The sequence below is a fragment of the Cynocephalus volans genome, chromosome 9 (genome assembly GCF_027409185.1).
Source record: "Cynocephalus volans isolate mCynVol1 chromosome 9, mCynVol1.pri, whole genome shotgun sequence".
NCBI classification, from domain to species: domain Eukaryota; kingdom Metazoa; phylum Chordata; class Mammalia; order Dermoptera; family Cynocephalidae; genus Cynocephalus; species Cynocephalus volans.
This window is the reverse complement of record NC_084468.1, coordinates 147,575,545-147,719,723: the sequence shown is the minus strand read 5'-3', so window position 1 is coordinate 147,719,723 and position 144,179 is coordinate 147,575,545. Positions and strand designations below refer to the sequence as shown.

Genomic DNA, 144,179 nt, shown 5'->3' with positions numbered 1-144,179 from the left:
GAGATACACCACCTTGCAAGACACAGCATGGAAAGGGCATGCAGGATGCGTAGCCCAGCACAGAAGTCAGGGTGCAAAGAGTCCATGCCAGCCGATGAGAAAGATGGACGAAGGATGCAAACAGGCAGGTCACACGAGAGAAATGTGGCAATGAGTGTACTCCACACACACCCCATAAAGAGAAAGTCAACTTCACTTGCAAACAAAGAAAAACAAAGGAAGTTTTTCCACCCACCACATTTCTAATGGTTGGGAAAGAAAGCAATATCCAGTGCTGGGAGGGGCGGGGGAGGTCCTGCCCCCGTGGCACCCACCCTTTTCTTCACGTTTTCACTTGTCTCTTTTCCTCCTCTGCAGCTGGGGGCGGCAGCCCACCGACCCCGAGTCTGTGTTGTCTTCTGGTGCGGGAAGTGCTCCACAGCCACAGGTATCCATCCATGCTTGGGGAAATGCCAACCGCACCTGAGGACGATTTGCAGAAATCTGTGGTCAGGGGTTAACTCTACAGGAATCAGCACGTGTTATTTTCCAGCAGAGACCTGTTGTAGAGAAAGTTTGACTGGAGAGGACACATTGATACAGCCTTTCCGTAGCAGTGCAGCCTTCCCACTCTGCTCCACTTTCAAAGCCAATAAAAAGAAGGAGTTGGTAAGAAAGAGGGTGTGGGCTACAGGTGCACCAGCCCACCTCCTCGCCTGCTTTCTGTCTAGGCAGCACTGTACTGCTGGAGTCGCAGGTGAGGATGTTGGGGACGTGTGGGAGGTCAGACAGCATGCAGGGTGGGACGAGAGTGGGAAAAGAAACCAGGCCACCAGGCCACTGCAGAACTGTCAGCAACTGGACCAGCACATCAGCTTTAAAAAGAATCATACACACAACTAGGGCTTTGGTAAAAGCGACTGTAAAATCACAAGAGTTTGCCAAAGCAAATGTAATTTCACCCATGAATTTCATTAATTCACTATTTATTGGGCATCTACTTTGCACTGGTGAGGATGGACACAGCCCCTTCCCCAGAGCTTGTGTCCAGTGAAGGAAACAGACAAGACTGGAGAAGAGAGAAGGAAAGATGTGTGGTGCTCTCAGGAAGGCCTCTGTATTAGCCATGTCTTTCTCACCTTCTGTATTTCTGATGCTTTCACATCTGGGGTCTTGATGACCCTGGAGGGATGGCCCCTCCAGGGCTGGCCAATTCCTAGAAATGCCCAGCGTCTTGCCTTTCACAAGCAAACCATCAGGTCAGAGCCCATCCCCACTTCCTCTACAGGCTCTCACTCTCTGGCCCACTACCCTTTGCCCTGATCACCCCAGGGCCAGGGACAGACAACCAGGGACAGCCTCCTGCACCCCTTGGGGCCACCCTGTGCTCCTCACACCATGCAAGGGGAGGGCTCTCCATGCCTCCCACCCTGGAGAGGATTCGGCACCAGCCTGTGCTACAAACATCCTGGCACAGGGGTAGATTCCTTCAAAACTTCTGTGAAAGCTCCGTAAGAGAGTGCTTTGCACTGGTTAGCTTGGTATTTAATAATCTAGGGCAGGCAGGACCTTTCAAATACCAAACCCTCAGGCCCACTCTTCCTGCTGCGGAACAGGCTGCCACAGGCGCAGAGGAGGGAGGTGCACGGCAGCCTCAGCATCTGTCACCGCAGGGTCACATGTCTGTAACTCGGACCCCAAAGGAAAACACATCCGTTTCCAGCAGGCTCTCAATTGCCTTGTACAAAGTCCAGTCCAGGCCAAGAAGAGGGAAATCAGGCCAGGACAGGGTAATTTTCCATAAGACACTTGCGCTCCTCTCCCACTGCTGCTGCAGCAGATCACCATGAACTCAAACATGCACTTGCAGCATCTAACCCTTCAGAAGGCCAGCCGTACCAAATGGGTGTCATGGGAGAATCCACGTCCTCTGAGGCTGCCACACTCCTTGGCACCGGGCCCCTCCCGCCAATGCCCCTCTGACTTCGCATGGGGCCACCTGCATGATCCAGGGCACTTCCCCATCCACAGAACTCCTCACCTTAGTCACTTTGCAAAAACCCTTTTGCCACATAAGATAACATGTCACAGATGCTGGGGATTAGGGCGTGGACTTATTTTGGGGCAGTATTTCTGTCTACCACACTGCTGTAACCTAACTCGCCTGGCCTGCTGGAATTTGGGGCCAGAGCAGAAGGGTACAGGATCGTGCTTGTGTCTGACCTGGGCAACACCACATCCCTGGGCATGCACACACCCCTCGTGGAGGAGCGTGGGGATGAGTGCCGCAGGGTGGGGGCCTGGGACATGGCTTCCTCTCAAATAACAATGGCTGCTGCCCGTCGCCAAATGGCCACCAGCATCACACACCCAGCTGAGGACGGTGAGGACATAGCCACCTTACGCCTCATGGTGTTCTTGCAAATACTTTTCTCATTTCATGGACAAGGAAGTGGAGGAGGAGAATGAACTCCCCAGGGTCACACAGACCTGGGAGTGACCACGAAGGCTCAGTAACATCAGACGCAGGGTGCTGCTGGCATGGTTTCCCGCACATCTTACCTTCCCCTAAGACCAGGAGCTCTTTGGGGCAGGAGCTGTATCTCCCCTTTCCTTACTGTCTTCCCCAGTGGCCAGCAGAGTGCCAGGTATACAGTGGGTGCACAATAAGAGCCTGTTGCCTTGACGTACCTGCCTCGGCCTCAGGTACCAGGATGAAGCCAGCCTGAAGCACCCGCTGGTGAAAGTCTGAGCAGGAGGAAGAGCCATGACCCTCTCTCCACCGCACCACCGCCTGCCCCTGAGCCCTAGTGACTCATCCTCTGGGCACCTCTCAAGCCGAGGGGCCTGTCCCTTCAGTCCAGCAGTTCCAGAATCTACGAGCCCTGTGTGTGCCTCAGATGTGTCTTCTGTGTCCTCGACTTGAACAGTGAGAGAGATCTGAAGCACAGACGGTCAGCTCCTCTGTCCCTGTGTAGAGGAGGGCAGGCTGGAGGGGAGCCACTCCCGTCCTCACCACAAAGTCCCCTAGAACAGGCCATGGTGGCTGTTGGCTGGTCACTGCCATCTGCCCCAAAGGAGAAGGCAGTCCTCAGGCTGTGACACAAAAGTCCGGGCCACCTTCAGACCAGAGACCAGGAAGACAGTATCTCCTGGGGTCTGGGCTGTGAGGGGGAGGAACAGAATGGCCTTTCCCTGCAGGAGCAAAGACCAGGCCTCTCAAGATCGTGCAGCCAAGGCAGTCTCTGTGGGCACCCCCCGCTCAGGAAAGGGGAGCTCCGTGGCTCTAATGAGTCAGCCAGGACATCCAGAGGTTTCCGAGCAAGGACACCCCTTCTGGCATAAGGTGCCAGTACTTGGAGGGTTGGGAGGGCGTGGTAAGGGGTAGAAAGTGGGCCCAGAGACCAGAGAGTGGGATGCCCCAGAAGACAAAGGTTTAATCGCCAGGGCAAAATTATCTTCCTACTCTTACAAGAACTGGCTCTGGAGCGAGGGGGCTTTTTTTCCCCTTTCTGTGGGGAAGTGTCATTTGAGTCTGTCTCCATTGGTATCATGATGGCAGAAAACTAGGTGAAAAGTGAAAATACAGGGAAATCAAATATCATCTCTGTAACCTAGACGACAGCAGGGGTCACGTGGACCCCGAAGATGGAAATAAGATAGGCTTGGACCCTCATTCCTTCCTGTGGAAAATCCTATATCCTCTCCCCATACCTCAGAAGCGGGGATTCTTGTGTTTTCATGCTCCCATTTATCACTGAGTGAGGGCTACTACCAGATTCACTTAATGATTATGGATCACTTAAAATGTGTTCAACCAAAGCCCGTGGTACTGGATTAGAGTCAGAGGCCTCAGTGTGAACTCATGTTCAACTTACTATATACACAGATGCATGGACATAATCACAAAGATGCATAAAAACAGTGTTGTAAGAATATGGAGAAATTTAAACCCTCACACACGGCTGGGGAAACTACAATGGTGCAGCCACTTTGGAAGCAGCCTGAATGTTCCTCAAATGATTCAGTACAGAGTCATCAAATGATCCAGAAATTCCACTTCTGGGTATATGCCAGGAGAAATAAAACTATGCATCCACAAAAAACCTTGAATACAAATGGTCATAGCAGCATTATTCACAATAGTCCAACGCAGCCCCCACCCAAGTGCACCCAGAGGCCCAGCCCCCACCCAAGTGCAGCCACAGGCTCAGCACCCACCTAACTGCACCCACAAGACTACGTCCACAGGGCCAGCCCCCTCCAAAGCACACCCACGTGCCCAACCCTCACCCAAGTGCATGCACAGGCCCAGCTCCCACCCAACTGTACCCACAGGGCCAGGTCCCCTGAAAGTGCATCCATGAGCCCAGGCCCCACCCAGCTACACCCACAGGCCTGTCCCCCCTACCTGTAGCACTGAGCCCAACCCCCCAGCTGCACCCATGGGCCCAGTGCCCCCAACTGTACCAATAGGCACAGCCCCCATAAAAGTGAACCCAAGGGCCCAGCCCCCACTCAACTGCACCCACCTGGCCAGCCCCCACAAAGGTGCACCCGTGGGCCCAGCCTCCCTCAAAACACACACATGGGCCCTGGCCCCCCTAAAGCACTACCACTGGCCCAGCTGCCCCCCAAGAGCACCCATGGGCCCAGCCCCCAGAAAAGTGTACCCATGGGCCCAGCCCCCACCAAGCTGCACCCATGGACCCATACCCCCCAAAGTGCACCTATGGGTCCAGGCCCCCCAAATGTGCATCTACCAACCCAGCCCCACCCTAACAGCACTCAGAAGCTCAGCCGCCACCTAACTGCACCCACGGACCCAGGGCCACCAACTGCACCAAGGGTCCAGCACCACCCAACAGCACCCATGGGCCCATCCCCCACCCAACTGCACATACCGGTCCAGCCCCCACCAACTGCACCAATAGGTCCAGTTCTCACCAAAGCACACCCATGGGCCCAGCCCGCCCCCGAGTGCACACATCAGCCCAGTCCCCACCCAACAGCCCTCCACAGGCCCACCCCCACCAAAGTGTATCCATGGGCCCATCCCACACCTAACTGCCAACACGGGCCCAGCCTCCCTCAAAGTACACCCAAGGACACAACCTCCCGGAATCAGTCCATTTTTGTTGCTTATACCAAAGTACACCGAACTGGGTGATACACAAAGAAAATGAAATTTATTGCTTAGTTTCTGAGGCTGGGAAGTACAAAGTCCATCTGGTGGTGGCAACAGTGACCCAGGGGTATCACACTGCAAGACAGTGGAAGCAGAGAGAACAGAGAGAGAAGACAGACTCTCTTCTTTTAATGTCCTCAGAACCAAGCCTCTGTCCACCATTTTTAATCCATTCACTATGGCATGGTCCTGCAATTTAATCACTTCTTTAAAGCTCCACCTTTCAATTACCATAATAGGATTTCCCACTCTTAACAGTCACAGTGGGGGATGAGTTTTTAATAGACAAAGCCTGGGGGACACAATTAAGCTTCAGTGAATCTTAGGGGGACAGAATTCAATCCACTACACCCCCCCAAAGTACACCCAAGGGCCCAGCCCCCCACCAACTGCAACCATGGGCCAGCGCCCACCCAACTGCACCCACAGGCCAAGCCCCCACAGAAGTGCAGCCACGGGCCTAGCCCCCGCCAACTGCACCCACTGGCCCAGCACCCCAAAGAGTGCCCTGCTTGCTCCTGACTGTACCCATGGGCCTAGGCCACACCTAAGATAAACCACGGGCCCAGAACCACCAAAGTGCACCCCCAGCCCAGGCCTCACCAAGTGTGTAAAGGGGCAAAATCCCCTGAACTACACCCAAGGGCCCTGGCCCCAGAAAGGTGCATCAACTGACCCAGGCCCAATACAAACGCATCCACCAGCACAGCCACCACCCAACTGCACCCACAGGCCCAGCGCCCACCAACTGTACCCACCAGCCAACCTCCACCATAGTACACCCTTAGGCCCATCCCACATCTAACTGCCCTCATGGGCCCAGGCCCCACCAATTACACCCAAGGGCCCAGCCCCCATCCAACTGCACCCATGGATCCAGCTCCCGCCTAACTGTACCACAAGTTCAGCCTCCCTCAAAGCACACACACGGGCCCCGCCCACCCAAAGCTCTACCATGGGCCCAGCCCCAATCAAAGCACTATCACCAGCCCAGCCCCCACCCAACTGCACCCACAGGCCCAGCCCCCACCTAACTGTAACCACTGGCCCACCAACTGTACCCAAGGGCTCTGCCCCCAGAAAGGTGCACCAACATGCCCAGCCCCAATACAAATGCATACAAGTGCCCAGTCCCCACCCAACTGTACCCACAGGCCCAGCCCCACCAAACTGTACCCACTGGCCCAGGGCCACCAACTGCACCGAAGTGTCTAGCACCACCCAACTGCACCCATGGGACCAGCCCCCACCCAACTTCATGCACAGATCCAGCCCCCACCAACTGTAGCCATGGGTCCAGCCCCCACCATAGTGTATGCATGGGCCCAGCCCCACCCCAACTGCACCCCCGGGCCCAGGTCCCACCAAGTGTACAAATGGGCCCCGCCCCAAGAAAAGTGCACCAATGGGCCCAGCCCTAATACAAATGCACACAAGTGCCCAGCCCCCACCCAACTGCACCCACAGGCCCAGACCCCACCTAACTGCACTCACACCTTTGTTCTTTTTTTTTTTTTTCTAACACGTCTTTCATCACTGACTGATCAAATTCTACCCAATCTTGAAGATTCAACTCAGGTGTCATCCCACTGTAGGCATCCCTACTTACCTTCTTTCACCTGGCTTCTGTCCTGGGACTTCTCTTTTACATTGACAGTCACCATTCGATGATGACACAGGAGGTGCTCCGTTTCCCTGGGTTTGGGTTTCAGGACATGCCTCTGGCTCTCCAGCCACTCCTGGAGGTCTCAGGCCCCCTCCTCTGGGTTCTTCCCTGGAAGAAAGTTACTGTTGCCAGTTAGACTTATTTTTAGCACCACCATGGGGAAAATGAGACCACAAGGTGCAGGCTTATGCAAATCCAGTGGCTGGGTATGCTCAGTAGAGAGCACAGGACATTATTGAATGTGCCTGGTGCATGCGACAGGCTCTGACCAACAAACACACTCCAGGAAGAGAAAGAGTCAGCATGTGTAAGACTAATGTTACATAACTGGGAGCCACCCCTTAACTGAATATTCATTAGGTAAACAAACTATAGAAGCCGTATCCCGGCTGATGGCAGGGTTGTTACTTACTCTCCTGGAGGCAGCCTGCACTTCCCTGGCTGAGGGGTGTCTGCTTTACTTGGTATGGAAGTTACTTTCAGCAGGTGGCTGCTCACTCTCTGGAGCCAGCCTCCGCTCTCTACTGAACTTATGGATTTCTTGCTTTTGAGTTAGACTTGATGTCTATACTGAACTTACTTTTGTGTTAGACTTTTGGTTCTGGAGCTAGGCCGCACTCTCTCTATGGAACCTGTATTTCTTCTCTGTTCTATTAAACTAGTTCTCGCTTTCTTCCGTGACTCTGTCCTTGAATTCTTTCCTGTGGTGGAGTCAAAAACCTGACAAGAGGACTGGGTGGGTTGAGGATGACTATCAGGTTCCCTGCTTGGATCCTACCTCCAACATTGGTGTCATTTAGTCTCATAGCTTTAAACACCTCCTATATGCCAATGACCCCCAAACTTATATCTCTAGTCTTAACCCAGCCCCCCACCAAAGTGCATACATGGGCCCAGACCCCACCAAACTGCACCCATGGAGCCTGTCCCCAACAAAGTACCGCCATGGGAACAGTCCCGCTCCAAAGTTCACCCATAGGACCAGCCTCTACCCAACTGCATCTTCAGGCCCAGCCTACCTCCAACTTCACCCATGGGCCCAGTCTCCACCAAGGTACTGCTGCAGGCCAAGCCTCCCTGAAAGTACTTCCAAGAACACAATCTCCCCAGAGTACACCCAAGAGCTCAGCCGCTACCCAACTGCACCCACGGGCCCCACCCCCCACCAACTGCACTCATGGGCCAATCCCCCACAGAAGTGCAGCCATGGGCCCAGCACCCCAAGAAGTGTACCCACAGGCCCAGCTTCGCTAAAAGTACACCCATGGGCTCTCTCCCCACCCAACTGCACCACTGGGCCCAGCAACCACCCAATGGCACCCACGGGGCCACATCCTCATGCTGTGCGCCCCCCCAAGTGCACACACGGGACCAGGCCCCCCACAGCTGCACTCCAGAGCCCAACCCCCCCAATTGCACCCATGGTCCCACCCCTACCAAAGTACACCCACGGGCCCATTTCCCACCCAACTGCACCAACAGGCCAGCCATTCCCAACTGCACCCACGGGCACAGAACCCTCTGGCACAGCCTTCTCCCAAAGCACCATTGTGCCTAAAACCCACCCAAGGACCCACATGGGCCGAGTCCTGCCCAAGATACCTTCACAGGCCCAGACCCCCAAAAGTACACCCAGGAGCCCAGGCCCCCAAAAGTATACCCACAGGCCCAGACTGTACCCAAATTCACCCATGGGTCCTGCCCCACCCACCAGCATCCAAGGAGGCAGTGCCTCCCAAAGCATACGCACATGCCCAACCCCCACCCAAGTGCACGCACGGTCCCTGCCCTCCACCCAGCTGCACCCACGGGCCAAGCCCCCACAGAAGTGCAGCCAGGAGCCCAGCCCACGCCAACTGTACCCACAGGCCCAGCACTCCAAAACGTGGACCCATGGGTCCAGCCCCCACCCAACCGCACCCACAGGCCCAGTGCCCAACAAACTGTACCCACGGACACATACCTCCGAAAGTGGACCCATGGGTCCAGGCCCCCCAAAGTGTACCCACGAACCCAGCCCCACCCCATCTGTACCCACAAGCTCAGCCCCCACCTAACTGCACAGACAAGCCCAGCCCCCAGCCAACTCCACCCACAGGCCCAGCTTCCACCAACCTGTACCCACTGACCCATTCCTCCGAAAGTGGACCCATGGGTCTAGGCCCCCGGAAAGTGTACCCACGAACCTAGACCCACCCCATCTGTATGCACAAGCCCAGACCCCACCTAACTGCACCCACTGGCCCAGGTATCCCAACTGCACCCACAGTGACAGTGAGGGGATGGGGAAAGTGTGCTTTCCCACACCCTGCTGGGGGAAGTGTGAATTGGGATGACCTCATGGAGGTCATTTGGTTACAACCAACCAAACCACCACTACACAGTGTCCTTTGTCCCAACAACTCCACTTCTGGAACTGAACCTACAGCATGAAGTGACATGCAGGCATGTTTTAGTTATTGCATAACCACTCTTACTAGCAAAAGTTGGAAACATCTTACATGCTCGTCAACAGGGGCTGCTCAAATAAGTTACAGCATTATGCAGTTCAAGAGACTGCAGAACCTTCAAATGGTTCAGAAAAAAAGAGAGCTGATAAAGCAAATCAGTAAAAAATGTTAACGTGGTAAATTTAGGTATGGCGGGCAGACTAATGCCCCTCCTCCAAAGATACTCACGTCCTAATCCCTGGAACCTGTGAATATGTTAAGTAATATGGCAAGGGGGAATTAAGGTGGCAGATGGAATTAAGGCTGCTAATCAGATGACCTTAAAATAGAGAGATTACTTTGGATTATCCAGGTGGGCCCACTGTGATCACAAGGGTCCTCAAAAAGGGAAGGGAGTGAACCAGAGAGACAGCAACTTGAGAAAGATTTGGCCTGGCATTGCTGACTTTGAAGTCGGAGAAAGAAGCCATGAGCTGAGGGCTGTGGGCACCTCTAGAAGCTGTGAAAGGAGGACATGGGTACTCCCCTGGAGGTTCCAGGAGGGACCAGCCCTGCCCACACTTTGACTTTAGCTCAGTGAGGCCATGTTGGACTTCTCACCTCCAGAACTGTAAGCATATAAATGTGGACTGTCTTATTCCACCAAGTTTACAATAATTTGTCATAAAAGCCATCAGAAACTCATACCCCAGGTACAGGGTATTTAGGTATTCTTCGTGTCATTCTTGCAACTTTTTTTAAGTTGGAAGTTATTTCCAAAGAGTTACAAGGAGAAAGAATGCTATAGAACTTCTTTGTGTACTGATACGTTGCCCTGAAGTTTCCATGTTCAGAGTGAGCAGCACATGAACTTTTATGTAAAACATAAACACAACAAGTGAGGCGAGACAATAACAATAGTTTGTACACAGGTGGGAGATCCCAGAAAAGGGACCTAAACTGCTTACAGTGGCCTCAGGGGAGGAGGTGTGGCCTGGAGACAGTGGGAGGCAAACCTTTCATCATCAACTCTTTTGTACCTTTTGAATTCTGTCCCCCATGTAAGTATTTACTCCTTTATAGCGAATAAAAACATACAATCAAAGCAGCTGCAAGACTTCATGAGGCATCTGTGCCACGTGGGATTCCTGGAGGTGACTCGGCACTGGAAGCTTTTGGTTGGGGGGAGGGGACACAAAGGGCCACCACTCACCAAGAGAATGGCCTCTCTGATGCAGGCATCCCGTTGGTCCTTCCTCAGAGTAGGTACAGCCAGGTGGGTTAAGCCTTCCTCTTTGGCCTCAGTTACCTGTGGGGGGAGGGGAGGGCGACAGTGTCTCAGCCTGGACTGTGGAGAGAGGCTACCTCCGAGCCACCAAGTGCCAATACTGAGAGCATGGCCCTTAGAGCCAGACAGCCCTGCTCCAATACTGTCCCCTCTGCTTGTCAGCCATGGGAGACACCCTGGTCAAGTAACTGAACCCCGCCCCAAGCCGGTTTTCTGGTCTGTAAAATGTCCCTGTGGGGCCACCTCAGAATTAAACGACAGCAGGAATGGAAAGCACATGGCAGCTTCTGATACACAGTAATGGCAGCCTGGGCTCCTACTAGATTTGTCCTCCCTACCTGGTGAGGAAGGAGCTTTCTGCTGGGGTTAGGAGGCACGGTGCCCTGGACAAGTCCCAGTATCTCTCTGGGCCTCTAGGGTCTCTTCCATGCTAACACTCAGTGAGTCCTCGTGGGTCGAGGTGCTTGGAACACCCTTCTGGCAGAGCTCTCCTTTGAGGCCTGTCTCCTACAGCAAGTCCTCCTTGACTACACCAGTCTCCATGGAGCCCTCCAACACCCGAGGCAGCCAGTAGAGGGCTTTGGTGTGGGCTTTGGAGTCACACAGGCTGTGCTTCCAGTCCTACCCTGGCTGGTTGTGAGGTGTAAGCTAGGGGACAGCTGGCTTTGCTGCTCTGAACCTGCTTTCTCTTCTGAAAGGTGGGAACCACAACAGCACCCATCCTAAGGGGTTACAGGAGGAACCAAGGAGCAAATGTGAGTCAAGTCCAACCCTCAGTGTCCGAGCTGGGCATCCTTAAGTGCTGGGTCCAGAAGGTCCCAGCACAGACACTGCCAGGCTCAACTTCAGCTGCCTCTGCCATTCAAGGCAGACTTTTTCAGGTGCCTGCAGCCCCAAGGGCAGGGTGGAAGCTGCTACCCTCCCCGCTCTCCAGTCTGACTTGCTCGACACCCACAGGGGATCCGTTCTCCATCTTCCTGTCCTCCACTTTCTCCCAGACCATCAGCCCCTCCCAGCACCCCAACTCACTGACAACGCTCCCAACAACCGCCTCAGGCTCCCTGGCCTTCCGGACTCTCCTAGTCTCTCATCCCGCCCTCCCACGTGGCTTAGAACCTCTATTCACAAGGACACGCCAGGGTCCATGTGTACTTGCTCCTCTAGGTTCAGCCCCCATCTCTGGTCACCCAGATTCTCCCAAACGCTCTCTTCGCTCCCAGGCCTCTCTTTCACCACCTCCCTCAGGACTCACCACCCCCTTATTTCCCCTAAGGTCTCCCCGCTGAACCCCACTCCCTGCAGCCCCAGCCCCCCTCGTCCCCTACCAGCTCCCTCCAACCCTCTTCCTGCCCCGCCCACCAGGCCTCCCCCTCCCCCGACTCCCACCCTCCGCCCCTTCTTGCCCCGCACCCCGAGGTCTCTCCCCTAACCCGTGAATCTCGGCCGCCCCTCCCCCCGTCCCCGCTCCCCAGGGCTTCGGGCCTCTTCGCTCGTCACGCACCCCACGGAGTCTGTGAGCTTCTGACTGGGCCCCGCTCTCTTGAACTCTATGTCAGCCTTGACGATCTGGAAGAATTTCTTCATGGTGACAGCTGGCCCGGCGGCGGGAAGCCGCGAGGAACGAACCGGAAAAAATTGCGCGCCCCTGGAAGTCCCGCCTCCGCGCTGTCGCCCACGTGACGTCCGTCCCGTGAGCCTCTGTAGCGTTGCGTGCTTCGCTGGCCCAGGGCGACCGTTCTGCACTTTGGGGTCGCGTCTCTGTGGCATTTCCGGACTCTGTTGCCAGGGCGACGAGTGAGCTTCTTCCTGGAGGCCGTGCACCTTCCACGCGGTCTCAGAGGGGTGACAGGACTGGCAGGGACAAGCCGACTGATCCTCATGGAGAAATCTCTGGCCCTGTCCTTTTCCCTGCTCAGGATATTTCCCTGGATCCCCAGCGCTTACGTGACAAAGTCCCAATTCAATGTGGGGGCATTCAAGGCCGCCACCACCCAGCCCCGTTTGGACCTCAGTAGCCCCCCACCCACGTACCCTATGTGGGAGGCATTGCAGAGGATGCACCCCATTTGGGCGGACAAGACAGAAACAAGCTAATGGTGGCATATGTGTTGGGCTGTTCAGGCGGCAAAGGAGACACCCAAAGTGACAGCTAAAATAAACCTCATGAGTTGGAATGACATGGGCAGAGACGGAGGGACGGGAGCCTTCCAGGGAGCCTTTCAGGCAAGAAACACTCTGCACCGAGACTGCAAGTGAGATATCATGGGCTTTCTCTAGGAAATGAAAGAGTCCCATGGCTGGGGGAAGGGCAGAGGAGAGGAGAAAGATGTTGATGGGAAAGAATTGTGGAGGGTTCTGACCCCCAAGGGGCTGAAATTTTGGAGATCTGAGGTTATCCTGAGGATTTTGAAGGGATTTAAGGAAGAATAGGTTACAGCCCAAACTTGAACCTTCCTGATCTTCAGTTTCCTATCTACGAAATAGGGATAAGAATAGCACCAGCCTCCTAGGAGGAGTGTAGGGATGATCTTGCAACTAGAAATCCTCACTAAATGTCAAATGGTATAATGATTTATCACTTTAGTATTTATTGAGAGTCTCTTCTGTACCAGGAGTGAAGAAAACAGACAAAATTCTCTGACCTCATGGAAGGAGCTGCCGATTTTTTGGAGAGAAGCGGGGAAGGAAGACAGACTTTACAATAAATACATAAAATCTGTGTTCTGTGTGATATGTTCACTGAAAGAAAAAAATAAAATCTGTAATAAGGAAAGTGGTGTTATAGAAGAGATCAGGCTGGGGCAGTTTGCCACATCAAATAAGGGATCAAGAATCGTAAAAAGGCATTTTTGAACCACCAGAGAAATTTGAATATTTCTGGGCATTAGATAATATAAAGGAGCTATTAATTTTGTTAGGGGCAATAAAGTCATGGTAGTTATGTTTGACAATAAGTTTTTATCAGTTATAGATGCATTCTGAAATATTTATGGGTGATGGGACATCTGAGATGTGCCTTAAAATACCCCAGAAAAGGGCCGGCCCGTGGCTCACTCAGGAGAGCGCGGTGCTCATAACACCAAGGCCTCGGGTTCGGATCCTATATAGGGATGGCCGGTTAGCTCAGTGGCTGAGCGCGGTGCTGACAACACCAAGCCAAGGGTTGAGATACTAGGTCAGGCCAGTAGAGTCATAGTGCGGAAGAAAACAGACAGGTCCTCTGCCCTCATGGGGCTCACAGGCAAGTAGGGACACAACTAGGAAATAAATATTTTGCGATAACTTCTATGAAGACAAATAAAGGGGAAGAAAGGAATAAAGAATGATAGGGCCTCTCTTTTAAACAGGTTCATCAGGTCAGACCTTCAAGTAGAGACCTCTGAAGGTGACAAGGGACCAAAACATGGGGATGTCTGGGAGAACAGCATTCCAGGCAGAGGTAACAGCAAAGCTCAAAGGCCCAGAGGTGGGAACTTATTCACAAAACATTGTGCCTGTAGCGGGGCGAGTGAAGGTGAGAGTTGATTCTCTGCCAAGAGCAAGTAATGTGTGGTCTTATCATCCCCTCAGTGGAAAATTCCACAGCTATTAGAAAGTATGGTTATAGGGGCCGGCCCATGGCTCACTCGGGAGAGTGCGGTGCTCAGAACACCAAGGCCTAGGGTTCGGATCCCATATACGGATGGCCGGTTCGCTCACTGGCTGAGCGTGGTGCTGACAACACCAAGTCAAGGGTTAAGATCCCCTTACCGGTCATCTTTTAAAAAAAAAAAAAAAAAGAAAGTATGGTTATAGGAATGAGACAGCAGGAAGGGAAATTCCTTGAGATGTATTAGTTAGCAATTGCTGCATAACAAATGATCCCCAAACTTAGCCACTCCAAATAACAAGTAGTTTCTGTGCATCAGGAATCAGGTGTGACTTAGCTAGACTGATGGTTCTGCCTCAAGATCTCTCATGATGTTGCAGTCAAACTGTTGGCTGGGGATACATTTTTGTCTGAAGGCTTGACAGAGGGAGGAGTTGCTTCCCAGCTCACTTAGATGGTTGTTGAGGTTTCTGATGCTCCAGCTCAGGTGGCCTCTCGGCTCCCTCTTAGGTACCTTAACTAGACCAATGCTATTTTCTTTTCTTTTTTTTAAAGATGACCGGTAAGGGGATCTCAACCCTTGGCTTGGTGTTGTCAACACCACGCTCAGCTAGTGAGCCAACCGGCCATCCCTATATAGGATCCGAACCCGTGGCCTTGGTGTTATCAGCACCACACTCTCCCAAGTGAGCCACGGGCCGGCCCTAGACCAATGCTATTTTCTTTCTTTTTTGGCAGTTGGTCCATAGGGAGATCTGAACCCTTGACCTTGGTGTTATAGAATGCTAATTTCTTTATCAAACCTAATATCAGAAGTGGCATACCATCACTTCTGCTATTTGCTACTGGTCACACAGCCAACCCTGGTACAATAGGAAGGGCACTACACAGTTATGTGACTACTAGGAGGCCAAGATCGTTGGGGACCATCTTAGGTGTTGCTTACCACAGTAGAGCATTAAGTAAAGCTGCAGTACATGATGCTGTCTGCCCACTAGTTTACAGTGTGTAGAAAGCATGCTAACTGCAGTGGGTTGAATTATGTCCCCCTGAAACTCACTGAAGCTTGAATTGTGTCCCCCAAGTTTTAGGTATTAGAAACTTGGCCCCCAACTGTGACTGTCAAGAGGGTGGGAAATCCTATTATGGTCATTGAAAGGGGGAGCCATGAAGAGGTGATTGGATTGTAGGAACATGCAGTGAATGGATTAAAAGTGGTGGTCAGGGGCATGGTTCTGAGGGCTTTAAAAGAAGAGGAGAGTCTGTCTCTTTCTCTCTGCTCACTCTGCTCTGCCATTTTGCAATGTGATAATCGGTCATCACTGAAGTCACCACCAAAGAAAGCCTTCACCAGATGTGTTCTTCACCTTTGGGCTTCCCAGCCTCTGAAACTGTAACCTTCGCTTTGTTTTCTATAAATCACCCAGTTTCAAGTATTCTGTTATAAGCAACACTAACCAAAAATAAGCTTGGGATAAAGAGCAAAATTCTTACAGTGGTTATTTAGGTTGGGTTGTTATGGAGCATTTCCCCCCCCTTTTTCCCTAGCTTCCAAATTTTCCCTAACGGGGCTATCTGACTTTTACAATAGAAAATAATATTTGGTGCTGGTCGGTTAGCCCAATTGGTAGAGCAAGGTATTATAGCACCATGGTCAGGGATTCGGATCCCTGTACCAACCAGCCACAAAAAAGAACATTTAAAAGTAAAATACAACTTCATTAAGCCTTTAGGCCTACTTTATAGCAAATAAAAGGGATAGAAAAAATTAAATAGCATCAGAATCAGAGAGAGACTGGAAGATGCTGCACGGCTGGCTTTGCAGACTGCATCAGTCTGTTTTTGCTGCTTATAACAGAATACCCGAAACTGGGTAATTTATAAAGAAACAAAATTTATTTTGTACAGTTCTGGAGGCTGGAAAGTCCATGGTTCAGGGGGTGTGTCTGGTGAGGACCTTGTTCTTCATGAGAACTCTCTACAGGGTTTGTCCCAAATCAACCAGGATATCACATGGTAAGAACGGGCTGAGAAAATGAAAGCTAACCTTCTCACTCACTCTCCTTATAAAGTCATCAGAACTATGTCCATTACTCCATGAATGACCAAACCATTCACGAGGGCAAAGTCCTCACAATCTAATCACCTCTTAAAGGTCCCACTTTACATATACCATAATTTGATTTCTCATCCTTTTAACACTGTTACCATGGAGGTCAAGTTTCCAATATGTGAATGTTTGGGAGACACATTTAACCCATAGCAGGTACCATTCATGGCAAAAGAGACTTTGCAGATGGGATTAAGGATCTTGAGAAGGGAGATCATCCTGGATTCCCTGGGGAGTGCAATGTCCTCACAGGGTCCTCACAAGAGGGGAGCAGGAGAAGGGTCAGAGTCAGAGAGAGACTGGAAGATGCTGCAGTGCTGGCTTTGCAGCTTTGCAGACGGAGGAAGGGGCCATACGCCGAGGGCAGTGGGTGCCTCTAGAAGCTGGGAAAGGAGGACATGGGTCCTCCCCTGGAGCCTCCAGAAGGAACCAGCCCTGCCCACACCTTGATTTTAGCCCTGTGAGACCCATTTGGGACTTCTTACCTCCGGAATGGGAAGAATAAATTTGCATTGTTTTAAGCCACCAAGTTTATGGCAATTTGTCACAGCAGCCATAGGAAATGAAAACAACCCCTAGGCCAAACAATCCTAGGAAATAAGTGCTGATGTCTCTCCCCAGTTTGCAGGCAAGGTTGCAGCATTCCGGACAGACTTGTCCAGATCCCTACACTTTGCAAAGGCAGGATTTGAACCCAGAACCTTCAGAGTCCAATCACACTTCAGAGAGGTGCTTCTGAAACTGTAATGCACACTGGAACCCTATGCAGATTCTGATGCCTCCGATCTTGAGGAGGCTGAGATTCTGCATTTCTGACTAGTCCCCTGTGAGGCTCATAAAGCTGGCTCACAGATGGATGGTGGAATCCTGCCTGGCATTTCCCCTGGTGCTGAGCAGACCCACAACAGATGAACGTGTCCCCATCATGACTTAGGTCAGGAGAAACTCTGGGGCAAATGGAGTCAGACTCTCCTTGATTCCACCCCTGCTGCTACACTTCTGCCTCAGTTTCTCCACCTGGAAAGAAGGGATGAAAAATACAAAATGACATAGAAATGAAATGAACCAAGGTCCCAGGGTACGGATCCCTTTACCTGCCAGCGCCAAAAAAGTTAATAAATAAATTTAAAATAAAAGTAAAGATTATAAAGAATAATTTAAAATGAAAATGACATCAGTCACAGTGCAGCCCTAACCCTAACTCAGTAATATTGATCCCATCTTTATTTAAAATTTTGATATTTTGTTCATTATAAATATTTTCTCATTTCTTTTGATTTTTGAAGACTTCGCACTAAATTTTTTTAAGTTCTTTTACAATTTAGTGTCTTTTAGTATACCCACAAAGTTGTCTGACTAAGCACTATCTAATTCCAGAGCATTCCCATTACCCTCCCAAAACACTCCCTGTTTCCCCTGTCTCCCCCTGCCCCTGTCAACTGTGAGTCCACTTTCTGTCCCTGTGGATTGACCTGTTCTGCATATTTCATATAAATGGAGTCACACACTATGTGGCCTTTTGTGTCTGGCGTTTGTCACTGAGTGTGATGTGTTCAAGGTTCATCCACATGGTTGAGTGTGTCAGAGCCTCGTTCCTTTTCATGGCGAAGTGATATTCCATTGCATGGATGGGCCACAAATAAACTGTTGTCTATCCATACAGTGAAATATTATTTATCCTGATGTCTAAGTTTTTCGGTCCCTCCCCCTTGAATTTTTAGTGAACACCTTCCATGCCTCACCCAAGTTCGGGTTCTGACAGTGACTTGCCAGTGAGTGCACCGGCCATGCCCATATAGGATCCGAACCCGCGGCCGGAGCGTCGCCGTGCTCCCAGCGCCGCACTCTCCCGAGTGCGCCACGGGCTCGGCCGACAGTGACTTGAATATTTCATGTAAGTTGCTCCATTCAGTGCATGGGGTAGAGCCCCTGCAGCCATCCCCTCCAGCACATCATGGATTTCTGTCCCCCAACCACACTCTGCTGTAGCCACTGGCCTCCACTCTTGTCCTCCAACTAGTCAGGCTGTGTCCTGCCCCAGGGCCTTTGCACACGCTGCTCCAGTCACATCCTAACCCAAAGGTCATTCCCTCTGAGCAGCCCTCCCTGAAGTTGCACCCTAAAGCCATTTCCCCACTGATGTAGCTCTATTTCCTTTGTCACATTTTCCATAGCCTAAAAGTCTCATTTATTTACATGTATCCACATCTGGGGTTTACTGGGTGGATTAAATGAGCTACTTAGCACAGAGCCTGGCACATAAAAAGAGTTATGTGGTTTATCAATATCAAGTAAATACATACCATTAAAATGAAATAGAATTTAAAATGGGTATACACGCTATGGAGGAAAAAGGAAGGCTGAGAAAGAAGGTAATGGTGGCTGAACAAATTTACAAAAAGTGGACAGAGAAAGTGATGGGGGATTGAAGGAAAAGGCCATGCACCATGAGGGGGAAGTGTGTTCCAGGCAGAAGGCACAGCCCGTGCAATGGCTCTGGGGCAGGACTGAGCCTGGTGTGTGGGAGGAACAGCGAAGAGGCCTGTGTGGCTGGAACAGAGTGTGGAGGGGGATAGAAGGAGGAGGGAGGGCAGGGAGAGCACAGGGCTGGTCGTGCAGGGCCCCGTGGGCCGCGGGTAGGACTCAGGCTTTAATTTTGGAACATTTTTATTGAGTTTTAAGCAGCGGAAATATGACTCCCATACAGCACTTGGCCCAAATGCATCAATATATTTTGAAATATTTTGAACAGTATGTGCACATAGCAAGTGTGATTTTTTTAAGTGTTACTTCTTTGTGGTTGGTATTAGTACAATTATTGCTATCTTTATGAAATAAGTTATAAACTTAAGAGCGCTGTGCATGGGGCCTGGCACACAGTATTATCAATCAAAGTGTTCCTGTCACTGAGGTTGCTGTGATTGCTGTGGATGAGTTACGCACTCACACGTGCCAAAGACACTTACGGAAGCACCATACACAACTGTGCACTGCTCTGGGTATTTTTCTTGTTGTTGTTATTCCTGCTACGCCCTGGGGTGTACTGAGGCTCTTTTCCTCCCATGGGTTGCTTATGTCCAGATCTTTCACTTCCTGGAGACAGTGATTCAGGGACCATGAACCATTGACAGCTGCACAACTGTCTCCTTGGCTTCTCCAGAGAGCCAGAACCAATAGGATATGTTATAAATACACAAGAGGGAATTTGTTAGGAGAATTAGCTCATGCAATTGTGAAGAGAAGTCCCACGATAGGCTCTCTATAAACTGGATGCCAGTAGTGTGGCTGAGCCCAAGTCAAAGGCCTCAGAACCAGGGAAGGCGATGGTGTCCTTGGCGTAAGACCTGGAAGCCAAAAGCTGGAGTCTCAAGCTCTGATGTCCATGGATGGGAGAGAAGAGTGTATCCCAGTTCCAGCAGATAGAAGGATTTGCCCTTTTCCCCCATCTTTTGTTCTCTCTGGGCCCCCAGCAGATTGGAGGTTTTCTGCACATTTTGAGGGTGTATCTTTCCCACCAAGTCCACTAAGGCTCTGATGATAATCTCTGCTGGAAACACCCTCATAATCCACCTAAAAAGAGAGCTTTACCACATTTCTTGGCGCTTCTTAATTTAATCAAGTTGACACCTAGAATTAACCATCACAGGACTTTTCACACATTCTCCTCCTGTGCTTTAGGCCCCACCACAGCTGGTCTCCATAAACTACCCCCTGCTGATGGGGGGTGTCTGCAGTCACTGGAATAAGTCACAGCTCGGTTAGGAGGGAGCAGAAAGCAAGTGATGGACTCAACCCAGACCTCTGCCACTGAAGGGCAAAGTCGACCCTCCTTGTTCTGCACAACAGTGCTGGAAGCCTCACACTGGAAAGAGGGTTAAACTGTGGGTTGCAGAGTCACACATTCCTGGGCCAGCATAGGAAGAGAACTACTTAACCTTTCAGATTTTCAGTTTCCTCATCAGCAAAGATGGGATAAAGTGTTTTGAGAAGATTAAGGTAGGATCACAGAGGTGTAAATTAGATCATGTATATTAACACACTGCCCGGCCCTCCCGGCCTGATGCAATCACAGGAGATTCTCTCCCCACCCACAAGACCTCCAACATTCCCACCCACTGCCCTGCCCGCCCTCCTGCAAGGAGGAGCCGCCAGTCTTTGGTAGGCGGGGACCTAACAGCTCCACCCTCCTAGAGGTACATATATACCACAGCACCGACTACAGTCTTCTGCAAGATTGGCTACGGAGACCCCTTTCACAGGCCCCTTCTAAGACCCTCGCAGAGTCTCCTGCTCCAGGTAAGCAGGGAGATGGGATGATGTGGGTTTGGGAGGCTGGAGCATAGTAAGACCCATGGCTCCCTGAGCGCCTGCTCTGTGTCAGGTGGGAGATCACATCCCGCAAGGGAATTCTAACACCAGATCCTGTTATTTAAACACACAGCTAAATGCTAGTTAAAAATACATATACCCAGGTCATAAGGTACAGTAGGTACTAAGGCTGGGATCCAACCCAGGCACAGGGGATCTAGTTCCAAAGCCTATGGGCTTTCTGAGGTCCCATGCAGTCCAGTGCTGTTGACTTGTATATAGGTAGATTCCTGGGGTGGAGAGAAGAATCGGTGGGTGCCTCAAACGTGGTAGCGAGCAGGACCAAAAGACGAATGGTGGCCTTTTTAAAATAAAGGAATTTTTTCCTCATTTCCAGGCAGTCTACAGTGGTGTCTGCTTTCTGACCAAGAGAACTGCTGAGCTTGGATTCTTGTTCTCTGCCCTTGGCAGCTACTCGTGACTATTTTGTGACCAGCTTCAGGTGGCAATAAAGCGCCTCTGGACAACTACTTCTGCAACTGAGGCCAGTAACTCAGGACATCAAGGGCTGCCCTTAAGTGACACGGGGGCATTTAGGACAGGAAGAGATCCCAGGGAGCATCTGCTTCTCATTGGAGAGTAACTGCAGAGCCAACCTCCTGAAGAAAGCCCACCTCAGTCCAGATTTTTATTCACACTTGATGGCAGTGATGGCAGCCCTGTCGACAGTGCTGTCAGGACTTGAGGCAGAGGCCAAGTGCCCCATCTGTCTGGATTACCAGAGAGATCCTGTCACCATCGAATGTGGGCACAACTTCTGTCACTCCTGCATCAAACAGTCCTGGGAGAATCTACAGGACAGTTTCCCTTGCCCTGTCTGTCGTCACCAATGCCAAGAGGGGACCTTCAGGAGCAACACCCAGCTGGGAAGGATGATTGACATTGCCAGGCTACTCCACATCACCCGGAGCAAGAGGAAGAGGAAGGAAGAGATGTCCTTGTGCGAGAAGCACAACCAGGTCCTGACCCTTTTCTGTGAGGAGGACCTAGAGGTGTTGTGTCCCCTGTGCACTCAGCCCCCTGACCACCAGGGCCACCACGTGAGACCCGTAGAGGAGGCCGCCTCTCATCACAGGAAAAGGCTCCGCAGCTACATCGAGCCCCTGAAGGAGCAAGTGGCGGACGTTCAGAAGCTACTGGCCGCCCAAGACAGAGAACTATTAGAACTGAGAGAGAAGGTGGAAAACCAGGCACAGAAATTGTCCTGTGAATTTGAGCACCTGACTCAGTTTCTAGAACATAATCAATGGGTAGTTTTCTCAAGGTTAGCTGAGGAAGAGAAGGACATTCAACAGAAACTCAGTGCAAACAGAACAGCATTTTCAGACCACATTGCCACTGTCAAAGGTCTGCTAACGGAGGTGGCCGAGAAGAGTGTGATGTCGGAAGTGGAGCTGCTGAGGGACATCAGGAGCATCCTGGGCAGGTGTGAAGGCCTGAAACCTCCCGCACTCTATTCCTTCCAGTTAAAGAGAGAAGCGTGCTGTCTGCCTCCACAGAACGTGGCTCTTCGAAAGATTATACAGAGGTTTAGAGAAGAGGTGACTCTAGATCCCGAGACAGCACACCCTAATCTGCTTGTCTCCGAGGATAAGAAATGTGTGACATTCGTGAAGAAAAAGCAAAGAGTTCATCGGAATCCGAGGAGATTTACAGTGTCTCCAGTCGTCCTGGGTTCTGAGGGATTCGATTCTGGCCGGCATTACTGGGAGGTCCAAGTGGATGACAAGCCTAAATGGACCGTGGGGGTCTGTAAAGACTCCCTTTCCAGGAAGGGAAAGCGGCCCCCATCGGGACAGAACAGACGCTGGACGGTTCAGCTGCGGAATGGTGACTATGTGGCTCAAGGTGCGGTTCCAGTCACTCTGCTGCTGATGGAAAAGCCCAGAGGGATTGGTGTTTATCTGGACTATGAGCTGGGCGAGATTTCCTTCTACAATTTGAATGACAGGTCTCACATCCATTCTTTCACCGACACATTTTCTGAAGTTCTGAAGCCTTATTTCCGTGTGGGACGTGATTCAAAACCTCTTACCATCTGTGCAGTAACAGGCTGTGAAGGATGAACTGTGACATTGCTTCATTTTCTTCCTGTAATTTATGGACAGTAGGTAGAATATTGTACAACTATACAGCTGGTCAATTCACCACCAAGAATTTTTTAAAAATTATTTTACCTATATGACTTCAACGTAGGAACTATTCCTATTTTGTTTCCTCTTCTTTTAAAAAATAATTTTGTTTCAATAGCAAGAGATTTGGTGGTAGCTGACAGAAGTGTGGAATTAACTTTAAGGTGTTCCTGGAATTGTCAAATTAGAGCGTGTGAAATTGTAATTTCACAGGTCTAATAAGTTTTGTGTACACATATGTATTTTTACACATGTACATTTACCTGTTTTATTAGTACATTACAAATTCCAGGCAGAAGAGAAGACATCACTGTAAGAGACAATTCTTTGACGGTCTCTCCCATTTTTGCATGTGTTGAGAGCAAGGCACTGGTTGCTGCAGACTATATTTTCAAGGACTTTTTTATGGGAATACGGTATGAAAAGACAACATATTGTATGTTTCCAACTATATGACATACTGTAAAAGGGAAAACTATGAAGGCATTGAAAGGATCAGTGGTTGTTAGGGGATAGAGAAGGAAGGGATGACTTGGCAGAGCATAGGGTAAATTTAGGGCAGAGAAACTATTCTGTGTGATACTATAATGGTGGATACTTATCACCTGTCTGGCTCCTACAACTGTCTGGGCATGGCCCAGGCCTAGCGTCCAGCCTTCTCAAACAACTCTAGAAAGTCCCCAGCTCCAGAATGATCAGGGAAAAAGGAGAGATGTTCTATCAGGAGCTTGTCTGCTCCTTGTGAGCCTGTGGAGGTTGAGAATTACTGGAATAAGTTTGGAAATCCAGAAACCAGAGACAAGGACTGACCCTGAAAACACTTCCTTTAAGGGGCAGAAAGGATTAAAACTGCCTGAGAAGACTAGTCAGCAAATCCTGCATCTGCCTCCCTGATAAAACAAGATGAGGACTTTTCAAATATTCCATTAACCCAGAAGCCAGATCACTGATTAAATTAAAGGAGTTTCAGTGAAGAAACAATAGAAGAAAAGAACAAAGGCCAGTAAATCTAATCTTCCACGTAGCCTCACCTCACCCTCTGCCCGCCCCACCTCCGGTGCAGAAGATGCAATCAAAGAGGAAAATGCAATCAGAGAGGAAGATGCAATCAGGGAGGAAGATGCAATCAGGGAGGAAGATGCAATCAGAGAGGAAGACAGGAAATGTCAATGGAAGCCTGTCATTTCCCTAAAGCTGATTGCATCTGGAGTCTGTCCAGTGGAACAAAGGAAAGGAAACACTGCACAGGCTTATAAGGCTTTAAGGGCCTTAAGAACCCAAGGTGAAAAGAGAGGTTGTGCTGTGTTCCCTGTTCTGATCTGGATCAAAGATGGCAGGACGGATGTGCAAGGACAGGAGGAGCTGTTAGTACGGGTGCTGAGGGTACCACCACCCAGACCATGGGTTATAAGAGCAGCTCCCCACTCCTGGCAGAGCAAGGACCCCAATACAGCATTGGCATAGGTGAGCCGACCTTGAACCACACCAGTGTGTGAGTGGGGACTTAGGGAAGGGGAGGGAATCTTGGATAGGACTGTGATCGGGGGAAGGATGGCATCACAGGTTCAGGAAGGATGTGCGGAGATCCTGTGAGGGTGCCTCACCACAGTCCATAAGGACAAGAACAGGGAAACTGCACTAACCAGGGTGGTATGGGAGGCCACTCTGAGGAAATGCTCCTTAGATTCATTTTGAAGAGACCTGGCCGTGAGTGGATATGTAGGTGCACTCGAAGGAAGATGTGCATTACCTGGTGAGAGGTGGAACACCCAGCTGTGGATATGGACAGTGACTCCAAGATCTCGGTGTGTGTCTGCTGCTCCCATGGACTAGACATGAGGGAGGTGTGGGCAGGTACAGGCTGCTCCTGAGTGAGCTCCTGCCATGTACCAGGATACTGCTTATTTCTGTACCATTTCTTTCTTAATAATAAATTCGATGGTTTAGGTTGTACATATGTGTATGTGTAATTATTTCATTATTTTATTGGAGATTAAGTATATGCTAATCTTTTCATGTGTACAAGTATGTGTAGTTCCCTTTTTAGCTTGCAATCATTTATGTGGATTTGTTTTAATGATGTATTAGTCCAGTTTTGTGTTGCTATAACAGAATAACCGAGACTGGGTAATTTATAAAGAACAGAGGTTTATTTGGCTCATAATTCTAGGACAGCTGCATCTGGTATGGACCTCAGGCTGCTTCTCATGGTGGAAGGCACCAGGCAGCCAGTGGGTGCAAGATCACATGGCAAGAGGAAGCAAGGGGGGGGGGAGGTGCCAGCGTCTTTTAAACAACCATATCTTATGGGAACTAATAGAGCGAGAACTCACTCACTATCCCCCACTTCAGAGAGATTATTAATCTGTTAATGAGAAATCCGCCCTCCATGACCCAAACTGCTCCCAATATTGCCATATTTGTGGATCAGATTTTGACATGAGCTTTGCGGGGGGGACAACATATCCAAAGTATCAGATGACAATCAATGGATTTTAAATTTTCCAGGGGTCTTTACAGTGATTTTGTCCAACTTTAACCAAATTTTATGTACCATGTTAAGAGTAATAACGATAGTCAGCAGGGCTAGCTGACTAGCTCAGTTGATTAGAGTGTAGTGCTGGTAACACTAAGGTCAAGGGTTCAAATCCCCATGCCAGCCAGCTGCCAGAAAAAACAAAGCAAAAAAGAATAACCAGCAAATTAAAAATTTAACCAAAACAAGAGAAATGCAAACATTTGAAAAAATTCTTGAAGTCTCTGCCATGCTAAACTTCTATGTTCAGAACTGACACGTTCCAGGAGGTTTATCTACATTTGTGTTTATGCTCACACCAAATTAAAAGGGAAAGTGAGGGCAGTTGTTCTTGTTCCCTGTGTCCCTGAAAGAGTGGGGAATAAGGCTAACCAGCCCCATGACACAGGGAGTCTGAGATCAGGCCAGGAGTTCTGCCATATAGCATAAGCAGATGGAACCTAATGCCCTGCCTTGCTCTTGACACAAACCTAACTTATCTCAATTTAGGAGATATTGTGGGATTAGATGAGGGGAGATAAGCAGGGACACTAGGCTGAAGTGAAAGCAGAATGTGGGCTGAGTTGGGGCAACTGTGATGAGGAAAAGAGAAGGAGACGTGAGGGATCTGGAGCTTTGCAATGGAAGGAAAACAAGATGAGGCACACAGAAGAGAGTGAGAGAGAAGCTGGCTTGGCTGGAATAAAACAGCAGCGTGCTGACAATTATGGTGAGCCTTTTAAGAAAATGGCTTTTATTAGAGAACATTTTAGGCATAGAAAATAGAGAAATTAGTACAATAAACTCCATGTCCCCATCAACAAAATGTCCCCAGTCTCTCTATATCTACATTTTTTGAAGCAAAACCTCTACCACATATAATGTTAATGTGTAAATACTGCATGATGAATGTCTAAAGTATAGAGACACTTCTAAATAACAAGATCATATCATAGCCAGACATAATAATTAATGGTCTTTTATCATGAGATTTCCACTATCCCAATTGATATACAATAATTTTTTTACAGGTGTGTGTTTAAATCAGAAAAAAAGTTAAATAAACATTCATGCATAGATGTATATGCTTTTCAATGCTTTAATATATGTTGTCAATATATATTGTAATTTTTTTCCTTGTTACTTTATGTTTAAGAAACCTGGTCAATTGGCCTATCAAGTGTCCAACAGTCTGGAATTCCCCGCTCGGCTGCTAATTTCTATTGCTTCTTGAAGTTGTGACTCTTTCCTGACAAAGAGGACAAAACACCCAAGCATGCATTTGAGTAAAGGTGGATCCAGTGCCAGGGGATCAGTAGGTGCTGTCGGACCATATATTTAGAGCTGAAGGAACGAAGCAGACACGGGCTTGGGGGGCAATAGATTCCTGGGACCTTGGGAAGGCTTCAGGCTGCCTTCAGGAGAGAGAACACTGAGGAGACACAGCTTCTCACTTTTCCTAGTTCCTGGAGAAGTAGACTCGCTGAAAGGAGTCTCTTCAGACAGAAACTTTCATGGCACAATGGCCTCTGGAGCTCCAAGCAGAGGCCAGCTGCGCCATCTGCCTGGATTACCTGAGGGACCCTGTGACCACTGACTGCGGGCACAACTTCTGTGGGTCCTGCATCCCCCAGTGCTGGGAAGACCTGCAGCACATCTTCCCCTGTCCTTTCTGCCTCCACTATTGCCCTGACAACAGCCTCAAGAGGAACCCCCAGCTGTGCCACATGACTGACATTGTTAAGCAGCTTCCCACCACGAGGAGCAAGAGGAGGCGGCAGGAAGAGAAAGCCCTGTGTGAGCAGCACAGTCAGGTGCTGGACCTGTTCTGTGAGAAGGACCTGGAGCTCTTGTGTCCTCAGTGCAGGGTCTCCTCCGACCACCGGGATCACCTCCTGATGCCCATTGAGCAAGCTGCAGCGAGTCCAAGGGAGAAGCTCAAAAGCTGCATTAACTCCCCAAGGCAGCAAGTGGAAGCTGCCAAAATGTTGTGTGAAATTAAAGATTCAAAATCTTTTAAAGTGAGGTGGAAGACAGAAAATTGGACGATGGAATTACACTCTGAATTTGAAGAACTTACATGTTTCTTACAAAAGGAGCAAATTGGAATTCGTGCCAGGCTACTTGCTGAAGAGAAGGATGTTGAAGAAAACCTAACTGAAAACAAAAGCCAAATTTCAGACTATATTTCTACACTAGAAAATCTGCTAAATGAAATTACAGAAAAGTATTCACAAGCAGACCTGGATTAACCATGAGATATTAAAAATACTAACAACAGGTATGAGCACATAAAAAAAACCCACCCATTTTTTCTTACGAATTAAAGAAAGTTGCAGTCTCCCTCCACATTATTTTGGATGCAAAAAATGCTCAACACATTGCAGGTAGATTTGACACTAGATCCTGAATCTGCCCACCCCAATCTTATTATTTCAGAAGATAGAAAAAGTGTGATATTTCGAATGATGCAACCAAACTGTCTTCATAATCCTCAGGTGTGTGTCAAGAGGTGTGTGTCAAGACATCATTTACCTAGCTGTCCAGACTTGTGAGGGATTTGATGCTGGGAGATATTTTGGCAGGTAGAACTAAAGGGCACATTTGAATGATCCTTAGGTGTGTGTCAAGAGTCTTTCCTAGAAATGTCCTTATATCACCATTGCCAATCAATGGCTGCCAGCAAATTCAGATCACAAGTACACATGCTACATGGGATACCAGACAAGTCATGCAGATTGGCATTTTTCTAAACTTTGAGTTAGAAGAAGTTTCATTTTATAATTTGAATAACAGATCACATTTGTATAATTTCACTGATGTTTATTTCTCTATTAGACCTTCAAAATCTCTTACAATGAATAAATATCAGCATAGACGAAAGATGATCTACTTGGAGAACCATTTTGTATGTGGTTATACTTCCTTCTGTGTTCTTGGGGGGTACTGGTAATAAAGAATCTGATTCTATTTTTGGTTTCTGACTGCTGAAGTTTTGGAGGACTCTCCTTTCAGTGTTCCTGTTCTGCCCCACATTAAGTGCTCCCCTCTCGGGCCGGCCTGTTGCTCACTCGGGAGAGTGCGGTGCTCAGAACACCAAGGCCTCGGGTTCGGATCCCATATATGGATGGCCGGTTCGCTCACTGGCTGAGCGTGGTGCTGACAACACCAAGTTAAGGGTTAAGATCCCCTTACCGGTCATCTTTAAAAAAAAAAAAAAGTGCTCCCCTCTTTAGCTTAGTTGCAAGCCTCTGGTAGTGACGGAACCCTCACACCTGGCCCACACCATAACCAGCATAGCAACCCCAACCTAGTCTCTTGTTTCTGCTCTAAATCAGTTTTGGACCTACTCAGTAGCCACCCTGCTTTCCCATAAACCTCACTGTGTGAATAATAAACCATTTTATCCCTGGGTGTCTGTGTGGTATCATCAGAGTCATCAACACTGAACCAAATTATGGGTGTGGGTCCACCCTGTTTCTGTACATTGACCCCAACAATGGGCATCGTGAGCATGGTTATGAGAAGTTGACAACTGCATCAGGGGTTTCTCCTCTTGCTTTGGTTTGCTGACTGGCTCTGCTGCCCCATGGCAAGCCTGCACTTTCAGCTCTGCTGCTTTGTGCTATGTTTCTGCTGTGACTCTGCTAGAGGCTTATCTGACTTATGTTAGAAGTTTGATAATTATTGGTATTTAGGGATAACAGTATAGATTCAGGTCCTTCTTAATGTGGCTCTGGATCATGTGTCTCAGTCCAGACCTATATCTATGTCTTAGAATGAATCTGTGTCTAGATTCCAGCATAAGCTGTGACTTACACACAGGTTGAAGGGGAAGACTCTAAACTGTGACTGATTGGTTGTGCGCTTCAACCAGCTATTGGCCCCTGTTCTGTAGAGCACTCAGGGGAAAGAATATACCTTGTGCCATATATGGGTCCACTGGGTTGTCACTTGTGGAGCAAGAACAGTCACTATTTGAAGAGTCATCATTATTTGAAGAATTATTGGCCATACTTCTAAACGCAGATGGCTCACTAGGAACCTATGAAATGTCTGCAGCTTCTACTGCTGCTAAGCCTGTGTCATAACAAAGATCCTGAGCCTCAGGGTTTTAGGGAAAAACACACAAGGCACTCCTTGACCCAGTGAAGGGGTTAATTTCAACCAGCTAGACTCCAGCTGGCTCCTTAAACTCTAAACAAACAGGGGCAATGGGGGAGACCCTTAACTCTGATGATACTGACATGAGATTCTCTGGACTAAGAAACTTATAAATATGAGCAGGGTAAAGAGGAACACCTTGTGATGTATGAGGATACTTCAAAATGTTCATAGAAAAGTAGAATTAAAAGATAATATGTATCTTTTAGTGAAATGTTTGAAGTACCCTTGTATGTCAAGTATCCACAAAAAAAAGAAACAAAACAAAACAATAACAACACCAAAACCCAAGGAAGGAAGGAAGGAGGAGGGGGTGGAGGGAAGAGTAAGAGAGAAAGACCTGGAAGGAAACAAAAATTGGAACAGAAGTCAATAATTTGACCCAATTGACAATGCAAAATTTACTAAAATAATGTATACAACAAAAAAGATAAAACAGCACTGAGTGGCTTTTCCACCTCTAGAACCTAGATGCTGATTTAGTGGGATCCCACTAAATTTAAACACAATAGCCTCTACAATGTTGATGATGTTACTGAACATAAAATAGAGGTCAAAGAGTTGGGCTTATCTTAACCATCAGAAGAGTTGCTTTGCCTAAATTCCCCATGCTCATAGAACACATTGCTGTGAAATACCCAAGAGAAAGCATGGATGCTCTGACTTTATAGTAATATATTAAAATTAAATGAAGTCTTTGGCACTTACAAATTGGTTTCACAAAATGGGACCCCACGGATACTCTTGTCTCCTGTTAAAATAGATAACATGACTAAATGTTAATTAAAACAGGACATTCAAGAATTGAAATCCATTATGAAACATTATTTAGAGTAGGGGTGATTATCCCAACTGCTTCTCTGTTTAACTGCAATTTGGCCTGTTCTTATGCTTGAAAATAATGAATGGTATCTCCCAGTGATTTATGACAATCCTAATGCTTCAATCCCACCCAATGATATTGACATTAACGACTCCATCCAATAAGCAACTGGTAAATTTTTGGATTTATATAGATTTGGCTAGTATGTTCTGTTGAGGATTTATTTCAGCAGTTTCCCAGCCATAACTTGCCTTTTTCTCCAAAGGGATTCCATATGCTTCTATTTGGCAATCAATAGTCTTGCATTGGCACATTCTTTGCAGACAAGATCTTAACTGCATCCAGCTTTCTTCAGGAGCACAGGTATGATTTACATGGATGACATCCTCCTCCACAGAGATTCATTTCAGACACTCATTCGAGACATAGAAATAGTAACAAAGGAGTTTTCACAATGGGAATGGGTCATTACACCACACACAGTGCAAGGCTCTTTTATTTGGTTAAATTCCTAAAAATTATTTGGTAAACCAAGGGCACCTCTATCCCTAACACTGCCGAGAAACAGTTATTGACTCTCTTAACTCCTACAAGTTAAAACAAGTGTAACCTCTTCTAGGCCTTTTTGGGACTTGAAGGCAATATATTTATAAATGTTGTTTAGGGCTATTTATGCTGTTACTTACAAATCAGCCCATCTTTAATGGGGCCCCCTCTAAAAAAACCCTCTAGAATCTGCCTAATTGCAATACATCAGGCATTCTCACAGTGCCTGTAGAGACATCTTCACTGTAGAGACTTTAGCAACTTCCTCTCATTCTTCCTGGAGACTCTGGACCATAAGTTTCCCCTGGGTTCCTAATGTAAGACACTGACCCACTTATCTCTGTGCTATATGCCATTTCTAGCCACATACTACTGTGTCCTGGAACAATAAAGGCTCTCACAGGCCCTGAGTCTGTAACCTTCCATACCCAGCTGCTCATTATGCTTTGGGTTATGGAAGCAGTGCCCTGCTAGCTCAGTACAGTTACTCTGGCCTCCTTGCTACAGAATAGAGCCAAACCTGGGCCCTCTGGTATATCCCACCTGCAGTAGGGCATGGCCTTCCTTATCCTCAGTCCTTTGCAACATACCATGGTGCAAAGGAGGCACACATAAATGCAACATAGCATGGTGTATTGTTTTTCGTTTTTCAAATACCATATGACAGTCAGCTTCTGCCCCTCGTTTTCCATAATTGCTGATGTATTAGTCAGCTTGGGCTGCTATAACAAAATATCATTAATTGGGCGGCTTAAACAATAGGACTTTATTTTCTGACAGTTTTCAAAGCTAGAAGTCTCAGATCACAGTCTGACAGTGTCAGTTTCTGGCTTTCTTCCTGGCTTGCAGATAGCCTTCCTCTCCATGTGCCCTCATACGGTACAGAGAAAGAAAGAGAGAGCTACCTAGTGTCTCTTCTTGTAACAATACTAATCCTATTGGATTCAGACCCCATCCTTATGACCTGATTTAACTTTAATTATCTTATAAAAGCCCTATCTCCAAATACAGTCACATTGGGAGTTAGGGCTTCAATGCATGAATTATGGGCGGGGTGGAGAACAATTCTGTCCATAGCAACTTATAACACTGTATTTGTCATTCCTCATTTCTCAAGGGGCAGTTATGGGTATCTATAATAAATTCAGTCCAACTGTAAAATTAAAACCTGTATAAAAAATAAGAGAATACACTGATAATTATTTTAAAACGATCTACTATAAATGTAACCTATCTCATTTGGCTTCACACTGAAAAGGCAGTGAATGCTTAAATGAATAGATGAAATAGATCTATGTAGGTGAATATAAACAAAAGAACCCTCTAAATCTGTTTAAATGTAAAAAGCAATGTGAAGAAACTGAACATAGCATGCTCATATGGTAAAAAAAAAACCAAAAAAGTTTCTACGATTGTATGTGTGAGTATATGCGTGTGTAGAGTTAGATAGATATGTTTCTAAAAGGCTCCAGAAGAAACTTAAACATCATAATGCTGGAGGAGAAAGAGGAGCCAGGACACCTGGTGAACTGAGGTGAGAGAGCAATTTTCTTTCCAGTGTATCCTACTTAACAAGTGAATTTTTACTAAATTTACCTATATTTTTCAATTTTCAAAAGCAATTTTTACAACAAATAAATCTATTTGATGCTTACTGGAAAATTGGTAGATTCCACGTTTTAGTTTTGCTGCTTAAATAAAAACCTTTATCTTATTCCTTGAGTGGACAACCATTCATGTGGAGCAAGTCCTCAAATCATATTGTTTATTTCTCTTTCTGCTCTCTGGACTGTCACTTCTCGGATGATGGGGACTGTAGATGGGATTTTGCACACCAGCCTTCTAGTTCAGTGCCTCACATCTAGTGAAAACTCAGTGAGTCTGCTGGGTAAATAGGTAAATGAGATGACTGCCTGAGATTCATGAGATCAGGAAGTAAGCCTGCATTAGAAATGCAGATGTAACTGTTTTTAGTCTCTGTGTGATGAGGGTTACCAGGAAAAATGGGTATACCATGTCAGTTCCCAGGCTGTCCCTACCCTAAGGTTTTGCTATTAAGCTCATTGGAAGCCTGGATCTATTCCCACCCCATTGGATATCAGTGAGTGTTGTGGAGAGCATAGCTGTGTGGTAGAGCCTATTTTTGCCTGGGAGCCTTGGAATAAAAATAAAGTGTTGTCAACTTACAGAAAGTCAGAGAAGAAACCTGGAAATCACCTACATTTGCGGGTACTGAGAGGGGAAAGTAATCTGTTAAACAGACTGGGAAGAAGCAGTATGAGACTGATCAGTAAGATTAAGTTTCTAAAAAATCAACAAAACTAAAATTCAGACACAATCTATTTTAATGTACTTGGACATCACTGATAAAATTTTGAGAAGTTTCAGAGCAGTGGTAGAAATGAATAACATCATCTTGTTCCTACTAAGTCGCAGACACTCTTATATGTACTCAATGTCTATTAACTCACTAATCTTCACAACATTCATATCATAGCCATCTTATAGCTAGGCCTGAGCTCAATTATCCTGTAAGCAGTTGCATTAGTCCGTTTTTGTTGCCTATAACAAAATACCTGCAACTGGGTGATTTATTATAAAGAAAACGCAATTTATTGCTTACAGTTTCTGAGGCTGGGAAGTCCAAAGTCCATCTGATTGTGGTGAAAGTGACCCAGAGGTCTTACATTGTAAGACAGTGGAAGCACAGACAGCATGCTGAACATACAAGGACGTGATGCCTGCCTTCCTGTTGGAGGATGTACAGCGATACTGAAGGGCTGTTGCATTTACAGTGTCTCCTTCCTGCATATCTTTTGTTCATGCTGTAGTGCCATCAGGCCTACCTCTCGATGTACTTCTTCGGACTTTCTCTTTTCTCTGGATCGAAGCTCATACCCTTCAGCATCCTCCTCCCACGTATCACTCTCTGTCCAATTTCCAAATGCATGTCCTTGACCACTCGACCGAGCTCCTGGAAGGGGAAAGCTACGATTCTGACGCCTCCCTGCCGTAATGTTAAAGTCCGTCCCGCTAGCAGGTGGCACGTAGCGAGGGCGCAGCTACCGAGCCCACCGCTGCCGCTGCTGTCCCGGCAAGTTCACGGCACAGCCTGCACTTGGGCTGCCCGTGCCCACCGCCGCCCCACGTCTCCGTCTTCTCCGTAAATCCCTCTTCTGTCCCTTTGAGATACATACGTTTATCCTACAGGAGTGTCTTTTTCACGAACCCGAAAGCCGTGCCCTTGACAAGTAATCATATGGAAGGACAGGGCCTGTCTCCCAGTCTTTGTGGGAGGGAACAGTCTGAACTTCCGTAATGGCCAGCTAGCAGACGTAGCCAGCCTCATTGCTTTTACACTAACAGCTCTTGGAAGTTTTCCACTTTCCCGACTAGATCTGTTTTGGGCGGCTGGCAGGTGCAGGGCTGAACCCTGGACCTTGGTGCTGCCGGCGCTGCGGTCCCACCAGCTGGGCAACTGGCAGCCCTCCCCTGACTGTGCCGGCTCCTGGCTCATTCCCGCTCCCAACTCGGTCTTTGTCCCTCTAAAACGCCCTCTGTGCAAATTGGAACGGAGCTTAGCGCTTTCTTCTTCTGCTAGTAGATTCTGAATAAAATGTTTCCGGCGCGTTCACTAACGTCTGCCCTTATCTCTGACAGTGGTAACCCCGTACTTAGAATAATTGAATATTATAATTGAACGTATTTCTCCTCTAATAATGTGCAAATAACATTCTTTTCCATCATGCAATCTTTATCTTTATGAAATGTGGTTATCTTAATGTTATAAAAACAATGTATTAGTTTAAAAACATATATGTAAAATAAGATAGATTGTGCATATAGAAATTCAAATCCTCTGACTCCTCCCACTTCAGAAATAACCAGTTAGCTAAAAAGATAGAGAAAATACATCATGCCTCTTTTTACTCGTAAAACGTTTTATTTAAAAGAAATATCACGCGAGATGATTTGGGATTTATACAAAGTTTCAAGGTAGGCTCAGGCGCGCATCCTGCTTGGACCGGCGTCACCCCAGGCCCGGGATCCCCCGCTACCCGGCGCCGCCACGTGCGCACCGCTGTCCTGGGCCCTGGTGGCCAGAGCGGCAGGACCAGCTGGGGCTGCGCGATGCGACCAAGCAGTTCGCACGATACCGCAAAAGCAGCTGCGGAAGCTGGAGGCCGAGGAGCGCGAATGGTACCCGGAGGTCACGTAGGAGTCACTGCCTGAGCTGCAGCTGGCGGAGGAAGAGAAAGAGCCATGGGCAGCTCATCGCGGACCGCAGGGCCAAGCTGCCACACGTGACCAGGCGTGGCTGAAGCAGCAGCTGGGAGTGCTGGGGCAGGCGGTCCTGGCTGAGGCTCCAGAAAATTGTAACAAACTGACAGATCGAGCCACCTGCCCCCAGACAAAAGCAAACCACTCGAAAGTCAAATGTTGGTGAAAATGGACGTCAGCTTTTTTTCAGGAATACCAGTGACCTGAGGAGGTTAGGGTAGGCCATCTCTCTAGTAAACCTGAAGGAGAATGGCCAGGCTAAACCCATGTCAAAGACTCAGGTTTACTGAGGGGATGAGGGAGTGGAATATGGGAAATTAAAAGCAAGAGGGAGAGGGACATGTAAGGGGCCAGGTGCAGTCTCACCAAGATTCTGCCTGGTTTCTGCTCCCAGCCTTGGCTTGCCTGTTATCTCGGGGTCTGGGTAGCAGGTGCAAGTCTGTAGCTTCAGGATGACTGGAAAACAACTTTACATGCATGTAAATAATGTCATCTTGCCCCATAGCAAAGGTTCAAAATATCAAATAACCATGGGAAAACAGGGAACTCAGAGAGATGCATGCTAAGAAAAAAAAAAAACCTTGTCCTTTAAAATTTCTTTCTTTCTTTTTTTTCTTAAAGATGACTGTTAAGGGGATCTTAACCCTTGACTTGGTGTTTTCAGCACCACGCTCACCCAGTGAGCTAACCGGCCATCCCTATATGGGATCCGAACCCGTGGCCTTGGTATTATCAGCACCGCACTCTCCTGAGTGAGCCACGGGCTGGCCCCTTTTAAAATCTTTTAGAGCCCATGCAGGTTTAGGTCCCAACATGGCTTCAGTCCAACACTTCCAGGAGCTGCTACAGGACCTAGAGAGGCAAGCACCTCAAGGAGGAGAACCAAAGACAAGAAGGAGGCCCCGGCTGATGCAATGGGTGCAGCTCTGGCTCAGGACCCAGCTCCTGAGCTTTGTCCTTTTCCAATATAGCCTGCTTCCTTTAAAAAACCAACAACAAAACATTGCAGAATAGTACAGAGAATTTTTTTTTTTTATAAGATGACAGGTAAGGGAATCTTAACCCTTGACGGTGTTGTCAGCACCATGCTCTCCCAAGTGAGCCAACTGGCCATCCCTATATAGGGATCCGAACCCGTGGCCTTGGTGTTATCAGTACTGCACTCTTCCAAGTGAGCCACGGGCTGGCCCTAGTACAGAGAATTCTGTGTATCCTTTAACTAGATTCCCCTCATGTTAAAATCTTACATAGTCATGATATGTTTATCAACATGAAGAAATTAACACTTGTATAAAACTATTAATTACAGGTTTTATTTGGGTTTCACAATTTTTCAGTAAGGTTGTTATGTTCCAAGATCCAATAGGATACTGTATTGTAGTTAATGGTTTTTTTTTTTTTTTTTTGGTTGGCCGGTCTAGGCATCCGAACCCTGACCTTGACATTATAAGGCTGTGCACTTTAACAAACTGAACTAAATGGCCAGCCCATAGTTAGTATGTTTTTTGAAAAAATATATTCTTAACCTTTTTCCAGGTGATACATAGCTGGATGGATTAGTCTGCTAAGGCTGCCATAACAAAATTCTACAGACTGGGTGGCTTAAACAACAGAAATTTATTTTCTCACAGCTCTGGAGATTGGAAGTTCAAGTTCAAGGTGTTGGCAGGTTTGGTTTCTCCTGAGGCCTGTCTCCTTGGCTGTAGACAGCTGCCTTCTCCCTGTGTTCTCACATGGCCTTTCCTCTGTACATGTACATTTCTGGTGCCTCTTTCTCTTCTTATGAAGACACCAGTCCTATTAGTTGAGGGCCCAATACATATGACCTCATTTAACTTTAATTACCTCCTTAAAGTCCATAACTCCAAATATAATCACACAGGGAGTTAGGGCTTCAACATATAAATTGGTGGTGGGGGGTTGGTGGGGATGCAGTTTGACTGAATTAAAACTAGAAAATAGAAAAACAAAAAAATGAAACAAACAAACAAACACAAAAAAATAGAGAAAAGAAAACAACAAAGAAGAAAAATAAAAAATATAAAAACTAGATGATAGGGCCGGCCCGTGGCTCACTCGGGAGAGTGTGGTGCTGATAACACCAAGGCCACGGGTTCAGATCCCATATAGGGATGGCCGGTTGCTCACTGAGTGACAACACCAAGTCAAAGGTTAAGATCCGTTACTGGCCTCAGGTTTTTAATAATATACAGCATGTTGTTCGTGAATATATGCATACATGGTGTATTAGTCTGTTTCTGTTGCTTATAAACACAATACCCAAAACTGGGTGATTTATTAAAAAAATGAAATTTATTGCTTACAGTTTCTGAGGCTGGCAAGTCCAAAGTCCATCTGGTCATGGCAACAATGACCCAGGAGTCTCACATTGCAAGATGGTGGAAGCAGAGAGAGAGACTGACTCTCTTCTCTCTTCTTTTACAGCACTCAGAACCATGCCCCTGACCACCATTTTTAACTTATTCACTACCGCAGGGTCCTACAATCTAATTACCTCTTCAAGGCTCCACCCTTCAATTACCATAATAGGATTTCCCACCCTCTTAACAGTCACAGTAGGAACCAAGTTTCTAATACATAAAAGTTGGGGGACACAATTCAAGCTTCAGGGAGTTTTGCGGAGACATAATTCAATCCACTACACGTGGTAAACCTATCAAGAAAATCAAAAGAACTTGTGTGTGTGTGTGTGTGTGTGTGTGTGTGTGTGTATTACATTAGAACTTTACCCTCTTTTTTTCTTTCTTTTTTTTTTTTTGAGTGTTAGCCAGTACAGGGATCTGAACCTTTGACCTTGGTTATCAGACATAGAACTTTAATAATTAAATATGTATCACTTTACTTTTTATTTATTTTATTAATTTTTAAGTGAAAATTGTATATATTTAAGGTATAGAACATGATGTTTTGATATACATGTACATAGTGAAGTGATTACTCCAGTCACACATGAGTATTCGTTGCTTCACATTAGATCTTTGATTTACGCAGCCTACTTAACTGCAATTCTGGGCTCTTTGACCAACATTTCCTCACTCCCCCACTCTACCCCTGGTGACCACCATTCTACTCTCTGCTTCTGTGTATTTGACCTTTTTACATTCCACACAAAAGGGAGATCATGCAATATTTTTTTGTCTCGCTTTTTTTTTTTTTTTGATTATACATATTTTGGGGTTTCAACATTGAGATATGTTGATCGAATCAATATTACTAGCATATATATTGTTACAAATTGTAATTATTCTTTATGCCCCTTGTCCAATCCCTCCTCATCCCCCCTTCCTCTCCCCCTCCCCCCTCAAATCACCCTAGATTTCTTCTCTCCCTCTGAAAGAATAATGGTTACTTTGTTGATTTGCTGCCCAAATGATCTGTCCAACGCTGAGAGGCGTGATCAGGTCCCCCAATACTATCACACAGCAGATGTCTCTTCCATCACTATGGAATGGGCTCTGTGGAGACAGATGTCCTCCTCCTTTTTTTTATCTCTGCTGATGTCAACTCACTCCAATAGCTGGTGTTGTCTCACTTATTTCACCTACCGTAATGTCATCCTGTTTCATCCATGTTGTTGCAAATGACAGAATCTCCTTCTTCTTCTTCTTCTTTTTTTTTTTAAAGATGATCGGTAAAGGGATCTTAACACTTGACTTGGTGTTGTCAGCACCACGCTCCCCCAAGTGAGTCATGGGCCGGCCCCAGAATCTCCTTCTTTTTCAAGGCTGAATAATATCTCAATTTACATATACATATGTACATATCACAATTTCCTTTTTCATCCGTCTGTTGACAGAAGCCTCGGTTTCTTCCAAATCCTGACTATAGTGAATAATGCTGCAAATGAACATGAGTGCAGACACTGTTTTGATTTTTTTTGGCAGCTGGCTGGTATGGGAATCCAAACCTAGATAACTCTCTGAGATACTGACTTCCTTTCCTTTGGGTGTATACTCAGAAGAGAGACTGATGGATCAGATGGTAGGTCTATTTTCAATTTTTTAAGGACCTCCCATATTCTTTTCCATAAGGGATGTACCAATTTACATTTCCACCAACAGTGTACGAGGGTTTTCTCCCCACTCTCACCAATACTTATCCCCTGTCTTTTTGATAATAACCATCTCATTGTGGTTTTGATTTGTATTTCCCTGATGACTAGTGATGCTGAGCACCTTTTCATGTACCTGTTGACCACTGTATGTCTTCTCTGGAAAAAAGTCAGTTAGGTCCTTTGCCCATTCAGACTATAAATCAGTTTATTATTATTTGCTGTTGAGTTGTATGAGTTTCTTATACATTTTAAATATCAATTTTGTTACCAGATATTTGTTTTGCAAATATTTCTCCAAATATCAGCACTGTGTTCTAACCAACTGAGCTAACTGGCCACCCCTGTAATGACTTTTTGTCTCTAGAGACATTTTTTGACTTAAAGTCTACTTTGTCTGATATCATTATATAGCCACTTATGCTTGTCTTTGGTTACCATTTGCCTGGAATATTTTTTTGCATCCCTTAATATTCAGCCTATGTGTATCCTTGAATCTAAAGTGAGTTACTTGTGGACAGCATAAAGTTGAATCTCTGTGTGTGTGTGTGTGTGTTTATTCATTTAGCCAATCTATATATTTTTATTGGGGAGTTCAGTCATTTATGCTAAACTTAATTATTTATTGGGAAAGATTTACTATTGCCATTTTGTTAACTGTTTTCTGTTTGTATTGTAGTTCTCTTGTCCTTCTTTTTCTCTGTTTATGTTGGGTTTTTTTTTTTTTTTTGGTAGTGATAGATTTTTGTTCTTCTGTCTTCTGTGTAACTTACATAGGTATTTTCTTTGTGGTTACCAAGGGCTTTAACATAAAATATCTTTTTTTTTTTTTTTTTGGTGTCAGTGGTGGAAAAAGAACATAAAATAAAAGTCTATTTTAAGCTAATAAAAACTTAGCTTCCCTTGCATACAAGAACTCTCCACTTTCTCTCTCCTATCCACACATTTTATGCCATTGATGTCAAAATTTGCATCTATTTGTATTATGTATCCACTAGCATAATTTAGGCATAGCTTTCTTTTAAAAAATGACTTATATATTTTTAATTGATACATAATAATGGTACATATGTATGGGGTACAGTGTAATATTTCAATACAGTATATAAAATGTAATAATAAAATTAGAGTAATTGGCATCTCCATCGTCTGAGACATTTATCATTTCTTTGTAGTGAGAACATTCAAAATGCTTTCTTTCTGCTATTTTGAAATATGCAAAGTATTATTGACTACATAGTTATAATTTTTTAAAATACTTTTGTCGTTTAACTTTTATAGCACACTTAAAAGTGATTTATTCACCATCTTTATAGTAACATAAAATTTTTTGTCTATTTACCTTTACTGAGTTTCAGACTTTCTTATGGTCTGGTTTTGCTATTTAGAATCATTTCATTTCAAGTTGAGTACTCTCAAGAAAATTAGTAATGTCAAATCAAGGTAGTTGTCTCAAGGGTGAGAGAAATGAGGGTGATATACAGTGAGGTTTTCCACAGACTGTGATGTTTTATTTCTTAATTTGTGTTTTATACATAGGAATTTTATTCTTCTTTAAATTGTGCCTATGTGTGTCAATCCCCTCTTGTGTGCTTCTTTTCATAATATAAACAAAGAATAATATCTGAGCCACACTCAATCGAAATAGGCATCCATGTAAACCAGGAATAGAACAGAAACATACTTAATGCTAGAACTAGAGAGAAAAGTGGCAGCCTCTTTGAAGTCTGTGGTGACATGAAGAAATCTCTCCAACGGTGGGAGGGAAACAGAAACAATCTATTGGCTTCACTGTTCCAAATCAAAAATATAAAATTTTACTAGGCCCCCAAAACGTCAAACCAAGGAAATTTTATAACAGACTTAAGAAAAAACTGATCTTTTTCTACATCAATTATGTCCCAGGTGTGTGTGTGTGTGTGTGTGTGTGTGTGTGTGCGTGCGTGCACGCGCGCGCAGCATCTCACTTGATCTTCATAATTATTTGGCATGATAGATATAACCTCTATATTTCAGGTGATAGTTTAGAACACACCACTGGTAAATAACAACTCAAATCCTTTATAATCAGCAGTAAATCTGCCTGAACTTCTGTGCCTTGGAGGGAGACATTATCTTTATTATACTAAACAGTAAACAAACCTGAACTCTATTCGGGATGGAGGTACCATCTCTCACTTCCAAGGCTGTTCCCCATAAAAACATCCTTGAAACTAGTCTTGAGCAATCAGTGTCTTGTTCCCAATAAGTTCAGAAACAGGAGACCCTCAGAGAATTGTCTCCCACAATGATGTCTTCTCTGCCACCTAGAATTAAGATACAAATTTGAAATGGGTAAATGCACAGGTGTAGAAAATATGTAAATAAACAAAATTTATTGGAGCTGTGAAAGTACAATTTTATGCTCTCGACTTAGAACTCCAGAAACACTTTACAGCTAATCCCTGTATTTAGTTTCCACATATGCTGTTTTTGAAACAAAATGGAAAAAAAAATGAGAAAAATTTCCTCATTGGTTTAAGTTATAGAAGTATGTATATTTAAAAATTATTTTTATTTTTTATTTTTTTGACAGCTGGCCATATGGAGATCCAAACCCTTGACCCTGGTGTTATAAAGCTAAACTCTAACCAACAGAGCTATCTGGCCAGCTATAGAAGTAGATTTAAAAGTTTTTTGTTGTGCTAAATGGACTGATAGTTGTATAATATTCTACCTACTGTCCATAAATTACAGGAAGAAAACGAAGCAATGTCACAGTTCATCCTTCACAGCCTGTTACTGCACAGATGGTAAGAGGTTTTGAATCACATCCCACACGGAAATAAGGCTTCAGAACTTCAGAAAATGTGTCAGTGAAAGGATGAATGTGAGACCTGTCATTCAAATTGTAGAAGGAAATCTCGCCCAGCTCATAGTCCAGATAAACACCAATCCCTCTGGGCTTTTCCATCAGCAGCAGAGTGACTGGAACCGCACCTTGAGCCACATAGTCACCATTCCGCAGCTGAACCGTCCAGCGTCTGTTCTGTCCCGATGGGGGCCGCTTTCCCTTCCTGGAAAGGGAGTCTTTACAGACCCCCACGGTCCATTTAGGCTTCTCATCCACTTGGACCTCCCAGTAATGCCGGCCGGAATCGAATCCCTCAGAACCCAGGATGACTGGAGACACTGTAAATCTCCTCGGATTCCGATGAACTCTTTGCTTTTTCTTCACGAATGTCACACATTTCTTATCCTCGGAGACAAGCAGATTAGGGTGTGCTGTCTCGGGATCTAGAGTCACCTCTTCTCTAAACCTCTGTATAATCTTTCGAAGAGCCACATTCTGTGGAGGCAGACAGCACGCTTCTCTCTTTAACTGGAAGGAATAGAGCGCGGTAGATTTCAGGCCTTCACACCTGCCCAGGATGCTCCTGATGTCCCTCAGCAGCTCCACTTCCGACATCACACTCTTCTCGGCCACCTCCGTTAGCAGACCTTTGACAGTGGCAATGTGGTCTGAAAATGCTGTTCTGTTTGCACTGAGTTTCTGTTGAATGTCCTTCTCTTCCTCAGCTAACCTTGAGAAAACTGCCCATTGATTATGTTCTAGAAACTGAGTCAGGTGCTCAAATTCACAGGACACTTTCTGTGCCTGGTTTTCCACCTTCTCTCTCAGTTCTAATAGTTCTCTGTCTTGGGCGGCCAGTAGCTTCTGAACATCTGCCACTTGCTTCTTCAGGGGCTCAATGGAGCTGCGGAGCCTTTTCCTGTGATGAGAGGCGGCCTCCTCTACGGGTCTCACGTGGTGGCCCTGGTGGTCAGGGGGCTGAGTGCACAGGGGACACAACACCTCTAGGTCCTCCTCACAGAAAAGGGTCAGGACCTGGTTGTGCTTCTCACACAAGGACAAATCTTTCTGCCTCTTCTTCTTGCTCCGGGTGATGTGGAGTAGCCTGGCAATGTCAATCATCCTTCCCAGCTGGGTGTTGCTCCTGAAGGCCCCCTCTTGGCATTGGTGACGACAGACAGGGCAAGGGAAACTGTCCTGTAGATTCTCCCAGGATTGTCTGATGCAGGAGAAAGTGAAGTTGTGCCCATATTCACTGGTGATGGGGTCTCTCAGGTCATCCAGACAAACAGGGCACTTGGCCTCTACCTGGAATCCTGACAGGACTGCTGCCACCTCCATTGGGCTGTGAATGAAGGTCTGGACGGAGGTGGGCTTTCTTCAGGAGGTGGGCTTTCTTCAGCAGGTTGGCTCAGCAGGCACTCTCCAGGGAAAAGCAGATGCACCCTGCGATCTCACTGTCCTTCCTGTGTTGAATGCCTCCTTGTCAATTAAGGGCAGCTCTTGATGTTCTGAGGCCACTGGCCTCAGTTGCAGAGGCAGGTGCCCAAAGGAGTTCCACTGCCACTTGCAGCCAGTCACAGATTTGTCGGGCAAGTAGCTGCCAAGGGCAGAGAACAGGAATCCAAGCTCAGCAGTTCTCAGAGTGACTATTAGTTCCTGGGAATGAGAAAAGATTATTTTAGAAATGCTACCATTCATCTTTTGGCCCTGGACACTACCATATTTGAGGCAACCACTGATTCTTCTCTCTACCCCCAGGAATCGATCTATGCCCAAGTCAACAGCACTGGGCTGCATGAGACTGCAGAAAGTGTATGGGCTTTGGGATTAGATCCCCTCTCCCTGGGTACCTACTGAGGACGTGGGAAAAGGACTTAATTTACTCAACTCTAGGAGAATCAGGTATACAAGGACAAAAATCCCAACGTCAATCATTGCAATCTGGTGAAAACCTAAAACACAATTCTGGTACTTCTTGGCTTAAATCACAAATATTTCTGATAGCACTGTATTCATAATATACCAACGTTTACTTGGTTTTCATCTAACTTTCTCAACTGATAGATATATCAAGCTGTGCACATAAGTGCATGGGAGTTGGACTAGATAGACTTACTCTGAAAATTCTGCCAACTTGGAAAGCTTATCTTCACATGATGCACAGAAAGAAATTAGAGGTCAGGGTTTCAATGTGTAACAAAACTGAGAAACACATACACAATTACTCTTTGAAGTTAATGGTGAGCTACCAACTAGTAAGGATTTGTGGGGATTAGATTCTGAGAAGAGGAGACTGGAACTTTCCTTAAGATGCAGTTACTGATTCTGAAACAGAAGCTGAGAAGCTAAGTAGAGCTTTCAGCTGAATCTCAGGGTTGAGGGAACAAACTTGGAGTTCAGAGCACCCTACAGGGGATACATCCTGGCAAACAACCCAAGGTTAAAATTGGGATCTGTGGGGCCGAGCCCGTGGCGCACTCGGGAGAGTGCAGCGCTGGGAGCGCAGCGACGCTCCCGCTGTGGGTTCGGATCCTATATAGGACTGGCCGGTGCACTCATTGGCTGAGTGCCGGTCATGAAAAAGACAAAATAAAATAAAATAAAATAAAATAAAAAAAATAAAATAAAATAAAATTGGGATCTGTGAAGTGCTACACAATAGAAGTTGAAATCAAAGCTAGGCTACGTGAAAGTCTATCGATTTGAGTACATTCAAATCATAAAAACAAATGGACAATTATGAAAACAAAGCAGATGACTGGTAATAACACAGACACAGGAGAGCGGAGAAGAGGAGAGAGCTGGCCAGTTAGTTCAGTTGGTTAGTGTGGTGCTTATAAAAGTTGCTTTTGAGACATGTAAAAGATTGTAAATGCTGTGGCATTTATGGCACAAATACTTTCTTATTCGAAGACGGAGAAATTCCATGCTATATAACACTATATCAGAACTTCTTTTGTAACTTTTACTTGTTGAGAATAGGAGAAATGTAAGTTACTAATGCAACTTATACTCTTATGTTTCTTGTTCATTTTTTTTTCATATACTAAAAATCCTGTAGTGACAGACTACCTAAAGACTCAAAACAAGGAAAACAAGGCAAATTCTCTGGCACAATTATGTCCTTGCTCTTTAATCAAAAACAATGAAAGAGAATATGAAAGGCTTAGGGATGGGCTGGCCAGTTACTCAGTGGGTTGGAGTGTGGTGCTGATGACACCAAGGTCCAGGGTTCGATCCCTGTAACAGGCCAGCCACCAAAAGAAAGGCTTAGGCATTATGACCTACAGATAGGGGATTAATGAAAAACACATCTACTGGGATATAAAGCAAAATGTGTTTTGGTTGAGGGTTGACCCATGTAGCCCAGAACAAAAACTAATAGGATATTTACATAGTAATTCTTTTGCAAAATCATTATTTTGCTGAGGTAATTTCTTCTGCCTAGACAAAAAAATGCCTTCTCGAATCTTCAAATACCCAAAATCCTAACTATTATTCAAAGCTAAATTCAAATGTCACCTCATCCATGAAGCCATCCTTGATCACCCCAATCAGTAATTTCTCCCTCATCCACTTTCACAGTACTCATCTCACACAGCCCTACTCCTCTACTGCCCAGGCGGAGAGTGTTCTATCCTGCTATGTCCATAAAGTACATAATATTGTAGTTTACATACATGAGGAGCTCACAAAATATATGGTAACCATTGACTGAATACTTTTGACATTTCCTCAGACATGACATAAGATGCTGATAAATGAAAGCCATATAGCATGTAAAAAACTGAACCGAGAGACTAGCCACTGAACAGCAGAATGTAATTCAGGCCTAGGAACAGATTCCTCCCTCCAAATGCAGGTCTGAGGCCCCCAGAAAGGCCTCAGGTGGATGTGAGATCTGCCTAAGTGTTTCAGTTCTTTAGAGAAGAGATTCAGGATTCTGAGAAGGTACCAGCTCTTCAAATCTGCAGAAGATGTAATGCTTCCAGGTACTGGAAGGGGGCATGGGTAATCATTTTGGGTTGAAAAGCAGTCTGTTTCACATTCAGACCCTTGGTTATATTCACTGAAAGTGGGGCAGAGACTGACAGCCCATGGTGAACACAAAGGAAAAAGCAGACAGAATGTCTCTCCCTGGAAAAGCAGCAGTGTGGGGGCCCACGAGCAGAAAGAAGCTAGTGGGGGAACTTTTTTTTTTTTTAAGAGGAAAAATAAACAAATTCCCAAGTTAAGAAAGGCAACATTTTTCCTTACTTTAGGAACAACAAAAACAACCACCACCACCAAATGGGCCCTCAACATAGTCTTTTGACAGCCTTTCCAACCAAATGGCTAAACCATTTTAAACAAAGTAATGGGAGTAGGCTCTAATATTTACTAAACACAAAGAATAATTTTGAAAAGACAATTACATGAGCAATGTCAATCCACTTCTCGATGATTCTGGCTCTCTGCTGAGTTTTGAGTTCTTTGCCCCCCAGGATGGTGCTGACAACACATTTGGTGAGGGTATTAAACTGAGAGATGGTAGCACGGATCGTAGGAGCCAAATGTTTGTTTTCCTTCTTATCCCTTCGAGACCAAATGCAGCCCAGGCAGTGGTGAGGCACTACTTTCTTGAACAGTTGCTAGAACAAATGAGGAATTGACTTTAAGACAACAGAGACATTTTATACGGCAAAGCACATCATCTGGGGCATCTGTACGATGGTATTTTGTGAAGACAAATAATCCTTTTCAACTCGATTTGCCTCATGGTGTCCATTTCAATAGACAAAAGTAAATAATTAAGACATTAATGCATCAGAAAAGCCTACGTGATCTTTTAAAATCAGCTCAACAGAGCAAATAGAACACAATGACCAAAAGAAAATTTAAATGACTAAAGACATTTTTAATTTTCTGTCTTGCAAGAAAAGCCAGGGTAGATAAATGTGGTTAAGGTTATTTTAACTTCAATATCATACCCAAGGTGCACTGTGGGCACTCATGATCATGAACTACCTATAATGCAACTAGATGCTCACTGACTGCCTGAAAGTGACTCACAGACGGACAGCACATGCCCCCCCATCAATGTCACTATTCCACATTCTTTAAAATGAAGAAAGTAAAAAACATACAATAGGAAAAACTATTCCATATCACACGGTAGAAGGAAGAAAGAGGGATTTACATCCTGATTTCCAGGTCTTTTCCTAAAAATAATAACCAACAAAGTTTTCCATCTTTCTCTTATGCTATCATTGTGGAACCAAAAGACCAATGTTTTTTAACAAGTCAGATTCTCATTTGTACAACGATTCAGTATAATTTGTGTAGGGATTTGTATAAAAGAAAAACACCAGGATTTACTTCATACAGACTATCTGATTTACTTCTGATACCTTACTTGCATCCTCATTAGATGGAAACTCTCCTGCTTTCTCAAAACTCGTTAAGTGCAGAAGAGCTAAAACCGTTGTGATAATTCCTAAAAGTCTCCTTTAAAAAAAAAAAAGAAAGAAACTGGTACTTACTAGCTAACACTGAGCTAAGAAATGTCACTGACAATCAAATATGTACAGCTAACAAAAATATTCAAACTTCAAAAGTACAGGAAGCACACATGGAAATGGGCTGCCAGATAGGGTCACATGTGGATTCGGTGAATTCATTTTATCCTAACTTATCCTTTGACCCTTTACGATCCTCCAAATAAACAGTTCAGAACTTGAAATATTTATGAGTCTGAAGGGAGAAACACTGTGGAACAGGGTAGATTTTGTTTCACTAGGATTAGAATTCTTACTTCCCTCTGTGTCTTGAGCTCCAAGTAAAAAGCACCTTCTTCCAGATTTGCAAGAAGAGCTTAGGCCTGAATTATTCAGATGATTGATTCAAGTCACATCTTAACTCTGCATTTATAGGCACAGCCTCTCTCAAGGATTCAAAAAGACTTAAATCATATTGCCCCACCAATACTGTCACTCCCCCATGTTTAAGTGGAATCACATCTGAGACACAAAGAGAAGACGTAGTACCGCGTCCATGTAGGTCAGCTCCTCGGCCACGAGGTCCTCTGAGAAGCACGTGAATTCTGCTGACCCTCTGCCCTCCAGCTCCTCCTCCTCTTCCAGGCTGAAGGAGATGGTGTTGGGAAGCCCACCTGTTCACATCCGAAAAAAATCAGTAATTTGGTGCCCGTGTATAAGACCTTGTTTACAGAGTCAAATGGGACCTCTTTAGGAAGAAGAGGGCTAGACCTTCAGAAAACCCATAGGGAAATAACAGCAGACCATAAATCTGAGCAAAATGGAGGTCTTCCCCAACTCTGCTTGTTCTTAGATTCTTTACTACCTTCAGGGGCCTCATGTTGTCACTTTGACAAACCACGGGTTCCTACGCCAAGGACAGAGCCAGGTTAGGCAAAATCTGGAGAAGCAAAGTGGGGCCCACATTTGGGGTCACCCTCATTGTGGGCACCCTCAAACTCTCCGATCAGCTCCAGGACTAAACCAAGTCATTCCTGAACCCCGACCATGTAATTCTTAATTTCTGGGCCACTTCTAACCAGAAGCCTAGAAGGACTGGGCATGAAGACAGGCCAGGCTTTGGGGGTAGAATGGGCCATTGTGGTATCAGAAATACTGACAAAGTCCTCAGAATTCTCTAAATGTTCAGAGTCCCTTTCAGCTTCCACCTAGAGTTAAGTATGCATGAAGCAGCAGAATATAGCCTTAAACTAAATTCATCTGAGCCTTATTATAGACAAGCCCATCAATTAGCAAATTACATAGGGCATAGCCTGAAAAAGTAAGAAAAAAATCATTACCCAGGACTCCAAATAAAAAGCTGAAGGGCCGAGCACCTAAAACAGGACCTCCAGTCTCCATCTGGAAAAAACTAGAATTGGATGAAATTTGACTTGAATCCTCAGCTTCCCTTCCCTGGAGGTTTTCCCCAATTCCTGGGCTGTTTCTCACCTCATCCCCCTTCAAAAAAAAGATCTAGTTGCATTCAGTCATATCTCAGCAGAAATTTAAATCAGTTACTACTCCCCCAGAAGAACATTTATATTTTAAAGCTTTTCTCTCTTTCTTTGTAGAATGAATGACTTTTAGGCATCTTGGATCAAGTGAGGGTAGCTTTTTCTTAGTTTTGTAGGGGAAAGGGAATGCTAAGTGTGGGCCCTACAACAATTCCCCTACCAGGGCAGCATGTGGGTACCTGTCTACTCTGGTGGCAGGTATGTAACCTAAAGATTGCCCCATTACCCCAGAGTTGAAGGTCCTCATGCAAATGGGGACTGGAAGAGGGAGGAGGGGATTACTGCCTGGCCCCAAAGTCTGGGACACAAACAAGTGCCAGCTAAAGGAAGCTAAAACACTCCATGATATGGGGGATGTTAAACAGTCTGATTTCATCACTTTCCCTCCACACAACTCAGGTACTCTCATTCAGTGAAGGAATGAGAAATTGGGGGTCTAGTGGTTCAGAATGGGCCTCTGATCCCTCTTGCCAGCTACTGTATAGATATGTATCAACCACCTTGCAATGCAGAGGCTGACCCACTTCAGCCAAGAAAGGTCTGTGCTAAGGCATGATCTCATTCATTCATTCAACAAACACTCATGGCAGGCATATGTTCATATGTCTAGAATGTTGCTGTGCATGAAGAGTACACGGTCCTTTCTCTCTGGGGCCTAGTTCATGCCTTCATTGTTTCTGCTTTTCGTTCTCTTCCAGAAGTAAGTAAAAACTTCAAGCACGATTTTACTTTTGAAACATACAGGAGAGCCTGTTGCTTTTGCTGGCGTTAAGACTGGGTAAAATAAACACATGGGAACCAAGGCAATCTCCTTCTCCCCTGCCTCGGCCTGCCAAATGAGCTCTGCCTTCCAGTCCCTGGGTTGGAAACAATGAGCGACTGGTCTCACCGGTTCCCCAATTAGGCACAGAGCCAGAAGCAGCCCCAATGGGGAGAGCTGGGCTCCAACACAGCGTTTTCCACTCCAGCGCAAAGCCAGGTGTGCAGGCCCCGAAGGGAGCTGAGGCTTGCAGCTGGAGGTGTGCCCCTGGTATTCAAACATTCCCGGCAGATGAAGTCACCTGAGATACACAGTATCTGGCAGTCTGCTTGTAATGATGCAACTGCATTTCACCCTCTCCACTCCCCCAAATATAAAAAAATGCAGCAGGTACTGTTAAGAATTTGAGGTTATTTTCTTTGGAGCTGATGCAGCTTCCCTGATCAGTGCCAAGGAATCGCTTCCTTTCCCTGAGGAAATCAGCCATCACTTCAGAGAAATGCCTGTCACAAGCTCCAAGTGGGTCAGCCACCATGGCAACCGTCACCAGCACCCCAGGGAGAAGATAAAACGTCATGCTGGAAGCTTGTCCTAACCTCTTTCTGACTTTCTTCAAAGCCTGATAGTTATAAACACCCCATGACCTAGAATGGCAGCCCCTCCTTTGTCCTTGAAAATGGTGGGTCAATTCCTCAAATAGGAAAAAACAGCCACAGAAACTTCCTTTGCTGAGGCCATTAGAGATGCTAAATGATGGTAATCTGCTCTGGCAGGGGACACATTACAGTGATGCTTTCTACCCTGAAGGAGAAACACCTTTTCTGAGCTCTTGGGAGGGCAGGAGCAGAATCAGATTTAATTTCTTGTCTGCTGGATGGGGGTGCTTGTTAACATTTGATAGAAGGAGGAGTTATCAGGCAAACAGTGAAAAGCAAGTTCAGCATGGTACATGTTGATGGTGGAATATAAAAATCTCATCCAGGAGACCCTCTTCTTCTTGGTAACAGAAGAAACCCTAGGAAATTACTTAACTTCTCTCAGCCACAGTTTCCACTGTTTTCTCATCTATAAAATAGGGAGCAAACTAGGTGGTCTTGAAAAACACCCTCTTTGCTCTAAAGCTGTAAGGCTCTGTAATTAGCACTTCAGTAACCTTGAGAATTTTATGCCCATGTCAATCCTCCAGCAGCTTGTCTTCTGAGGGCACCAAGCTTTCCTATTCAACCGGCATAGGGAGAGCTTTCCTCCAACGAGGAGGCTGGAAATCAGAATCTAGCTTTTGCTGTGAGCAAACGCAGTACTCACTGTCAGTTTCCACTTCTTGCTTCTGAAACTGCTCAAGAAGGTTTTGTGCTCTTCGCTCTGGCTCAGAACCTGGCATCATCCGTTTGAGATAATCCAGCAGCTTCTGTAAGCACGGGAAGTGAGGGGGTTCTCGGAAGTCCTCCACGCGTTGGTCAAGCCAGGCCCTCAGGATTGAAGCGATTGCACTGAGAATGAGAAATGGATAATCACTGCACCCAACTGGCTGTGGGGACTCAAAACAAGCCCTGGGCACAGAAGCCTGTCCCGGGTAGACCCTGGGAAAACTTGAGCAGGTGGCCAACAGGTGATCAATTTATCCAAAAGTTCCTGGAAACATCAATGAATTTTAAGCACCTTAAAACAAGCTGACCACACTTATTAAGTGGTGATTGAGTGGTGGGGGGAGACTGATAAGGTTCAAAAAAAAAAAGAAGAAACCTAACCTTCGGAAAAACCCATACGGGGCGGAAAAAGACCTGTAGAAGAAGCTTTCGTGAATCCTGAAATAACTTCAAAGCAATCTGTACACAGTGGGATATGTGGTTTCCAGTTCTGGATTTGCTCAAATCAGAGACCACAAGATCTACCATACTAACAGTTTAGGAAATAACTGCCTGCCATTAGGCTGGAAATCCATCTGATGAAAGGAAGTGCCTGGGTTTGGAAAAGATAAATGCATAAATTTAATTTTACAAAGATCTCCAGGGTTTCAACATGAGTACCAAAATATCCCCTTAAAATTATCCTTTTGTTTATGTATTGTAATGATGAATAAGCTAATTATCCTGATTTGGCCATCATGTATTATACACAAATACTGATAGTCAACTCTATCCTCCACAAATATGTATAATCAATTAAGTTTCAATAAAGCAAAAAATAAAGAGAAAAGAACATTGAATATAAAAAAAATCCTTTTGTTTCTCAAATTACAATGAGGAGAATGTTTGAAGAGACATAAATAGTAGGGTAGAAAAGTTACATCTCTGAAAAATGAAGGAAAAAAACTTGATAAGGAAGACCACTGAGAAGGTGATTTCCTCTGATGTCTCTACAGGTCACCTGCAGAGTTCACTTTGGGTGAAAAAAGGGCCCGGGTCCCAGGGTGAAAGAGACAAGAGTCATTGTGTGTGTACTGCTCCCTCTAGACATGTTACTGATAACACAAGCATGTTGTCTTTAGGTTAGGGGCAGTGCCTCACTCAAGGGAAGAGACAATCAGCTGAAAGGTAAAGAGGATAAAATATTTGGAGTGCGATGATTATTCTATGCTTTATATTCAAAGAAGACTCTACGGACACTCCTGAACCAGGCACATGCTGGGCTGTGTCCTGTGGAGAAGAATAGCTGCCTCATCAGCAACCACCCTCCCCCACAGCCCAGGCACATTCGCTGATGATGGCTGGAAAAGATGACAGGGACCATGAATTAACCCATGCATGTTCTATTGACAGAAATACAACACCTCGTCATAGCTAAAGACCTAACTGACCAAAAATCTTTCAGCTAGAAAAATCTTTTAGCAAATTTTAAAATTATCATTATCTAAGGGCCGATCCCGTGGCGCACTCGGGAGAGTGCAGCACGGGGAGCGCTCTCGCTGCGGGTTCAGATCCTATATAGGAATGGCTGGTGCACTCACTGGCTGAGTGCCGGTCACGAAAAAGACAAAAAAAAAAAAAAATCATTATCTAATTATACTTCAAACAAATTGTTTATTTAATTTAAAAACTATGACTAAACTAAAAGTTCTTATCCCTCTATGTGAGACTTAGGCTAGGCTTTCACAGGTGTGTCTAACTTTCCCGTCTCGGTCTCATACCAAGGAGCAGAACTGTGATCGAGGCATAAATACAACTAAAGCCAACTTAATGCTGAACTTTTGGAATTGAAGTACAAACAGAAAGAAAATAAACGTGTTAATAACTGTTTTCACTACTGTGTACATCACTGTTTCACTAATGTAGACATTAAGGCATTTGGAACTGTAATATTCAATTATCTACACCTAAAGTAGATGACACAGGGCCTGCCCATGGCTCACTTGGGAGAGCGCGGTGCTGACGACACCAAGTCAAGGGTTAAGATCCCCTTACCGGTCATCTTTAAAAATAAATAAATAAATAAATAAAAGTAAAGTAGATGACACAAAACCATTAAAATCATAGAAATAACTCAATACTCTCCAAATCTTTAGTCCAGATTACATAAAATTATAAACAAAAATTACATTCCCTTCCAGAAAGCTAGAAGAAATTAATCTGGATTCTGGGGTTAATTGAAAACGTAAGTAAAAATGAAATCAATGGACACACATAAGCAATCATCGTTTCTTCTTTCTTTTACAAAACCAAATATCATGAATTAAAGAAGAAAATGATGAAGTGGTAATTAAATATTTCATTTTTATAAAAAATATATTTTTGGGGCCGAGCCCGTGGCGCACTCGGTAGAGTGCAGCGCTGGGAGCGCGACGACGCTCCTGCCGCGGGTTCGGATCCTATATAGGAATGGCCGGTGCACTCACTGGCTGAGTGCCGGTCAGGAAAAAAACGACAAAAAAAAAAAAAGGAAAAAAAAAAATATATATATTTTTTTCTGTGAATACATTCCCTTCCTTCCTCACAAACGTTGAGCCCAGATCAGTGGTGCACACAGGTGGCGTGACAGCCTAGAACACAGGAAAGCCTGACATTTGCATATGGCAGGTTGACTCTTTGACTCTTTTTTTTTGAAGCAGCTGATCAGTATGGGATCGGAACCCTTGACTTTGGTGTTATAATACTGTGCTCTAACAACTGAGCTACCCAGCCAGCCCCTAGCAGGTTGACTCTTCCAGGACTTCTGTAAAAAGTTTTGCACTTCTCAAAATAGGAATGAATTAATCTAATTAATATTACTGCTCGCTTAACATTTCTTAATATTTCAGTGAGAAGATACTCTCTCGATGACACTAGTGGAAAAACAGACATGGAGAAGTGATCATTCACATGACACAATGACAGTCAATAAGAACGTCAGCCTAACAATGAGACAAACAACCCAATGACCCCTCAGTGTTTCCTAGCTTAAAAGAACACCCAGATAGAAACACAAAATTATAGACAGAAACCAATGATATTAATACACCATTTACTCCTTAACTGCTCATAATTATTCATTTTAAAATGATAAAACTCATTATTTATTGCAAAAAAAGTAAGTCTTACAAAAGAATATAAACTAAAAAAGCAAAATATCTACTCCCCCTTCATTCTAATCCCATTCCAATCACCTTTTTTCAACAGTTTGGAGTATATTCTTCTAGACCTTTCTGTGGATGTGTATACATATTTAAATACACATACCATGTATATACAAATCAGCATGCGTTTTTCACTGAACGGTATGTTATAGACACCTCTCCATTCATTACCTCCAGATCTCCCTTACTGTTTCTCACAATTACATAGTGTTCCACTGCATGAAAGCACCATAATTAATTCAAGTATTCTTCTACTGGTAGGCAGAGAGTTAAGTTATTTTTAGGTTCTCACATTACAAACAATTGTAAAATGTGTACCCCTGTTTACGTCTCTGCATACTTGTGAGTATTTCTCTAGGACACATTATGTAGAACTTACTTCCATAGAAAGCCGCAGCCTCAGAAGGACTGGGGAGCTCTAAAGAAGGACCTTAGTCCAGATCAGACTTGCCCCTAGGTGCACATTTTGTCCTCCTCAATATGATGTTTTTAACTAGCTCTGGTAATCTATTCATTTTACCTTTTGCGACAATGACCTTCCCGCAGCTTAGTTTAAGAAGGCTTTGAAAGTTCACCCCAAACCTAGGCACTGAATTAGCCAGAAAAAGCATTTCACACACACACACACAAAAGGAATAAAGGGGGAGGAGGAAGAAGAAAAGAAGGGAAAGACACACACAAACAGCACAGTAAAGCATGAGGCAGACCCCTTCCCTCCTTCCTAATCAGTGGAATGTTCATCAGTACGCCAGAGAGAGAGGCTTTCTGCAAAGGCCCAAAGCTCACAGTAGCTTTACGTTTGCCAGCCCTGGGGAGAAACTTACCATTCTTGATAGACTAAGAAGCGGATAGAAATGAGAAACTTAAGATTTCAAAAAGGAAAGCAACATCGCAAAATCATGACAGAAAACAGGATTACTGGCCAACAGCTTTTCTGTCTTCCCCTGCCTGGCTCCACTCCTGAGATCTAGCTTATACACTAACCAGAACTGAGTGGGAATATGTAAAGAACCCTACTACTGAAGGGAAATGCTGGTTTGAACTCACAAATTTACAGGAAAGGAGTGACTGTCAGACTAGAGAAGCCGCTTGGCTCTGTGCACAAAACAGGAAAGGAGGCTTGCAGGAGGAAAACCTGACTTCTCATCCTAGCTGTGCCACCTGTGAACTAAGGGAACTGGGACAGGTCTGCTAACGCCACTGACCCCTATCTGGAGAAGAGACATAAAAATACCTGCCTTCATCCACCTGACTGATTAATTGTGATTTCAAATGACACAATGACAATAAGGACATTTTGAGGCACCTGGAGAGAGAGACAATTGTTAAGTCTGCAACTACTTGCCAAAACTCACAAAAGGAAGAGACTGAAAGAGGTAAAATGGTTTGGTGAAAATCAATCAGCACTCATGGAAGTCAACTCAAAGAATTTGCTACCTATCAAAGGAAAAATGACATAGAATACAAACTGTGCTGCAACGCATACGGCTCCAGAGCCGCTGGAAGATGATAATCGCCATGAACAAATGTTGAGTGCACATGTATGGCGCACACACACGCACAAATGCACACGTGTGGGCACACACATGCATACGCGTGCACAGATCATACACGCATGGGGGCACATATGCACACCCACCGAGGCATCCTCCCTGGGACAGATCAATGCAAAGACATCAAATTATAGTATTAACTCCAAGAGAGTCTTCCAGTGTCTGGCCGCGGGCCAGCCTTAGTGACTGGGGCGCCGGGGCCCGGGGCCGCGACGTGGGGCAGGAGGGCGGGCGGGCAGACGGACGGACGCCGGCCTCGGGCTGCCTTCGTCGACCCCCAAGCTCACCCGGAGCAAGCAGCCGCCCGCCAGCTGCCATGCAGCCTCCTCACCCGCTCCTGCCGGCAAGCAAAGTAAGGGAGCGGGAGAGTGAGGCAGGCTTAGGCAGAGCGGCTCAGGGCGCCCGGGCGTTGGCATGGCCCTCGGGCCCGGGGCAGCTGCGCGGCCGGCTGAATGTAACCCCGGGGGGCGGCGGGGGCCAGGGCCGAAGGTGCGCCGCCCTTCCCCCAGCCCCACAAGCCGGGAGGCCAATGACCTGTGGCTTCTAGAACCCCAGCCGGCGTGGGCTCCTTGGAAACGGTCATCAGTGCCTCGTCAGTGCCGTGGTGGCCACGGCTTCTGCAGCACCTGATACAGACGGAGAGAGCGGGGCGTGGCTGGGCCGGGGGTCAGCCTCCCCGCGAGGGGCGCAGGGGGTCTGCCGTGCCCGGAATGCGGCCCGGACCCTTGGGAGTGGCCACCTTCCCCTCGCCCCGTCTGTGTGTTGGCGACACTTAATCGCCTCTCATCGACTCACCTATAACTTTTCCTTCCCTCCTAGCCGTCGCCTGCTGTCCAGACCTGCTGGCTCTATTTCCGTTGTGGAATTTTATTTTGGGCTGTAAACTTACGTAAGTTAGGTTGACTGACCAGCCATCGGAGAACACCTCTCCCAACCCTTCATGAGTCCCGTTCCTTTAGTGCTCACCAAATCCTGCCCAAGAATTCAGGGAGCCGTCAGTCCGTCCCAGGAGCTGACTGCACACATTCCTATAAGATGCCTGATGGGTTTTGTACTTGTCAGTTTTGCTGGCTCTGTGCTCCTTCTATGCTTTTCCTGAAAAGTGATTGGGTGGCGTGTGTGTTTGACTTGCTCTCTCCCAACCGGGAAATTGGAAAAATAGGTACCTGAAGCACACTTGTTCTCAACAACTAAAAAGTATAGCTTGGCGAACAAAATACTGCTGGGTTTCCTCTTTATGTGAGGGGCAGTCCTCTGGTCTTGACCCCTTCACGGGATTATTGTCCCTGTGAGTATCTTCATGGTGTGTGTTCCTGCACTTAGTATTTCCCTGTGTATGCTTTCCCAACTTATTTGCATACAAAGTGTAACAGATCTGAGAATAAAGAGGCTGTGAATCTTTCATTTATTAGCTGCAGATACTTATGAAATTGCAGATTTATGGGAACCTGTATTCTGCTCTTAATGATTCTAGTCTGGGTCTTTCATTTGCAGATGATGCGTGAGGTGATGCCAACCATCAGTGAAGCCGAAGGCTCCCCAGGAGGAAGTGGGAGCCATGCATCCGGCTCCCCTTCACAGGCAGACACAGATTCACATTTTGAACAGTTGATGGTCTCCATGCTAGAAGAAAGGGACCGACTTCTTGACACTCTTAGAGAGACTCAAGAAACGCTGGCATTAACCCAGGAGAAATTACACGAAGTTGGCCACGAAAGAGATTCCTTGCAGAGACAGCTCAATACTGCACTTCCACAGGAGTTTGCTGCATGTACGAAGGAACTGAATGCATGCAGCAAACAGCTTCTTGAAAGGGAAGAAGAAATTGCTGAACTGAAAGCAGAAAGGAACAACACCAGGCTGCTTTTAGAACATTTGGAATGCCTTGTCTCTAGGCACGAGAGGTCTCTCAGGATGACCGTGGTGAAGAGACAGGCACGGTCCCCAACAGGTGTGTCCAGCGAAGTCGAAGTGCTCAGAGCACTGAAGTCGTTGTTTGAGCACCACAAAGCTCTGGATGAAAAGGTGAGAGAGAGATTACGAGTAGCACTTGAAAGGTGTAGTTCGTTAGAAGAAGAATTAGGTGCCACACACAAAGAGCTAATGATTCTTAAAGAACAAAATGATCAGAAAAAAACACTAACAGATGGAGCGCTTGACATGAGCCATGAACAAGAAAATACCCCGAGCACGAATGGAAAGAGATCTTCTGATGGTTCGTTAAGCCATGAGGAGGACCTTGCTAAAGTAACAGAGCTCCAGGCAGTCATAGACAAGCAACTGAGGGAGCAGAGCCAAATGAAAGAGTGCCTGGCCGCCCTCTCCAGTCACGTGGTGGAGCTGGAGGAAGATCTCTACACGGCCAGGGAAGACTTGATCAATTCTGAGGAGATGAACACGAAATTGCAACGGGAAATCTGTGAAGCCATGGCCCAAAAAGAAGACATGGAAGAGAGAATCAGTCACGTGGCAAGGCTGGAGGAAGATCTCTACATGGCTAGGGAAGACTTGATCAAATCTGAGGAGATGAACACGAAACTGCAACGGGACATCCGTGAAGCCATGGCCCAAAAAGAAGACATGGAAGAGAGAATCAGTCACGTGGCAGAGCAGGAGGAAGATCTCTACACGGCCAGAGAAGGCTTGATCAAATCTGAGGAGATGAACACGAAATTGCAACGGGACATCCGTGAAGCCATGGCCCAAAACAAAGACATGGAAGAGAGAATCAGTCACGTGGCAGAGCTGGAGGAAGATCTCTACACGGCCAGGGAAGACTTGATCAATTCTGAGGAGATGAACACGAAATTGCAATGGGACATCCGTGAAGCCATGGCCCAACAGGAAGACATGGAAGAGAGAATCAGTCACGTGGCAGAGCTGGAGGAAGATCTCTACACGGCCAGGGAAGACTTGATCAAATCTGAGGAGATGGACACGAAATTGCAACGGGACATCCGTGAAGCCATGGCCCAAAAAGAAGACATGGAAGAGAGAATCAGTCACGTGGCAGAGCTGGAGGAAGATCTCTACACGGCCAGGGAAGACTTGATCAATTCTGAGGAGAGGAACACGAAATTGCAACGGGACATCTGCGAAGCCATGGCCCAAAACAAAGACATGGAAGAGAGAATCACTACTCTTGAAAAACGCTACCTCGCTGCACAGCGTGAAGCCACGTCTGTGCATGACCTCAATGATAAACTTGAAAATGAAATTGCAAACAAAGACTCTATGCATCGACAGACTGAGGATAAAAACCGCCAGTTACAGGAACGGCTGGAATTAGCAGAGCAAAAGCTGCAGCAGACCATGAGGAAAGCCGAGACACTCCCGGAGGTGGAGGCGGAGCTGGCCCAGAGGGTGGCAGCGCTCTCGAAGGCTGAAGAGAGACACCGCAACATTGAAGAAAAGTTAAGACAGATGGAGGTGCAGCTGGAGGAAAAGAACCAAGAACTGCAGCGGGCAAGGCAGAGAGAAAAAATGAATGAAGAGCATAATAAACGTTTATCAGACACTATTGACAAGCTACTTTCAGAATCTAATGAGAGGCTCCAGCTTCATCTGAAAGAGAGAATGGCTGCTCTAGAAGATAAGAATTCTCTGTTACGAGAAGTTGAAAATGCAAAAAAGCAATTGGAAGATACACAACATGATAAGGATCAGCTCATCTTAAACACTGAAGCATTGAGTGCTGAACTAGACAAAATGAGACTAAGAGGTGCTTCACTTCATCATGGCCGACCCCACTTGGGCAGTGTCCCAGATTTCACGTTCCCTGTGGCAGACAGTCACACAGATTCCTACAGCACCAGTGCAGTGTTGCGGCACCCCCAGAAAGGCCGCCTAGCTGCTCTATGGGATGAGCCTTCCAAGGTACAAACTCTTAATGAACAGGATTGGGAACATGCCCAACAGGCTAGTGTCTTATCAAATGTAGCACAAGCTTTTGAGAGCCATATCGATGTGTCTGATGGCAAAGATGACGGGGACACTCTACTCAGCTCAGTTGATCTGTTGTCACCCAGTGGACAGGCTGATGCACAGACATTAGCCATGACGCTTCAAGAGCAGCTGGATGCCATCAACAAAGAGATCGGGTTGATACAAGAAGAAAAGGAAAACACAGAGCAGCGAGCAGAGGAGATTCAAAGTAGAGTTGGTAGTGGAGGCTTAGACAATCTTGGTCGTTTGGGATCAATGAGCTCCATTCCGCCCCACCCTGCTTCTTCCCTTGCCAGCTCCTCCCCTCCAGGCAGCGGCCGTTCCACCCCAAGGAGGATTCCTCACAGCCCAGCCAGGGAAGTAGACAGACTGGGCATCATGACTCTGTTGCCAGCATCCAGAGAGGAGGCACGAGACGACACAACAACGATAAAATGTGAAAGCTCCCCTCCGGCCCTCCAGGGAGACAGGCTGCATAAGGGGGCATTGCACACAGTCAGCCATGAGGACGTCAGGGACGTGAGAAACTCGACAGGCTCCCAGGACAGTCCCGTGAGCAATCCCAGCAGTAGTAACAGCAGCCAGGACTTGCTCCACAAAGTCCCAAAGAAGAAGGGCATCAAGTCCTCTATCGGCCTCTTGTTTGGCAAGAAAGAAAAGGGCCGACGTGGACAAGCTGGCAAAAAATCATTAGGACACGCTGGTGTTTCAGAGACAGACAATGCATCTCAAGATGCCTTGGCACTGAGCAAACTGGGAGGACAGGCTGAAAATAATCGTAAACTTCAAAAAAAGCATGAATTGCTTGATGAAGCCCGTAGACAAGGTTTGCCTTTTGCCCAGTGGGATGGGCCGACCGTAGTTGTGTGGTTGGAGCTCTGGGTGGGGATGCCCGCCTGGTATGTGGCTGCCTGCCGAGCCAACGTGAAGAGCGGGGCCATCATGTCGGCCCTGTTGGACACCGAGATGAAGCGTGAGATAGGCATCAGCAACCCCCTGCATAGGCTGAAGCTGAGGCTGGCCATCCAAGAGATCATGCCTCTTACCAGCCCGTCTGCCCCTCCCATGTCGCGAACGACACTCGCATATGGGGACATGAACCACGAGTGGATTGGGAACAAGTGGCTGCCCAGCATGGGCCTCCCTCAGTACCGCAGCTACTTCATGGAGTGCCTGGTGGACGCCAGGATGCTGGACCACCTGACCAAGAAGGACCTCCACAGGCAGCTGAAAATGGTCGACAGTTTCCACACAAACAGTTTCCAGCGTGGAATTATGAGCCTGAGAAGATTAAATTATGACCAAAAAGAACGGGAAAGAAAAAGAGAAGAAAAGTCAGAATGAAGTAAAAGATGTGCTTGTTTGGAGCAATGATCGAGTGATTCGCTGGATCCTGTCAATTGGCCTTAAAGAATATGCAAACAATCTTTTAGAGACTGGCGCTCATGGTGCCCTTCTGGCCTTCAATGAAACCTTTGACTTCAACGCACTGGCGCTATTGTTACATATCCCGACGCAGAACACACAGGCTCGTGCTGTCTTAGAAAGAGAATTTAACAACCTTTCGGTCATGGGGACTGACAGAAGATTTGATGAAGACGATAAAAGCTTTATGAGAGCACCATCAGGGAGAAAAAAATTTAGACCAAGGGATATTCGTGGCTTAGCTGCTGGATCAACAGAGACTCTTCCTGCAAACTTCTGGGTTACTTCTTCTGTCTTCACCCTCCATGCAGCCAAAGAAGATGCAGATGGACGGCAGTGTGTCAGGAACACAGAGGTTGGATTCTGCCACAGTCAGGACTTACTCCTCCTGCTAAAGCCTCCTGCTCTTTACCCACACTACTTCTACAGATGACTATGCAGCATTTTGAATCCAACAAAGACTACATTTTAGAATGCAATGGGATCTTTAATCTGTTAATACTTGTTATATGGACCCTAAGATATTTTAGTACAGTTTTTAATTAGTGAAAATTTCATGAATACCATAGAGAAAATATTTTAGAATTTAATGTTTCTTATATTTATGTAAACTTATGACTCTTCATTTATATAGCTACTTACTTTTTCATGTATATCCAGGCTATAAATATCCTTTCAAATCAATTCATGTTCTTATACCTAATTTTAGTTTTTCAAATGAATGTACTTTAATGCTTATATGTATAAATCCTATGGACAAATATAGGGCTTTTGTAAATTATACATTTATTGTAATTATTATTGTTTAATTTTTTAATGATAAACCATTACAGAGAAGAAAAAAAAAATAAAATAATAAAAATAATTTTTAAAACAGTATTAACTCCAAGAGATGATTCTTGAATGTGAAGACTAAAAAAGTAATTTCAGAAAACAAATGGAAAGATTAAGATTGTGACACAATCTAAACTCAGGAAGGAGAAAAGCCAGGACATGAATGACCTCCTCTTACAGTCATCTTTGGTGGGTTATTGAGCAAAACTTCTGTCTCAAGGGGAGGTGTAAATCTTCTAAGCACAGGGAGTATGTGGCCAGGAGCAGAAGCCCAAACCAGACAGCCGAGGGGACAACTAGAACTGTGTTGTCCACCTCAGGCACCCTTGGCAATATGCAGAACCACAGTGCATGAGCCTTTTCCAACCCACTGCAGTGGCCCACAGAGGAAGGAAGACATGCTCAGATGGCAACATGTGCAACCTACTAACGCAGCTTCTAAGGTTTTTCGTTCTAAGAAAACAGACTCCTGGGCAGAATTAATTCACTAATTAAACTGATATTTATTGAGTACCCTTTATTTACATTTACAAAAAACTAATTATTTATGTGATGACTGTCATAATAGGGAAGTTGAGCCCCACGGAAGCATTTAACTTCAGAGGGAGCTAGCCTGGCCAAGGCTTCAGGGAGCACTCCCCAGAGGAAATAAAGCTAAAGCTGGGATCATAAGGGTTAGGAGGAGTCAGCAGGGGGAAGACTCTGGGGAGACAGCGGAGGCAAAGGTCCTGAGGCGGCAGAGAGCCAAACACGAATTTTTAAGAGACTTGAAGAACTGTGTAACTGAAGAACAGAAAGACAGGGTAGGAACGGAGCACAACGGGATCTGCTATACTCGTTGATTTCCCAGCCAACGAGAATCACACTTAACACTGGTAGAAGATATTGTGGTATTTTAGTAACAGAAAGATATAGCTCTAACCTGCACAATTTGCTAGTATAGCTTTAACCTGCGCAATTCGCTTCTGCAAACGCTTGCTAAAACGGGGGAACATATCTAAAGGCATTTTATCTAGAGCAGCTTCTAAGGGGCAGTTGAAATGTAAAGCAGCTTCTAAGGGGCTATTAAGCAGCAGGGGGCCCAGGTACACTAAACATTCCAAGAAGGGCATGGCCCCCACCAGGTCCCAGGCATGGGCTGGTTCCTTATCTAAAAGCCTCCTTGCCAGGTGCCAAGGAAGATATAGGATTGAAAGAAGCGCCATTACCGGGGGTACCAGCCTACTAAAGCCCACCTGTAAATCTAAAGGCGCCACAGATCTACCGGGGTACTAGCCTGCTAGAGTCTGCCCACAAATCGAAGGGCGCCACTGATAACCGACAACTCATCCTGTCATAAAGATCTGTTCAAGAAAAACTGTATAAAAAAATGCTTGTGTTGTAAACTGGGGGGGCTTTTCCGAAAGGCAAAGTGCCCCAGCATGCTGGAAAAATAAAATCCCTCTTGCGGATTGCAACGGTCCTGGTCTTGTAGTCTTTGTGAGGCGAGCCGCTCCTTTCTGTAGGATTTGTTCTTGCTGCACGGGTCTTACATTTTTGGGGGCTCGTCCGGGATTGGCTCGCTCTCCCTGGGACCAAAGACTAGAGAACGGAGGATCGCTCAAGCAGGTACCGCCGTTGTCTGTCTGACTGTGTCTGTTTCTTTTGTTGTCAGCTGTAAGCTGTCGGTTATAATCTGGTTTCGGTGGCTCCAGGACGGAATCACCGGTCTAATTTTAGATTTTCTTTCTTTCTTTTTTTTTTTTTTTAAAAGATGACCGGTTAGGGGATCTTAACCCTTGACTTGGTGTTGTCAGCACCACGCTCACCCAGTGAGCAAACCGGCCATCCCTATATGGGATCCGAACCCGTGGCCTCGGCGCTCCCAGCGCCACACTCTCCCGAGTGAGCCACGGGCTCAGCCCTAATTTTAGATTTTCTGAGGCTCCAAAGCGGAGCCATCTGTAGCGGACAAGCGGCGGGGCAGACGTGCCGGCACGCCGCAGCCACAGGAGTCCTGGAGGACGCTCCAGATTCCTCCGCAGGAGACGAACAGGTTCGGCTCCACGGGAGATCTCTAGGACTAGTAAAGAGACCCCTCCCGAGTTCTCTGATAATCTGGTTGTGGCACTCGTGGCAGGGGCGCATCTGTGTTTTGTTTTTTGTCTGTCTGGTTGTGTGTGTGTGGGGACTGAAGATTTTCTGGGGCGCCATGGGGCAGACTGTCTCAACCCCTTTGAGCCTGACTCTGAAAAACTGGAATGGCGTGAAGGAAAGAGCAAATGATTTGTCTGTGCCGGTTAGAAAAAATAAATGGGTAACACTTTGTTCTTCGGAGTGGCCAGCTTTCCAACCCGGATGGCCTGCTGAAGGTTCCCTCTCTGTGCCGTTGATTACAGCGGTAAAAAGAAAAATTTTCAATTCTGAAAATCTCCTAGACCAGACATCTTATATCATTGTCTGGGAAGATTTAGTCACAGATCCTCCTCCGTGGGTCCGTCCCTTTGTTCCCTTAACAGGTCCAATGGCTGTGTTTGCTCTCCAAGAAGTAAAAAAGAAACCGGAGGTCCTGCCGTCCACCGACCCAGACTGGCTTCTTTCTAATCCCCCTCCCCCTTCTTTCCAATCACAGGCAGCCCGGCTGTCCGAACCACCAGAAAATGAATCCGAGGGAGGGCCTGCTCAGGGGACACGCAGTAAACGAGTGGCCCCTCCAGATGCTCTTCCTATTTTCCCCCTGCGGGCTTACGGCCCCGCTGATGAAGAGGGCAACCAGCTCTTACAGTACTGGCCTTTCTCTTCCTCCAATCTTTACAATTGGAAATCTCAGAATCCCCCTTTCTCTGAAAACCCCCAGGGTCTCACTAACCTTGTAGAATCTCTCCTATTTACTCATCAGCCCACCTGGGATGATTGCCAGCAGCTTCTACAGGTCCTGTTCACTACCGAGGAGAGACAACAAATCCTCCTGGAAGCTCGAAAGAATGTGCCAGGAGAGCCGAGCCCGTGGCACACTCGGGAGAGTGCGGCGCTGGGAGTGCGGCGACACTCCCACCGCGGGTTCGGATCCTATATAGGAATGGCTGGTGCACTCACTGGCTGAGTGCCGGTCACGAAAAAGACAAAAAAAACCCCCACAATATTTCTTGGCTGTCCCCCATTTCCAGGGCAGCCCTGGGCCTTGTGACGCTCTGAGCACAGCCCAGCGGATGTCTTTCTTTAATAAAGCTGGAACAGTAAAAAAAAAAAAGAATGTGCCAGGAGAAGATGGGCGACCTACCCTCCTCCATGATGTTATAGATGCACGGTTCCCGTTAATCAGACCAAACTGGGACTTCAACTCGGTGGAAGATAGGGAGCACCTGAAGGTCTACTGCCAGGCTCTAATGGCAGGCCTCAGAGGGGCAGCAAAACACCCCACCAATTTGACTAACGTAAGAGAGATAACTCAGGGGCCCGATGAGTCTCCATCAGCATTCCTGGAGAGACTCATGGAGGCATTCCGTCGGTTCACCCCGTATGATCCTGGTAGTGAAGAGCATAAGGCTACAGGGACGGTCACTTTTATTGACCAGTCTAGTAGGGACATCAGGAAGAAACTGCAGAGACTGGAAGTGTTGCAAGATAAGTCATTAAGAGAATTAGTGCAGGTGGCTGAAAAGGTTCATCATACCAGAGTCAGAAGAAGCAAAGGAAATAAAGAGAGAAAAGCTCCAAGAAAAAAATTTTCACAAACTTCTGGCCACTGTAGTTAGGGAGACTAGGGAGCCCAATAAAATGGTGCCGGGCAATAAAAAGGAACCCCTGGCGAAGGATCAATGTGTGTACTGTAAGGAGAGATGACACTGGGTTCGAAACTGCCCCAGGAAAAAGAAAGAGCCTCAAGCCTCCAAAGTCTTGGCCTTGCAGGAAGACAGTGATTAGGGGGGACAGGGTTCGGGTCCCTTTCCCGAACCCAGAGTAACTCTCAAAGTGGAGGGGAAGCCTACTCAGTTCGTGGTAGACCCTGGAGCCGAAAATTCAGTATTGCTACAAGCAAACGGATCTCTTCTCGGGAAAAAGTCATGGGTATAAGGGGCTACAGGGTACAAGCAGTACCCATGGACTACCCGAAGAACAGTGGACCTAGGCGTGGGCCGGGTATCCCACTTGTTCATAGTCATTCCCGAGTGCCCCTACCCACTGCTGGGAAGAGATCTGCTCACCAAAATGGGTGCTCAAATTTATTTTGACCCCGAGGGACCTCGGGTGCTAAATCGGCAAGGAAAGCCTCTGCAGATACTAACCCTCAAGTTAGAAGATGAATACCAATTGTTTGAAATGCAAGGGCAGGAGACTGGACAGATGGATTGGTGGTTAGAAAACTACCCCCAGGCGTGGGCAGAAACAGCAGGGATAGGGAAGGCTAAAAACAGGCCCCCCGTCCACGTAGAGCTGAAGGCTCAAGCCAGTCCTATTAGCTGTCTGATAATACCCAAGGTCCCGAGACGCACGCAAAGCCAGCAGACCCCCACATTGCTCGTTTGCTCCAGCTGGGAGTCCTACGGAAGTGTCAATCAGCCTGGAACACGCCCTTGCTGCCGGTCCGAAAGCCTGGGACTAATGACTACCGACCGGTCCAAGATCTCCAAGAGGTAAACAAACGCGTGGCCAATCTCCAGGCCACCGTCCCTAATCCCTATAATCTTTTAAGTTCTTTACCTCTAGACAGGACCTGGTACTCAGTACTGGATCTCAAAGATGCATACTTCTGTTTGCCACTGACTGCAAAAAGTCAAGAGTACTTCGCTTTCGAGTGGAGAGATGCAGAGACTGGCCTAGCAGGGCAACTCACTTGGACCCGCCTGCCTCAAGGGTTCAAAAACTCGCCCATCTTTGATGAGGCCCTCCACCAAGATTTGGCTATGTTCCGGGCCTCTAACCCACAGGTAACTTTGTTGCAGTATGTGGATGACCTCCTCCTGGCAGCGGCCGACGAGGAACTGTGTTTAGAAGGAACAAAGCGTCTCCTCATGGAGTTAGGAGAGCAGGGCTATTGAGACTGTGCCAAAAAGGCCCAGATCTGCAAGCGACAGGTCAGTTACCTGGGGTACCTTCTTAAAGATGGGAAAAGATGGTTGTCTGAGGCCAGAAAAGAGACAGTGTTTCACATCCTGCCACCCTGTAACCCAAGACAAGTCAGGGAATTTTTAGGTACTGCCGGGTTTTGTCACCTGTGGATACCTGGTTTTGCTGAGATGGCAGCCCCATTATATCCCCTCACTAAGAACAGTCAGCCCTTTAAATGGGGAAAAGAGGAGCAACAGGCTTTAGATAATATTAAAACGGCCTTAATGTCTGCACCGGCTCTGGGACTCCCCGACGTAACTAAGCCCTTCCACCTGTGTGTGGCAGAAAATAAGGGAATTGCAAAGGGGGTCCTAACTCAAAGACTGGGGCCCTGGAAAAGGCCTGTGGCATACCTGTCCAAGAAATTAGACCCAGTAGCCTCAGGGTAGCCAGCTAGTCTAAGGATCATAGCGGCAGTTGCAGTCCTAGTAAAAGATGCTGATAAATTGACTATGGGACAGAATTTAGTAATCTCAGCACCTCATGCCTTGGAGAGTGTTGTCCGCCAGCCTCCCGACTGCTGGCTCACAAATGCTCACATGACTCATTATCAGACTCTGTTACTGAATTCACATCAGGTTACTTTTGCTCCACCGGCGAGCTTAAATCCAGCCACATTGTTACCAGACTCGGACTTTGACCCTCCTATCCGTAACTGCCAAGAAGTGCTCGCTGAGGCACATGGATGGCGGAAAGACTTGTCAGATCAGCCTCTGATGGATGCCGAAGCCACCTGGTTTACTGACCGCAGCAGTTTTCTTGAGGAAGGAGTACGAAAGGCAGGAGCTGCTATAGTAGGCGGCCAGAATCTGATATGGGCACAGACTTTACCTGCTAGAACGTCTGCCCAGAAAGCAGAGCTCATCGCCCTCACGAAAGCCCTTGAACTAGGAGAGGGCAAAAGAATCAACATCTATACGGTCAGCAGGTATGCCTTTGCCACTGCTCATGTGCATGGTGCTATATATCAACAGCAGGGTCTGTTAACTTCTGAAGGAAAAAAAATCAAAAACAAGGCAGAGATCGTAGGCCTGTTGGAGGCCCTTCACAAACTGCTAAAAGTAAGTATTATACACTGCCCGGGCCACCAAAAAGGGGATTCCCCCCTCGCTAGGGGAAACAACTTGGCCGATTCTGAGGCAAGGGCGGCAGCCCACGGGTCCTCAACTATTTTGTTAGTGGACATCCCCGAACCAGAAAAGCCCAAATTTAAATACTCGGCTGAGGACGTAGCAGTGATCTCAAGGGACTCTAATAACTACTTTGATCAGAAAACAGGGCGTTGGCATGCAGCGTCAGGCAAGCCTATCTTGCCACGAGATCAAGCCCACGCCATGATCAAACAAATGCATCAATGGACACATCTGGGAGTGAACAAACTGGCCCAGACTGCCCTGAAGACAGAATATTATATCATAGGGCTAAAGCACTTAGCAGAGCAAATAGGTACCTTAAACAGGGTGAGGCCTCACCAATAAGTCTTTTGCAAATAACACAATCTTAACCTAACTGTCCTTGTTTGTTCTTGTTGTTTATGTCTGCATATACGTGTGTGTAACCTGTATGTTGTCTGTATGTTCATGTCTGCTTGTTGTAATTGTGTTATGTGCAAGGTACCAAATTGGCTTATAATTAATGCGCGCTCATTAAATAAATAAGTGTACTTTTCAAGTGCACGTAACTTAAATCTGCTAAAGTTTTAATAAATATATTTTCAAAATCTGATTCAAACCTTTTACCTAAATCTGTCTCTAGGTCAATATGTCTCCTTGTTATCTCAGCTCTGCCTCCTGGCCATGCTGGGAAAAAATGAATCTTTTACGTATATACCGCCCTCTGTCTTCAGCTCCACATGGCTCCAACTGCCACGGTAAAAACCAGGAACCTAAAATGGCTAGTAAAAAAAGAAAACGATGCCAAATATCGCATAGGTGCTAGTTAGCACTAACTAATAAGGGTATAAATCTAATACACCAAGTTTTTGGCTGGAAAACCATAAAGATGTATTTGGTAAATATAGTTAAAACTCAAATTGGGCTCTGTATCATCTGCTTTAACAAATAACGCCTATTTACTAACCTGAATGTATAAAAATGTTCTTATCAGCACACACACTGCCTGGGTTTACTAATCAAACAGGATTACTAAAGGTCTTTTCACTTAACTGCTCTTAATAGAAAATTATAAAAGGTTTTCTTTGTCCTTTAAAGAAGTGATTTAAAAACTTAAGTTCTTGTGCTCTCTGCCTTTAAAACCCTGTCACTTTGGTTTTATTTTTTGTAGTAATTGGTAATTTTATTCAACTAAGTGTTTTAAGCCTTTTGTTATTTAACAAAGCTTTCCAACACAAAATACTAAAAGATCAAAATAACTAAAAAATTCCAAGGGCCCTAAAGTTTCTCAAAGGATATATAAAAATGTATCAAAACTAATTGGCTTATTTAATAAATTAAACTATATGGGAAAGCACCACTGTCAGTACTAAAGGTGTTATAAATATGTGTTCGAAAATCTTGTAAGGTTCTTAAATATCTGTCTTAATGTAAATGCTACCAGTCATAATCTTGGTTTAATTATAATTTTAAAATATGTCTTCAAATATTTCATTAAAAAACTCTAATAGGTACAGTTTTCCAACAAACTTTAAGTTCATAGCTTTAAACTAAAATTCCAAAATTCTAATAAAAAAAATAATGGGTTTATAAAATTGTTCACAAAAGTTAATTGGTAAATTAATTTTTAAAAATTATGGGTTTGGGCCGAGCCCGTGGCGCACTCAGGAGAGTGCGGCGCTGGGAGCGCGGCAAGGCTCCCACTGCGGGTTCAGATCCTATATAGGAATGGCCGGTGCACTCACTGGCTGAGTGCCGGTCACGAAAAGGACAAAAAAAAAAAAAAAAAAAAAAAATTGGGGGTTTTTACAATTTCCTTATTTTAAAACACTGCTGGTTCTCTTAATGTTTTCAAATGTAAAAAACTCTCTCTCTCTCTCTCTCTCTCAAGCTATCTATAACTAACAACAGTTTGGTAAAATGTCATTTAAAACAAAAGTGAAAGCATTTGTTTTCTCCCTATTAATCCCCCCAAATTTAATAACTTTAAATATCCTCATAACTATTATAACAATGTGGCTATTTTTATAAGTTTAATAAAAATTAACTCTCTCCTTATAACAAAATATAATTTAAAACTCTAAATATAAAATAGCATGTCTCACTTCCAAGTTCTGACCCCTCTTTCATGTTGCCTACATTTGGCCTAACTGCTGCTTCATCCTGCTGTTCATCTTCCCCCCAATGTAAAACAAATCACTATAAAAAAGTAAGCCAAAATGTTCCTTTCAATCACCACCTGGGAAAAAGCCTTCCCAACACCAAAAAATTTATACAAAGAAAAGTAAAACCTTTTCAATCAAGATATTAATCATTAATGCTTTTATAAAAAATGCCTTAATCAAAAAGGGAAAAACGTCTTCTCTACAAAAGCAGTTCTCTAAATTTTCCTGGCCTTAAAGAGGGTGTTTGTAACTTAAATAAAACATCCTGTTCTTAAACAAAAACTTGTAATTAATCAAAAATTTTACAAAAAACTAAATGCTTTAAAAACAGTAATGTCCTAAACAGTTTAACAAACATTCTAAACTCAGAATCAACTATTATATGGAGCAAAATCCCTTTCCGGAGTTTCAACAATTGGTAATTACACCCAATTCGCAGCACCTAAAATAATGCTGCTGCAGCTGCCCTAAAAAACAATAACATCTCAGTCCTCACCTAGAGTAAATTAAAAAAAACTTGCTATGCTATCAGCACCACACTCTCCCGAGTGAGCCATGGGCCGGCCCTTGCTATGCTAAATAATACCAACTTTGCTTTAAATGCTTTTGTCTTAACTGTGCCAACCTAATCTGTAACTTTTGCTTTTTCTTTTAAAATAAATAAAATGGGGGGAGATGTGGAATATACTATAAAGCATATGTACTTCACAGGGCCTGGTTTTCCAAAGCCTTACAGTTTCAAGTATTAACCTTGCAAAAAACAGAAAATTTTCCTCAAGCTATAAAGTCTCTGCTGTAAAATAAAAATTTGTGGCACAGCAAGGTTGCTGGCTCAAAAACAAATAGATTACTAATTAAATTATAAAAATATCAAAAAAATTGCTGTAAAAAATGTTTGTTAATAAATCACTTAATTGCCTTACTAAAATGTCATCTGCCTTGTTTCACTAAAAGTTACCAGTCTATATTGTTAAACTATAACCCTACCTATGTTCTCTTCCTGGTCTGGAAAATAAATGCAAAAAAACCCAAATGGGGTTAATTTCCCAAAAAAGGAATGCCTCTCGCTTAAAAATTCCGGGAAAGTTAACCACTTTGGGGCTTCTCACTGCTCAAAAAAAAAGGGGGGGCTTTAAGTAATCCTTTGCGGTTCCATCACCCAGGGGAAGTGGGGTAACAAATCTGTGGGGGGCAAAACAACAGGTAGAACTCTTAAGCAATTTGCTTCAGAGTGGACCAACCACTGAAAACAGAATTACTAAGCCATAGACAATTTCAGTGTTCAAGCAGATAGTGCTACCTTTTAAGGCTTCAATGTAATTAACCTGACTACATGAATGTTTGAAAGTCATCATTTCAAAGCTAGAACCTAAATGGCATGCATAAGAGCTCCTCTCTTAAATAAAGGCAAATCAGCATTACCTACCTCTGTTTGGTTGTATCTGCATTAACCTCCATGATACACCAAGCAATCTGTTCAGCTGCTTACTATTGAGCCTAAAACCATCTTCAAGGGTCTCTGTCACAAATTTCCTTATCGTTTCTATCCAACTGGAATCCTTCGTCAAAGCTGAGGCACTGGCCAGGGAGAAAATGATATCAGACAGTGTTAAGTTCAGTAAGAGATGATCTATGTTATTGGAGACAATCGTGCAATGCTTCGTGCTAAAAACAAAGACAAACACACATCTATAAAGTGTTACATCAACTGTGTCTGCTTCATTTAGAATACTTAAAATAATCAATCAATGGATAAAACACATTTCCTTCTAGAATTGATAAATTGCCACAAAGACAGGTGCATAGGCCAGGTTTAGGCCACAGTTCTAGAAATAAACCATCCATTAGGGAATGAAGGTTGTTAAGACATGAATTACAGTGTATACTGCTCAGTTCACTACTAAGTGCTATTCACACAAAAGGTAAATGCCCGAGAATCTCAGAAGATTTGAAAGATAAAAAGACTTGAAACCCCTAACACACTTAAAGACTTTTTTAATAGAAGATACGTATATTTGGATGAACACCACAGTAGATCTTGGCTCTGCTTTTAAGTAATCATTTGACTTAAAAGAATCACTAATTTCTCCTGGCCGCAATTTCCTCATGTGTGAAGGAGACTTATCTAGGTAAGCACTGGTCTGAAATAACTTAATTTTTTAATTCCATATTAAAATCAGTTTTTTAAATTCTAGTCAAATAAAAAACATGCCTTTCAGGCCGGCCCGTGGCTCACTCGGTAGAGTGCGGTGCTGATAACACCAAGGCCACGGGTTCGGATCCTATATAGTGATGGCCGGTTTGCTCACTGGCTGAGCGTGGTGCTGACAACACCAAGCCAAGGGTTGAGATCCCCTTACCGGTCATCTTTAAAAAAAAAAAAAACACACAAAAAAAACATGCCTTTCAAAGCTTGAAAGAAATTTCAAAACACCTCAAATAGAATATTCTTATAAAGACACAATTTGCAACTTAGAACATATTCATTTCAGACTATGATATATTCAACAACAGAGCCTATTTCTGTCATGTTTTGAAAAACGTACTTATCTAAAATCATAAATATCTCAAACTAACCATTTAAAGGAAAAGATGAATCCTAGATTAGGCTTAAGCCAGGACACAGTAGAGAGAAACCACAAATACATGAGAAGGAAAATAAAAGATAAGTAAAGTTGGCGCTATCAATTGCATTTCATCAAATGCAAGACTAGAAATGACAAATGGGCCTGGAAAGGTAAAATGGGACCAAATGACAAAGAGTCAAAGGCTAAAGACACTAAAATGAATTCTGTAGGAAAGGGAGTAACAGGGTTGTGAACTTCTTTCAGATGAATGATTCTGTGGATGCAAAAGGAAAAATGCAAGTTAGAGACCATAAACAAAGAAGCAGTTGTGCAGCTATTTTAGCAATCCAGGCAAGAGATGACAGGTGCAAGAACCAGGGTCTTTGTTGGTATGAACTGGGAGAAGTGGGGCATTTAGGAAGAATAAAAATTACCTGGACCTGAAATGTGCTTAAATGTACACATATATGAGTGAGTTTGGGGATGATGGAAATGGAAGGAGTCAAGGGATCTAGCACTGGTGACTAAGTTGATAACGATGATGATGAAAAAGGAACAGAGATCTAGAAATAAATGCTACCTTGGGTATGTGAGCTAAAGTGTCATAAATCCAGCCAGAGGTGACCCATAGACAACTCAATGTACAAGTCTGATAATGGGAGAAGTCTGAACTAGCTAAAAGAAACTACCCACATAACTGCTCCTAACTACAAAGGAAGCTGGGAAATAGAGATTTTGCTTTGTGTAGCCATATATGCAGCTAAAAATTGGGAATTCTTTCATCAAGAAAAGAGAGAATAAAAACTGGGACAGACTTGCAACATTTCTTCCCCACAGGAAGAGCGCTACATGATCTACCGTAACTTTATCTTGAACAGCATAATCTATTACTATCTGAAAGGTCTCAATGGACATCTTCAAACGTGGGAGAGTTCATTCTGATCCTCCAAGAATTTATAGAAAAATTTTAAAGAATAAATATACCAACCATCAATTCCATAAGGGAGTAATTTTTTAAAAGATAATGAGAATTTTTCAGAACTGAGTAAAGACATGTTGTTGAAGATTCAAGATCTCAGATTCAGTAAGTCTACTGAATTGTAAGGAGAATAAACAAAAAGGAAAGAAAACCACACCAGGATACATCATTATGAAACTGCAGAAAACAAAGGACAAGGAGAAAAATTTTAGGAGGAAAAAACTAACATGTAACTTTAAAAAGCATCAACAGTTAGGCTCGTCACTGACTTCTTAAACAGCAGTGAAAACCAGGAGACAATAAAATGTTATTTTAAGTGTGGTCAAAGAAAATAACTGCCAAACCAAGAATATTATACTCTACTAAAACATTCTTTAGAAATACAAAAGAAAAAAATATTTTTATGCAAAAAAAAAAGCTCCAGAAGATTCTTAATGATCCCCAATGGACAGAGATACATGAAAAAAAAAAATGAAGAGCAGAAAGGGAGAAAACGTAAGGATACAATTCATAGTGGTAGAGAGAAGTTCTCCAAAATATCAATTTTTGCTTGAAAGCTCAAATTTTATCATTGGCAACAAATACCAGTTGTTTTCCTGGAATTGAGAGGTCCACTTTGTTCATTTTTGTGAAAAAAATGTCTGCCAAAACACCCAAGTCTGAGTTTGTCTCCGTCATTTTTAGGTTAAAATTGAGTCCATTCCAAAAAAATACTTACAAGTAGAACAATCACACAAAGCTATTTTCTTGAGATAACTGTAGTTCTTTGATATACAGCAGTAATGCTTTACGTACACTTCCCATTCATCCATCAAACAGAATATTAAAAATGCATGTTTTCAAGGGTCATAACTTAATAAAATCAGAATTTTCACTGCTTCGTTAAGGACATTTTTAAGTGAAGCTGGCTTGTTTTTTTACACTGTGAGTATATGGCAGTGAAGAATGTGTCTACTAGTACAGTTTGGTGCTGCTGCTTATATTCATGCTATCATACCAAGTTTTACCCACCATTGCTTTTGCACTGTCAGTGCAAATGTCAAAACAAAACAAAACAAAAAGGCAAATAATGTCTTAATTATGAAAGTAGTTCTTACCTTGTGGTCCACAGGGGTCAAGGACCACACTTTGAGAACTACGGCCTTAGATAAATGTCATAAGAGTAAGCTAGCTAAATGTAATCAACTGTCTCACAATACCAACAATGCTTATAAAATACACATTAAAAAAAAAAAAGTCTTCTGCTTACACAAAATCTCAGGGAGTTTTCCTCCCACCTCCAGCCTAATTTGTTCTGTTCCTTTATCATAAGGTTCTCCCTAAGTAATAACAATCCTTATGGATTTAACAATTCTAGATCTTCAAAGGAGTCCTTATTTAAACTAGTTATGAAAACTTTCTATATACAATACATCCAACAAACCTCTTTTTACCATGTAACCTTTTAATGCTATTCTAGATGATCTTTCATTTTAGCCTTTACAGATATTTCTCTTAGATTTAATGACAGGAAGTCCTGATTTTTTTCTGTGGATGAAACTGCAAATCAATTTCCTTTTTGATTTTTGCTTCCTGAAGTACTCAATCCCTACTGGGCTATCTTTCTCTGCAGCTTATTCTGTTCTCTGGTCCCCCAAAAGAAATCTGTTTGTTAGTACATTTGCCAAAACGTAATCATTCGCATACTGTCTGAACTTCTATTTACTTATTATTTGATACAGCTCACATTTTAAAAACAAATATTTTTAAAAGAAACTATCACTACCATAAATGGAAATCTGGCCTTTCTAACATACTTTGCAATAAATTCACAACCCAACCACCACTCAATCAACCTCAACTTGCTAAATTAATCAAATCTCTCTATTCCTCTGAAAAAATAAACTAAAATTTCCCCAGCACACAAAAAAATCTTTCCAATTAATGGACTTCTCTAGTCAGCAGTGAATTAACTGTTTTCACAAACTGATCTGTAGGCCAAAGGCAAGACTTAGCTGCATCTATTCACAAACCTTTTCATGCTAGTTGTACTTACCGGCATTAACTCAGAATAATCATCTAAATCAATAAATTATGAGCCCAAAAAGGCAGTGTTCTTAAAGACAACTCAACTACCCTGAATTTTTTAGATGTCGGTATTTTCAGTAATGCCAAAATTACATCCTTTGATATACACAAAAAAATTAAAAGCAAAAACTTGAACACATATTTGGAAACCAATGTTCATAGCTGCATTACTCACAATAGTCAATAGGTGGAAACAACCCAAATGTCCACTGGTAGACAAATGGATAAACAAAATGTGGTATACATACATATAAAATGGAATACTATTCAGCGCTAAAAAGAAATAATCAAGCCAACAAGTGACATGGAAGAACCTTAAATGAATATTACTAAGTGAAAGAAACCAATCTGAAAAGGCTACATACTGTATGATTCCAACTATATGACATTCTGTTAAAGGCAAAACTTATGGAGATAGTAAAAAGATCAGTGGTTACCAGGAGTTAGGAGATGGAGGGATGAAAAAGCTAGGCATAGCACAGGGGATTTTTAGAACACTGAAACTATTCTGTATGATACTATAATGATGGATACACTTGTCAAAACTCACAGAATGTGTAACACCAAGAGTAACCCTAATGTAAATTATCACTTTGGTGATAATGACGTATCAATGTAGGTTCACAGACTGCAACAAACGTACTACTCTGCTACACAGTGTTAATAGTGAAAAAGGCTATGCATGGATCAGGACAGAGAGTACATGGGAACTCTGTACTTTCTGCTCAGTTTTGCTGTGAACCTAGAACTGCTCTAAAGAATAAAGTCTGTTAAAAAAAAAATGAAATTCCAATACATGTTACAACATTGTTGTAGAGACATTATTTCATACACAAAAGGATAAATACTATAAGATTCCACTTAACATGAGGTATGATGAATAGGCAAATTCATGAGTGGGTAAAAGGGTCACGAAAATCAATGTACACTGAGAAGCTAAAAAAAATAAATTCAATAAATAAATAAAAGAATGATACTTATGCATACTGGGGAAAAAAAGCAGTTAAAATGGTTAATGTTATATATATTTTACCACAACAAAATAAATTATATCATTTGCAACTCTCTATTTCAACCTGAGATGAAAAAATTTAGACATGAAGTTAAAAATATACTGGGGGAACATGAATATGAGTGTGAAGGCCACTGGCCTAGACTATTGTTGGCTTCCCTAACTATGATCTGTATTGGTATGTACTAAGTATTCAATGCACTAACAAGAGCAGCCTATAGTGCCAAAAAATAACCACTGGAGGAACCCGATGAAGAATAAGTTAATTATACCAGCAATCCATGTTTGCTAAAAAGCCTACAATTCTCCATCTCAACCTCCTCAAGTTAACTCCTTTTTTTTACCTTTTATATCTTGAGACAAATGTCACTTCATCACAGTAGCCTTCCCTAGGACCCTCCTCCCCCTTGAAAGATCAGGACCGCCTCCTTATGTATATACCGTAAACTCTTCCTTCATTATATTTATCAGTCACTGATTAAAGAATCAGAGAAATAAGTATGTCTCCCTCATTAAACTATACTCCATGAGAACTGGCACCCTGCCTATTTCCTTTACCACTAAATGCTCACCACCTTATATATACACCATAGAATACTTACTCTGCCATAAAACAAGAACGAAATTCTCCCATTTGCAACAACATGGATGAGCTTGGAGAAACTTACATTGAGTGAAATAAGCAAAGCACAGAGGGATAAATACCATATGTACTCACTCATATGTGGGAGCTAAGAGAGAAAGAAGGAAGGAAAGAAAGACCACAGTGGTGTGTTGGACTTGCAGAGGGAGAGAACATTACCTAAGGATACAAAGGGGGATGGGGAGGGAGGTTAGGGATAATTGGGGGGATAACTGGGTGGGGGACGCAGGGTATAATCACAATTTGTGGTAATAGGCAAGCTGCCAGTATGGATCCGGCCATCACATCTTAGGCACGAGTGGTGACAATTTGCTTTGTACTCTATGAATATTCATAACCAATAAAAAAATAAATAAAATCATATATACAAAAAGTAAATAAATAAAAACTAAGTCAAAACGGAAACAAAAAGCACAGCAGAAGGCAGTTACTCTCTCTGCTCCACCATTTCACAATGTGATTCCCTGAGTTGCTGTAGTCCCCACCAGGACAAGACCCTCACCAGATGTGTTTCTTGCACTTTGGACTTACTAGTTTCTGAAACGGTAAGCAATAAATTTTGTTTTCTTTACCAAAAAAACAAAAATGAATTTGATGGACAATGGATAAGACCATTGTAGTAGATTTATACAATGGAATCCTATACAGCAATATAAAAGAACAAACTACTGTTACATGCAAGAATGTGAATGAATCTCTAAAAGACTACTGAAAGAAGCCAGGGACAAAATATTATACACAGTATGCTTTTAAAAAAAAATTTATATGAAGTTCTAAAACTAAATACTAACCTATAGTGTTAGAAATCAGATTGCGGATGCCTGGGGTAGCAGGAGATGTGGAAGATTGACTAAAGATAAGCATGTGGTAATTTAGGATAAGGAAAAGGTCTATATCTTGGCATAGTAATTGGAGTATATATGCTTGCCAAACTGCTCACTTACAATGGGTGCATTTAATTGTACATAAGTTATACTTCAATAAAGCTGATTTTTAAAATGTAAAAATAAATGAATAAATGCTCACCACCTAGTACAGAAAGTGCCTTGTACATATTAAATGGCTAATACATGTGTTAAATAATGGTACAACAACATACTCTTGGATAATTTAATGGTCTACTAAATTCCAAATATTCTACCCATTATTTAATCTCATTTTGATAAAAATTATATATAAAACCCCTTACCAGAAAAAATACACAAATATACAATTCTATATCATTATTTCAAGAGTTCAAGGACTTTCTGAAGCTTACCCATGGATAAAAACTTTTGCTCTAATAAGAAAATTGTACGTGGGGGAAAATTTTCTTGAGCAAGATGTCAGGATTTTATCTCTCTGTTTGACTCTGTCACCTCAACTCCAGAAATTCCCTAAATTACTCTTCCTAAAACAACAATTCTAACCCAACCAAAATTCTTCAATGCCAAAAGGATCAAGGCTAAAAGATAAATAAACTCCAGAAATAAGAAATTACTTTGAGCATTAAGGCCAGTGACAAGCAGAAACCAGCTTTGACCCAGGTCCATGCTCTCCATCCTTACCTAATCCTACAGCTCTCCTGTATGCTGTCTACTCCAGTTAGTATAGTCTCTCATCCCTTGCATTCCTGCCTGCTGAAATCATATCCACTACATCCAGTCAAATACTACTCTTCAATATAGCTTTGTCTGTTTATCCTAACAAGGGATCTGTCTCTTCCTATGAATTCCTATAGCACTTAATTATACAGTTCTAATGATACTTATATACTGCCTTGTTTCAAATATGTAAATTCACTTCTCCTGTCAGTTACTGAGCTATTGTTTCTCAGCTTCAAACCCACACTTTACGCTTGGCTTTGTCATCCTGGTGCTCGGACTCTGTGAGCCACATTTTTTTCCTTTGCAGCTGCTTCTCATTGGGATCTGCCAATAATGGTAAAAAGAGACTACAAAGCTGTAGGAAGATGAGACACTCTCCCATCCTATTTTTTTGCTTCCTATTGCTGCCAGTATCGACCGGCAGATCTTCTTTAGGCCATTAGCAGCACATTCTAGTAGCCACAGTTTACTCCAATTTGCAGTTTTTCTGACACAGAAACAGAACCACCCCCTAAGAAACACCAGCACCAGCTAGCCAGAGCCCCCTCTGCAGCGTTCTGGGCCTCAGTCCCATTGGGCCCCACTTCTGAGCTCAAGACACGAGCACCAACCGAGCAGCACCCACTCCTCAGAGATCAGAGTTTTGTCTCCCTTCTCCAAGCTTCTGCCATTCCTCTCTTTGTTCCCCCAGTTCTAGAGATAGTAGCTGCCTCCTCAGTTGCTACCTCCAAAATATCTTACTGTTCCCTTCTGTCATTTTGGTTTTTCAGTTCACAATTCTTTATATTAAATTCTCTGTTAAAAAAGTCACTGGTGTGTTTTCTGCCTCCTGACACACTTTCTTACAATTCAGAACGAAACTGCTTAGGAGAGCGAGTATACCTTGAGACATCTGATTACCTCTACCACGATACTTTGTTCATAGAAAGCAACCAAAATAAATATTTAGTGAATGAATGAAAAAACCATATGCCTATAACAGCCTTATCACTTCTAAGCATATCCTTTGAAACCTGCTCAAAGAGCTTAATGATTCTTTGGTATATTTAAGAACGTTTTGACAGACTGTAAGATCCCTTGCAAGTGTTTGTTCACTTGGGCGAACTACAGTTTTAAGTGTTCTAGCTTGTACCTGTTTGTCATACTTTATCACATCATTTGTTCTCACATTTATCTGCTCTCACTTGAGGTGGACATTTTAAATAATTTTCAGGCTTACTTTTTCTTTTAACTCCATATTTTAATCTATCACCCATCTCTTTCTGATTATTCTCCAATTATCCCTCTTCTTTCAGGATACTGATATTAATGTCATACCAATTTCCTCATGTATAAATGAGAGCAGAATTAGATGACCTTCAAAATACTATCTCACTTAGAGATGCAATAATTACATAGTGTCTCACCCAAATAAATCCCCCACGTCGGCAACGTTTACTAAATTAATATTTATGTAATTTGATACATTCTTGTAGCACAAAACACTCAGTTTAATTTTTTTTTAAAAAATCAAAAACCTGTTAGTCCCAAGGCTTAAAGTGACTTGTTCAAGATCAGCCATAATACTGCTACTTGTATTTTCACAAAATCTAGACATAAATGCCTCACAGTTTAGAAAGTTCCATATTAAGACTAATTACTTACTGATAATTTGTTTAAAAAGCTTTTCAAACCTATACAGTGGAAAAGAATCACAATACCTTTTATTTGTCTCTTTCCTTCTGTGCTTGGTTATTTCTTTTAAGGCATATGGAAAATGGCTCATAAAATGGTGTTCAAAATCGCTGAGGTAATTCTTTCGAAGCCATGATTCCTATTAAAATAAGCAAAGATTATAAAATCTACAAGAAAAAATAATGTGAAATAACCAACGAAAGTTTAAGCAGAAATTTGAAAACTTATTGCTATTCAACTATACATGTTTCATTACAATACATCTTTGCCAGTAATCTGTAAATAAATGTTAAAATTAAAATGAACTATTACTGCACATAATTTTCATCTGCAGATCCTTTTGGTGCTTAATAATTACTTTTACTTGAATTTTATCTGCTGTTTAAGAGGAAAAAAAGGGAGAGTAAATGAGATTTAAGAAAATTCTGAATTTGGACCATTGATGCAATGTTTATAAAATACTTAAGAAAGTCTTATACCTGGTGGTCTATTTATACCCTAACTCTATTCCTCAGCAAATCCATTATTTCACATTAAAGATATTTAACACTTTCACAAAGCAATACACTTCCCAAAATGCTTCAGAAATATTAGTAATTTTATCATTCCCTCCTACTTGAACACTGTCTTTCTAATTCCAGATCATAACACTCTTATTCCCTTCTATCCAGGGTCATCAACTATCCCATTTTGCGAGAGACTGAGTGGTTTCTTAGGAGGTGGAACTTGAGATGCTAAAACAGCTGGTCACCCTAAAGTTCAATTGTTTTTCCTTCTTAGTAACCTTTACAAGATTCTTCTATTCTCCCTGACTTCTAAATGTTTGGATTTACCCAGATATCAATCCTTGTACCATTTCTGCCTGACTCCAGATTCTATGTACATTTGTATCTTGTACCCTGATATCTCCTCTTGAACGTCGAACAGGCATTTTAAAACTTAACATGAATAAAACCAAACTCTCCCTATCAACAGTCACCTTGCCATCTGGACCTTAACACATGCATTGTCCTTAACTCCTTTTTCCTTCACTATGCACACCAGCAGTGCTGTTGGCTTTACCTGGATCCAGTTACTTCTCATCACTTCAACCACTAGCTACCATTCTACTCCAAGCTACCATCTCTTACCTGGATTACTGCAATAGCCTCCTAACTTATCTCCCTGCTTCTCTTCTTATCCCCCAAAAGTCAGTTCTCCACACAGCAGCCACAGTGATATTTTAAAACATAAATCATGCTTCAAAATGATACAGAAAGGGGAAAAGAGAATAGGTGTACATATATGTAGGGCAAACTGGTCATCCATGAAATGATGGTTACTAGAGCTGGACAGTAAGCACAAGGGAGTCAATGAGTGTTCTACTTTTGTAAACTCAACATATTAAAGTTCAATAAACATAATGCAGATCATGCCACTCTTCTGCTCAAAACCCTCCAATGTCCACCGCACTCAAGTTAAAATCCAACCTCCTTACCAGAGACCACAGAGAACCACATGATCTGGCCATACTGTCACTACTCTTTTTCTCCTTCACTTTCTACCATTCTCCTAGCACCTCATTTGCACAGGATTTCCTGCCTTTCCTCAAATATGCCAAACTTGTTCTCACCTCAGGGCCTTTATACTTGCTGTTCCCTATGCCTAGGATGTTCTTCCCACAAACCTTCGCAAGACTCGCTCTTTCATTTCATTCGGTGACATTCAAATGTCTTACCCTCAGAGTGCGTTTCATAACAAACTATCTAAACTCCCTCTCACTCTGTTCCGACACACGCTGTCTTTACACCCTGCTTTACTTTCATCTTTCTTCCTAGTACCAACATTATACATTTGCTTACTGTCTATCAGTCCCACTAGAAGGTAAACATGAGAGCAAGCATCTATCAATCTGTTTATCTCTACATCCAGAGCCTAGAACAACACTATTCAAAAGGCCTTTTTGAAATGATGAAACTGTTTTCTATCTGTGCTGTCCAATACAGTCGCCTCTGCCCACATGTAGCTATCGAACACTTGTGACTGAGGAACTGCATTTTAAATTGTAATTAAGTAGCCACATTTATAGATGCCCAACAAATCTTAGAATAAATGCCTCAAGAAGCATGAATGCATCTGTCTGTGTTTAGTTGCAAATTCTAATCCTCATGGGAAAAGGATAACAGCAATGAGACATACAGCAAAAAAGTAGCAAGTAAGCCCAGCATTAAAATACAAAGTTAAGGCAAAACAAAAATTTTAGAGTGCATAACTACAATTGTGACCCTGACACCCAGGACTCCGAAAGCCAAAGCGAATTAAAAAGTTAATGTTGAATTGTATTTTCATTTTAGAAACTAGCTACACATTAAGTATACACACAGTATATCAGAAATAAGCAATCTCAGTAAGGATCTGGGTATTCAACCACTGCAAATAACATTCAATATACCTTGAGATTTTTTTTCAAACCAAGGATCAAAGTTTGAAATTACTACAAAGGTTTAAAAAAAAAACTAGTTGAATACAAATGAAATTTCTCAGATATGTTGCAAATACTAGTAAACTAAATGCATTAAACAGCACCAACACTTAAAAGTAATTAGTGGTTTTAGAACTGTGTACCTAACCCGGATGTCAATTTATCAACAGAAAAACCTATAGGTTTTGAGGAAAAAGTTACAATTCAGCCTGTGGTGTGTGATTCACTTTTAAGGCCAAGAAATGCCATTCTGTTCCTCCTAAAGATTAAACTGTTGCAACACAGATGAGCTTGGAGAACATTATTTTAAGTGAAATAAGCCAGGAACAGAAAGAGAAATACAGCATGTTCTTGCTCTATGTGGAAGATAAGAAAGTTGATTGCTTATACACAGAAAGTAGAATAGTGATTACCAGACGCAGAAAAGGGGAGTGAGGAGAGAGACTAGGAAGAGGTTGACTAACAGATGCAAAATGATAGCTAGAAAGGATGGATAAGATCTAGTGCTCTGTATAGCACTGTAGGGTAACTGTAAGTAACGATTTATTGTATATACTTTCAATGAGCTACAAAAGAAGATTTTGAATGTTCCCAATACAAGGAAATGATAAATGTTTGAGGTAATGGATATGTTGACTGACTGAATTAAGATCATTACATATTGTACACATGTATTGAAATATCACACAGTATCCCATACACATGTTCAATTATTGTGTCAATTAAAAAAAATGCTTTCTAATAAATATCAAAAACTTAGGAAGGAAGGAATGAAGGGAGGGAGGGAGGAGGGAAGGAAGGGAGGGAGGGAGGGAGAGAGGAGGGAAGGAAGGAAGGAAACAATACTGGAAATTTAAAAAAGATTAAGCTGTTATAGGTCACCCAATATCTTAACTAACAATCTACAAATAAAGGTGAATGAGAGAGAAACTAACAGTGCAAGTGGTAAAAAGTAAATTAATTAACATGCACTTTAACGGCATTATGTATGGCTAACATACATTTTTATACTTTGTCTCTAAGATAATGGTTCTTATTTTATCAAGTTATTACAGTTCAGCATAACAAATCTGCTAAGGTAAACTAGAGAATTCTACCAGCAGATGCTTTCAAATATTATTCCTACCTGAATTAACCACCTTCCCACTCCAGTCATTTCAGTTTTAAACCGTATCTCAATGCAGTATTCTGGTCTTCAACAGTCTATACAGTCTTTAAACTTAGTAGCCTATGTTAAGGAACTGCTAAAAAAATGTAGCCATGTTATAAGAACACAAAATAGATCTAAAGCATACTATTTTAAATATCCGTAAAATTAAAGCAGATCCTTTGTCAGTGTTATCAAAATAGTAATAGATAATCCAAAACTAGTACAATTAATAAATTTGCAGATTTGTTATTTTGGTCCTACTATCCTATCTAAATACAAATACAACTACCAAAGCAGTACGAAAAGTTTACTCGTGCTCATATGTCACCAAACACCAAAGAGGCTTGGAATTTTTATTTCTCGGCTCTCTAAAAACAAAGAAAAGGCTGGTACTCAAAGTCCATGTTGAATATCATTACTTTTATTTTCTATCTTAGCCTTTCAGATGAAAATAGACCAATTCAAGATTGCAGATTAACATATACTTTTCTAAGAAGCTGTACAGATTATTACTAGCCTAATCACAAACCAACTGCCATATGAAAATCAAGCTTTACTTTTTCCAAATCACATACTATACCCCTAATCATGACTAATTTTTTTTTGCCAGTTTGTGCAATGAATCAAAAGACAGAAAGGCTCAAAACTATTAAACAAAATGCTACCCTGTTTGGAAAAACAACTCAAAAAACGTCCTTACAGATGATGGGTCATGGATTATTAGCAACAGAGAAAGCTCTTAAAAGAAACACTCACCTTAATACAATTCCATAAAGCTTTGCGAGATTATCAAATACTATTTAATTTATCCCTAGTCAGTTTATGCAGCCTTCTGACTCATTCTAAACTTCAGCATGAAATAAAAAGAATTAAAAAAACAAAACAAACAAAAAAAAAACACCGCATTCTCAGTTTTATCTGTACAAAGGCCACCTCAAGAATTCACACTTGCCTAGTCAAAAGTCCATGCAGAATTCTTCTATAAACCAGATGCTTCAATCTTTGAAGTCTTGCTCCAGCAGCTGATCTTTTAAAGTGTGCTACCATATTAATTTAGCAACACTTTAATCTTACAGTTTGTTCTTCCTTAGTTGCACAGCAAAAGCATGGCAAGTACTACATTCACTACAGCATACTTAAAACAATTCAGGGCTAACTACCCATTTAGTTTGCTCCATTTCTGCTAAATATGGCAATGGGGTACAAAGTGGAAGAGACTACTTAATAAGCAACTGTTTTAATAATACAACAGACTTTCAGAAACTAGAATACCCTGACATAATCAACCTGCCATAAGCAATACACTGCAACTCTACTGTGAATTACACCTAATAAAAACAAATGAAATCAGGTATATTCAGTTATCCATTTCACTTAAAAAAAATGCATTAAATATATTCAGATAATAATCTCTCACTAATTGTCTCTAAAAACTAACTTGTAGTTTTGTGCAAAAGAAACAAGTTTATAGTTCAACTCTGGGTATTTTTTGGAAAATGCATAACCAATTAGTAGTAATAAGCTGATTTCTAATCTTCCCATTTATGATAAAAGGCATTACTAAGAAAATAAAGAACCCATTAGTTCTCACCAATTTATGGGTTTCATCATGTTGTTTAGAGAGTTTCCACAGAAGGGAAATAATGTTAAGAACTTGCTGCATAACCTGTAGAGGTTCTCGTTCTATACCATTTCCAACAGAAGCAGATAGTTGTGGAGGCACAGCTTCAATCCAGCACTCAATTAACAATGGAATTATTATCTCAATAAATCCTTTCAGGTTTTCTGTAGATGACAGGCCTTCATCCACACTGCCTCCTCCAACCAGGTACCTAATAAGGAAGGGAAAGAATGAAGAACAAGATTAATGCTTAAAAAATATTTATTATCCCTTGCTTAATTTAAATCTTAAATACAAAATACCACTAAAATGAAGTTCCATAAACTAATAATTACATTAATCAAGACTAGAAAGAAAAATGAAATTCTAAGATGACAAAGCCAACAGAGATCATCAAGTTTTATTTCTCATTAGGCTCTGCTAGAAATGAATAAATTAATATGCTTTCAAATGACTCCTCCCATCAGTAAACCAAATCAAATCATGAGTAACTATATGAAAACTACGAAATACAACTGCATATCTTCCCATCATTAGCCATCAATGGTCAGCAGTTATAATTCAAAATAGGAAAACTGAGTGTGGACATAACTGAAATCCTTCTTACCGTAGCCTGAACTGTGAACTGACATTTGGCTGTGAACCCCCATTTTCATAAACCTGGATGTGTTGCTGGTCGTTTGCATGTTCCTTCCAGTTGATAAAAATGGAGTTGCTAGTGGCATGGGGATTTTCTTTTTGTTCCTGAAGTCCTTCACTTACTCTCAAACTACTGGATCCATCTGCCAAGGCCTGAAGGAATTGACTGAGTCTCACTAAGACTTTCAGCCTCCATTGCTGAGAAGTGAGTCTCCGATTAGGATTTACAGAAAGTATCCAGGACTGGAATCTGTCTCTATTTACCAGTCCTTTGGACAGCTGCTGATGAGAAATAAGTTCTACAAAATTCTTAAGCAATATACTGCTATGGTCAGTAATTAGAGCTGGCTACTGTTCCAGCAGAATGTCCAAAAGTTTTAAAGAGTCCTCCTGAATACCTTCAGTAATGTGAGTCATGGCACTAGAGAGATGGGCACTTACCAAAGGAAAAAATGGAGAAATTTGTTCAGCTCGTATTTTGGGGGCCAGGAACTGAAGAAGCTGAACTGCTGCTAATCGTACATTAGCATCTTTATCTGTAAACACAGCAGTCAGTTTGAAAGGTGTGCATCAATTATAAATGGGTACTGAGACAAAAGGTCTTTAAGTCCAAGAAGAGCACTTTGTTTAACCCCAGCATTGTAGTGATGCATCTATGACAGCAAATCCTATAAATAAAAATACACATTTTAGGTACATACACATACACATTCTATTATTTTCAAATAAAGATGCTAACTAAAATTATGCTAATACACTAACACTCCATGGAAAAACTACCTCAATAAGTATTTTAAACATTATTTAGCTTTTATTAAGATCAGATCACAGTTTTATCTTTAAAATATTTTTATCTTAATAATGTTACATAATTTTCAGTTAGAATTTTCTCGTTTTTACATTAACCTGAACGCAGACTTAGGCACTCTATGATTTAAAGTGACAGCAATCAGCACCATTTACTGAAGACCAACTATAAACCAAACGTTAAACATTACAGTATGTTCATTTACATACTTTTAATTTAACAGGCCCTTTCTGCCTATTTTAAATTGTCTTTCGGAAGGTGTGTGTTTTATTCAAAGCACACTACTTAACAATTTTATTTCTGGCATACTGTACATAACTTTCAAAAAAAAAAAACATAACTTCAAATACCTTTCTGGTATTATTTAACCCTCAGAGCTTAAAAACCAAAACTAGAAAATGCATATCTTTACAAAGACTTGTACTATACACAAATGTTCATAACAGTATTATATAAGAGCCAAAAAGTGGAAGCCATACGTCCATCAACTGATGGGTGATCAACAAAATGTGACATAACCACACAATGGGATACTGTATGACAATACAAAGGAATGAAATACTGTTCTGATACATGCCTCAACATGGATGAACCTCAAAAACATTATGCTAAGTGAAAGATCAGTAACAAAACACCATGTATTATATATGATTGCATTTACATGCAATGTCCAGAATAAGCAAATCTGTAGAGATAGAAAGTCGATTTGCGTCACCTAACGCTAGGAGAATGGAATGGAGTGACTTCCAATGGATACAGCGTTTCTTTCTACAGAAACTAAAATGTTCTAAAATTGATTATGGTGATAATAACATAACTCTGTAAATGCACTAAAAACCATTGAACTATATTCTTTAAAAAGAGTGAATTTTATTACGTGTAAATTATATCTCCATAAAGCTGTTAAAAATTTTTTAAGCAAAACTACTGGTCAAACTTCAACTGACTTCAAGCATTCAACAGGAACCTATAATAAGCTATGTGCTATGTATGGGTTCAAAAATGAGTAAAACAGGATCTTATCTTAATTAGCTATAAAAACAGCTGGTAAAATGTTTATCAAAAGCTTGACACATTAAAAAGTTAAACATAAGAATTATTTCCAGATGATATATCATCACATAAGTATTCTAGGGAAAAATCATTATGGGTTTAGTTTAGCAAATCTTTCTGGAGGAGGTGGGAAAGATGCAGGTATAAGATCAGATATAGGTAACAGATGAACTCTAAACATTATCCATCAATAAACCCTATGACTCTAGGCAAGCCACTTGCTCTAAGAGTTAAAACAACTTTTCACAAAAACATAACATTCTACATGATTTCAAAAAAATCTCACTTTACCAAAACACAATTCATGACTTACCTTTATGTTAAGTTTTCTATTGTTTGTTGGAAGTGTTCCATCCTCTTTGAGTTGCTCAGGCAGATGTATCGTCTTTGTTTTAAAGTTTGTTGCAATAGCATTTTCTATCTTGGGCTTCTTTTTACCAACTTTTAGTTTTACTTTTTGGAAATCATCTTGGCGTTTTCTTTTTTTTGGTCATTCTTGAATGCTATAACGAAAAAAATTAATTTAAAAACAATGGATAAAGACAAGAATAAACGATAATAAAAAAGCTATTTTCCTACACTTACATTACTCTAACACTTATTTCAAACATACTCAAGAATCAAGGCCTACAGTGATTATGTCAAAGGATCAAAATATTCAATAGAAAACACTGTTAAGAAATGCAAAAAGTAAGCTGAGTCAAGAAATACTGAGGGGAGTCATTAACAATAGGCAACAGTCTTGCCACTGGTTTTGCAAGATTTTCTGAGCCATGGAACCCTCTGTCAAGCAACATGCTAAGTGTAGACCTTCCGAAATGATTTTTTTTTTCTTTGGCACACTTGCTACAGATATACCCTGTATCTGCTGGGAAGCTTGTAGTTCCTACAGTCCCCTGCGGAACCTCTAGCAAAAGAAAGCAAAATTTGAAAATCAATGTTATTAATAAATGTAGCTTATAACAGGAAAAGTTTCATGAATGTAAATGCCTAAACAATGAGGAAGATTCAAATATGCAGCAAGGAGAGTACTAGGCATTTCATGAGCAAGGAAAGTCAAGAGTAGGGCATGGGCTTGGTATAGGCAAAGTGAAGATCCAGCATTCTGAATACCAGGAAAAGCTAGACTAGATATAAACAGGAAACAGTACCCAAAAGAAAAAAGAATAAAACTAGGATAAAAAGCAGCTTGAAAGGAAATACAATGTAACAGAGGAATAAGGAACAAAGACCAGGTAGGCCACTATCATAAGAAATAATGCAGGCATCACCATGTCACCTTGCACCCCTCCCTCTCACCACATTACTTCAACTTAAATCCAAATCTTCCTTACACAGGGCATCTTTGATCTGCGTAAAGACGGTCCATTCCCAGACCACTACTTTAAAGAAGTCCTTTATATCTACCCTAGACTATTCAATAGTTTCCCCACTGGTATTCTTGCCTCGTCTCTAGTGTCTACTCTCTAGACTACTGGCCACAGTCACCACAGAGCTCTTTCTAAACAAAGATCTAACCAAGGCTCAGGAGCTTTCAGTTGTTCTTACTCCTCTCACATAGTAAAAACTCCTTAGCAGAATATATCAGGTCCTTCCAAATGTGGCCCCATTCATCCTCTCCAGCTTTACCTTCCCACAAGCTAATCTCTATCTAAAAACCAGTCTCTCCCACCTGGTACCAGTTCAACTCTTCTTGAAGCCTTTCCACATGCCACAAAAATAATGAATTCTGACTTCCACTACAGTTGAGTAAGTAACTACCTTTGGAACAAATGAAACTTCTCCTGGTCTATCAGAATTATCCTGTGCCTAACTATAAAAAGTCACAATGCTATACCTGTTGGTACAAAAAAAAAAAAAATGAGTTAAAACGAAAGCCTGCATTACTGCAAGATTAATAAAATGTCTGGTGCAAGACTGCGCAGCTCAAGTTCCAGCCTCGAGTTCAAGGATATAATCTGAATTATATCCAAATTCACTTCACTGCAGGGTTTTACTACATTATAAAATCCCCATGAGCTAGGATGTGGCTACACAGATCAAGAGCCAATTCTAGAACCATACTGATTAGGTTCTGATCCAGACTTTGCCCCTTCCTAGCTGTACTTATCCACAGTGCCCTAGTTTCTACCTATAAAATAGGGATAACAACAATATCTACCTCACATAGTTGTTATGAGGTAGGTCAAATAAAGAGTAAATGAATTCATGCTTGTAAAACACTCAAAACTGTGCCTGACACATAGCTAATTATATATGCAATAAGCACAAACACGTATGTGTTCTTGAAGTCTCTGGACCAGTGCATACCAAGCACAATATCAGATGCATTACATACATTACCACTCAATCCCACAATACCATGTGAAGAAACTGGTACTAAACCCATTTGAAAGATGTGGCTCAGAAAGGTTTTTAAGTCAATCCTTCACTAGAGAGTTGAAGAGGGGCTGGGCCGGTGGCTCACTTGGGACAGTGTGGTGCTGACAACACCAAGTCAAGGGTTAAGATCCCCTTACTAATCATCTTTTAAAACATAAAAAAAAATAGAGTTGAAGAGGAATTCACTCACAGGACTGAGCTCTGCAAAACCTACTGTATGTTATACACACTGGAATCAAAATGGTTTGCCTTATTTCATTTATCCCAATCCCAAGTTTTCATCCCACCCACATCTCTAGTTACTTCAGTCTGAAAAAAACAATGGGTAAGGAAAGGAAGACTAAAACGATGGCCCGGGCCGACCCCGTGGCGCGCTCGGGAGAGTGCAGCGCTGGGAGTGCAGCAGCGCTCACGCCGCGGGTTCGGAGGAGGATGGCCGCGGGGTCGGAGGAGGATGGCCGGTGCGCTCACTGGCTGAGCACGGTGCAGCCGGTCACAAAAAGACAAAAAAAAAGAAGAAGAAGAAAAAAAAGGATGGCCTGGATACTCACCTGGCCTCTTTTAATACAAAACCGGTTTTCACTTATTAAGCAAGCACAATCTTTGAGCTTTTCCTATAATTACTAGCGGGTACCAGGGATGAAAATAAATGGTACAGGACATTCTGAAAAATTAACCCTCTTACCCCCACCCACACCAATCCTCTTGGCTCTCTTTAGCCATTAACTACCTGACTGATCTCTAACACAGAGATTACTGTCAAGTTCATGCCATGTTATCCGTCATTTTGTATTAGTCACACGAATGTTCTGCCTTCGATAGGACAATTAGGAGGGCTCATTGCCCTTCCTTGACTTTTAAAACTGGCAAGATTATTTCTATGTAGATCACATTTTTACATTAGGAACTTTGAAAGTTCTACTACAAGTTTCTGTTATTTTCACCTAAAAGAAAGAATTTCATAGCCCAGAAGTCAAACAGTTCTACTAAGCCGCTTTCAGAGTAGCTGGTTTTGAGTATAAAGTAGGAACTCTGACCTCAAGGACTGAACTCATATCACTGGGTCTCTTAGATATGTGAGCCCCAATAGTTTTTAAACTATCGGGCTTTAATTCCATATATTCCTACTGCAGGCCTTTTCTGTTAATTTCAACTAAAGGCAGTTCCTGGCGTATTAAAATTCAACGGCACCGAATTCCACCTAGTTTGCCTGACACCTCACTACCCTTCCTCATTTCTAACTTCTTTTCCCAAAAAAGTCAAGGAGAGAGCAAGCACACTGCACTGGGCCTTTGACAATCTCCTCTCCAACCCCGACCCAAACTCCACCGAGAGGCCAGTCGGAGGCACCCGACTTCCCCGAAGCAAATGCCCCAGGCAGAGGGGACTCCACACAACTGGTGCTCCGGTTCTGCTCGGTACAGGTCGCTTAACTGCACACCCGGGCGGCGGGAGGGCGAATAAGGAGGCGACCGTTCAGCCCCACCCCACGTTCTCGGTCTTGAGTGCCAGAAGTGAAGACCCCGTGGGTTTTAGGAAACTATCCCTCCTTCTACTCCTGTGAACGCCGGTCAGGGCCGCAGTCGAGTAAGGGGGGCCGATCCCCACACACAGACCTAAAACTCAGACTCGGAACCCCGCGAACCCGCCCAGTCACTTGAAACGCTTCAAACGCCCGCGCGAGGCGCCCCGCCCCCGCACGGCCCCGCTCCGCACCCAGGCCCAGCTCCAACGGCGCGCCACGGTCGGGGGCCGGGAGGGGCGCACAGCGGCCACAACCGGCCTTGTCCGCCTGTGCCGCGGACCGGAGAGCGACGGCCCCGCGCGCCGTCCCTAGCCCCGGTAGGGCCCTGCCCGACGGGAAGTGGCCTCTCACCTGAAGGCCCTGTCGGGGCCGGGCGCGGAGGCCGAGGGGAAGAGCGTGCGAGCAGAAGCCCAACGAGTGACAGCGTGCGCCGCCGGCCGCAGCCTGTCGCTCCCGGAGTGTGTCTTCACATCGCCTGGTCCTCTCACGCGACCGCGTCTCCTTCCGCCGCCCGGAAATCATGGCCCCTCCCCCGCCGCGCCGCGCTCACGTGACCACGACCCGCCGCCGCGCGCAGCCGGGGAGGCGGGAGCCGGAGCGGCAGGCCCCGCCCCCGGGAGAAGGGGTCGCGCCGGAAGCTTCCCGCGCGCGGGGAGGAGAGCGCCTGATTGGAGGACGAAGCCTGGCCCTTAGGTCCAGCCCACAACTTCGCAGGCCTGCCTCTCGGGGTGTCTCCCTGGTCACAGCTAGCTTTTACTCCTTCTTGTACACCACGTTTCTTCAGACACGGAGCTGTATTCAGAGAATAGTTTAAATTGAACTGAACTAAGAAAGGGAAAAGTTTGAGAATGCAAGGAGGGTGGAATTCCTGGGGACATTAACCTGGGCTACGATGGAGCAGATAAGAATTACTTAAAAGCAAAATACACCTCGTAGCTGATGCCTGGTAGTCTCAATCTAGGATTTCCCTAATATTTCAGTTTCTCAGGACTAATATTCCTGCTACTGAAATTAAGTGGAAAATTAAATTAATTTAAATTAATTTCTGAAATTAAGAAAGAAATTAAAATGCCTAGAAAGAAGGTAAAAAAAGCAAGGAGAATGAGCCTTTGGGAGATAGTCTTGGCATAGACTGGCATGGTGACACGGAAGAAAGAGCCCCAAGTATGGAGTTTAGATCTTGATTCAAATTTGTCTCTACAGCTTACCAGATATGAGACTTAATAAAGCTGGCAAAGACATTGAGCCTCAATATAGAGGGTAGGAGTTCAAAGCAATGATGTCTGAATCTGGGAGACCCAAACTCTGGAACTAAAACCATGCCTACTCCATAATCAGAGATTAATGAGGCAGCACCAGAAACCCCGCTCTTCACTGTCAACACAGCCACACTGCCACAATTTGACTCGAATCCCCCATAACCATAAACAGTTAGGAGTCATTGGCATTTTATGGCATTACATATAAAGCTATGAGATTGAATCAGAAGAAGAAAGGTTTATTGCCAGCCAGATTTGTCCCCTGAACTCCTGATTTATATCTAACAGGTCATTCAACTTTTCCTTTTGATATCAGGTATACATGTTAAGGTCAACATACTCAAAGCCAAAATCCCAATTTACCCTCTGAAATTTATTCTTCCTGCTGCTCCTTCAAATAGCAACTCCATCCTTCCAGTTACTCCAGGCAGAACTTTTGGGTTTTGGCCTTGCTTCTTTCTTTCGCATCTCACATCTAATCCATGAGGAGATTCTGTTGAGTCTACCTTCAAACACATCCTGACTTCCACCACTTAACATCACCTCCTGTGCTGCCATCCTGGTCTAAGCCACTTTCCGATCACTCTGAACAGGTCTCCCTGCTTTTGCCATCTCCTTTTCCTCCTAGAATCTAGTATCAGCAGAGCAGCATTGTGATTATTTTAAAATCTACATCAGATCAGATCACTCTTTTCAAAACCCTTCCATGGCTCCCCTTGACCTCTGAGCACTCCTCCTTGCACTCTTCCCATTTTCACTCTGTTGCAGCCGCCCTTGCTCCTTTGCCTTTCTCAAACACACGGGACATGCTCTTGCCTTCGGACCTTTGCTTTAGCTTTTCTGTCTGCCTTAAACACTCTTCCCAAATAAATTCACGTAGCTAACTCCCTCCACTCCCTTGAGTGTGCTCAAATATCTTTTCGAGGAGGCCTTCCCTGACCACTTCATTTAAAATCACAACCTACCTTCTCCCAGAACTTGTAATTCCTTCTTTGCTCTACATTTATATTATTTTTAGAACTTATAACCTTCTTATATACCACATGATTTGCTTATGTATCATATTTATTATTTGATTCTGTCCTCTATCCACCACTAATATGTAAGCTCCACATGAGATCTTTGTCTGTTTTGTTTCCTGGTGTATTTCAAGTACCTAGAGCAGTGCCTGTCAAACAGTAGGTCCTCAATAAATATTTGTTGAATGGATGTCAAGGAAACACCTGCTACATAGTGGTGCTTGCAAACAGCAGCTCTTATTATTGCCCTTCTTTGCTGTAGGACATGGATTACAGACTCAGCCGAGAATGTGGTCTGGTGGCTATGGAGCTGAGGGATGTACTTGTGGCTGGCAGGTCTCAGCAATGGCCAACTGTTGCCACGAGGAATGCACATCTTCTCATTTGCAAGGAAACCCAGAAATCCAGAAATGTTTATAAGAAATCTGATCTTTAAATACAGCAAGTACATTTGGGGTTGGCCGGTTAGCTCAGTTGGTTACAGCAGTGTTATAAAACCAAGGTCAAGGGTTCAGATCCCATACTGGCCAGCCGCCAAAATAAAATAAATAAATAAATACAATGAGTACATTAAATAAATGAGCATGTACATTTTTTCCCCCTTTTTTAAAACTGCGGCCACAAAAAACTCTTATGAACAGGTTGCCAGTTTACAGCCTCTGGTTTAAGACATGAAAAGTGTGTACATAAAGATAGGCTTTTACTGACTTCTGATCAAGATGGCGGAATAGACGGCCCTCAGAGTCACCCTCTCCCACAAATCAACTAATTTATGACTATTAAAAAGCAATGACAGCCAAACTGACCTGCTAGAGCTCAGGGGAAGAGGAGGAGAGACCTATAGAGTGCATGAAGGCCAGAAAAGCCACGATGAGAGAAAAGAAAAACCTCTTGGACCATTTCGAATCCTGGCCACTTCCAGGCTGGAGCTGCTAAATACACAGAGCAGGAGCTGGCAAAAGCTGCAGCTGTGCCCTTCAGATGAAGTTGCTTGGAGGCAGCAAGGGAGAAGAGGGTGTCGATGGCCCTCTGGCCAGCAAGACCAGTAATAGGGTTCCAGTGGACACACATAGGAGCGAGGAACCACAACAACTGAAAAAAAGGAGCCATTCAGAGGCCCGTGAGTCATCTCAAGGGACCGGTGTACAGCCCGTCCCATGGTCAGTGTTTGCAGCACAGGCGGTGGGGGAGAGGGGACCTCTGGGAGAACACTGGGGCACAGCAAGGACAGCTGATCTGACCCCCAGTCAGTATAGGACCACTCAGAGGAGACTGGTCAGGAATATAGAATTGCATGGGTTGCAGTTTGATGAAAAGACTCAGGCCCAGACCAGTGTGTCTACACAACCCAGGTGCATTGGATTTCACTAAATCCAGAAGTCCTATGAAGTCAACCATTAAAACCTGACCTGCACAAAAAGCCTTCCCCAGGGAATAAACAGCAAAGCAGCAATTTAGCTCATCCACAGAGCTCAAGTACTGGTCTCCACAGGAAGTTCCCCCACTTTTGAAGTAAGCAAAGGACAACAAATGAGTTCCAGTTCAGAGTTTAAGTGGTGAGAACAGCAAATAATCAGACAGAGAACTGAAAGAAAAAACAGAGTACCCACAATCAGAGACAAAGTTTGATATTAACTAGTAATGGTCTCATCTCACCAAAGAACACCTATAACATTTAGAAGGACCAGAGGTCCCCTGGTCTACCAATCCAGAAAGGGGGGACAACCAGGCACACCACCAGCACCATGGGGCCCACCCAGGGTCCTGAGGTTGGGATCCGGGGAATGGAACCCCTCCCACAACCAAGCACACCATGATCACCACCAACAACTAGGTAAGGAGCATGCCTACCACAGCCACCACAATAACCACAGCTACCACTAGACGCCACAACCACCGTGTAGATGGTCTGCCAGCCACTGGAGTGCATTGACACAAGGAGAGTCACCAGCAGAGATAAAGGAAAGAAGAGGATGTCTCTCTCCACAAAGCTCATTCCAGAGTGACAGAAGAAGCATCTGCTCTACAGTAATATTGGGGGACCTGAACACACCTCTCAGCATTGGACAGATCATCTAGACAACAAATCAACAGAGTAACCACTACACTTTCAGAAGGAGAGAAGAAATCTAGGGTAATTAGAGGGGGGAGGGGGGAGAGAGAAGGGGATGGAGAGAGATTGGACAAGGGGCGTAAAGAATAAGTACGATTTGTAACAATATATATGCTAGTAATATTGATTTGATCAGCATATGTCCATGTTGAACCCCCAAAATATGTATGCTCGATTATGATTTGATAAAAATTTTTTTAAAAAAGACAGGCTTTTTCAACTCTATGTGATGAACTTAACAATTAGAAGGATTGTCTGCTTAGCTGAGCCAGAAGAGACTTTTGATAAATAGCAAGCATGTAACTAATCAGGGTCCTGACCCATGCCAGAAAAACATTATTTACAGTGAAAACACATTGTGGAATGTGTAGGACATTCCACTTCCAAAACTCTGTCAATTGGCCACATAATCCACTGTATTAGTTTTCTGGGGTTACCATAACAAAGTACCACAAACTGAGTGGCCTCAATAACAAACATTTATTGGCTCCCAGTTTTGGAAATATAGAAATTGGTTTCTTCTAAGGGCTCTGAGGGAGAATCTGTTCCATGCCTCTCTTCTAGCGTCTAGTGGCCTTTGACATTCCTTGGCTTGTAGATGGTGTTCTCTCTGTGTCTTCACATTGTTTTCCCTCTGTGTGTGTCTATATCTGTGTCCAAATTTCCTCTTCTTAATTTTGTTTGTTTTGTTTGCTGGCTGCTACACAGATCGAACCCTGGACCTTGGTGTTGTCAGCACCACATTCTAACCAACTGAGCTAATTGGCCAGCCTTAAATATCCTCTTTTTATATGGACACCAGTCATATTGGATTAAGGCTGCCTTAATGAACTCATTTTAACTTGACTACCTCTGTAAAGACCTTATATCCAAATAAGGTCACCTTCTGAGGTACTAGGGGTTATAACTTCAACATTTGTTTTGGGGGGGACACAATTCAATGCATAATAGCCACCAAGATCTGTGTCCAGAAATGCCTATATTTCATCTGAACAACTTCTTTTTGTCTATGCTCAGAAGCATCACAAGATTCTAGATTAAGTAACTTACTCCTACACAATACAACTAACCTTTGCAGCTGCTCTTTAAAATGTTTTTTATATGGGCTTCCACTTAACATTTGCTTTGGGAATAAGGTACCACTGCTAAAAAAAAACCTGAAACTCTGTTAACCAAATAAAATTGATTTTATAATGTCAAGGCAAACAATAAAAAGATAAGCATATTAAACTGGCTCTTACCTTACATTGTAAAGCTACTGCTAACACAAAAAGCCAAAAGTGTCCTTAAAGAAAGGTGAAAAGGATGAGTTCAAGTTTGGTACTATAACCAGTACAAAAACTGAGAGTACATTCCCTGGGAATTGATATGACATATGCAAATTACTTGGCACACTGCCTGGTACACAGTAGACCTTCAATAAACGGCAACAGATATCAGTATTGAGAATGTAGAGGGCCTTGTTTGTGCAAAATGAACTTTTTGTCAGGCTTCTCAAAGTAACAATAAACCAGTTCTGACTTTAAGTGAAAAGGAATTTATTGAAAGGGTATTGGGTAACACTCAGAATGGCCAGGAAGGCTGCCAGTTCAGGCTTGGAAAAAAGACAGGAAGAAGAGAGACCAGCCAGGCCAGGAGTACCACCACCGTTATGTCACAATATCAGTTTAAGAAATAAGAACTGGAAATGAGGAAGTAAAATTATTTTTATTTGCAGATATGATTGTATATCTCAAAAAAAATCAACTAAGAAGTTATTACAAACAATAGTAGAATTCAGAAATGGCAAGGAGGTATAAAATTAACATTCAGAAATCAATAGTCTTCATTTTATGCAAACAACCATTTGGAAGATAGGATGGAAAAGAAGGTCCCATTTACAGTAGCAATCAAAACAGATAAGATTCCTATGACTGGATTAGAATATTCAACTTCCTAAAGCTGTCAATTCTCTCTAAATTAATTGGTAAATTGATTGGGATACCAATAAATATATCAACAGGGCTTTTTTCTAGACATGGGGTCAAATTGTGCATAAAAAATTAAACAAACAAGAATAGCCAAGAATCAGTTGGTTAGAGAATGGTGCTGGTAACAGCAAGGTCCAGGGATCAATCCCTGTACTGGCCAGCCACCAAAAAAACAAAAGAAAAAGAAAAAGAAAGAAAGAAAGAAAGAAAAGAAAAGAATAGCCAAGAAAACTTTTAAAAAGAAAAAAAGAAAAGCAATGAGTGAGGACCAGCACTATTAGATAAGGAAACATTATAAACCCTCAACAATTTAAATGTGGTTTTGGCATATGAATAGAAAAATCAATACAAAACAAAATACAAAGTCCAGAAATAAACCTAAATAAATACAAGAACTTTGTACATTATAAAGGCAACATCTCATATCAGTGGCACAATGCTAAATGGTTTAAACAAATAGGGAGCCATTTGGAAAAAGGTAAAGTTGGATCTATACTTCACATATTAAATTCAAAGATGTATATTTAAAAAACAAATCCATAAAAGTCCCAGACAACAAATTGGGTGGATTATTGCATGACTCTGGACTTCTACTAGGATTTAAATATAAATGCCAGGGGGAAACTGTTTCAAAAATTTGGTTATAGGCTTTTGCCAAAACTTTTAAATATTTTCTGCATGACCAAAAAAAAGTGAAGTCGAAAGAAAAATGACAAACTTGGAAAAAAAATTGGCAGCTCATATAACATAAAGAATTAATTTTCCTAATATATAAAGAACTACTAGAAACAAACAAAAAAATGATCAACAAAAATATTTGCTTCCTGACAGTTTACAGAAAAAGAAATACAAATGACACTTCTATATACTAAAAGATGTTCAATCTGATTCATAACAAGAGAAAGGGAAATTAAAAGTAAACTATTTTTTCCCATTTTTAAGATTATCGAAATTCAGAAGTTTGACAATATATCTGTTGGTGAGGCTGTGGAGAAACAGCACTCTCACATATAGTTGGTGGAAGTATAAATTGACATAAACCCTACAAAATATGTATTTGTAAGAATTAAGTCTGTCTGGGAGTAACAGCAAAACACAAAATAACAACTTAATTTCTCACATTAAAGTCAAGATATGACATCAGTGGCTCTGCTTCAGAAATTCCTCAAATCCTCAGGCTGCTTCTGTCTTGTTGTTCCATTCTTAAGGTCACCTCATTCTTCAAGATAGCTGTTCTAGCTCCAGTCATCACACCCACATCTCAGTCAGCAAGTAAAAGAAAAGAAAGGAGAAGGGCATGGCCATTCCATTTAAGGAGACTTCTTGAGAGTCTCAGACAGCATTTCTGCTTATCTTTCTGGCCAGAACTGTAAAGGAGCTGGGAAATTTGAGGGATCTTCTGTAAGTAGTTAAAATCTTTGCCAGAAATATTGTTTTGTGAAATTTTTGTTTCAATTTTATATAAACATGTAAATGTATGCTCATTGACAAAGCAAAATACATCTTAACAATAGGTTCAAATTTTTAAAAGTTTGAAAACCACTGTCCTAAATGAGGCAGTATGGTACAGCACAAGAGCACCAAAAGAAAATAGACATGATTATATGTCTAACCTCTGGGTAGAAAGGACTTTTCAAAGTGTAAGAGCAAAGGGAAAAAAAATCATGAAAGATGAATTGATAAGTTTGCCTACACAAAAATTTTAAAGTTTCATGTATCAAAAGGTCTTTTAAACAAAATCAGTAGGGAAAAGATGATTAGATATTAAATGCTGTTAGGGTGATTAGCCATTTAAAGAGGGGGAAACTGGCCTCTGTGAAATTCCAACATAAAAGTATGTCACAACTTGCTTAAATTCTAAGGAAAAGATTGGCGAATTCAACAGTAACACTCAAGGTCAAGGCAGGAAACAGAAACCATGCCAGATATATTAACAGAGAGAATTTAATATAAAGAATTGTTAATTGGGTACTCAATAATAAAAGGGTAGAAAGGGGATACTGATATATCACACGGGAATAACTGCAAGAGTCAGATACTACCAGTTACTACCCATAGGTCTGGGGAAACAAAGGCAAGGAGTGGGGTTATTAAAATATAGGAGGTTGGAGATGGCGCCACTGAGCTGGAGGTCCAACCTCTGGAGGGGCAGACTGGTTGGGTGCTAACTGGCTGGCATCTCCAAAATGGGTCAATGGGACTGCTTCTGCAAGAGTTGGGAAAACTGCAAAATGGAAACAATTGCTGCTTCAGAACAAAGTTGCAACTGGTTGAAGACCCATTATTACAGTGATGTTGACTACAGTGATGAAAGGAACAAGAAACAAACAGAAAAGATCAAGTCCCTTCTTCCTCCTTTACCCTTCCAGTCTTCCTCTCCTGCCTCCCACTGGCAGAGCCCAGCAGGGAGCCAGCTGGCAAAGTAGAAAAGTAGTTTGCAGAGTCCCAGGCCCAGCATCACAAAGCAGAATATATAAGGATGGGCTTGAAGCTGAGAGATCACAGCTTGATAATCAGCACTTCAAGACTATAAAAATTTAAAACAATCAATTAAAATAATAAAAGCATTAATTTAGGAGAGACTTTCTTTAAAAAGACAAAAAACCTAGGAGCTATATGAAGAGTCTTCAAAAAGTTCCTGGAAGGAATTGTATTATCTTTTAATTCAATTTTTCCATAAACTTTTTTTTTTCTCATAAACAATGCAAAATTTATTTCTCAGAATTCTGGAGGCTGGGAAGTCCAAGATCAAGATGTCCAAGGTCCAGGGTTCTTTCCCTGTACTGGCCAGCCACCAAAAACAAGAAAAGAAAGAACAATTGCCTCCAAAAAGGCCAAGTATGTAAGCATATAAACAGTTCACAGAAAAGGAAACAGAAATGGTTTGTGAGCCTATGAGAAGATGATAAATTTCAATTATGGTAAGAAAAATGCTAATTGACCTATATAACAAGATAGCAAACCAGATAGATGAAAAATGTTAATACTCTGTATGAGCAGTACTCTGTGGGAAAGAAGCACTGTCCTGTGTCCTACTGGGATGTATAAATTGGTGACCTCTCTGGAGGGCAAATTTGGAAATACAGTATATGTCAAAATCACAAATGCATTATATTCTTTGACCTATAATTACACTTCCAGGAATTTATCCTAGGAATATACTCCCACCCGTCCTAAAGTATTAATTGTATGATTATGAGGGTACTTCAAAATGTTCATATAGAAATAGAATTAAAAAATAATATGAATCTTTTCATGAACTTTTTCAAGTACCCTTGAATTTGTAATAGCCAGAATAAGAATACAAATTAAATGTCCATCCGTAGAGGATTGGTTAAATAACACCATCAGAAAGTACAAGGCAGGGCTGGCCGGTTAGCTCAGTTGGTTAGAGCCTAGTATCATAACAGCAAGGTCAAGGGTTCAGATCACCAAACCTGCCAGTGCCAAAAAAAAAGAGGAGGGTACTAACTGGATAGTGTTACTATTTGGGTAAAAAAAGAAAAGATACTTATACAATATACACATTAACTGTCTCTAAAACTATAAAAACTAGAAATTTTGGTTTCCTCTAGTTTGGGGAACCTGGTGGCGAGGAGACAGGGCTGGGAATGACTTAACTATATATCTTTCTGCTTTATGGGTTTTTTTGTTTGTTTGTTTTGGGAAGCTGGCCTGGGGATCTGAACCCCTGACCTTGGTGTTGTCAGCACAATTCTCTCCCAAGTGAGCTAACCGGCCCTCTCTAGATAGGGATCCGAACCCGCGGCCTTGGTGTTATCAGCACCACACTCTCCCAAGTGATCCACAGGCTGGGCCCTATCAGCACCATGTTCTAACCGAGTGAGCTAAACAACCAGCCCCTTTGGAGTTTTGAAACTTGATTTTTATGCCTATTCAAATATTAATTGAATTTCAGATTTAAAAAGGGAAGCAAAGAAAAGTAAGAAGAGGATAAATACATGCAGTTCGTAGAAACACAGTGGCCAAAACTATGTGAAAAGATGTGCCACCTCGTTATTCATGAGGGAAATTCAAGTTAAACAGGGTATTTTTGCAAATCAGCGGCAAGAGTGATAAGATTGGTTGTATCCAATTTTGGCAGGAGTGTACAAATAGACACTTGGATATGGCAATCATGGGCACTTGGGAACCACATATTTAGTGGTAAATACACCAAATAACTCTGACTCCAACAATCCTTCCTACATTCGTATGTGAAAAAGTTATGTGAGTGAAGGTTTACTCCATTAGTTTAATATTGAGCATATGAAATACCATATAGATTCAATAGGTGAATAAATCTTAAAGATATGATGGACTCCTGGCATGAAATGCTCTGCAGCATTTAAAAAAATAATGTAGATATATATGAGGGTCCTTCAAAAAGTTTGTGGAAATTGAAAGGTAATACAAACCTATCCGTGAACTTTTTTGAAGACCCCTCTTATATACCAACATGAAATAATGCCTCTAATATATTGTTAAGTGAAAAAAGCAGGTTGTTGAATATGTGTTTAATATCATGACATCTCACTTAGGTTAAAAGTGGTGTGTGTGTGTGTAAATGGATAGATGTAGGTCAAGAAGAATACACTACAAACTTAGTAATTCACACTGGAAAGGATATGTGGCTATGCAGTAAGAGAATCAGATGGGGAGGGACTGGACAAGAAGAAAATAAAATTAAAGAATTTTTGACTTTATTCTATTTCTATATTATTTAAAGTTTTTACAGTAACTATGTATTATTATTACTTTTTTTTTTTTTTTTGGCAGCTGGCCGGTACATGTGCCAAAAAAAAAAAAGTTGGTGAATGATACATACCAAATTGTTAGGCAGACTGAATGATTTCTTCTGGAGGAAGTCTTTCATATTCTAAATTATATATTGCTATGAGTTTTGATTTTTTATTTTAGGAGCATGTATTCATTATATAGTTTTATTTCAAAAAAGTGCAAAGATAATATTGGGAACCATTTTTACACTCTTCGTATAGGAAATGACTTTCTAAACGGGACTTGAAACCAGAGTGCAGCCTTGTAACACCAGAGTCAAAGGTTCAGATCACCATATTGGCCAGCACTGCCCCCCAAAAGAAACCAGAACCTACAAAATTTTTAATGTTTTGTAGTAACTTTTGCCAAGAAATAAACATTTCAGCTGAATATGTATTACGATAAAAAAAAAGAAATAGAGGTCATCAGATGGGAAATCCCTCAGCCTCCTACAATGAATTGATAAGATCTGTTCCAAGAATTACCTCTCTGCAGGTGAAAGCCAAACATTCCTCTTGTAGTCTGTATTCCATCACTTTCCTTCTGGAACTTTACCACAGTGGTTCTCACTTTTTAATGTCAGGACCTCTTCACACCGTTAAAAATTACTGAGGACCCCAAAAGCTTTTGTTTATGGGGGTAATCTTTATTGATAGTTGCTATTAGAAACTAAAACTGAGGGCTGGCTGGTTAGTTCGGTTGGTTAGAGCACAGTGCTGATAACACCAAGGTCAAGGGTGCAGATCCATGTACTAGCGAGCTGCTAAAAAAATTTTTAAAAAAGGAATTAAAACTGATAAAAATTCTATGTCACTTAAAAATAATAAGCCATTACGTATTAACATGCAAGTAATGTCTCGCTGTTATCATGAAGGTAGTTTTGACTTCACTGATTTCCTGAGTCCTCAGACCACTTTGAGAACTGCTGTCTTAGGGTACACGTTAACCCCTCTTCTCTCTACTGTATCCTTCCTATTACCATCTACCAGTTGTTTAAGAATCATAAAAACCTGACTGTACAACTTCTGCCCTTTCTCCTGCACTTTAAAGCCAAACTTCTTAAGAGATTTCTACACTCCCTGTGGACCCTTAGCCAGATCTGCTTTCAAAAGCCACCCCAGACTTGCACGTCCCCTAAATTTAAGGGACACAGCTCCACTTTGCCTCAGTGGACTTCTCAGCAGTTTGAGGTGGAGCAGACCCTAGTCTGTTTAAAAACACTCTGGCTTCACCACCACACCGGATGGGCTTTCCTCCCACCTGGCCAGTCACTGCTTAGTCTTTTCCGAGGCGTCTCAGCCAATCCTGACTAGTGCGGTTCTCACTCATATTCTTTCTGTAGGTTTTATCTTATCCCAGTGCTTCAATTTCTATGTATTTACTGGTGACTTCTAAATTTATATCTCCAGCTCAGACTACTAATCTGAATTTGAGGGATGCAGCCGATGAGACAGAGCTCCCTGCTTCAAGACCCTCAGGCTTCCTATTCTTTTTAAGGTCCCAGATCCTTAATGGGCTTTCATGTTTTTTTTTTTTTTTTTTTTTTTAAAAGATGACCGGTAAGGAGATCTTAACCCTTGACTTGGTGTTGTCAGCACCACACTCAGCCAGTGAGCGAACTGGCCATCCGTATATGGGATCCGAACCCGTGGCCTTGGTGTTATCAGCACCGCACTCTCCCGAGTGAGCCACAGGCCGGCCCGGCTTTCATGTTTTTTATGATGTTTTCTTCCTATATTTCTAAATTGCTCTTATCACAGATTAGTTCATATTAAAAGCACTGTAAGTGTCTACTTTATGCATGCCAAGAAACCACTATGAAATAAAGAATAAATAAAAACAAAAAAATGAAGAAATGTGTGTGTATGTGTGTATGGATGGGGTGAGTACAGGGGAGGGTTACACTAATAATTTTTTTATACAGCTATTATTTGATTTTTAGTAAGTATGTTGTATTACTAGTATAACCACTGAACAGTTGTCCTATTGTAAACAGAAGGAAAGCTAAATGTAATTCTGAAAAATTGATAACATAATTCATATATTAAAAAGTAGGCATTACACAAGAGGCACATTTTTCCTTGTACTATACACACATACACAAATGTGGGTACTTCAAAAAGTTGGTGGAAAATGGAAGTAAAAGACAATACTAATCTTTCCATGAAGTACACTGTGTGTGTATATAGAGCTACACTGTGTGTGTATATAGAGCTAATACAGAGCCCACTTGATAGATGCTCAATTGAGATCCAATTTGCACACAATGCTAATGGACAGTTAATAGAAATACAATTTTACCCCTTTGTATTTTACTATGAATCTCTAAGAATAATTTGCTGTATCCATCTCAGTATAAGAAAAAAAAATAATAAAGCATTTCCTGAGTCATAATTATCACACGTGACAGAATTAACAGTTCCCTGATAGCACCTAATACCCTGCCATATTTACATTTCCCTTACTGAGTCAGAAATGTTTTTCTAAGTCGTTCAGATCAGGCACCCAAAAAAGACTTTTCTTCAAAAATATAAAGACAGGCTGGCAGGTTGGTTAGCTCACTTGGGAGACTGTGGTGCTAACAGCAAGGTCAAGGGTTCAGATCCCCACACTAGCAAGCCGCCAAAAAAGAAAAATTGGAGGTTGGGGAAGAAAAACAAGGGAAAATATTGTCAACATGTCAACATAAACAAGACAGAAAAAAGGCAAAGGTACATAGTTTTGTTTAAAGTAGGAACAGATGCAAAAGTTAACTTTGGTGTATACACACATACAAATATGATTTCATCTTTGTAACTTTCTTGCAAAATAAGTATTATCTCCATTTTGCAAGTGAGTTGAAGATCACCACCAGAAATTAGCATAACCTAGGTATAAACCCAGATCCTTCTGGTTAATTTAGTGAAGCATCCCAGAGTTTAAACATGTACCTGTGTGGTTGTCTCCTTTTTTTAATCAGAGGGAAAAATAACACCTCATTACTTCTCATTTACATATAAAGCATTACATTGACAAACCATTTAATAGTGCTGGTTTATCAGTAATTGAAGGCATCCCCTGTCCTCTAGTTAGTCTACTTGCTGTCATCTCAACAAAGGTACTTTGCCTAAAATTATTTTCTTAATTTTACATTCAATTTTTTTAATGGCCTACTATCTACATCTCATAGTTGTTATGAAAACTGCAACTCCTACCACATAGGGATCTACGTAGGGCTCAATAAATGTTAGCTATATTTGTTAAGAAAATTCTGGGGCTGGCCAGTTAGCTCACTTGGTAGAATGTGGTGTTGATACACCAAAGTCAAGGGTTTGGATCCGCATACAGGCCAGCCACCACGCCCCCCCCCCAAAAAAAAAGAAAGAAAAGAAAATTCTGAATAAAAACACCATCATTCCCATACAATTTTTACTGCCTAGTGATTTATCTTTTATTCTCTGACATGGTATCTGTGATGTCTATTAAGACTTTCCAGTTCTCTTCAATGTCATAACAAGTTTACCATGCCAAAAAATAACTGTGCTGCCAGTAGGTGGCTTCTGGGCATAACAGAAAAAAATTGTCAATGCCTGATACGTTAAAAGCTAAAAATGCTTATCCTTTCATTATAGTGCCCCCTCCACTTTCAATTGTGCCCTGTGGTATATATAACTAAGGGTTACAACCTGCTCCGTGCCTAGTAGACAATTTTGTACATGTCATGTTAGGGACAGCACAATTCAACCTCTATAGAGATGAGACAAAGTTACCCAGTTCCGTTTTTTGGTTTTTTTTTTTTTTTTTTTTTTTTTTGCCGGCTGGCCAGTACAGGGAAAGAACCCTGGACCTTGATGTTATCAGCACCATGCTCTAACCAGCTGACCAACCGGCCAGCCCAGTTCTGTTTTGGAAACTCTATCTGCACTTTCTGACAAACTGAAACAATCACCCTCATATCTAGTAATGTGCCAAGGTCCATCCACGTAATCCCTGCGGAAAAGACATTTACTAGCACTGTTTTCTATAGTTGCTGAAACAAAATGAAAGTTTCTTCTTGGAAGAGGTGAAACTATGAAAGAAAAAGTTAGGAATTAGATTCAAAGGTGTATTAATACTATAGCCTACACACTTTCCATTAAAAAAAAAAAGTAAAACGGTTTAGTCTATCAAGGGGATTTCATTCACAGTCGGTTCCTGTACAGATTCGGAGAGGTTGTGAATTAGGTCCGATATGGAAATAAGGCCGAAGAGGTCCAGTAACGGTGAGAGAGAAAGTACAGATGAGAGATTTATCAGTCATGTCATAGAATGAGATCTCACCCAACTCACAGTCCAGGAAAATGCCGACACCTCTGGCTTTCACTTCCAACAGTGGAGGGTTTGGAACAGCTCCTGGTGCATCATAGCCATCATCCTGCAGCTGAAGCCTCCAGCATCCCTGCTGGGCTGATGGTGGTCTCCTCGCCTTTGCAGGAAGAGAATCTTTGCAAACGCCAATAGCCCACTCAGACTTCTCTCCCACCTCTACTTCCCAGAAATGCCTGCCGGAATGAAAATATGGAAAACCGAGGACAACTGGGTTGACTGTAAATCTTTTAGGAAAATCAGGAACGTTTTGTTTTCTCTTTGTAAATCTCACACATTTTTTATCCTCAGAGACAACCAGGTTAGGGTGTGCTGTTTCAGGGTCTAGAATTATATCTACTTTAAATTTCTTTATAATTCTCTGCAGAGCAGAATACTGGGGAGGAAAACTGCAGCTTTCTCTCCTTAAATGAATTGAAAAGACTGATGGGCTAATCCCATGGTCAGAGTTGTAGAAAGTTTTAATGTGTGATAGCAATTCCACTTCAGACTGCATGCTGAGCTCCATTACCTTACTTAACAGACTACTGAGTGTAGAAACGCAGTTTGAAAATGCTGTTATGTTTTCACTGAGTTTCTGTTGAATGTCCTTCTCTTCCTCAGCTAACCTTGAGAGAACAGCCTGTTGCTCACGTTCTAGAAACTGGTTCAGGTGCTCAAATTCAGAGGACAATTCCCGCCTATGGTTTTCCACCTCCTCTCTCAGGTCCAAGGGTTTTGTGCTTTGAATGCTTATTAATTTTTGAACGTCCGCCACTTGCTTCTTCAGAGGCTCGATGTAGCCATTGAGCTTCATCCTGTGATGAGAGGCGGCCTCCTCTACGGGTCTCACATGGTGGCCCTGGTGGTCAGGGGGCTGAGTGCACAGGGGACACAACACCTCTAGGTCCTCCTCACAGAAAAGGGTCAGGACCTGGTTGTGCTTCTCGCACAAGGACAAATCTTCCTTCCTCTTCTTCTTGCTCCAGGTGATGTGGAGTAGCCTGGCAATGTCAATCATCCTTCCCAGCTGGGTGTTGCTCCTGAAGGTCCCCTCTTGGCATTGGTGACGACAGACAGGGCAAGGGAATCTGTCCTCTAGATTTTCCCAGGACTGTTTGATGCAGGAGCGACAGAAGTTGTGCCCACATTCGATGGTGACGGGGTCTCTTAGGTAATCGAGACAGATGGGGCACTTGGCTTCTGCCTGGAGTCCTGACAGGGCTGCTGCCACCGCCATCAGGCTGTGAATGAAGGTCTGGACTGAAGTGGGCTTTCTTCAGGAGGTTGGCTCTGCAGGTACTCTCTGGTGAGAAGCAGGTGCACCCTCAGCTCTCACAGTCCTTTCTGGAGACAGCTGATGGTCTCACTACAGTCCCACTGGTTTCTCACATTTGAGGCAGGACTTGAAGTCCTTGGAGTCTTCAGACCCTTTATTTCCAGCTGCTAAAAGGAGTCCCACTCATGGCCTGCAGCCAGTCACAGCTTAGCCAGTCAACTACTCTTCCAGCCTTTGGCAGCTCAGAGAAAAAGAAGCCAAGCTAAGTAGTTCTCAGGAAAACAGCCATTGCCTCAGATCATTAATTGCTGTGGGTGAGAAGATATCACGTTCTTAAAAAAACCAAAAACCCAAACCAAAAAACCATCTTGAGTTTATTTCAGGTGGTCCTACCTACTGCCTTATACTAGTCAAACACAGATTTTCCGCCCCATCCCCAGTCTTTCATTCCCGTGCCTTTACTATTGTGCCCTAGCGACTCCACCGACTCGGCACCACAATCCCCACATTTCATCCACTTACCAGTCACCCTAACTGGGGCTCTGAAGCAGACAGACCACAGCCAAATTGGAGTACAGCCTCGGTCTACCACCATATCACCCTGAACGCATCTGAATGTCTGACTTTGAAAGGTAAGCAGGGTCAGGCCTGGTTAGTACTCTCCAGGGGAGACCCCCTGGCAATACTGGTGCTGTAGGCTTTCAAAAAAAAAAAAAAATACAATCTTTGTTAGTTATCTTTGTAACTTCGAAAAATTTACTTTACATCCCAAACTTTTGGAATTAGGTAAAATATAATGATCTCACCATAAACTTTTGTCTTGTTAAAATATAGAAGAGAGTTTAAGGAAAGCCCGCATCACTTTTAGGGCTTAAAATATGTTTCTTTCTTTTCTTTCTTTCTTTCTTTCTTTCTTTTTTTTTTAGTTATAATAAGGTATTTTTAATCTCTGAAAATTCACATTTACCAAATTTGGTTTGCTTTTTTTTTTTAGATCTTTGTTTCTCTACAGCTGAATAGATTGCAGAAAGCCTACTTTGTGAAATGAAGCCCAGGAGATAATATTAAAAACATATAAAACATGGGGCCGGGCCGTGGCTCACTCGGGTGAGTGCGGTGCTGATAACACTAAGGCCACGGGTTCGGATCCCATATAGGGATGGCCGGTTAGCTCACTGGGTGAGCGTGGTGTTGACAACACCAAGTCAAGGGTTAAGATCCCCTTACCGGTCATCTTTAAAAAAAAAAAAAAAAAACATATAAAACCAAAAAAAAGAAAACATTTAAAACATACAAATTGAATATAAATAAAACTCAGAAAAAACCAAAAACTCAGAAAAATATTTTCAGTATTTATTATTAAAATGTCATTATCTCTAAAAACAATTTATTTTTTAAATTTGTAATTCTTAGATCATTAGTAAAGTTCTACATCTTTCCATAACTTGTTTTGTCTTTTTTGTTTTTGGTAGCTGACGGGGGATCTGAACCCTTGGCCTCGGTGTTACAAGTTGGCCCTGTAGCCAACAAAGCAAAGTGGCCAGCCTTTCTCATCTCGTACATATTCTTTGTTTACAATAGATAATGACATATTAATAGTAAATACTGAAAATATTGTATTAGTAAGATTGAAAAAAATTGGTAATTCCCTGTTATGGGGTTAAGGAGGTAGATATTTCAACACTGTAGACAGGCAAAGTAGAAAACTTTTTGAAAGAAATATCCATCAAAAATTGAAGTCTTTAGGGCCGGCCCGTGGCTCACTTGGGAGAGTGAGGTGCTGATAATACTAGGGCCACGGGTTCAGATCCCTATATAGGGATGACCGGTTAGCTCATTCGGAGAGCGGGGTGCTGACAACACCAAGTTAAGGGTTAAGATCCCCTTACCGGTCATCTTTATTTAAAAAAAAAAAAAATTGAAGTCTTTGCTTGTGTAATTCCACAATACTAATCCTATAAAAACACATATAACTTAAATACTCAAAGATAAGGCTGGGCTGGTGGCTTAGCTCAGTTGGTGAGAGCTCTCAGTCTTATAACACCATCATCAAGGGTTCGGACCTCAATACCCAGCAACCACCAAAAATCAAAAACAAATATGTGTACAAAGATGTTCTTATCAGCACTGATTTTTTTTGTTTTTGTTTTTTTGTCAGGGACTGGGATCAAACCCTGTACCTTAGTGTTGTCATCACCAGGCTTTCACCAACTGGCTGGTTACAGCACTGATTTGACCTTCTAAAGGGTGGCAACATTGGAAATGTCTATTATCGTCAGTACTGGCTGAATAAACTACATACATTCTATGCAAGGGACTACCAGACAGATTTTAAAGAAAGATGGTCGCACCAAATGTAGTGATAGAGAAAGACGCACACGATATACGGTAGGATGAAGACAGCAGGCTTAGCACCCATTCTTCACTCCAGGCCCAGCTACTATCTCTTCCCCCTGGACCACAAGGTCACAGCACTCAGAATTTTGCAGTTTAGAAAATGAATGTGGTACATAGATGGTCTATCATGTGAAGCTCTCCAGGAGGGTCTGGGGAGACAGTTCCTAATGAAACATAGTCACATCTATGGAGCACAGCAGTGAGTCTTCCTCGGCCCCAGGGCGTCTGCATCCTGCTGACCCGGAGTCCAGCAAAGCTCTGCCACCGCCAAGGGCTTCCTCCCTCAGCTCCTCCTCTTCCTTGCGATCTTGCACTGCTCCCCTCACCCCACGGTCCAATTTCCACGTTCACTATCAGACACCTTTCCTTTGTAATTATCTTTGAGGTCCATGGCTGTGTTCCTCATTAACTACCAAAACAGTAGGACTGAGTCCTTCTTTCTCACTCTTGTATCCTTAAGCACCCAGCTCAGGGCCTGGCACCTATGGGCACTCATTAAAATTTTGTTGACTTAGGTTTCTGGTGCTCCTTTATCAACTGTGTGACCTTGGGTAAGCTACTTAACCTCTCCGGCCTTAGTGTGCCCTTTGTAAGCAAGCAAGCAGGACAGTTAGATTAAGGAAGATAAGTCCATAAAGCGCCTGAGTACAGGGGAGACATCAGGCACCCATACCAGGGTCCTGATCTCTCTACCCCCCACCTCCCCCTGCAAACCATTCCGCACGTCGACAGCCGGGAAGACGACCCCACACTCGCCATCAGACCAGCACCTCTCCGTGCCGCTCCAGACACAGACATTAGTCACTTCCCTTTCTGACTCTTTAGGAGTTTACGTATTTGTAGCAAGCATTTAGGTGACTCAGGACAGGGCTCATAGACGAACCGGGAGCCATAATAAAAAGCACAGGTTTTCAAATAAAGCGAGGCTTGACCTCCCGCCTGGCACCGAGCCGGCGCTCAGCCGGCCCCTGCGCTGCAGCCCGCGAGCCCACACGGTGCCATCTGTCCGCTTACCTGGAGCAGGCGCTGTGCAGCTGTCCTTCACCCGTGCAAAGAGCCGGACACTGGACCCTAAACACACAGGTGTCTTACGTGGAAAGTGCGGCTGTGAGGACTGCTCCCAGCAAAGACCCTCGATTCCTCCTGGAAGCGGGAGGGGCAGGGGCGAGAGAAGGCGGGGGAGGTTTTCAGCTGTAAATACTTGAGCGTCTTCGTCCTTGATCTAAGAGCTTTGGAGTCTTCCTTGTGATAACCGAGTAGGGCAGGTTCTGTAGTTATTTGCATTTTTTGGAGAAGAGGAAACTGAGAAATTGAGAGGTCGAGAAAAACGAGAAAAGATTTCAACCTGGATTCTGCAGGTGGGCTACCTGCTGAAAGATTTTCCTTACATAAGATTAAGACTGGGGGTGCCCTTGTACAACAGGCATTCCCCACATGTGCACCTGGTTTTATAAGAAAATGTGTGGAAAATAACGTAATTCATTTTGGTCTGCTATATATAGAAAGTAATTCTAAAGTGATTTTTAAGTTGGAATATTGGCTAATTCCATTTAGTTATCAATTGGAATATTGATAACAAGCCTGATGGTTACATGGAGATTCATTCCGTCTACTTTGTGTACGTTTTTTTTCTTTTTTCCTTTTTTTCTTTTACCTCCTATCCCTCTGAAATGTATGTTTTTAAATTTTTATAACATTTAGAAAGGATTTAGCTGAGAAACAAAAAGGTGTTTGTAGGGGAAAACATATTACTCTGTTCGTGTGAATCCCATGTACTGTATAATGGAATCCTGTAGTAAATAACCTGTAGATACGTGGTATTCTTCAGTTACCCTGATAAAAGATAAGACGCTAAAGTGAAATATATAGTTATCTGTGAATACTGGCAGATAGCAGGCAAAAATATATAGTTATTGACAAAGTATTGATACCATTCATATGCTATTGTAAAAGTAAATGCAAATACTGTATTTAAGTGAATACAACTAAGTAAAAGCAGAGCTCAACATAAAATAAATTTAAATGAATTTCTATGCGGCACATACACATAAAAGAAACCTATCAGTAAATCAAGCAGATATACACACACAGAGCAATAATTTATATTTTATAAAAATACATCCGTATTTAAAGACAAATCAAATCCATTCAAGGGGGGGAGAAGAACGGGAGTGGGAATCAAGAATGAGGGAAGGATTTTAAAGGGAATGGTCTTCATGAAACGATGGTAACACAGACTGAACTGAGGACAGGATTAAATCAAGGCTCTCAGAGAGAGACCACAAATTTGAATAATATTCTCTCTCAGAAGCAACAAAACATGCAGACAAAATGATTTACTTGAATTTATTTATAAAACTGAAATATGCTGGTTAAAAAAAAATCAAACATTTAAGTTCATTTTGTCCTCCTATTTTTAAGTATAAATGAAGGTCTGTATCCATTAATATTTCCACTCACAAACCTTGCCAAATGTTTATTAAGGGTCTTTTTAATTTTTGTGAACCTAGTGGGGTAGACATACTTGTATATTAATTTAATTCTCCTGTCCCGGATTATGAGTGAGTTAAATTATCTGTTCATTTGTTAATTTGTATTCCTGTTGTGAATTGTCTGGAGGACCCTTTTTTTCTCCCTAGACAGTACCATTGCTTTTAAGCATTAACACAACTTTAGAATGATGGTTCAGAGTTGTTCTCCAGCCTGGCTTTGTCCTGGCCACCAGCCTTCTGTTTGCAACTGTCTATTGGTGGTTTCCACCTGGAATTCTAGCTGGCATCTCCAGATTCATGAACCAGAAAGAAAGAGGAATCTTGATTTCTCCCCAACTTTCACTGCCAGGAATCTGCCCCTCCCCGAGTCTTCTCCATCTCAATCAATGGAACCTCCATTCTCCTAATATCTAAGGCAAAACCTAGGAGGCATCTCTGATTTTTCTCAGTCCTTTACGCCCTACTCAACCTACTAGGAGGCCTGTCATCCTTCCTCCACACTGTGACTTTGGGTTCTGAGGCACTCTCCTGGGGACACCTGGAACTCCTGGCCTGGGATACCTGACTCTGGCCCATCCTCACACATCCCCCCAATCTCCGAATCACAGTGTTGTATGTGAAATGTTACTTTGGGGAGTGTGTTTGGCTTCATATGGGTCCTGTGCAGGCAGAAAACACATGGAGAACTCCAGCCAAGGGCAGATCCTTAGGAAGCAGTGAGTTCTAAGGAGCACGAGAGAAAGAGCCATCTGCCAAAGACACTGAGAGATGGCTGGCAGAGGGTGGTCAGCAGGGTCACCTTCCAGAGGGATCAAGACAACAGGAAAGGCAGTGATGAATTAGTGGGAGCAATTTCAGTGGAGTAAGGGTCAAAGTCAGCATGGCTCTGATGGGAGTTATGAAAGAGAAATACTAATGATAATTTTTCAAAGTAATTAGCCGAGAGCATGAAATCAAGGGGAAGACTGGATTTTGGGGGTTAATTTGCATCTCTGAGGGTAAGTAATCTTTCTTCAATTCTGCCCCCTCCCACCTATTGGCTAATTCCATTTACTTTTAGCCTGCACCCTATGGATAAAAGAAATGATCAGAGTTACTGGAATATTTTCCTGAAGGGGTTTTAATTGAGACAGGGTAAGGTTTCCTGTCTTAAGAATGAATCTGAATGTTTTCGATTCTTCGAACTATTAAACCTTATAAGGCCCGCCCGTGGCTCACTCAGTAGAGTGCGGTGCTGATAACACCAAGGCCACAGGTTCGGATCCTATATAGGGATGGCCGGTTTGCTCGCTGGCTGAGCATGGTGCTGACAACACCAGGCCAAGGGTTGAGATCCCCTTACCGGTCATCTTTTTAAAAAAAATAAATAAAAATAAATAAATAAAAAATTAAAAAAATTAAAAAATAAAAAATAAACCTTATACAGTACTGTATATTATAAAGTTGTAATATTTTCTGGGAAAAGATCAAGTAAATGGAGGCCAGTGGCAAGCACTGACCATCAGAGAGCTGCAGAGGGCTGTGTTTTGGTTGTCTCTTCACAATCACACACTCCACTGTATGTTCTCACCCACCCAGGGGTTTACATTATGTTCTATCTGTTGAATATTCTCAAACCTATATCTAATAGATTATTAACATATATTTTTTCTGATTCTAAGTGATTTTAGTCATGCTCTCTTATTAGCTCGTCAACCCTGGGCAAGTTACTTACAACCTCCGTGAGTCTTGTTTTTCTCTATAATATGAGAATATGTACAAATACTTGATCACATACTCCTAGAATAATTTATGAGTATTCAGAAAAGAATACATGGGCTGGCTGATAAGCTCACTTAGCGGAGCATGGTGCTGATAACACCAAGGTCAAAGTTCAGATCCCCATACTGGCCAGCCAGCCAAAAAATAAATGAGTATGTAGATCTTGTTTGGATCCTGAATTAAACAAACTGACTCTAAAAAAATAAAAGCTATGAGACAGCCTGGGAAATTTGAAAACAAAAGGGATATTTCGTGATATTCAAATTATGTTTAATTTCTTAAGGGTAATTATGGTATTACTGTTATTTATTTTTGGCAGCCAGCGGGTATGGGGATCCCAACTCTTGACCTTGGTGTGACAAGGCTGCACTTTAACCAACTGAGCTAACCAGCAAGCCTGTATTACCATTATTATTATTTTTTTTTTTTTTAAAGATGACCGGTAAGGGGATCTTAATCCTTGACTTGGTGTTGTCAGCACCATGCTCACCCAGTGAGCTAACCGGCCATCCCTATATGGGATCCGAACCTGTGGCCTTGGTATTATCAGCACAACACTCTCCCGAGTGAGCCACGGGCCGGCCCTATTATTTTTAATAAGACTATATCTTTTAGAGGTATATTTGACGTAGCTTTGGACCAAATGATGTGATGTCTTCAAATGATATGATTAGCTTCAAAATAGTCTAAGTGTTACCAAACTCAGGTCCGGCTGCCTGCCCCCTCAAGAAGAAAAGAAAAAAAGACTCACAAGTTAAGTGATTGGTGTTTAGAAAAGCAGATGTATTCAGCTGAAGGGGATGGTAGGCTATCCTATCTCAAAGCCTTAGATTTACCTGAGGAGTTTTTTAAGGCAGGGGTTGGGAGGGTGGGGGAGGGGGAGACAAAGGAATGGAATGTGAGAAATGAAAAGTAGGAGGGACTGGTACAGCTACAAGGTGTCCCGTCCTTGTCTTGAGTCAGGTACAAGTTCTTGCCAAGGTCTCGTCTGATTTCTGCTCTCATCTTTGCTGTTATCTCAGGGCCTTGCAAGATTTTGATTTGCTCCAGAGTAGAATCAACCTTTCTGCAAAGTCTTTTGCATAGTTTCACTTCCAAAGCTCTGGTTGACTTGGCTGGTGCCCAAGGTCAACTTCCAGTCATTTGGCTTTGATCACTTCTTAAAATTCTACAAGTCTCAAAGAAAGAACTGTTAGCTTTGCAAACTACTGATTAGCTTCTCAGCATTGTTTTCCTATTTAGCAAGCGAGATAAAGTCAGGGAGTGGTAAGAAAGAGTGGAGAGGAAAAAAATGTCCTTTTAAAATTCCCACCCCCACCCCCACAGCCCAGGTGGTTTTAGGACCCAATGTGGCCTCTTCAGTCCTGCTCACTTCAACAACCTGACACTTAAGCTTAAATAAAAAGAGAGGCTTTTCCTTTATTATATAGCACTTATTTAGTCCAATTGTCTTCCTAAAATAAAGAAATTGCTTTAGTCTATAGTCAGAGTCAAAGACCTAGAAGCGTATTTCATTTATATTTACATTAGTTTTTAAAGGTTCTATTTGAATAAAACACACTATTAAAAATTGTCTTTTTAAAAACTATTATTATTGCTTTTTGGTGGCTGACCGGTACAGGGATTGAACCCTTGGCCTTGGTGTTATCAGCACCACGCGCTAACCAATTGTGCTAACCAGCCAGCCCCCAAAGTTGTCTTTTTGAATCTCAAATTGATATACCCCTAATTTAAGAATACCTGATAATTTGTAACTCAGACTCGCAAAATAAATAGAAGATGATTTACACAGGAAAAGTTTATAATTATTATAAGTTTACTTAGTGCAGGGTTTCTACAAGTGTTGAGTTTCTTTAGAAGGTTTAAGCATGACTCGTTTTCTTCCACCTCCTTAGTAATAGGCTTACTTTTTAAAATCATAGTGTGCCGTTGAATGTACTATAGGCTCTGACAGGAGGGAATTTAGAGAGTAGCTTCTAGGGACAAATGTTGCTTTTGTTCAGTATGTCACAGCACGTTTGCGGTTGCTTCCCTGATATATATGCATTTTTCTTCTTTCTCTGTACTAAATTTTTAAATGATAGCTAGTTTGGTAATGTCAGTAGAAACTCTTTAGGATATAATTCTTTAATATATTAATTATGACCTAAACTTGACTAATTTATTTGCATTGTTAAGTACTTAATCTCTAGAAACCAAAATGGACTCCTTTCATTGAGCATTAATTTGCCTGACTGCCTCCTAGGAGAAAACTAGGAAAATACAGGAAAAAATAAGGATATATATAAAGCGCTTTATAAATACACAGAAATTAACATCCATATTATTGTTACATGAACATCATAGTATAAATATACCTCATACACAAAACAATATCATAATTCCGTCACCCAGAAATACAGTCATCCCTGTGGATCTGTAAGTTCCGCATCAGGAATTCAACCAACCAAGAGGCAGAACCCGCGGAGATGGATGGACCAACTGTAAGAGACTTGAGCATCCGAGGATTTTGGTATTTGTGGATACTGAGGGACGGCTCTAATATTCTGCAGTATGTATATTCTGACATTTTTCTGTGTTTGTTAAGAACTAGAAAACCTCTCTTCAGGAACACTCCGTCCAAACCCCTGCACTGAGACCTGACCAAACTTTAACAAGACTTCTAGCAGCCTAAGACCTTGTCCCTGGGACCACCCAGACACTCTGAGTTTTTGTCTGAAAAAGCTCAAGACTGTCAAAAGAATTTATTGTTTGTCATAGGCCCTTCGCCCCCTTCGTCTTAGAGCATTTACTTAAGAAGTTTACAATTGTAAATCCTTCTTCTTCTTCTTCTTTTTTTTTTTTATATATATCTTAAGAAATATACTTTATTATACACGAAACAGGCAATCCAGACTCCACCAAATCTCATTTCTATTGAATCATTTTGGTTACATTTTTAAAACACATACTTCAAAAAATTAAACAATGGAATCAGTATGCAAATGCTTTTTTAGCCAGACCGTGGCTAAATCCATGGCAGATCTTAAAAGTAGCACTATCAAGCCCTTGCAACCAATCCATACAACTTTGACCTCCAATTTGATGCTATAGTTCGGGGGGGAATAAAAAAGTCTAACTTGGATGTTTTCTCTTTGAAAAACAGAGATTAAGGGATCAATAAATAAGCAATTGCTAACTCTAACATTGTTTTTATTTAGTGAAGCATTTTCTGCAACAGACCTCAGAAGCAAAGTTTTGAGTCCATTAACTTGTGTTGGATAGTGACGTTGGAGACCAATTTATATAGCCTACGTAATGAATCAGATTGGACCATCTGAAATAATGTTTAACTCTAAAACTTATACTAACTTTCATAAAGTATTATAAGGCATTAAATGTAGTTAAGGCATGTTACTATATGTAACACAGCAACGATTTATCAAAATATGTAAGGAATTATTTGCTAAATAATGCTATTCTGTACATGTATAACAATTTTCAACAAAGAACCACAAAAGTGTTTTCAAATATCAGAGGCAAATATAATCATTGTAAAAACAGAAGCAGAGGTGAGGTTAAAGGGTCTGTCTTAAAGAAAGCACTCTTTAAGAGACAAAAATTCCTTTTAGATCTTGACCTATTCCAGAGTTCTAGTGGCCAAATGGCACCTTCCCAACCATACACATTACTTTGGGGGCTTAAAAATATTTAAACTATTTCTTAGCCTCTATTACACAAATTATACATTATGTTCCCATTTCTGTTTCAACTTATGCTTTCACAGCACGCATGCTAAACATGTTTTTAAAAAGTTTGAAAACGGCGTATTGAGCATATGCTATCATAATTCTAGAACCAAACTTTTTTGCAACTAAGTATTTTGGTGGTTTTCAGTAGTAAATTTTCTTCAGTTGCAGACATCTGATGAGATCATTATTTTGCTTCATAAAATTAACATGAATAACCTTAAACCAAAAAATAATTTAAAAAATCAAATTTAAACATTACCAGTTTTGAGTAACAATAATGATATACCTTCCAAGTAAAGAACTTCCTAAACATACATTTAAATTCATTTCTGCTTTAAGCATGGGTACAATAGATGAATGGATAGACTGCTCTCAACATCAACTAACAACTGTAGAGCTTTTATACACAATCCACTTGTACATGGCTCAAAAAAATTTTTTAAGGTAAAAAAAATAAATAAAAGCATCTCCAGTCTTCCTAAATTCTGCCTTCAAAGTGGGTTCCTGAATATTATCCACCACATTCCAGATGCACAAGTGATCACTAACTTTGTGATTATGAGCTAACTGCTATGTTTTATGCGGAGCAGCAGGTGACCGAGAATCTTGACTATATAGTTTATGATCATCTTGTTGGCCAAAGTGTGTTCCTTTAGTTGCAGCAATTCCATTTTCCATTTCTCTCTGCTGTGATGGGGGTGTGATTCCCTGGATGCAAATGTGAAGAGTGCACTGTTGAATGGTGACTAACATCCACTTTGGCTAAAATTTCATAATACAGCAACCAAAACACAGGTGTTATTATGCCTACTATCAACATTATCACTACAGCTGTCCCCCACCCTGTTCCCCAGTCTGCTCCATAATAGGGATCCTTACAGGTTGAATGTTCTTGCTGTCAGAGTCCAGACGTATTTGTTGTGTTGTGAAGGCAGACACTGCCTCATTGAGGTTCTCTCTTGGTGTCTCTACACTTTACTATTTGTCCCATGTCTCGGTCTACTTCTTTTAAAAAGCTCCCAGCGACTCCCTGGAAGACAGAGAATGCCTGGCTGGTAGGATTTCCTGTTGCTGTGGAGCATGCTGAACAGACAAGGACGTGATGCCTGCCTTCCTGTTGGAGGATGTACAGCGATACTGAAGGGCTGTTGCATTTACAGTGTCTCCTTCCTGCATATCTTTTGTTCATGCTGTCGTGCCATCAGGCCTCCCTCTCGATGTACTTCTTCGGACTTTCTCTTTTCTCTGGATCGAAGCTCATACCCTTCAGCATCCTTCTCCCACGTATCACTGTCTGTCCAATTTCCAAATGCATGTCCTTGACCACTCGACCGAGCTCCTGGAAGGGGAAAGCTACGATTCTGACGCCTCCCTGCCGTAATGTTAAAGTCCGTCCCGCTAGCAGGTGGCACGTAGCGAGGGCGCAGCTACCGAGCCCACCGCTGCCGCTGCTGTCCCGGCAAGTTCACGGCACAGCCTGCACTTGGGCTGCCCGTGCCCACCGCCGCCCCACGTCTCCGTCTTCTCCGTAAATCCTTCTTCTGTCCCTTTGAGATACATACGTTTATCCTACAGGAGTGTCTTTTTCAAGAACCTGAAAGCCGTGCCCTTGACAATAATCATATGGAAGGACAGGGCCTGTCTCCCAGTCTTTGTGGGAGGGAACAGTCTGAACTTCCGTAATGGCCAGCTAGCAGACGTAGCCAGCCTCATTGCTTTTACACTAACAACTCTTGGAAGTTTTCCACTTTCCCGACTAGATCTGTTTTGGGCGGCTGGCAGGTGCAGGGCTGAACCCTGGACCTTGGTGCTGCCGGCGCTGCGGTCCCACCAGCTGGGCAACTGGCAGCCCTCCCCTGACTGTGCCGGCTCCTGGCTCATTCCCGCTCCCAACTCGGTCATTGTCCCTCTAAAACGCCCTCTGTGCAAATTGGAACGGAGCTTAGCGCTTTCTTCTTCTGCTAGTAGATTCTGAATAAAATGTTTCCGGCGCGTTCACTAACGTCTGCCCTTATCTCCGACAGTGGTAACCCCGTACTTAGAATAATTGAATATTATAATTGAACGTATTTCTCCTCTAATAATGTGCAAATAACATTCTTTTCCATCATGCAATCTTTATCTTTATGAAATGTGGTTATCTTAATGTTATAAAAACAATGTATTAGTTTAAAAACATATATGTAAAATAAGATAGATTGTGCATATAGAAATTCAAATCCTCTGACTCCTCCCACTTCAGAAATAACCAGTTAGCTAAAAAGATAGAGAAAATACATCATGCCTCTTTTTACTCGTAAAACTTTTTATTTAAAAGAAATATCACGCTAGATGATTTTGGATTTATACAAAGTTTCAAGGTAGGCTCGGGCGCGCATCCTGCTTGGACCGGCGTCACCCCAGGCCCGGGATCCCCCGCTACCGGGTGCCGCCACGTGCGCACCGCTGTCCTGGGCCCTGGTGGCCAGAGCGGCAGGACCAGCTGGGGCTGCGCGATGCGACCAAGCAGTTCGCACGATACCGCAGCAGCAGCTGCGGAAGCTGGAGGCCGAGGAGCGCGAATGGTACCCGGAGGTCACGTAGGAGTCACTGCCGGAGCTGCAGCTGGCGGAGGAAGAGAAAGAGCCATGGGCAGCTCATCGCGGACCGCAGGGCCAAGCTGCCACAGGTGACCAGGCGTGGCTGAAGCAGCAGCTGGGAGTGCTGGGGCAGGCAGTCCTGGCTGAGGCTCCAGAAAATTGTAACAAACTGACAGATCGAGCCACCTGCCCCCAGACAAAAGCAAACCACTCGAAAGTCAAATGTTGGTGAAAATGGACGTCAGCTTTTTTTCAGGAATACCAGTGACCTGAGGAGGTTAGGCTAGGCCATCTCTCTAGTAAACCTGAAGGAGAATGGCCAGGCTAAAGCCATGTCAAAGACTCAGGTTTACTGAGGGGATGAGAGAGTGGAATATGGGAAATTAAAAGCAAGAGGGAGAGGGACACGCAAGGGGCCAGGTGCAGTCTCACCAAGATTCTGCCCGGTTTCTGCTCCCAGCCTTGGCTTGCTGTTATCTCGGGGTCTGGGTAGCAGGTGCAAGTCTGTAGCTTCAGGAGGACTGGAAAACAACTTTACATGCATGTAAATAATGTCATCTTGCCCCATAGCAAAGGTTCAAAATATCAAATAACCATGGGAAAACAGGGAACTCAGAGAGATGCATGCTAAGAAAAAAAAAAAACCTTGTCCTTTAAAAAAATTTTTTTTTTTTTTTAAAGATGACCATTAAGGGGATCTTAACCCTTGACTTGGTGTTTTCAGCACCACGCTCACCCAGTGAGCTAACCCGCCATCCTTATATGGGATCCGAACCCGTGGCCTTGGTATTATCAGCACCGCACTCTCCTGAGTGAACCACGGGCTGGCCCCTTTTAAAATCTTTTAGAGCCCATGCGGGTTTAGGTCCCAACATGGCTTCAGTCCAACACTTCCAGGAGCTGCTACAGGACCTAGAGAGGCAAGCACCTCAAGGAGGAGAACCAAAGACAAGAAGGAGGCCCCGGCTGATGCAATGGGTGCAGCTCTGGCTCAGGACCCAGCTCCTGAGCTTTGTCCTTTTCCAATATAGCCTGCTTCCTTTAAAAAACCAACAACAAAACATTGCAGAATAGTACAGAGAATTTTTTTTTTTTTATAAGATGACAGGTAAGGGAATCTTAACCCTTGACTTGGTGTTGTCAGCACCACGCTCTCCCAAGTGAGCCAACCGGCCATCCCTATATAGGGATCCGAACCCGTGGCCTTGGTGTTATCAGTACTGCACTCTCCCAAGTGAGCCACGGGCTGGCCCTAGTACAGAGAATTCTGTGTATCCTTTAACTAGATTCCCCTCATGTTAAAATCTTACATAGTCATGATATGTTTATCAACATGAAGAAATTAACATTTGTATAAAACTATTAATTACAGGTTTTATTTGGGTTTCACAATATTTCAGTAAGGTTGTTTTTATGTTCCAGGATCCAATAGGATACTGTATTGTAGTTAATGGTTTTTTTTTTTTGGTTGGCCGGTCTAGGGATCCGAACCCTGACCTTGACATTATAAGGCTGTGCACTTTAACAAACTGAACTAACTGGCCAGCCCATAGTTAGTATATTTTTTGAAAAAATATATTGTTAACCTTTTTCCAGATGATACATAGCTGGATGTATTAGTCTGTTAAGGCTTAAACAACAGAAATTTATTTTCTCACAGCTCTGGAGATTGGAAGTTCAAGTTCAAGGTGTTGGCAGGTTTGGTTTCTCCTGAGGCCTGTCTCCTTGGCTGTAGACAGCTGCCTTCTCCCTGTGTTCTCACATGGCCTTTCCTCTGTACATGTACATTTCTGGTGCCTCTTTCTCTTCTTATGAAGACACCAGTCCTATTAGTTGAGGGCCCAATACATATGACCTCATTTAACTTTAATTACCTCCTTAAAGTCCATAACTCCAAATGTAATCACACAGGGAGTTAGGGCTTCAACATATAAATTGGTGGTGGGGGGTTGGTGGGGATGCAGTTTGACTGAATTAAAACTAGAAAATAGAAAAACAAAAAAATGAAACAAACAAACAAACACAAAAAAATAGAGAAAAGAAAACAACAAAGAAGAAAAAATAAAAAATATAAAAACTAGATGATAGGGCCGGCCCGTGGCTCACTCAGGAGAGTGGGGTGCTGATAACACCAAGGCCCCGGGTTCGGATCCCATATACGGATGGCCGGTTCGCTCACTGGCTGAGTGTGGTGCTGACAACACGAAGTCAAGGGTTAAGATCCCCTTACCGGTCATCTTTAAAAAAAAAAAAACAAAAAAAACAAATGCATGTCCTTGACCACTCGACTGAGCTCCTGGAAGGGGAAAGCTACGATTCTGACGCCTCCCTGCCGTAATGTTAAAGTCCGTCCCGCTAGCAGGTGGCACGTAGCGAGGGCGCAGCTACCGAGCCCACCGCTGCCGCTGCTGTCCCGGCAATTTCACGGCCCAGCCTGCACTTGGGCTGCCCGTGCCCACCGCCGCCCCACGTCTCCGTCTTCTCCGTAAATCCTTCTTCTGTCCCTTTGAGATACATACGTTTATCCTACAGGAGTGTCTGTTTCAAGAACCTGAAAGCCGTGCCCTTGACAATAATCATATGGAAGGACAGGGCCTGTCTCCCAGTCTTTGTGGGAGGGAACAGTCTGAACTTCCGTAATGGCCAGCTAGCAGACGTAGCCAGCCTCATTGCTTTTACACTAACAGCTCTTGGAAGTTTTCCACTTTCCCGACTAGATCTGTTTTGGGCGGCTGGCAGGTGCAGGGCTGAACCCTGGACCTTGGTGCTGCCGGCGCTGCGGTCCCACCAGCTGGGCAACTGGCAGCCCTCCCCTGACTGTGCCGGCTCCTGGCTCATTCCCGCTCCTGGCTCATTCCCGCTCCCAACTCGGTCTTTGTCCCTCTAAAACGCCCTCTGTGCAAATTGGAACGGAGCTTAGCGCTTTCTTCTTCTGCTAGTAGATTCTGAATAAAATGTTTCCGGCGCGTTCACTAACGTCTGCCCTTATCTCCGACAGTGGTAACCCCGTACTTAGAATAATTGAATATTATAATTGAACGTATTTCTCCTCTAATAATGTGCAAATAACATTCTTTTCCATCATGCAATCTTTATCTTTATGAAATGTGGTTATCTTAATGTTATAAAAACAATGTATTAGTTTAAAAACATATATGTAAAATAAGATAGATTGTGCATATAGAAATTCAAATCCTCTGACTCCTCCCACTTCAGAAATAACCAGTTAGCTAAAAAGATAGAGAAAATACATCATGCCTCTTTTTACTCGTAAAACTTTTTATTTAAAAGAAATATCACGCTAGATGATTTTGGATTTATACAAAGTTTCAAGGTAGGCTCAGGCGCGCATCCTGCTTGGACCGGCGTCACCCCAGGCCCGGGATCCCCCGCTACCGGGTGCCGCCACGTGCGCACCGCTGTCCTGGGCCCTGGTGGCCAGAGCGGCAGGACCAGCTGGGGCTGCGCGATGCGGCCAAGCAGTTCGCACGATACCGCAGCAGCAGCTGCGGAAGCTGGAGGCCGAGGAGCGCGAATGGTACCCGGAGGTCACGTAGGAGTCACTGCCGGAGCTGCAGCTGGCGGAGGAAGAGAAAGAGCCATGGGCAGCTCATCGCGGACCGCAGGGCCAAGCTGCCACAGGTGACCAGGCGTGGCTGAAGCAGCAGCTGGGAGTGCTGGGGCAGGCAGTCCTGGCTGAGGCTCCAGAAAATTGTAACAAACTGACAGATCGAGCCACCTGCCCCCAGACAAAAGCAAACCACTCGAAAGTCAAATGTTGGTGAAAATGGACGTCAGCTTTTTTTCAGGAATACCAGTGACCTGAGGAGGTTAGGCTAGGCCATCTCTCTAGTAAACCTGAAGGAGAATGGCCAGGCTAAAGCCATGTCAAAGACTCAGGTTTACTGAGGGGATGAGAGAGTGGAATATGGGAAATTAAAAGCAAGAGGGAGAGGGACACGCAAGGGGCCAGGTGCAGTCTCACCAAGATTCTGCCTGGTATCTGCTCCCAGCCTTGGCTTGCTGTTATCTTGGGGTCTGGGTAGCAGGTGCAAGTCTGTAGCTTCAGGAGGACTGGAAAACAACTTTACATGCATGTAAATAATGTCATCTTGCCCCATAGCAAAGGTTCAAAATAGCAAATAACCATGGGAAAACAGGGAACTCAGAGAGATGCATGCTAAGAAAAAAAAAAACCTTGTCCTTTAAAAAAATTTTTTTTTTTTTTTAAAGATGACCATTAAGGGGATCTTAACCCTTGACTTGGTGTTTTCAGCACCACGCTCACCCAGTGAGCTAACCGGCCATCCTTATATGGGATCCGAACCCGTGGCCTTGGTGTTATCAGTACTGCACTCTCCCAAGTGAGCCACGGGCTGGCCCTAGTACAGAGAATTCTGTGTATCCTTTAACTAGAGTCCCCTCATGTTAAAATCTTACATAGTCATGATATGTTTATCAACATGAAGAAATTAACATTTGTATAAAACTATTAATTACAGGTTTTATTTGGGTTTCACAATATTTCAGTAAGGTTGTTTTTATGTTCCAGGATCCAATAGGATACTGTATTGTAGTTAATGGTTTTTTTTTTTTGGTTGGCCGGTCTAGGGATCCGAACCCTGACCTTGACATTATAAGGCTGTGCACTTTAACAAACTGAACTAACTGGCCAGCCCATAGTTAGTATATTTTTTGAAAAAATATATTGTTAACCTTTTTCCAGATGATACATAGCTGGATGTATTAGTCTGTTAAGGCTTAAACAACAGAAATTTATTTTCTCACAGCTCTGGAGATTGGAAGTTCAAGTTCAAGGTGTTGGCAGGTTTGGTTTCTCCTGAGGCCTGTCTCCTTGGCTGTAGACAGCTGCCTTCTCCCTGTGTTCTCACATGGCCTTTCCTCTGTACATGTACATTTCTGGTGCCTCTTTCTCTTCTTATGAAGACACCAGTCCTATTAGTTGAGGGCCCAATACATATGACCTCATTTAACTTTAATTACCTCCTTAAAGTCCATAACTCCAAATATAATCACACAGGGAGTTAGGGCTTCAACATATAAATTGGTGGTGGGGGGTTGGTGGGGATGCAGTTTGACTGAATTAAAACTAGAAAATAGAAAAACAAAAAAATGAAACAAACAAACAAACACAAAAAAATAGAGAAAAGAAGACAACAAAGAAGAAAAATAAAAAATATAAAAACTAGATGATAGGGCCGGCCCGTGGCTCACTCGGGAGTGTGCGGTGCTGATAACACCAAGGCCACGGGTTCGCATCCTATATAGGGATGGCCGGTTTGCTCAGTGGCTGAGCGTGGTGCTGACAACACCAAGCCAAGGGTTGAGATCCCCTTACCGGTCATCTTTAAAAAAAAAAAAAAATTCATTGCAGTCTTGTGAAAACCTAAAACACGATTCTGGTACTTCTTGTCTTAAATCACAAATATTCTGATAGCACTGTATTCATAATGTACCGACGTTTACTTGTTTTTCATCTAACTTTCTCAACTGATAGATATATCAAGCTGTGTACATAAGTGCATGGGAGTTGGACTAGATAGACTTATACTGAAAATTCTGCCTACTTGGAAAGCTTATCTTCACATGATGCACAGAAAGAAATTAGAGGTCAGGGTTTCAATGTGTAACAAAACTGAGAAACACATACACAATTACTCTTTGAAGTTAATGGTGAGTTACCAACTAGTAAGGATTTGTGGGGATTAGATTCTGAGAAGAGGAGACTGGAACTTTCCTTAAGATGCAGTTACTGATTCTGAAACAGAAGCTGAGAGGCTAAGTAGAGCTTTCAGCTGAATCTCAGGGTTGAGGGAACAAACTTGGAGTTCAGAGCACCCTACAGGGGATACATCCTGGCAAACACCCCAAGGTTAAAATTGGGATCTGTGAAGTGCTACACAATAGAAGTTGAAATCAAAGCTAGGCTACGTGAAAGTCTATCGATTTGAGTAAATTCAAATCATAAAAACAAATGGACAATTATGAAAACAAAGCAGATGACTGGTAATAACACAGACACAGGAGAGTGGAGAAGAGGAGAGAGCTGGCCAGTTAGTTCAGTTGGTTAGTGTGGTGCTGATAAAACCAATGTCCAGGATTCCATCCCTATACCGGCCACCAAAAAACAAAACAAATCAAGAGAGACTGTTGTTCGTGCCTCATCTGATTGGCAATGGTAAAGATGAATTAGATTGCAGACACAGGGCAGAGGAGCAGGAAGGAGAGGAGGCCTGGGGGTGAGAGAGCAAGGCCTCTGGGCCAGGCTGCCTGGGCTGAAATCCTGGCTCCTCCAGGTATAGTGATGGGACCTTGGACTATTCAGAAAGGACATACTGAGGAGAGAAGATGGTCCCGAAAGCAGGCCTGGGACACAGAAGGTCCTCATTTGTGTTTGATGATACCCCAGACTTTCCACATTCAGGATCCTATGGTCAAGGAACACATCTTTTGTTGTCACCACTACTGCCATCCTCAAATCTACCTTGTCCCCAGGAGATACCTCCCCTGCCCCCATCTGCCAACCCATTAGCACTGACTGGGGCCTCCTCTCATCTGCTCTCCATGCCCAGATTTAACCATGACTCTCTCCCACAGGACTGCGGGTCCCATCAAGAGGACCCCAGTCCTTCCTTCAGCTCCAGCATATCTTAGTACCTTGTGCAGTTCTTACTTTCTCCAGTAGGCTGCACTTCCTCTGGCCCCAGCACCTGTGCATAAGTAGATCCCTTGTCTCCTGTGCTGTAGCCAGCTCTCAGCTCATTTGTCACTTCCTCCCAATCCAAGCTCCGCCTGACCCTAAAACAATGTCATGGAACAGTAGGTCAGCATCATGAATTGTCCTTTTAACTCTTAATGACTGTTGCAAATTTTCGCACATTTGGAGATCTGCATTGCCCAGTAACTGTGACCTCCATGTCACCCTTGCCATGATTGGGTCTCCTCAGTCCCTGGCCTAAACAGCTGTTGAATGATAAAATCTTGGCTAGGTTCCTGGGTCTCCCTTAAGACCTGAGAGAATCTGGACAACCTACTTGAGCTGAGTGTCTGTAAGCAAGCCCACTGGTTTGATTGAGAAAGATCAAGCCCCTTACTATGATATCTGGAAGGTGATTCCACACTTGGCTTCAGATCAGCACCGCTGAGCACATGATCAGTCACAGAGGTTAGTCCACAGCTTTTCTTATCTTTTCTTTTCTGAAAAAGATGACTGGTAAGGGGATCTTAACCCTTGACTTGGTGTAGTCAGCAACACGCTCTCCCAAGTGAGCAAACAGGCCATCCCTATATGGGATCCGAACCCGTGGCCTTAGTGCTATCAGCACCACACTCTCCCAAGTGAGCCACGGGCCGGCCCATAGTCCACAGCTTTTCTGACCTCACAGGGCAGGGTGGGACCTAGGTACATATATTTTTAGCAAGCACTTAGTTGTGTTAAAATAATGCCATATGGTGTTTGGATTCCCTTGCGAGGTGTGACCTCCTGCCTGGCACAGAGCAGGCGCTCAGGAAGCCACGGGTCTTACTATGTTCCAGCCGGCCAAACCCACATAATCCCATCTCCCTGCTTACCTAGAACAGGGGCCTCTGGAAGGGTCTTGGAAGAGGCCTCAGAGAGGGGTCTCCAAAGCCAGTCTTGCAGCAAACCTTGCAGTCACTATTCAACTGTGGTATATATGTACCACTAGGAGGGTGGAGCTATTAGGTCCCCGCCCAACAAAGACTGGCAGCTCCTTCCTGCAGGAGGGAAGGCAGGGCAGTGGGTGAGGATGTTCAGAAGTCTTGTGGGTGGGGAGGGAATCTCCTGTGATTGCATTAGGCCAGGAGGGCCAGGCAGTGTATTTGTATGCATGAAGTAATTTACACTTTTGTGATCCTCCCTTAATCCTCTCGAAACACTTGATCCCATCTTTGCTGATGAAGAAACTGAAAATATGAAAGGCTAAGTAGTTCTTTTCCTATTCTGGCCCAAGTAAGTTTGACTCGGGAACCAACCAGTTGAACCCTCTCTTTCCAGTGTCAGGCTTCCAGCACTGTACGGGACAAAGAGGGACAACTTTGCCCTTCAGTGGCAGAAGTCTAGGTTGAGTCTATCACTTGCTTTCTGCCCCCTCACAAGCTGTGACTTATTGCAGTGACTGCAGAAGCCCCCCACCAGCAGGGGGTGGTTTATGGAGACCAACCCAACCATGGGGGTGCCTGAGGCACAAGAGGAGAACCTGTGAAAAGTCCCAAGCCAGAGACAGCTGTGCAGCTGTTGATGGTTCATGGTCCCTGAATCACTGTCTCCAGGAAATGAAGAATCTGGACATAAGCAACCCATGTGATAGAGTTTGGATGTGTTGTCCCCGTCAAAACTCGTGAGTAAATCTGATCCCCACTGTGGCAGTGCTGGAAGCTGTTTGAGTCATGGGGCTGGATCCCTCATGAACGGATTAATGCTCTCCCTGGGGGAGGGGGGACTGAGTGAGTTCTCGCTCTATTAGTTCCTGAGAGCTGGTTGTTTATAGGACCCTGGCACCTCCTCTCTCTCTCTCTCTTGCTTCCTCTCACCATGTGATCTGCTTGTACCCACGGCTGCCGGCTGCTTTCCACCATGAGTAGAAGCAGCCTGAGGCCCAGGGCAGATGCAGCTGTCCCAGAATCATAAACCAAATAAACCTGTTTTTTATAAATTACCCAGTTCCAGGTATTCTGTTATAGCAACACAAAATGGACTAAAACACCATGGGAGGAAAAGAGCCTCAGTACACCCCAGAGTGCATCAGGAAACAACAGTGCCTGAGTGTGGTGGCCTGTGAGCATCTGCTGACCCCTTTTCCTGGTGATGCACCAAGGGGTTGGTGTGAGCCATAAAATGACCCCTCACTTCTTACACCTCCACCTCACCCTGATCCTGAGGCAGATCCCAGGTCCTCTCTGAGTCCAAGTGACAACATGGCCATCTCCACCCATCTACACTGCTTGGTCTCTTAAGTGATTTACTCCCATTCACTCTACCTCACCGCTTTCTGTTGGAGTGAGCAGGACTGAAGCCATGGTGGAACTAAAACCACTGGGGCTATAGGAAAAAATTTTTTTAAAAGTTATTTTCTAGGCCGGCCCGTGGCTCACTCGGTAGAGTGCGGTGCTGATAACACCAAGGCCACGGGTTCGGATCCTATATAGGGATGGCCGGTTTGCTCACTGGCTGAGCGTGGTGCTGACAACACCAAGCCAAGGGTTGAGATCCCCTTACCGGTCATCTTTATTTAAAAAAAAAAAAAAAGTTATTTTCTTAGCATGCATTTCTTTGAATCCCCCTCTTGGTTACTTGTTATTTCAAACCTTGGTTATGGTACTCTATGAATATTCATGACCAATAAAAACAAAACATTAAAAAAAACAAAACAAACAAAAAAACCTTGGTTATGGGGCAGAATGACATAACATTATTTACATAAATGTAAAGTTGTTTTCCAGATAGCCTGGAGCTGCAAACTTGTCATGAGACATATACTATCCAGACACTGAGAAACCAAGTTAGACATCAATAAAGCAAAGCTGATTCCACACCGAAGCAAATCAAAATCTTGAAGGAACCTAAGATAACGTCAAGGAGAACAGAAGCCAGATGGAGGCTTGGTGAGGATTTACACCTGGCTCCTTACACGTCCCCCTCCCTCCTGCTTTTTGTTTTCCACATTCCATTCCCTCAATACCCTTTGTAGTGGATTGAATTATGTCCCCCCCAAACTCACTGAAGCTTGAATTGTGTCCCCCACATTTTATTTATTAGGAACTTAGCTCCCACTGTGACTGTTAAGAGGGTGGGAAATCCTATTATGGTAATTGGAAGGTGGAAACTAGACGAGGTGATTGGATTGTAGGACCATGCAGTAGTGAATGGGATAAAAATGGTGGTCAGGGATGTGGTTCTGAAGGCTTTAAAAGAAGAGGAGAGTCTGTCTTGCTCTCTCTGCTTCCACCATCTTGCAATGTGGGACCCCTGGGTCACTGTCACCACCACCAGATGGACTTTGGACTTCCTAGCGTCAGAAACTATAAGCAGTAAATGTCATTTTTCTTTATAATTACCCAGTTTCGTGTATTTTGTATAAGCAACACAAAACGGACTAATACACCTTCTTTGAAAACTCCTCAGTAAATCTCTTTGAGATGGTTTTAGTCTTGCCATCTCCTTCAGGTTTACCATGGAGATGGGTTAGCCTAACATCTCCTTCAGGTTGCTGGTATTACTGAATAAAGCTGACTTCCTTCTTTACCAACATTTGACTTTTAAGTCATTTGTTTTCGTCTGGGGCAGGCAGCCAGACGGGTTTGGTAACATTTCCATTGCCTACTTGTTATCTTTCTTCAAACTGCAATTTTAATCATGCTCCTTAAAACAGTGGAGTGGCTTTCACAGCTCTTAGAAAGTGACCAAAGGCCCTGCACCGTCTGGTCCCACCTATTCTCTTGATAACACGCTGTAACTTGTTAATTATAGATACCTAGGTGGACTGTACACCAATAGAACTTATCTTTCTTATCTAGCTGTAATTTTCTGTCCATTAACTAACCATTTATGATTCCCCCCACAACCCTCCCTTTTCCACCTCTAGTAACCACAGTTATACACTCTCCATTGTGTGTGTGTGTGTGTGTGTGTGACGGCAGGCCAGTATGGTGATCTGAACCCTGGACCTTCTTCATGTTATCAGCACCATGCTCTAACCAAGTGAGCTATACTCTATTCTTCTTAAAGTTCAACTTATTATTATTATTTATTTACTTACTTATTTTTTTAGCTCTCACATCTGAGTGAGAACATGCAGTATTTCCCTTTCTGTACTTGACTTAATTCACTTATTTCTCCAAGCTCATCCATGTTGCTGCAAATGGCAGAATTCATTCTTTTTTTTTTTTTTTTTTTTAAAGATGACTGGTAAGGTCCTTGACTTGGTATTGTCAGCACCATGCTCTCCCAAGTGAGCTAACCGGCCATCCCTATATAGGATCCGAACCCACGGCCTTGGTGTTACCAACACCACACTCTCCCAAGTGAGCCATGCGCTGGCACAGAATTCATTTTTTTTAATGTCTGTAGTATTCCATAGTGTATATATACACCACATTTTCTTTTTCTTTTTTTTTGGGAGGGGGGCAGCTGGCTGGTCTGCGGATCCAAACCCTCCACTTTGATGTTATTTATTTATTTATTTATTTATTTAAAGATGACCGGTAAGGGGATCTTAACCCTTGACTTGGTGTTGTCAGCACCACGCTCAGCCAGTGAGCGAACCGGCCATCCGTATATAGGATCCGAACCCGGGGCCTTGGTGTTATCAGCACCGCACTCTCCCGAGTGAGCCACGGGTTGGCCCCACTTTGATGTTATAACACCATGCTCTAAGCAACTGAATTAGCTGGCCAACCTCTGGATTCCTCATTTTTTTTTTTACCCAATCATCTGTTGATGGACATTTAGGTTGGTTCCATTATCTTGGCTATTGTGATTAACATCGGAGTCCAGGCATCCCTTTGACTTGATGATTTCCATTCCTTTGGGTATGTACCTGATAGTAGGATTGCTGGATTTTATGGTAGTTCTATCTGTTTGAGAAACCTCTATACAGTTTTCTGTGATGGCTTTACTAATTTATAGACCCATCAACAATGTATAAGAATTCTCCTTTCTCTGTATCCTGCCAGCATTTGTTATTTTTTCTCTTTTTGATAACAGCCAGTCTACCTGGGGTGAAATAGTATCTCAGTGTGCTTTTGATTTACATTTCCCTGATTAGTGATGTTGAGCGCTTTTTCACATACCTGTTGTTTATTTGTATGTCTTCTTTTGAGAAATGTCTATTCAGTTCCTTTGCCCATTTTTTAATTGGATTATTTGGGGTTTTTTTGTATGTTTGTTTACTATCAAGTTGTTTGAGTTCCTTGTATATTCTGGATATTAGTCCCTTGTCAGATGCATATTTGGCAAATATTTTCTCCCATTCTGCAGGTTGTCTCTTTGCTCTGTTGTTTCCTTTGCTGTGCAGAAGCTTTTTAATTTGATATAATTTCATTTGTTTATTTTGCTTCTGTTGCCTGTGCTTTTGAGGTCTTTTTCACAAACTCTTTTCCCAGTCTGATGTCCTGAAGCCTTTCTCCTGTATTTTCTTCTACAAGTTTTATAGTTTCAGGTGTTACAGTTAAATTTTTACTCCATATTAAGTAGACTTTTGTGTCTGGTAAGAGATATGGGTCTAGTTTCATCTCCTACACATGGATATCCAGTTTTTCCACCACAATTTATTGAGGGGTCTGTCTTTTCCCCAACATATGGTCTCAGCACCTTTGCCAAAGCTTGGTTGACTGTAAATATGTGAATTTATTTCTGAGTTCTCTAGTCTTTTCCATTGGTCCATACGTCAGTACCCTGATGTTTTGGTTACTATAGGTTAGAAGAATAATTTGAAGTTAGGTAGTGGAATGTCTCCAGCTTTATTTCTTTGCTCAGGGTTGCTTTGGCTTTTAGGATCTTTTGTTGCTTCATATAAACGTTGGAATTGTTTTTTTCTATTTCTGTGAAGAATGTCATTGGTATTTTGATGGGGATTGCACTGAATCTGTAGATCGCATTTGTAGTATGGTCATTTTCACAACATTAATTTTTCCAATCCATAAACATGGAGTGTCTTTCCATCTTTTTGTGTCCTCTTTAATTTCTTTTATCAGTGTCTTGTAGTTTTCATTGTAGAGATCTTTCATTTATACCTAGGCATTTTTTCTGGTAGCTGTTTTATTTTATTTTTTAATTTTTTTTATTTTTTATTTTTTATTTTTAAAAGATGACCAGTAAGGGGATCTTAACCCTTGACTTGGTGTTGTTAGCACCACACTCAGCCAGTGAGCGAACCGGCCATCCGTATATGGGATCCGAACCCGGGGCCTTGGTGTTATCAGCACCGCACTCTCCCGAGTGAGCCACGGGCCGGCCCTTATTTTTTTTTTTCTGGTAGCTGTTTTATTTTATTTTATTTTATTTTATTTTATTTTATTTCTTTAAAAAGATGAATGGTAAGGGGATCTCAACCCTTGGCTTGGTGTTGTCAGCACCACGCTCAGCCAGTGAGCAAACCGGCCATCCCTATATGGGATCCAAACCCATGGCCTTGATGTTATCAGCACCGCACTCTCCCGAGTGAGCCACGGGCCGGCCCCTTGATTTTTTTTTTAAATACTAGTTTATTTTTGGTGTATAGAAACACTACTGATTTTTGTATATTCATTTTGTATCCTGCAACTTTACTGAATCAATTATTCAGTTCTAAGTTTTTTTTGATGTTGTCTTTAGGTTTTTCTATATATGATTATGTTATCTGAAAACAGGGATAATTTGACTTCCCCTTTCCAATTTGGATGCCCTTTATTTCTTTCTCTTGCCTAATTGCTCTGGCTAGACTTTACAGTACTATGTTACATAGGAGTGGTGATATTGTACATACTTGACTTGTTCCTGTTCTTAGAGAAAAACCTTTCAACTTTTCCCCTTTTAGGATGATGTTAGCTGTGGGTTTGTCATATATTGCTTTTACCGTGTTAATTTCCTTCTGTACCTAATTTGAGAGAGCTTTTATCATGAAGGGATGTGGATTTTTTTTTGCATCTATTGGGATGATTGTATGGTTTTTTCTTTTATTTTATTGATGTGGTATGTTACATTTATTAATTTGTGTATGTTGAAACATCCTTGCATCCCTGGGATAAATCCCACTTGATCATTGTGCATAATCTTTTTGATATGCTGTTAAATTATGTTTGCTAACATTTTGTTGAGAATTTTTGTATCTATGTTTATTAAGGATATTGGCCTGTAGTTTTTTTGTTGTTGTATCTTTGTCTGATTTTGGTATCAGGGTGATGCTGGTGTGACGTGTGTGTATGTGTGTGTGTTGATGAAACTCTTAAAAAGTTTGTATCCGGGCCAGCCCGTGGCTCACTCGGGAGAGTGCGGTGCTGATAACACCAAGGCCCCGGGTTCGGATCCCATATATGGATGGCCGGTTCGCTCACTGGCTGAGCGTGGTGCTGACAACACCAAATCAAGAGTTAAGATCCCCTTACTGGTCATCTTTAAAAAAAAAAAAAAAAAAGTTTGTATCCTTTAGAGGTACAAACTGAAGTATATACAAGTGATGTGCCATGTCTGAAATGATGTCTATTTGCTTCAATAGGATTAGGTGCACAGGAGAAGATGGTGTGGTATAGAAGACACAAGATTGCCTGTGAGTTGACATTTGTTGAACATAGATGACGGTACATGGGGGTTTGTTTGAATGTATTTGAAATTTTCTAACACAAAAAGGAGAGAGTGTTCTGCTTCTGGCCTAACTTGTCCATTGAGAACAACCATCGAAGGTGAATAAAACACACAAAGCAACAGATTGAAAGGCACTGGAGAACAAACAAGGCTGTCAGGATCTGAGAGGCCAAATCCTGGAGAGGAGGAGGTCCCACATTGATCTGCCTTTGTGTCCCTCATGGACTGGGGTATTCTCCACAGTGAGAACACACTCCTACTCCATGTGTGACATGCATATACCACATATAAAGCCTGTGCATCTATGAATCCCCTCCCTAGTCACTCACATGCTCAATCCTTCCACTCCTTCCTGCATTGATTTATGCCTCTCTACCAGATTGTTCCCATCAGCATATTAATGAGTTGTTTTTGCTCCCATCTGAAATTTTTTACAAATATGAAAAGAAATAATCCTCTCTAGATCTTCCTTTCCCCTCCAGCTACCACCCCATTTTTCTAGTCTTTCCATCTTAAAACTCCTTGAAAGAACGTTCTCATCATTATTTTTCATTCTTTCTTTTTTGTTCTTAATTTTTTTCCACATGCAACAATGCAGAGTGTTCTATTCTTCCTCATTTCTCTTCTCCCATACTCCCTTGAACACACTAGAAAGCAGGTTTCCATAGTCACCCTTCCACAACACCTCTTTTCTTAAATTTACCAAGGGTATTTGCTTGGTTAATTCCAATGATCATTTTTAGTCCTCAACACACTTAACTCTCTCTTCCTGAAACACTTTCTTACCTTGGCTGGCAGACCAACATACACTCGTGGTGTCCTTTATTTCTGGCCAATTCTTCTGGACCCTTTCATGGATCCTCCTCATCTCTCCTAACTCTAAAGTGCACCAGAAGTAGCTTTGCCAGACTTACGAGATAAAAATACAGCACAACTGGTTAAATTTGAAATATTGCATGGGGCATACTTATCCTAAAAATTATTTCATGGAGTTAGTGTGGGGTGCCTGGCCAGGCCAGCTCTGCCATATCACACTGATGTCAGACCCACAACTGCTGTACAAAGAACTCAGCTTTCCTGAAAGAACACCTTTCACAACAGTCTTAAAGTTTGCAGCAGAAGAATTTAAAGTTCCTGCAGCAACTAGTGCAATTATTACAAACGATAAAATAGGAATAAATCCTGCACAGACTGCTGGAAATGTTTTTCTGAAGCATGGTTCGGAACTATGAGTTATTCCTAGAGACTGTGTTGAAAGTTGATAATATCTGCTACTTGGAATATTTGATTACCTTTTCGAATAAATATTGGTATTTTTTGTTATTGTTGTAAACAAAAACCAAAAACCTTATTTGTTGTTTATATGAAATTCAAATTTAAGTTCGAGCCCTCTTCTTTGTCTGCAACCCTAACCAGAATTCAGTCCCTGGACCTCTACTTTGTCTACCTCTCTGCTGAAGTGATTTCTACTGTCAAGTCTTTAAATATAATTCATATGCTGGTAACGCCCAAATTTTACCTCCACCTTGTGTCTCTTCCCTAAACTCTAGATGCTTGTATGCAACCACTACTTGATATCTCCACTCATGTGTCAAATAGGCAAGGCCAACTGAATATGTTTAAACAGAACTCCTAATATTCCTACCCAGTCCATCTCCTCCTGCAGTCTGCAGTCTTCTCCATTTCTGTTGATGATTACTCCATTTACCAGTTACTCAGACTGAACACATTCCTGTCGTCCTTGATCCTTCCTTCTTTTTCTCACACACCTCTTACCAAGACCGTCAACAAATCCTGCAGGCTTTGTTTTCAAAATGGAGAATTCAATCCTTTTCTCTGCACTCCCACTGCTACCACCTTGGTATAAATCATTCATCATTTTTTGCCTGGATTATTGCAGTAACTTCCTGATGGCTCCCTGTTTTCCATCTATTTTTAAGAGTGTAGCCAACGTTCCCGTGTCATTCCTCTGCTCCAAACCCTCCCATTTTACTAAGTAAAATAGCCTAAGTGTGTTTATCATGACCTATAGCATCCTCCTCAATTTTCCTATTTTACCCTTCCTCAATTTCTGACTTTACCTCCTAAAATCTCCATCTCTGGTTCTCTCTGCTCCAGCACACCAGCCTCCTTGCCATTCCCTGAATACTTGCCATGTATTCTTTTGATATCCATGATTCACTGAACAAATGTTGAGATTCTACCATATGCTTACCATTTAGGGAATAAAATGATTTAGGGAGTAGTACTCTTATTGTCTCCACTGTCAGCACCACACTCTCCCGAGTGAGCCACGGGCCGGCCCTCTTATTGTCTCCATTGTATAGAAGGAAAAACAGATTATATAGAAGAAAAAAATAATAGCCAGGATCTCACAAATTATTTGGAATACTGTATAAGAGTAGAAATGATCTATGTATATATGATAATATACTTTATCTGTAGCTGTCTGTAACTAAAGTTTTAGCATAAAGAAAGAGTCCAGTGTGGGGGTCACTCAAGAGCAACTCACACTGACACCCTTCCTTCCCCATGTACCCCCACACAGCTAGACCAGGTCCAGCAGGGGACACAGGGCTCTCATCCTGGACTGTGTCCTTAACTACACCTGGAGCACACCTCCTGCTATTTTCCCAGAAATTCATTCTCTTCAGGATCTTCCTAAAGTATTCACCCTGCCAGCCAGGGTGCTATGTATTTGTGTGCGTGTCCCTCCCCAAATTCATATTTTTAAGTCCTAACCCCCAGTACAAAATGTGACTGTAATTGGAGATAGAGCTTTTAAAGGAATGATTAATTTAAATGAGGCCTAATCCAATCTGACTGGTGTCCTTATAAAAAGAGAAAGGTCCTTGTGAGGATATAGCAAGAAGGTGGCCTTCTGCAAGCCAAGAATAGCCTCTGCTGACACCTTAATCTTGGGTTTCTAGCCTCTTAAACTGTGAGAAAATAAATTAATAAACTTCTGTTACGTGACCTATTCTGTGATATTTTGTGATGACAGCCCTAGCAAACAAATATAGTCCCTTTTTTGTTTTTGGTGGGTGGACAGTGTGGGTATCCAATAAATACAGTCACTCTTTTTGACTTTCCATGTTTTTTTTTTTTTTTTTAAAGATTACCGGTAAGGGGATCTTAACCCTTGACTTGATGTTGTCAGCACCATGCTCACCCAATGAGCAAACCAGCCATCCCTACATGGGATCCAAATCCATGGCCTTGGTGTTATCAGCACCGCACTCTCCTGAGTGAGCCACAGGCTGTCCCCGACTTTCCATGTTCTAAACCCCCTTCCAATATTTGGGGAAGTCCCCAATGATGTGTTGGTGGTCAGTGCCTCTGTAACAGCAGCAATGGTTTCATCAAGATGGAGTTTCCAGTTCAGTGCTGAGAATGCTAATGGGGCATGCTTGACTAGGTGGCTTTTTTATAACAAGAATCTAATGCATTTATCTCCGAAAACATCCCACTTGCCCATGAAGACTCTCAGATCCCCCTGGTTGGGTTGCTTCCTCCATCACAGGCTGCCATGGCCCCAGGTTCCCTCCTCCCTAGGTTCTACCCAATGGAATGAGGCCTTTCTCACTCTTGAGTCCTCAGATAAAGTCCTGCTCCAGGCCAATAAAAGCTCCCCCAAAATGAACAAATAAAAAGAAACAAACATAGAACAATCAATTAATATGTTGAACTTTCAAAAGTAGAAATCAGAACTGAAATTACTAGAGGTGAGAAAGGGGTGGGGGAGGGGGGAAAGGGGGGAATTGGTAAAGGGCCATGGAAAATCCATTACATTGTATAATGTTGAACATACTAATTATACTGATTTGAACATCACATACTGCACACAAGTATTGATATTCAATGCTGTACCCTACAGATATGTACAATCAACTGTGTTCCAATAAAAAATACATAAAAGTTCCCAATGAGGGGCTCACTTGGATCTGGCCAGACTCCATCCTGCTCAGCATCTAGGTGGCTTGATTGGGAGGAACCCCGGGACCCCATGTCAATCCGCACTGAGGCAGCTTCTTCTCACACACAACCTGAACCTGGAGGCTGTAAGATCAGAGTAAACCTAGGCCTGAATCCTATACTGCTCTTCAGTCTTTGTTACACCCCAAATATCACCTGGAACTAAACTGACTCATTTGAAAAAAAAAAAAAAGTTTATTTAGAAAAAATAAAGTGCTTCTTTTGTCTCCATAGGTGAGGTCAGAGAATCTGTATTTTCTTTTTCTTTTTTAAAAATGTTTCTTATTTGAGAATCTGTATTTTTGACAAGCATTCTGGTGATTGTGATAAAGTCACTTCTTGCACCAGCAACTGGAAACCATGGTAGAAAGGACTGGCTTCAGTGTGCAACAAGACAAAATTGAGTCCAGATTCCTGGTCAATTACTGAATTTCTGTGTGACCAGACCCCGCATGTGGTAAAACCTCACTAAACTGCTCTTGCTAAACCTCAGGCTGCAAAACTCTTGTTGCCCTTAAGCTGCCCAAGTTGACCATACCATGTGGCTATTATGAGTGAACTCTGCAACAACACACTGGGTTTGAACCTTGGCTCTGCCTAACTTGTAAGCCTGAGAGCATGGCTCCCACAATAAAAGCCCCCTGGACCTCAATTTTTTTCCACCACAAAATGGTAGAGCTGATCTCATAGAACAGTTGAGAGGAGAGAGCTAAAGCACTGAGAATACAGAAAATGCTATATACAAGTTTTCTGATATGATGATGACTAATAGCACCTGAAGCAGGTAAAAGTCAGTCTATGCTGTGAGTCTCAAGTCTGAACAGCTATAATACAAACTGGAGAGAATCAACACCTTTATTATACTGAGTCTTCCAATCCATGGATATGGTAAACTCTGACATTTATAAAGGTCTTCTTCAACACCTTTCACTAAATGTTCATAATTTTCTGCATGAAATTCTTGCATATTAATAGCTAGATTCATTTCCAGCTAATTTATGTGTTATGCAATTATAAAAGGTTTCTTAAAAGTTAAACCCTCATTATCTACAGAAATAAGTTAATAAAATAAAAAGCAGAAAACTTTGATGAGAAATATGCAGATATACAGAAGAATCCACTAAAAAGAAAGGCAGGTATGTGGTAAGCATGATATTTAAATAACAATTCATACAACTTTACATGTCTGACTTGTTTTATTGGACATGTTAACAGAATTCTCAAACTTTTTTTTTTTTTTTTAAAGACGACCAGTGAGGGGATCTTATCCCTTGACTTGGTGTTGCCAGCACCATGTTCACCCACCGAGCTAACTGGCCATCCCTATATGGGATCCGAACCCATGGCCTTGGTGTTATCAGCACCACACTCTCCTGAGTGAGCCATGGGCCAGCCCTAGAATTCTCAAACATTTTATCTTAGAATTCAAAGCACCTGACAATTAGTATTCATAACATGTATGAAACTGGTATTACTGTCACATTTTCATAGTTGCTGAAAAGGACAGAGAATAATCTACTCAGGTTTTCAGTGGTAAAACTTAAAAAGATTCCAGAAATAATGAGATTCAGTTTACTGGCTTAAGTTTCCCCTAATAACTAAAGCAGAATCATTTACCAGGTTCTTTATCTTTCATAATCTGATACTGAACAGATTTTAAGAGGTTCAGAATCTGTTCCAATATAGAAATAAGGCCAAACGGCATCTGTAAAATGATCATGAAAAGTATAGAGAACAGATCTATCATTCATATTATAGAAGGAAACCTCACCCAACTCATAGTCCAGAAAAATGCCAATCTTGCTGGGTCTCACTCCTGGCAGAAGCTGGGTTCTCTTAGGACCTGATGCAACATAACCACTTTCAATGTATTTCCCAATTGTCCAGAATCCACCGAGAACTGATGGCTGATTCTGCCAGTTCCTAGGAAGACAGTCTTGACACACGCCCAATATCCACTTAGGCTTGTTTCCCACTTCTACCTCCCAGTAATGTCTGCCAGAAGTAAATCTCTGAGAACCCAAGATAGCAGGGCAGACATAAAATCTCCTTCTGTTATAACACATGGTTTGTTTCGTTCTTCCATATCGCACAGTTTTTCTATCTTCAGAAACCATAAGTTGAGGATGTGCTGTGTCAAGATCTAGAATCACATCTACTTGAAATGGCTTGATAATTTTGTCCAAGCCAGAATATTGTGGTGGAAGACTGAAACCATATTTTGTTAACCTGAATGAAGAGAGTTCAGGGTATTTTAGATTTTGATACCTGTGGTGGATACGTTTAACATGCCGGAGTAATTCCAGGTCTGACTTCACACATTTGCCCTCTATCTCCCTTAGGAGATGTTTTAATGTGGAAACATCATCTGAGAATGTTACAAGGTTTTCATTTATTTTTGCTAAAATGTCCAGCTCTTCTTCTTGTATCTGCCTAAGAATAGCCTTTTGCTCATTCTGTAAAAAGAGTCTGATTTGCTCAAATTCAGAATTTATTTCTTCTCTCCTATATTCTACTTTCTTTTTCAGCTCTACTAATTTGCTGCCCTGTAGAGTTATCACTTTTTCAACTCGTTCCATATTATGCTTCAAGGGCTCAATGCTATGTTCTAGAATTTTTCTGTGATAACAGGCAGCTTTCTTAATGGCGCAAATGTAGTGATTCTGGTGTTTAGTGGCTAAACTGCACTGTGTACATAAAACCTCGAGGTCCTTCACACAGAAAAGGGTCAGAAACTTATTGTGCTTCTCACACACAGCACTCTCTTCATGCCTCTTCCTCTTGCTTCTTCTGACCTGGAGTAGCTTAGCAATTTCAGTCAAATTACAGAGCTGGGGGTTTCTCCTGAAATTCCTGTGTGGACAGCAAAAATGGCAGACAGGACAGGGGAAAGTATCATCTAGATCCTTCCAGGATATACTGAGGCAGGAGTGACAGAAGTTGTGCCCACAGTTGATAGTCACTGGGTCATTCAAGTAGTCCAGACAGATGGGGCAGCTAGACTCCTCTTGGAGGTCTGCCAGGGCTGTCGCAAACTCCATTGTGCTGTGAACAAAGGTGGTGGATAAGGTAAGCTCGCTTCGGCAAGGCCTGCCTCCCTAGAGCTCAAGACCCAGTTAGAAGTGGATATCCCTCCCAGCCCTTCCAGACTGACTAGCTTTAGGTTTCACTGGCCAGGCAAGCTGATGGAAGCGACTGAAGTCTTGTTTAGTCCACTGCTCCATAGCTTGGAGGACAATGATTCAGGCAATAATCATTAATAATTGTTAACACTGTTGGGTGATACTTTATGGGGGAAAAAATACTCACAGTCTCAAATATCACCCTAGGAATTGTATTTTAATTACAGAGAGAAAAAAGAAATACCTTTACAATGTGGAGATCTAGTGAATCCTACTTTAATCAATGATGGGACAAAATGATGAACTGCAATGGGAAGAAAGCATTATCACCTATGAAGAACGCTGGCAAAGAATAAAAATAAATTTGTTCTACATCAAAGGAGACTATAGAAAAAAGAGTAATTATTTATCCTAGCTTAGACTCTAGACTGGGAAAAAGCTGC

At 42.9% G+C, this 144,179-nt stretch overlaps 5 protein-coding genes, 1 long non-coding RNA gene and 1 pseudogene across 11 annotated transcripts in view; 2 read left to right on the top strand and 5 right to left on the bottom strand.

Annotated features, from left to right (window-relative positions):
* Positions 1-12,150, bottom strand: part of LOC134386152 (uncharacterized) — a 12,794-nt gene extending 644 nt beyond the window's left edge. Inside the window, exons 1-4 of the long non-coding RNA XR_010024454.1 lie at positions 12,052-12,150; positions 10,476-10,571; positions 6,777-6,941; positions 1-462 (exon numbers count right to left, since the gene is read on the bottom strand). The exon at positions 1-462 is cut by the window's left edge and continues 644 nt beyond it. This is a non-coding gene — a long non-coding RNA (uncharacterized LOC134386152). The remainder of the gene's footprint in view (positions 463-6,776; positions 6,942-10,475; positions 10,572-12,051) is intronic.
* Positions 12,151-21,258: 9,108 nt separating this feature from the next.
* LOC134385839 (tripartite motif-containing protein 75-like) lies at positions 21,259-22,683 on the top strand. Its single transcript, XM_063107514.1, has one exon. It carries the CDS (start codon positions 21,259-21,261, stop codon positions 22,681-22,683), a length of 1,425 nt encoding a protein of 474 aa, XP_062963584.1.
* An 18,825-nt stretch (positions 22,684-41,508) lies between these two features.
* LOC134386424 (tripartite motif-containing protein 75-like) lies at positions 41,509-93,118 on the bottom strand. 6 transcript variants are annotated; one of them, XM_063108563.1, is made up of 10 exons: positions 92,969-93,118; positions 89,024-89,213; positions 87,291-87,517; positions 86,181-86,421; positions 81,005-81,117; positions 71,877-72,028; positions 51,085-51,269; positions 48,013-48,137; positions 46,402-46,617; positions 41,509-43,642 (listed from the first exon to the last, which is right to left on the bottom strand). In XM_063108563.1, the coding sequence occupies exon 10, from the start codon at positions 43,322-43,324 to the stop codon at positions 41,912-41,914; it is 1,413 nt and encodes a 470-aa protein (XP_062964633.1). In that variant the 5' UTR covers positions 43,325-43,642; positions 46,402-46,617; positions 48,013-48,137; positions 51,085-51,269; positions 71,877-72,028; positions 81,005-81,117; positions 86,181-86,421; positions 87,291-87,517; positions 89,024-89,213; positions 92,969-93,118; the 3' UTR covers positions 41,509-41,911. The 6 variants fall into 6 exon arrangements, with proteins under 6 accessions (XP_062964633.1, XP_062964634.1, XP_062964635.1 ...); XM_063108564.1 differs by lacking the exon at positions 71,877-72,028; XM_063108565.1 differs by lacking the exon at positions 81,005-81,117.
* LOC134385838 (liprin-alpha-1-like) lies at positions 57,376-61,646 on the top strand. Its single transcript, XM_063107512.1, is given in 4 exon segments — positions 57,376-58,308; positions 58,972-61,155; positions 61,157-61,552; positions 61,554-61,646. Coding segments are annotated over 4 exon segments (3,606 nt in total).
* Positions 93,119-107,913: 14,795 nt separating the features above from the next.
* Positions 107,914-109,320, bottom strand: LOC134385868 (tripartite motif-containing protein 75-like). Its single transcript, XM_063107541.1, has one exon. The coding sequence runs from the start codon at positions 109,318-109,320 to the stop codon at positions 107,914-107,916; it is 1,407 nt and encodes a 468-aa protein (XP_062963611.1).
* A 10,990-nt stretch (positions 109,321-120,310) lies between these two features.
* LOC134385837 (lysM and putative peptidoglycan-binding domain-containing protein 3-like) lies at positions 120,311-121,642 on the bottom strand (annotated as a pseudogene).
* A 20,597-nt stretch (positions 121,643-142,239) lies between these two features.
* LOC134385582 (tripartite motif-containing protein 60-like) lies at positions 142,240-143,655 on the bottom strand. Its single transcript, XM_063107270.1, has one exon. It carries the CDS (start codon positions 143,653-143,655, stop codon positions 142,240-142,242), a length of 1,416 nt encoding a protein of 471 aa, XP_062963340.1.
* Between the last annotated feature and the right edge of the window lie 524 nt (positions 143,656-144,179).

Bases quoted from the DNA above. Each gene is read 5' to 3' on its own strand.
- LOC134385839 (XM_063107514.1), top strand. From the start codon at position 21,259: ATGGCAGTGATGGCAGCCCTGTCGACAGTGCTGTCAGGACTTGAGGCA.
- LOC134386424 (XM_063108563.1), bottom strand. From the start codon at position 43,324: ATGGAGGTGGCAGCAGTCCTGTCAGGATTCCAGGTAGAGGCCAAGTGC.
- LOC134385868 (XM_063107541.1), bottom strand. From the start codon at position 109,320: ATGGCGGTGGCAGCAGCCCTGTCAGGACTCCAGGCAGAAGCCAAGTGC.
- LOC134385582 (XM_063107270.1), bottom strand. From the start codon at position 143,655: ATGGAGTTTGCGACAGCCCTGGCAGACCTCCAAGAGGAGTCTAGCTGC.